We start from the raw sequence: 144179 nt of genomic DNA, 5'->3' as shown, positions 1-144179 counted from the left end.
TGTATCACATCTTTTTTTTTCTTTTCACACACACACACAGTATTTTATTTTTACAAGAGATAAATAGACTGACACGAAGCATTGTACATGGATGACCATAACAAAAGCAACAATGATTGCAATTACCAAACCTGAAACACACTCATACTATGTTATAATATTGACATTCAGTCCAGTAATCCTCCACTGTAACAGCTCCTTTACTTTGCAGTGAAAATTGATTTCTATATTCTTTGCCTCTGAGTCCTTGTGGGATTTTTTTTTAAAATTCAGACAGAAAGTCACAAAAATTATACTCATCCTCATCAGTTCACTCAGTCCCATGTAATTAAATTGTTTTTTCATCTTGATCTTTTGTTAGCACTTTTTTGAGTTCATCAGTTTTTCATTAGATTTCTGAAAATGCTTATTCATTCAGTTCAGCAGTACAGTTACCAGAAACCTGTTCTTGTCAGAGTCTTTTCCATGAATTTCTTGAAGATGAAACCCTTTAATAGGAACATATTTGCAAAAGCATCAGAGTACACCCAGAACTGTCTGTAAATGAGAAAAGACTTAAAAATGACCACAGTTAAAGATTTGATGAAAGTTGACAAGAAAATTAGTTATTTCTGAGATATACATTTTAAAGTAATAACTAGGATTATTACTTATAACATTATACCAGAACATATAAGATTTTTAGAAATTTCATGTAATGTCTGAAACATTTATATTAACATATTTCCATACAAATAACCCAATGAAAGTTTAGTATTAGTTGTTTTGTTTGTTTGTTTTTTTTATACTGCAGGTTCTTATTAGGCATCAATTTTATACACATCAGTGTATACATGTCAATCCCAATCGCCCAATTCAGCACACCACCATCCCCACCCCACCGCAGTTTTCCCCCCTTGGTGTCCATATGTCCGTTCTCTACATCTGTGTCTCAACTTCTGCCCTGCAAACCGGCTCATAAGTACCATTTTTCTAGGTTCCACATACATGCATTAATATACGATATTTGTTTTTCTCTTTCTGACTTACTTCACTCTGTATGACAGTCTCTAGATCCATCCACTTCTCAACAAATGACTCAATTTCGTTCCTTTTTATGGCTGAGTAATATTCCATTGTATATATGTACCACATCTTCTTTATCCATTCATCTGTTGATGGGCATTTAGGTTGCTTCCATGACCTGGCTATTGGAAATAGTGCTGCAATGAACATTCGGGTGCATGTGTCTTTTTGAATTATGGTTTTCTCTGGGTATATGCCCAGTAGTGGGATTGCTGTGTCATATGGTAATTCTATTTTTAGTTTTTTAAGGAACCTCCATATTGTTCTCCATAGTGGCTGTATCAATTTACATTCCCACCAACAGTGCAAGAGGGTTCCCTTTTCTCCACACCCTCTCCAGCATTTGTTGTTTGTAGATTTTCTGATGATGCCCATTCTAACAGGAGTGAGGTGATACCTCATTGTAGTTTTGATTTGCATTTCTCTAATAATTAGTGATGTTGAGCATCTTTTCATGTGCTTCGTGGCCGTCTGTATGTCTTCTTTGGAGAAATGTCTACTTAGGTCTTCTGCCCATTTTTGGATTGGGGTGTTTGTTTCTTTAATATTGAGCTGAATGAGCTGTTTATATATTTTGGAGATTAATCCTTTGTCTGATGATTCGTTTGCAAATATTTTCTCCCATTCTGAGGGTTGTCTTTTCGTCTTGTTTATGGTTTCCTTTGCTGTGCAAAAGCTTTGAAGTTTCATTAGGTCCCATTTGTTTATTTTTGTTTTTATTTCCATTACTCTAGGAGGTGGATCAAAAAAGATCTTGCTGTGATTTATGTCAAAGAGTGTTCTTCCTATGTTTTCCTCTAAGAGTTTTATAGTGTCCAGTCTTATATTTAGGTCTCTAATCCATTTTGAGTTTATTTTTGTGTATGGTGTTAGGGAGTATTCTAATTTCATTCTTTTACAGGTAGCTGTCCAGTTTTCCCAGCACCACTTATTGAAGAGACTGTCTTTTCTCCATTGTATATCTTTGCCTCCTTTGTCATAGATTAGTTGACCATAGGTGCGTGGGTTTATCTCTGGGCTTTCTATCTTGTTCCATTGATCTATGATTCTGTTTTTGTGCCAATACCATATTGTCTTGATTACTGTAGCTTTGTAGTATAGTCTGAAGTCAGGGAGTCTGATTCCTCCAGCTCCATTTTTTTCCCTCAAGACTGCTTTGGCTATTCGGGGTCTTTTGTGTCTCCATACAAATTTTAAGATGATTTGTTCTAGCTCCGTAAAAAATGCCATTGGTAATTTGATAGGGATTGCATTGAATCTGTTGATTGCTTTGGGTAGTAGAGTCATTTTCACAATGTTGATTCTTCCAATCTAAGAACATGGTATATCTCTCCATCTATTTCTATCATCTTTAATTTCTTTCATCAGTGTCCTATAATTTTCTGCATACAGGTCTTTTGTCTCCTTAGGTAGGTTTATCCCTAGATATTTTATTCTTTTTGTTGCAATGGTAAACGGGAGTGTTTTCTTAATTTCACTTTCAGATTTTTCATCATTAGTATATAGGAATGCAAGAGATTTCTGTGCATTAATTTTGTATCCTGCTACTTTACCAAATTCATTGATTAGCTCTAGGAGTTTGCTGGTAGCAGTGTTAGGATTCTCTATGTACAGTATCATGTCATCTGCAAACAGTGACAGCTCTACTTCTTCTTTTCCGATTTGGATTCCTTTTATTTCTTTTTCTTCTCTGATTGCTGTGGCTAACACTTCCAAAACTATGTTGAATAATAGTGGTGAGAGTGGGCAACCTTGTCTTGTTCCTGATCTTAGTAGAAATGGTTTCAGTTTTTCACCATTGAGGACAATGTTGGCTGTGGGTTTGTCATATATGGTCTTTATTATGTTGAGGAAAGTTCCCTCTGTGCTTACTTCCTGCAGGACTTTTATCATAAATGGGTGTTAAATTTTGTCGAAAGCTTTCTCTGCATCTATTGAGACGATCATATGGTTTTTCTCCTTCAATTTGTTAATATGATGTATCACGTTGATTGATTTGCATATATTGAAGAATCCTTGCATTCCTGGAATAAACCCCACTTGATCATGGTGTATAATCCTTTTAATGTGCTGTTGGATTCTGTTTGCTAGTATTTTGTTGAGGATTTTTGCATCTATGTTCATCAGTGATATTGGCCTGTAGTTTTCTTTCTTTGTGACATCTTTGCCTGGTTTTGGTATCAGGGTGATGGTGGCCTCATAGAATGAGTTGGGGAGTGATCCTCTCTCTGCAATATTTTGGAAGAGTTTGAGAAGGATAGGTGTTAGCTCTTCTCTAAATGTTTGATAGTATTCGCCTGTGAAGCCATCTGGTCCTGGGCTTTTGTTTGTTGGAAGATTTTTAATCACAGTTTCAATTTCAGTGCTTGTGATTGGTCTGTTCATATTTTCTATTTCTTCCTGGTTCAGTCTCGGCAGTTTGTGCATTTCTAAGAATCTGTCCATTTCTTCCAGGTTGTCCATTTTATTGGCATAGAGTTGCTTGTGGTAATCTCTCATGATCGTTTGTATTTCTGCAGTATCAGTGGTTACTTCTCCTTTTTCATTTCTAATTCTATTGATTTGAGTCTTCTCCCTTTTTCTCTTGATGAGTCTGGCTAATGGTTTATCAACTTTGTTTATCTTCTCAAAGAACCAGCTTTTAGTTTCATTTATTTTTGCTATTGTTTCCTTCATTTCTTTTTCATTTATTTCTGATCTGATCTTTATGATTTCTTTCCTTCTGCTAGCTTTGGGGTTTTTTTGGTCTTCTTTCTCTACTTGCTTTAGGTGCAAGGTTAGGTTGTTTATTCGAGATGTTTCCTGTTTCTTGATGTAGGCTTGTATTGCTATAAACTTCCCTCTTAGCACTGCTTTCGCTGCATCCCATAGGTTTTGGGTCCTCGTGTCTCCATTGTCATTTGTTTCTAGGTATTTTTTGATTTCCCCTTTGATTTCTTCAGTGATCACTTCGTTATTAAGTAGTGTATTGTGTAGCCTCCATGTGTTTGTATGTTTTACAGATCTTTTCCTGTAATTGATATCTAGTCTCATAGCGTTGTGGTCGGAGAAGATACTTGATACAATTTCAATTTTCTTAAATTTAACAAGGCTTGATTTGTGACCCAAGATATGATCTATCCTGGAGAATGTTCCATGAGCACTTGAGAAAAATGTGTATTCTGTTGTTTTTGGGTGGAATGTCCTATAAATATCAATTAAGTCCATCTTGTTTAATGTATCATTTAAAGCTTGTGTTTCCTTATCTATTTTCATTTTGGATGATCTGTCCATTGGTGAAAGTGGGGTGTTAAAGTCCCCTACTATGATTGTGTTACTGTCGATTTCCCCTTTTATGGCTGTTAGTATTTGCCGTATGTATTGAGGTGCTCCTATGTTGGGTGCATAAATATTTACAATTGTTATACCTTCCTCTTGGATCAATCCCTTGATCATTATATAGTGTCCTTCTTTGTCTCTTGTAATAGTCTTTATTTTAAAGTCTATTTTGTCTGATATGAGAATTGCTACTCCAGCTTTCTTTTGATTTCCATTTGCATGGAATATCTTTTTCCATCCCCTCACTTTCAGTCTGTATGTGTCTCTAGGTCTGAAGTGGGTCTCTTGTAGACAGCATATATATGGGTCTTGTTTCTGTATCCATTCAGCCAGTCTGTGTCTTTTGGTGGGAGCATTTAATCCATTTACATTTAAGGTAATTATTGATATGTATGTTCCTATTCCCATTTTCTGAAATATTTTGGGTTTGTTGTTGTAGGTGTTTTCCTTCTCTTGTGTTTCTTGCCTAGAGAAGTTCCTTTAGCATTTGTTGTAAAGCTGGTTTTGTGGTGCTGAACTCTCTCAGCTTTTGCTTGTCTGTAAAGGTTTTAATTTCTCCATCAAATCTGAATGAGATCCTTGCTGGGTAGAGTAACCTTGGTTGTAGGTTTTTCTCCTTCATCACTTTAAGTATATCCTGCCACTCCCTTCTGGCTTGCACAGTTTCTGCTGAAAGATCAGCTGTTAACCTTATGGGGATTCCCTTGTGTGTTATTTGTTGTTTTTCCCTTGCTGCTTTTAATATGTTTTCTTTATATTTAATTTTTGATAGTTTGCTAAATATGTGTCTTGGCGTGTTTCTCCTTGGATTTATCCTGTATGGGACTCTCTGTGCTTCCAGGACTTGATTAACTATTTCCTTTCCCATATGAGGGAAGTTTTCAACTATAATCTCTTCAAATATTTTCTCAGTCCCTTTCTTTTTCTCTTCTTCTTCTGGGACCCCTATAATTCGAATGTTGGTGCGTTTAATGTTGTCCCAGAGGTCTCTGAGACTGTCCTCAGTTCTTTTCATTCTTTTTTCTTTATTCTGCTCTGCAGTAGTTATTTCCACTATTTTATCTTCCAGGTCACTTACCCGTTCTTCTGCCTCCGTTATTCTGCTACTGATCCCTTCTAGAGTATTTTTAATTTCATTTATTGTGTTTTTCATCATTGCTTGGTTCCTCTTTAGTTCTTCTACGTCCTTGTTAAATGTTTCTTGCATTTTGTCTATTCTATTTCCAAGATTTTGGATCATCTTTACTATCATTATTCTGAATTCTTCTTCAGGTAGACTGCTTATTTCCTCTTCATTTGTTAGGTCTGGTGTGTTTTGACCCTGCTCCTTCACCTGCTGTGTGTTTTTTTGTCTTCTCATTTTGTTTATCTTACTGTGTTTGGGGTCTCCTTTTCACAGGCTGCACGTTCGTAGTTCCCGTTGTTTTTGGTATCTGTCCCCAGTGGCTAAGGTTGGTTCAGTGGGTTGTGTAGGCTTCCTGGTGGAGGGGACTAGTGCCTGTGTTCTGGTGGATGAGGTTGGATCTTGTCTTTCTGGTGGGCACATCCACGTCTGATGGTGTATTTTGGGGTGTCTGTGGCCTTATTATGATTTTAGGCAGCCTCTCTGCTAATGGATGGGGCTGTGTTCCTGTCTTGCTAGTTGTTTGGCATAGGGTGTCCAGCACTGTAGCTTGCTGGTCGTTGAGTGAAGCTGGGTCTTGATGTTGAGATGGAGATCTCTGAGAGATTTTCGCCGTTTGGTATTTCGTGGAGCTGGGAGGTCTCTTGTGGACCAGTGTCCTGAAGTTGGCTCTCCCACCTCAGAGGCACAGCCCAGGTGCCTGGCTGGAACACCAAGAACCTTTCATCCACACGGCTCAGAATAAAAGGGAGAAAAAATAGAAAGAAAGAAAGAGGATAAAATAAAATAAAATAAAGCTATTATAGTAAAAAATAAGAAAAAAAATTATTAAGAAAAATTTTTTTTTAATTTTTAAAGATAGATTTATTAATTTTTTATAATAAAAATAAGAAAAAATTATTAAGAAAAAATTTATTAAGAAAAAAAATTTTTAAATAAAAAATATGAAAACATTTATTACAAATTTTTTTAATTTTTAAAAATAGAAAGTAAGGAAAAAATTATTAAGAAAACATTTATTAGGAAAAAAATTTTTTAAGTAAAAAAAAAAAAACAAAAAAACGGACGGACCTAACCCTAGGACTAATGGTGAAAGTAAAGCTATACAGACAAAATCTCACCCAGCAGCATACACATATACACTCACAAAGAAAGGAAAAGGGGAAAAATTAATATATCCTGCTCCCAAAGTCCACCTCCTGAATTTGGGATGATTCGTTGTCTCTTCAGGTATTCCACAGATGCAGGCACATCAAGTTAATAGTGCAGATTTAATCCGCTGCTCCTGAGGCTGCTGGGAGAGATTTCCCTTTCTCTTCTTTGTTCGCACAGCTCCCGGGTTCAGCTTTGGATTTGGACCCGCCTCTGCATGTACGTCGCCTGATGGCGTCTGTTCTCCGCCCAGACAGGACGGGGTTAAAGGAGCAGCTGCTTCTGGGGCTCTGGCTCACTCAGGCCGCGGGGAGGGAGGGGTACGGAGGAGGCGGGGTGAGCCTGCGGCGGCAGAGGCCGGCCTGACGTTGCAGCAGCCTGAGGCGTGCCGTGCGTTCTCAGGGGAAGTTGTCCCTGGATCACGGGACCCTGGCAGTGGCCGGCTGCATAGGCTCCTGGGAGGGAAGGTGTGGAGAGTGACCTGTGCTTGCACACAGGCTTCTTGGTGGCGGCATCAGCAGCCTTAGCATCTCATGCCCGTCTCTGGTGTCCACGCTGATAACCGTGGCTCACGCCCGTCTCTGGAGTTCGTTTGGGCGGTGCTGTGAATCCCCTCTCCTCGCGCGCCAGGAAACAAAGAGGCAAGAAAAAGTCTCTTGCTCCTTCGGCAGCTGCAGACTTTTTCCCGGACTCCCTCCCGGCTAGCTGTGGTGTGCTAACCTTTTCAGGCTGTGTTCATGCCACCAACCCCAGTCCTCTCCCTGGGATCTGACCTCCGAAGCCCGAGCCTCAGCTCCCAGCCCTCGCCCGCCCCGGCGGCTGAGCAGACAAGCCTCCTGGGCTGGTGAGTGCTGCTCGGCGCCGAGCCTCTGTGCGGGAATCTCTCTGCTTTGCCCTCCGCACCCCTGTGGCTGCACTCTCCTCCGTGGCTCCGAAGCTTCCCCCCTCTGTGCCACCCGCAGTCTCCGCCCATGAAGGGGCTTCCTAGTGTGTGGAAACCTTTCCTCCTTCACAGCTCCCTCCCACTGGTGCAGGTCCTATCCCTATTCTTTTGTCTCAGTTATTTCTTTTTTCTTTTGCCCTACCCAAGTACGTGGGGATTTTCTTGCCTTTTGGGAGGTCTGACGTCTTCTGCCAGCGTTCAGTGGGTGTTCTGTAGGAGCAGTTCCACGTGTAGATGTATTTCTACTGTATCTGTGGGAAGGAAGGTGATCTCCGCGTCTTACTCTTCCGCCATCTTGCCCAGACCCTCCGTATTTATTTATTTTTAATGGAAATAATATGTGCTATAAATCTCTTTCTTGATTATGACAAATTATATGCCAACAAATTTGACAACCTAGAAGAAATGGACAAGTTTCTAGAAATATACAGCCTAGAAGAGAAATAGAATCTGTAATTTAAAAACTCCCTACTAACAAAAGTCCACGACCAGAGGGCTTCACAGGTGAACTCTACCAAACAAACAAAGCAGAACTTATATTGATCCTTCTCAAACTCTTCCAAAAAATTGAAGAGGAGGGAACACTCTCAAAGACATTCTATGAAGTCATGATCACCTTGATACCAAAACCAAAGACACCACCAAAAAAGAAAATCATGGGCCAATATCTTTAATGAATATAGATGCAAAATTCTCAACACAATATTAGCAAACCGAATTGAACAACACATAAAAAAAAATCATACACCACGACCAAGTGGGATTCATCTTAAGTTCACAAGGATGGCTAAACATACACAAATCAATCAATGTGATACACCACATAAACAAAAGAAAAGCCAAAAACCACATGATCCTCTCAATAGATGCAGAAAAAGCATTTGACAAAATTCAACATCCATTCATGTTAAAAACTCTTACCAAAGTGGATATGGAGGGAACATATCTCAAGATAATAAAAGCTGTTTATGACAAACTCACAGCCAATATAATACTCAATTGAGAAAAGCTGAAAGCCTTCCTGCTAAAATCTGGAACAAGACAAGGATGTCCACTCTCACCTCTTCTACTCAACATAGTATTGGAAGTCCTAGCCACAGCAATCAGACAAGAAAAAGAAATAAAAGGTATCCGAATTGGAAGGGAAGAGGTAAAATTGTCACTTTATGCAGATGATATGATACTATATAAAGAAAACCCTAAAGACTCCACACAAAAACTACCACAACTTGTAAATGAATTCAGCAAGGTAGCAGGACACAAGATTAACATACAGAAATCAGTTGCATTTCTTTACACCAACAATGAAATATCAGAAAGGGAATGTGAAAAAACAATGCCTTTGAACTTCCTGGGTGGTGTTGTGGTTAAGAATCCGCCTGCCAACACAGGGGACATGGGTTCGAGCCCTGGTCTGGGAAGATCCCACATGTCATGGAGCAACTAAGCCTGCATGCTGCAACTACTGAGCCCATGCACCACAACTACTGAAGTCTGCTCGCCTAGAGCCCGTGCTCTGCAACAAGAGAAGCCACCGCAATGAGAAGCCCATGCACTGCAACAAAGACTAGCCCCCGCTTGCTGTAACTAGAGAAAGCCCGCATGCAGTAACGAAGACCCAACGAAGCCAAAAGTAAAATATAAATAAATAAATAAAATGTTTTTTAAATGCCTTTTAAGATCAGACCCCCCAAAATAAAATACTTAGGAATAAATTCTCTGACATAAATAATATCAATGTTTTCTTAGGTCAGTCTCCCAAGGCAATAGACATAAAAACAAAACTAAACAAGTGGAACCTAATCAAACTTACAAGCTTTTGCACAGCAAAGGAAACCATAAACAAAATGAAAAGACAACCTACAGAATAGGAGAAAATATTTGCAAATGATGAGACCGACAAGGCCTTAATTTCCAAAATATGCAAACAGCTCATACAACTCAACAACAAAAGAACAAACAATCCAATTGAAAAGTGGGCAGAAGAACTATAGAGACATTTCTCCAAAGAAGAAATACAGATTGCCAACAGGCACATGAAAAGATGCTCAACATTGCTAATTATTAGAGAAATGTAAATCAAAACTACAATGAGGTACCATTTCACATCCGTCAGAATGGTCATCATTAAAATGTCTACAAATAACAAATGCTGGATAGGCTGTGGAGAAAAGGGAACCCTCCTACACTGTTGGTGGGAATGTAAGTTGGTGCAGTCCCTGTGGAAAACAGTATGGAGGTTCCTCAGAAAACTAAAAATAGAATTACCGTATGATCCAGCAATTCCACTCCTGGGTATATATCCAGATGAAACTCTAATTCAAAAAGAGACATGCACCCCTATGTCCATAGCAGCACTATTCACAATAGCCAAGGTATGGAAACAACCTAAATGTACATCAACAGATGAATGGATAAAGATGTGGTACATATATACAATGGAATACTACTCAGCCATAAAAAAGAACGAAATAATGCCATTTGCAGCAACAAGGATACAACTGTAGATTATCATACTAAGTGAAGTAAGTCAGAAACAGAAAAACAAATACCATATGGTATCACTTACATGTGGAATCATTATCATCATGTGGAATGGATGTGGAATGGATGTTGAATTTTGTCAAATGCTTTTTCTGCATCTATTGAGAGGATCATGTGGTTTTTGGTTTTTCTTTTGTTTATGTGGTGTATCACATTGATTGATTTGTGTATGTTTAGCCATCCTTGTGAACTTAAGATGAATCCCACTTGGTCGTGGTGTATGATTTTTTTTTAATGTGTTGTTCAATTCGGTTTGCTAATATTGTGTTGAGAATTTTGCATCTATATTCATTAAAGATATTGGCCCATGATTTTCTTTTTTGGTGGTGTCTTTGGTTTTGGTATCAAGGAATTAAAATATGACACAAATGAACCTATCTATGAAACAGAAACAGAATCACAGACATAGATAACAGACTAGTGGCTGCCAAGGGGGAGAGGTTTGGTGAAGAGATGGAGTGGGAGGTTGGGGTTAGCAGCTGTGAGCGTTTATATATAGAATGGATAAACAACAAGGTCATACTGAATAGCACAGAGAACTATATTCAGTATCCTATGACAAACCATAATGGAAAAGAATATAAAAAAGTAGAATGTATATATATATATGTATAACAATCACTTTGCTGTACAGCAGTAATTAACACAACATTGTAAATCAACTATATTTTAATAAAAAAATCTCTTGTTACTCATTTCCTTCCCACTCAAAGTTATGCTTTTTGAAATCTACTAATTTTCTTATATGTAAATCTAGGTCATTTTTTTCTGACAGCTGCATAGTATTCCTTTACCTGCATATCATGTGATTTATTTATGCATTCTTCAGCAATGGACACATATATTGACTCCAACTTTCCACAGCCACACACACACACACACACACACTACACACAAACTGGAAAGCATTACTTTACTAATGCCTTTGTAAGTCTTTACATACCAAATAATTTGTTTCATCAGTAGTATTTAATGTTTTATTTTTGCCTTTAGCTTAAGAAAGAAATTATTCTTAATTGTCCTAGAGGAAAAAAAAATCTTCAATGATATAAGCTAAGAAATGCTTCCCTGTATCTCTCTAACCCTCCGTCTCTTCACCTCAGTCATTTCAGCTCACAGTCTGGTGAGGAGATAGAACTTAACAATATCATTACAATACAGTGTGGTTAATGCGATGATAGGGGCGCTGAGGGTACAAAGAGAAGACTTCCCTAACAGAGCCAGTGGGAGTGCTTGCCACAGATAGCTTCTTGGAAGAGGTAAGGTGAGGAGTGGGCCTCAAAGGATGAATAGATGTCTTCCGAGATAAAGCCATTTGAGAAGTGGTGATCTTTTTTACTTAAATGTAGGGGGTTTTTTTCCTGTAGAAAGTTATGTAAATTTCCAAATGACTTTCTGGATAAAATAAATCAGAATGTTTCAGTTAGAGAAAGTAACTAATAATCTAAATGGTAGAAGAATGAATTATCTTCAATGAATTTTGCATTTTCCAAAATTCTGAAATTTATTTCTTGCTGGGAATTTAGAAAATTCATTTCGACTTTTGAGTGAAGTGAAAAAAAGGTTAAAACTACTTGGTAGTTTGAATTCTGCAGCATTTTTTCCCCAGAGATTTTGTATTTTATTGTTATTGGTTACAGTTAAATTTCTTAAAAGTGAAAAAGCTCCCTGTGTATAGCATTGGTGCTATCAGAATATCTTAATGAGTATGTTAAACAGAGTACTTAGTTGCAATAACTATTACTAAAAAAGTTTTAAGAGAATGGATATTCATAATCATTTAGGGTAAAAATAGGAAATTATTTATTACAAACTGTCACTTTTTTTCTCATACTTGTTGACACTGATCATTATCCTTCATGTTTATTTCCTCATATATCAAAAGGTTGAATCATTTTACATAATTTTATGACTTCTTTTTCAAAAATCAATTCTCCCTTGGCCCAACTCTTCATTTCCCCAAACCCTTAATAAAATTGCCAAGAAAAATCTGTCAACTCTTTTTATCTGTTTCTTTGGTTCTTTATATTCATATTTCTCAGAATAATTTTGTGTTGCCTTCATAGTTTATTGATACTTAAATTTTGGTAGATGAAGAGTTAGCCTTCCTCCTCCTTGACATATAGTTATGTCACAATCTTGATTAAACTAATGTTTGGAATTTACATTAATGTGACTAATATTGTTCACTTCTGAGACCATTGGGTATTTCATGGAGTTCTTTACTTAAAGATTTCTTTTGTGTTTTATCCACAAGTTATTAATTACAGTGTTTTACAATTTGCTTTGCTTTCTATGTACCTATTCCTAGCTGTTCCCAAAATTTCCAAGAGTACTTAACCCCTCTGAAGACCATTTTGCACTTAGCTAGATACTGACGCCTGTCAATTCCTCTTTTCCTTCCCACACTAACACCTCACTCGTCATCCACTTGCAGCTAGAACTCACCATATCTGGTCAGATTTTCCCATGTGTTCTCTCTGTCTGCTGCATGACTACTGTCCTTAGAATCTCCTCATTTCACCATTGACGTCCCCACTCTTCTTTTCTCTATGCTTCTTGTCTCTTGGCTCCCAAGTTGTGTGTGTGGGGGGGGGAGGGGTCAGTGTGTGTTTGAGTGTGGTTTATTCTCTATGTTGGTGGAACATACCATCAAGTAACTTCCAGATAGGTAGCATGGAGACCTAAAATTTTTTGAGACCTAGACATCCCAAAATGATTTTATTCAACCCTTATACTTAATGGATAGTTTGTGGATAGAATTTTAGTTTATACTCTCTTCCACTTGGAATTTCAAGGGCATTACCCATGACCCTCTTTTAAGTGTCTATTATTGCTGTTGAGACATTGTATGGATTCTTATCCTTCCTCCTTTGTATGTAATGTATTTTAATTAGGTTTATAGGTATATCGGAATCTCCTTTATATCTCTTGCTGTTTTGAATACAGTAATTTTATGGACATTTTTAATATCAGATAGAACAAGATTTAAAATTGTTTTATAAGCTACATAGTACCTATAATGTAATTGATATTAATCTTAGTTAACTGGTCATAATCATCAACAATGTTATTTTTCTTTCCAATAGTTGCAGCTAGTTTTATAAATTTATTTTTCATGCAATAGCACTGTAACCATTAATGTTAAAAAATCTTGGAAAGTACAATAGGCAAGAGTCAGTTGATATTAGATTATATATCTGTAGATTTTAACCCACACTGTTTAATTAGTTGACTCTGGGTGAATGGTGCCATTGTTCTACGTCTCTGTTTCCATAACTTTAAAATCGAAATCATTATTCTATATTTATATCCCTTACTGTTTTGTGACAATGAACCAGATAATGTAAAGGCATTTAGAACAAAGTAAAACTATATATCTGTAATACTTATATGTCTTGTTTTGTTAATTTTCTACAACTATGCTAAGAGAATATTCTTAGTTTATATTCATTCACTACCCTTTGCTATGTTTTAATGTCCTTATCTTGATTCAAAAGCCTCTCTCCCATAAATAAATCAGAGCACCAACTCCCAATGCAAGCTGTTTGGGGATTTCTAGGCAAAGAAGACATTTTCAAAAAATATTAAAAACTGCCATTAGAGATATTAATCCCTGAGTCTAAAATATTCTGGACTTAAATTTAGCAATTGCCAATTCTTTGATGTGTGCTTAAGGCTAAGAAACAGTCAAGATCTATTCCAGAAATTTAATTCATTTAATTCGTTTTTAGTGGTCAATTAATAACCTCCAGTGATGAATCTGGCTCACAGTAAAGACCTAGAATTATTTTTTATTTCAATAATAGACAATTTTTAGGATATGTTTTCAATGTTAAATTCCCAGTGAGTAATCCAGGACTAGAAATCAGTAGCACTGAATTTTAAACTCAGGCCATTTAGTAAAGCATAATAAGGTCTAGAAAAGACATCCTTCATAGAGGGGAGGCATTTCTATACAAAGGATCACATCAGATTTATTCTGGGAAGAAGAGTAGTTTGAAATACTGTAATAAGTATATATATCATCTTTTCAAAACAAACTGGAAAATGTAGGACCTTGAAAACATCTTTTCTGGTGGAATGCCAAAGGCAGAAAAAGAAACCATTTTAGAAAACATGAGTTTAAAAGTCTTGGGGAAAATCAGGTCAGAAGTATTCACTTACATGATATAGGCGATGACTGGGACAATGACCGCTAGCATTTATTGACTACGTGACAGCCACAGTGCCAAGCGCCTTACACTCGTTATTTCCATCAATCCTTGCAACACACTGATAAGGTAAATACTATTGTTATTCTTACTTTTGTAGACGAGGAATCAGAGACTTAGAGAATATGAGTAATTTGTCTAATATCATACATATAAAAATTGTCATGTGCACATTGGCGTATAAAGATATACCATGTCCATGAGTAAGAAAATACTTTATGTAACGATGTCAATTCCCTCAAAATTATATTAGAATTTTAATATAATTTCAAGAAATATTCATGTGGAACTTCCTTTGCTTCTCAACAAAGAGAGTTTTAAAGATTTTTAAAATTATTTATTTTTTAACATCTTCAGTGGAGTATAATTGCTTTACAATGGTGTGTTAGTTTATACTGTATAACAAAGTGAATCAGCTATACATAAACATATATCCCCATATCTCTTCCCTCTTGTGTCTCCCTCCCACCCTCCCTATCCCACCCCTCTAGGTGGTCACAAAGCACTGAGCTGATCTCCCTGTGCTATGTGTCTGCTTCCCACTAGCTATCTATTTTACATTTGGTAGTGTATATATGTCAGTGCCACTCTCTCACTTCGTCCCAGCTTACACTTCCCCCTCCCTGTGTCCTCAAGTCCATTCTCTACGTCTGTGTCTTTATTCCTGTCCTGCCCCTAGGTTCTTCAGAACCATGTTTTTGTTTGTTTTTAGATTTCATATATATGTGTTAGCATATGGTATTTGTTTTTCTCTTTCTGACTTACTTCACTCTGTATGATAGTCTCTAGGTCCATCCATCTCATTACAAATAACTCAATTTCGTTTCTTTTTATGGCTGAATAATATTCCATTGCATATATGTGCCACATCTTCTTTATCCATTCATCTGTCAATGTCAAGTTGCTTCCATGTACTGGCTATTGTAGATATAGCTGCAATGAACATTGTGGTACATGACTCTTTTTGAACTATGGTTTTCTCAGGGTATATGCCCAGTAGTGGGATTGCTGGGTCATATGGTAGTTCTATGTCTAGTTTTTTAAGGAACCTCCATACTGTTCTCCATAGTGGCTGTATCAATTTACATTCCCACCAACAGTGCAAGAGGGTTCCCTTTTCTCCACACCCTCTCCGGCATTTATTGTTTGTAGATTTTTTGATGATGGCCATTCTGACCAGTGTGAGGTGATATCTCATTGTAGTTTTGATTTGCATTTCTCTAATGATTAGTGATGTTGAGCATTCTTTCATGTGTGTGTTGGCAATCTGTATATCTTCTTTGGAGAAATGTCTGTTTAGATCTTCTGCCCATTTTTGGATTGGGTTGTTTGTTTTTTTGATATTGAGCTGCATGAGCTGCTTGTAAATTTTGAAGATTAATCCTTTGTCAGTTGCTTCATTTGCAAATATTTTCTCCCATTCTGAGGGTTGTCTTTTCATCTTGTTTATGGTTTCCTTTGCTGTGCAAAAGCTTTTAAGTTTTATTAGGTCCCATTTGTTTGTTTTTGTTTTTATTTCCATTTCTCTATGAGGTGGGTCAAAAACGATCTTGCTGTGATTTATGTCATAGAGTGTTCTGCCTATGTTTTCCTCTAAGAGTTTTATAGTGTCTGGCCTTACTAAAGTTTTTTTCTTTAATATTAAAAAAATAAATGGGTAAAAACATTCTAATTTAGAAAAAACTGAAAATAAAGTGAGAATAACAATGAGACTGGCACTGACAGATACAAATCGACTGAAAAGTCAACGAAATATTCCATAAAGTTCATTACCAGCCATGAATATTCTTGAAAATTTTGAGTATGATTGATATGGTATTTCATATTAGTGAGGAAAGGAAAGCTTATTCAACAAATGTTTCCAGGAAAATTTCTTGACTATTACCTCATCACATGGAATAAGCAAAATTTATTTAAATAATTCAATATTACCTTTCACACCACAAAAGAGCTAGAAGAAAATAGAAATCATTATGTACCTAATATCTTCTGTGTGTGTAAAGAATATCTAAACAAATGATTAAAGAAGAAATGATAAATAAAATTACTTATAAATTTGATCCCTCATGTTTTTGTATTTAAGTTTAGGGATAAAAGTCAGGGATTTAAATTGTCATTTTAAAAGGAATGGATAAAACCCTTTGTTCACATGCTATGTTACTCACACCCTGGACTGAACAACTGCCCCCTGCACTGTTCATTCTTCTCAGTAACCTCAACAACTTCTAACTCCTGGGAGGCAGCTGTGTGCTGGTTAAAAGTATGGACTTTAGTATCAGACACAACTGGGTTTTGGTCTTGACTTTGCCCCTAATGGCACTAAAATCCTCTGATTTTCAATCTCCCTGTATGACTTGCAGGGGGGAAAAGTCTATCATCTGAGGTTTTTCTTGTATTGGTGGTTGGAGCTTGGAAGAGATAATGCTCCTCTCTGCTCCTGGTTCACGTTAAGTGCTCCACAAATGTTACTACCTCATGACTCTGCATAATTGAGACCTATGTCCTGAACTCTAGATTCACATTCCAACTATATAATATGCATTGTTTCTACTTGGATAGCCTATATTTACTTCAATTCTTGAAAAGTCCTAAGAGGGGATTTGAATAAAAAAGAAGTCTACCTTTGCTCTTCCATAGAAAATTCAATATTATTAAGTATTGATACTGTCTAAATTCCTCATTAACATTTAATAGCTTCGCACTTTCACAGAAGCATTGAAATCCCTTGTCTGATCTAACTTTGTACAAGTTAGATCCAATTTCTCTGCTCTCTCTGGCACGCTTTGCTCCAGTTGCACTGAATTACCTTTCCCCTACATACCCCTAATCCTTTCTTCCATTTGTATCTTTCCTCAGATTGTTCCCTCAGTCTGGAATTTGCCTCTCCCATTGCCACATGTTTAGAGCTTGTCCACCTTCCAAAGCAGTTACCACCTGTTACCTCTCTCACAAAACCATGCCCCCTGACTCCTACAGATTTAGCAATGCTTTCAAATCCCAAAGCACATAATTTTCTCTCTCACTTATAAATTTTCATCCTAATTCTTCCTTGCATTGCTGTTATTAAAGGTGATCAAATAGTTAACAAGGGGTATGGCACAGTCTCCAACCAATGCCGTTGCTCAATGACTGTACACACTAGTTAAGCATGCATGCCTACCGGTTGATGATGAGACAGGACCACACTAGATCGTAAGCTCCCTCAGATCCGCGAATATATTAAATTGACCTCTGTAGCATCCAAAATTTTAACACAATGTCTTGCACATAATAGACTTACTCATATTGATCACTAAGCAACTTAAAGAATATAAAAAAGAAAATGATGTATCAGTCAAATTAGGGCAACAAGCTCACAAACAACTAAACATATTCAGTCGATGGAAAACAATTTTACAATATAATGTGCACGGTGGTTGGTTTTTGAAAACAATATGTGTAGAACAAATAATCAAATGACACAAAAGAATCCACTAATCACATTGTTTGTGACAATATCCTGACCTCAAAATTGAGGTAAAAATCAGATAACATCACAATTCCTTCTTAATTTTAACAACACATCTACAATATAAATAGGTTGTCAATCAATTTTATCTATTGCCAGCTTTAGTAAAACGGAACAAAATACACATACTTTTTAATTTAAAAATTAACTCCTTGAAAGATCATTCTTGACCTCGGTAAAATGAAGAGAATTAGGAAACTACCAAAATGATAAAAGGGGAAGTGATAGAAGACACAAAAAAGGCATTACGTATTTCATTTGAAAGTTCCTTGGTTTAATTAGAAACAGAGCCTGAAGAAATGGGAATGTCTGGAGTCGTCATGAATTTTTCTTCAGGAACAAGAGTGTTAACTATCATCTGAGTTGTGGGAAATCTGCTGGGAGCTCCTGGAGGCCAAGGATTATGTCACATTCCAAACTGCATCCCCAGTGCTAATCCTAGTTCCGTTAGCCACAGCATTTGCTGAGGGACTCTCTGGATGCCCTAGTAACAGATGCTATTCTGTTCTAGTTGGGGGGTCTTCCAGAATGGTTTTGTATTTTTGCCTTTGCAAGCTAATTTTTAAACAACCCAGTTGGACAGGGAAATGAGGAAATTAAATGAGTATTTTACATAGAGCACTTGGATATTCCAATCTACAACCTCCTAGAGAGATAACTATCATTTACTCCATTTTCTTTTCCCTATTTAAAAAGAGAAAATACTTGGAGAAAATACTTTTAAAAACCTTTTTTGTGTATTTATCAAAACAAGACAACAAGATAGAGGACTCCAATCCTGGGACCTAGATTTTTCTTGGTTTAATTCAGGAAGTCATTTCTGTTGTACACTTGCTTCATGGACTTTGCAAAATATGTCCATTCATCTAACAAGGGTTCGAACTAATCACTGTTAGAGCTATGTATGAAACATATACCTATATAAAATAGACTTGAGATGCCAGTTAAAATGAGATTGTTGTGGTTATTATAGATTTCCATTATTTCTACATAAATTGTTGTGCTTTTTTTTAAAAAACCCACTTCCAATAATATATTAAGTCAAATCTTGTTCTCTACCCTAAACACCTCTGCACCACATCTTTAGGTGATGTGCTTTCACACACTCAAGTATCTGAACACATGTGTGAGTAGACCTTAGCATATTTCTACAGTAGTAGAGGTTTATTTGTTCTGGCCTACTGAAAATTGAAATTGAGTAATTAAATTCAGGCTTCCAAAGATACTTAAGAGAATAAATGATGTATTTGGGTTTTTTATTCTTTAAATGCACGCAGCCAGGCAAATTAAGCTTCATACAAAGTCACAATCCTAATGCCTGCTGCTAAAGCTTGTGAACACCTGGTTTAGAAGAAAAAATGGGTCAAGTCAGTCACTGTATGTAATATACATGGATGCCCACCAGCAAAGAATAACACAGTTAGAAATTTTAAAAATGTGGGAAAGAACCAGATCGTCTATTTTGAGGGTATTCGAAGTTTTTAAGGTAAACTGGGAAAACACTTGTCAGACTTGGAAAGTCTAATGGATTTGATCTAAATCTTTAAAGGAAGTGGTCTAGCTCTTCCAAGAAGTGCATATTTTGTCTTGATTAATATCACTCTTTTGGATGGGATTCAAATGGCTCTCTCTTATATCCACTTCTCATTTAATAGTAGCTACAATTTAAAGAACGTTAATCACGCGTCACACATGGTCCTTACTCGCTCTTTACATTGTGCACTTACTTAAACTGTGGGCATTCAACCATTCATTAGTAGAGACAGCCCACAAGACTATTATTATTTTCCACTACAACTTAGGTCAGAATTCCAGAACTTTTGATTGATCTTATATTCTGACCCACTGAATTAATCTCATGCTATGATTAAAATTTATAAGTCACTGCTGCACAGGAGATGTATCATTGTTAGAGAAAATGATTAAGATGAAAGTAGATTTTTAAAAATCAGAACCCAGAATAAGTAGCCTTGCTCAATAAGTAGAATAAGGACACAGCTATTTAGCATTAAAAAAAAATCTCAACGTGCTCAACACAAAATTTGAGTCCCATAAAACATTACTTTTTGCATTCTGTACACTATGATTCCAAAACAAGAATAAAAATTTTTATGAAAACAGACTGTCTAAAGATGATTACTTAAAATCTATGATATGTGTCTGATTTAAAGTATGACTATCCTAGGGCATATCAATTTCACTTAGAGTGGACCGAGGTGATCACAAAACAAAGTGCTTAAATGAATAATATGAAAGGTTCAAGATGAAGTGGAACATTGCCATATTTACAATTTCAAGAAAACTGTGCTAATCTACAAAGAGACACTATTTTTCTGATGCTATGGTGAAGAATTAAAAGGAGGAAAATTCTGGTCAGGAAGCTATATATTATGTTTAAAAACAAATTGAACTAACTGTTTTGTCTGTTCTTTGTTTTCCCAGGAATTGGCTGTTTTTGTTGACTGACAACAAAAGGAAGTGAAAGCAATCCTCTGGATCACTCAAAACAGACAAAATTTACATCATACATATATCTCAAGTCCAACACAAGGTTGAGTCCATATTTCTATGGGGCCAAAACAAAATCTTACACTTTAAATTGGTATCTTCTTCTTACCTGCTTAGAACAAATAAATTTCTGCCTGATTCAATAATTTTCTCCCCAACCTCTGCCTATATATTCTTCTTAATGTAAAATTGTTCGTAAAGGTTTTTTCTTTTTTAATATCTTTATTGGAATATAATTGCTTTACAACGGTGTGTTAGTTTCTGCTGTACAACAAAGTGAATCAGCTATATGTATACATATATCCCCATATCCCCTCCCTCGTGAGCCTCCCTCCCACCCTTCTTATCCCACCCCTCTAGGTGGACACAAAGCACCAAGCTGATCTCCCTGTGCTATGCAGCTGCTTCCCACTAGCCATCCATTTTACATTTGGTAGTGTATATATGTCAGTGCTACTCTCTCACTTTGTCCCAGCTTCCCCTTCCCCCACCCCCGTGTCCTCAAGTCCGTCCTCTACGTCTGCATCTTTATTCCTGCCCTGCCACTAGGTTCATCAGTACCTTTTTTTAGATTCCATATATATGCTTTGGCATATGGTATTTGTTTTTATCTTTCTGACTTGCTTCACTCTGTATGACAGACTCTAGGTCCATCCACCTCATTACAAATAACTCAGTTTTGTTCCTTTTTATGGCTGAGTAATATTGCATTGTATATATGTGCCACATCTTCTTTATCACACTTGTAATAAATGTTTAACATTTACTCTTCTCGCTACATTGTAAGCTCCATGAGGGCAGTCTGTCTTAATCATTGTATGTAGCACAGTACTTGGCACATAGTATTTGCTCAGTAAATATTGTTGTCTGACCATAGTTTAAAAGAAAACTATGTTGAAATATTATTTTAGATTTCTTTTTAAAATTTACTAACGATATGAAAATTTTATTACATGAAGAGCATAGTGAACAGGTCTTAATGAAATGATTTATAAAATGAATCTATACCAAGTGTTTTGTCTCCTTATTTAGCTATTTCCTTTGATATGATCAGTACCAATTTATTTTGTGTTTTTGTTATACTATTTCAAAGGAGGGGACTTTCTAGTGCATTAATTGTAAGTGTACACACTACACCCTGTGAAAAATAATACAGAAAAGCAAAGAAAGGTGAAACTGAAAAATAATTTTTTCATAGATTTTGCAGACTCGACTAAATAAATGGAGAAATTTTGTGTTCCTTTTTAAAGCTCCTACAAGTATAATGTATATTTACTTGGTATCTAAGTAAAATTTCTTCACTTGGGACTTGAATCATCACAGTACTTCACATAGTACTTCTTTGTTTGTTGTTAGACATGGATGCTTTCTGATTCTGGCACGTGGCTAGGCCTAACTGAGATACCCCTCTCTGTGGTATGCTACTGTCCACGTGGGGGCAGGGACCCTGCTGCAGCCAGGGCACTGCTAGCCCACTGGCAGCCTCTCTGAGGCCAGAATATCCCTGTAGCTGGTCCAGGGTATACCTGCTGGATTTTGAAGTACAACTTTCCTATAAAGGTTTAATATTTATTGCAGTTTTCTTTTTCATATTATTAGCAATCTCTTATGTATCTCTTATAGAACTACTCACAACTTCACATAAATGTTACTTGTAAATTTGCTTATTGTCAAAATGTCATAAGTAACTCAGTCAAAATTAATTTGTCCAAAATATTGCTGCCAAAAGGGCATGACTCACATTACATTACATATTCCATATGGTTCCCATCCTCAACTCCCAACCCTCTGCTCAGTAACTAATCTGAGATTAACTGTTGAAAAGGGTCAGTTCACTAAAATATAAACACATTGACTCATAAGTTTAAATAAAATATAAAGTAGCCTACGACTGGCTTCTTCTTGGAAAACAAGCATGTTTTGTGTGGGACTGATAGGAAATAAGAAGGCAACATTAGGATGAACAATTTCTATTCTTTTCAAATGTTAACATCTATACTAAAATAATTTTATTTATAAACTTTAATGTTAAGAGAAAGATGAAGTTAAGTAGCTAAAACTTTTGGGAAAAAGCGCCCATGAATTGCTTCTCTGTATACATGAAGTATAGAGTCAGGTGAAAATCAATGGCCATTACTTTAATATAAGATTATATTGTTTATTCATTCACTTAAACATTCTTGAAGCAACTTTATGGGCAAGGCTTTCTGCTAAGTGCTGGGACACCAAGATGAATAAATCATAGCTCTGGTCTGACAGTTGTTCAGCCTTATGAAGGAGACAGGCATAGAAATGGGTAAATTTAAGTCAAAGAACAATGATAACACAATATAAAAATTATGGTATAAATAGACACAGATTTTGTGAGTGATAGAAAAGTATAGGAGGAGAAAGAGGAAAAATTGAATTCAGGGCATATGTAGTTTGATGCATTTATGGAATTTCCAGGTAAAGTATTGTACCAGCCCTATGCCTGTGTGCCCTTGGACGCATCTTTGGTCTTTCTCTGCCCTGCTTTCAGAAGAGCTGCTCCCTAGCATGTTTTCCAGGCTCCTCTGTTAGTTGGCTTACAGCTGATTTGATCAGGCCCTGGCAGAGACTGGAGAAGGTGAGGAAGGGAGAAACTGGGATATTTCTCCCCATCCTTGTCTATCTCAGTATACATTTCTATCTTTTGTTGTATCTCTTCCTTACCTCCTGATCCCAGAAGACAGGCTTATCTTGGTTTCAGCTCTCCCTGTCCTCCAGCCTTTAGGGACAGTGGCTTTCTTCTGCTACCTCCCTACCCCCTGCTGGGTTTCTCAGCATCTTCCATGCGTATATAATAATTGCCAGCCATAAATGTCCTATTTTTAAAATACGCATATTTTTAATATGGTTTCTATTTTCTTGGTTGGGCACAAATGCCTGGTGGACATCTGAGTCTGAATTCCAGTGAGCGTGGATGGCAATCAACATATAGACAAGAGTTGATGAGTTTATGCAGAAGGAAGATGGGTAAAAGGAAAGGTGGATTGAGGATGGGACCGTGGGACCATGGCAACAAGTAGAGGAAGCACAGTCTTTGAATGAGTTCAAAGAAAAAATTTTAGTAGAACCAGAAATATGTGATATCTATTTAAGTCCACTATGAAACTTAAGCATCACTTAGACCCACCATTTTTCAGATCAGGTTTCTAAAGACAGAAAGATCAGGTCACCAGTCAAGACAAGGTTTGAACCTTAAATCTGGGTTTCCTATTTCCCCATCGAATGTCCATGTGGTACCATGCCATTAATCATTCTTTTTAATAGCGTGTGATTTGGCATCATTTTCCTGGATTCAATCACTTGCTCTTACCTTGTGTGATGTTTGCACTTCAGTTTCTTTTCATGTAAAACCAAGTACCTTCATAGGTAATTGTAAGAATTAAATGAGATAATATGTGAAAAGTACTTAGAATAGTGTTAAGTACTTAGAATAGTTAAAATTCTTGAGAGTGTAAGTCATGATGGATACTAGTGCTATCAGATCTTATCAAAACATTAGGAAAAAATTTTTTTAAACGAAGGATAAGTCATCGTGCACCTTAGAGATACTGATTATGTGTGGAAGAAAAGGATTTTTTATTTTTGCATTTTGCAATACATTTATAATACTATTTAATAAAACAAAGTTTAATTTCAAATTAAGTTTTCACTTTAGAAATTAGTTCAGTCATTATCTTTTCTATAAAAAGATTTTTACACCATCAGTTTCTTCTTAGTTCCACATTTTTAAGGCTTGCCATTGACTTAAATGAGGTGTCATGATTTTCTATTTGTATCATATTTTAAACAAAAACATTTTTTTAAATTTCAAGATATTTTTTCCCTGAGAAAGTCTTCAAGTTTCGTTCTGTAATCCTCATTCTTCTTTCCCTTTAAAATTTGTAGTACCCCAAAGTGCTTAAATGTTAACTATGAATGTTAAATGAAGTGACAAAGTCATTCTAATTTAATAGATCATACAGATAATGGTGACTTATTTCCTAGTGCTTTTGGTATTAGTACTTAGAAATTAACATTCGTATTAAAAACAAAGCAAACAGTATAGCATACAGATACAACGAAAATCCAGTGTATTGTAAACTGTAACTTACCTTCAGTGTCTGCTAGTCCTATGCCTACTCCTGGCTGTTTTATAGTCTCTTGCCCATTCTGCCCCATCTTTCCTCTGTTTAAAAAGGAAATAAAAGTTTATATATTCAATTATGATCCTAAATGCAAATGAGGAGTCCAAGTTTGAAAGAATAGAATGACATCATATATTCAGACCTGCAACAAATTACTTGAATGGCAAATGTTGTACAAACACAATAAATCACTCTATATCATGTTAATTTTAAAGTGGAAATTTGTTTATCATTCCTGTTTAGTCCAAACATAGTACCTCAAAATTCAGTGTCTTATTCATGGGCTCATTTATCAGACATGACCATCATGAAATCTTCAAATTTTGTTTTAGAATTGGGTTTTTTTTTTCTCCCATTTTTAACTCAAGAAGGAGAAGGGTTTTTATATCTTCACACTTTGTTATGATGAGTTGTATAGATCCTTTGGTGAGAAGGGTAATTTTGAATTGAATAATTTATAAATATAATATTGTAATTACATGGATTATTATTTCTTTCAGATCCTTCCTGTATTTTCAGCTGTGTGTAGCACATTGGCTTTTGAAGTCATACAGCTTGGTTTCTGCTTCTGGCTTTGCTACTTTATGCTATACGTCATGTAAGGTAAATCTTTTAATCTGGTGAAGACTATTTCTTCTTTTGTAATTTAAGGATAGTAACATGAGCTACCATTTGGTTATGGGAAAATCACATGGAAAATGTATGTAAGTGCTTAGCATAGTGTCGGAAACATCATAATATTCAATAAATATAAAGTACTAATAGGTAGATATGTACATAACAGCTTTAGAATTCAGCCAAAGGCTGCAAACCATTTTTAATTTCAGCCTTAAACTTCTTGGAAGGCCAAACAGATGAAGAATTCATTATACTCTGAGCACTGTGGTTCAGAATATTGATAATGTAAGAGCCAAAAGATTATAGGTCACTTCTTATTTCTTCAGAGAAAAAGTTACATGGCATACAAAAGATTTGGAAGTTGCCTTTATGTGTAGTTATATAAGATGTTCTAAAAAGATGGAATAAAAATGCTTAAGTGTTAAAAATGGTGCTTGAACAAAGGAATGTCTTAATACTACATTTTCTAGACAATAATTCAAACATAGCAGTATTTACTAACAATTCATTCTTACTCTCACAAAAATATTCAGTTTGCCCAACCAGCTGAAAATGTAACCATACTTATTTCTCAAGACTCCAATTAGATCTTACTTGAAAACTTCTCTAAAGATCCTCTCATCATTCTACTGAAATGGTTCTGCACATAATGAAAGAGGAACTGATATAAATTCAAAAATCATTTTATCTTGAAAGTCATTACATTGTTCCAAGACGACAATTCTAGGTCAAAGTTTTAAACACAAATTTTTATTAAGTGATTATGTGAAGGATAAAGTACATGAAGAAATGTTATAAATTATATATATAATTATATATAGTTTGCATCTGAATATATACAAAAAAGTCTTGATTAAGCAATGCACAAAACTTCAGTTTGTATAATTACTTCAATGAGATTCAAGACAAAGTGTTGATAAATTAAAAAAATTAACTTTGTCTGCCAGGATTAGACATGGAGTAAGCTTAATAACTTAGTAGCAATCTCACCTTTAGCAGTATACTATACAAGCAGAGCAGGCCAAAACACATCTTGTTACTGAGCCAAACTCAATTGAAAGTGAGGATCATTTTAGTAGTGCTAATTGAGTAGATGAGAGTACTGAAAAATTACTATCCTATACTTTGCCAAACTTTAACAAAATAAGTATAATTTTTAGTAATTGTAATACAAAATTTTTTTGATAATTTTTATTTGATCTTGAGGCCTACATTTCATATTTTAATGACGCTATTCAGCTGCAGTATTTGCTTCTAATGAAAACTGATTTTAACATTTGGTATTTAGCCAAAATGTGTATTAGGTGCATTTCTAAGATTATACAGAAAACTTGCAGGACTGTGAAGCTAAATGAAGTACAAAGGAAATGTACCTGTGGGTCATAAAGGATGCAATTTTTCTGAATTCCCAATAAATAATCTTCATCTCAGAACATTCTGACTGCACAGGTTATAATTTATCTTTGTTAAACAATCACCAAAAAATCTAGAAACAATAAATGCTGGAGAGGGTGTGGAGAAAAGAGAACACTCTTGCACTGTTGGTGGGAATGTAAATTGATACAGCCACTATGGAGAACAGTATGGAGGTTCCTTTAAAAACTAAAAATAGAACTACCATATGACCCAGCAATCCCACTACTGGGCATATACCCTGAGAAAACCATAATTCAAAAAGAGTCATGTACCAAAATGTTCATTGCAGCTCTATTTACAATAGCCAGGACATGGAAGCAACCTAAGTGTCCATCATTGGATGAATGGATAAAGAAGATGTGGCACATATATACAATAGAATATTACTCAGCCGTAAAAAGAAATGAATGGGGGTATTTGTAATGAGGTGGATGGAGTTAGAGTCTGTCATACAGAGTGAAGTAAGTCAGAAAGAGAAAAACAAATACAGTATGCTAACACATATATATGGAATCTAAGGAAAAAAAAAAAAGGTCATGAAGAACCTAGTGGCAAGACGGGAATAAAGACACAGACCTACTAGAGAATGGACTTGAGGATATGGGGAGGAGGAGGGGTGAAATGTGACAGGGTGAGAGAGTGTCATGGACATATATACACTACCAAATGTAAAATAGATAGCTAGTGGGAAGCAGCCGCATAGCACAGGGAGATCAGCTCGGTGCTTTGTGACCACCTAGAGGGGTGGGATAGGGAGGGTGGGAGGGAGGGAGATGCAAGAGGGAAGAGATATGGGAACATATGTATATGTATAACTGATTCACTTTGTTATAAAGCAGAAACTAACACACCATTGTAAAGCAATTATACTCCAATAAAGATGTTTAAAAAAAATCACCAAATAGTTATTGGACACTTATGCTAGCCCAAGCAAAACTGTGTTAGATACAAAGAGAGATAGAAAAGAACCACCAAATACTGCTTTTTACTTATATCCTATAATGCTTTAGAAAAGAGAATTTTCTTTGTGCTCATATGGGAAAAACAATAGCCTCCTATGCAGTTTTAAAAGCTTTTGATTTACAAGAGAAACAGGAAAATGGGAAAAAGCAAAATTGAAATGTGGTTTGTATGTAAAAAAGCCAATCTACTTCCACTTCAGACATTCAGATATTGAGGAAATAATGTATTTTACGTTCTGAAAGTTATAACTTTATCATCAGTGTTAGATTATATATTTTGAAAGGTACAGATAAATTGGAAGGATAGTAAGTGATGTGTGGTGCAAAACCTTTACAAATTTATATGATTTTCACAGCTTGGAGAGAGAAGAATGTAATGAATTTGTAGAAATTCTCTTCAGTTAAATTGGATCATCAGAGTCTGCGGACTAATGAGATCACACTCCTTTTAGAAATAACTGCCAATAAAAAAAGAATTGATTAAATACAAATAACTCCATTGAATCCACAGCCTATGTCTCAAAAAAAATAGACAGATAATCCAATAATTAGTCAATTTAAGTAGGAAAAATGTAACCCGAAAATCACAAAATAAACACATTTTTCACCTTACAAATCCATTTTCCCCATTATTTTGCTTTTATAAACTTGAGCCAGTATCTAAATGTTAGAACTATTCTGGGGATCAAAAGGAAAGATTCATAAAAAACCATGATATTAAAACAAAGAGAAATAGAAGTTCCACTCCCAGAGATGGTTTCACTTAACAGAGAAAATGAAAAAGACCCTCTAACAAGGGCCCAGACCAGGGATCTTCAAACTCACTTTGCAAAGGGCCAGACAGTGAATGATCTGAATGGTGCCTGTTGTAATTATACAAGTCTGCCCCTAGAGCACAGACAACATTAGGCAACACATAAGCAAACTGGTGTGACCGTGTTCCAATAAAACTTAACACATGGACACTGAAATTACAAATTCATGTAATTATCATGTGTCACAAAATGCTATTCTTCTGGGTTTTTGGGAAACATTTAAAAATGCAAAAGCCATTTTTAGTTCTTCACAGACCTTACAAAACCAAGCAGCAGGATGGACTCACCCTGGGCTAGATCCTGGAGCTGCATGGCCCAAAGGTGTTTTTGAAAACTTAGAAAACTAGTTACTGGAGAAAGTCAGGAAGTTTAGATTTTGATATTGGAATAGAGATAACATATTTATCTTTGATTTATCTTGGATGCTGCTAGATTTTGCCACCAATATGACTAAACCCATTCTAACACATTTTAAATACAGTCTGCTTTAGTTTTGCATTTTATTTGTAATATCATTTTCTCGAGGCTTAACGTATTATAAATTAACTTTACTCCGAGAGTATCTATTTGGGGACCTATGTACTGCTTGTTATTTGTTCTAGAAAATATGGATTCACTTCAAAATCTTCTATTTTAATGGTAGAGGAATTTATAGTTGAAAAGTCTAAATGAGCAGCCCAATGTGTTATTTCAAATGTGATATATGAGTTCTTTAAATATGTTTAAATATCTCCTGATTCAAAATCAATTAATCTATGCATTATGCGATTAAAGCATCCATGTATTACTGCTGCTGAAGTTGATTCAGGCATAGCTAAGTTATTATTAGTTTAGCAGTTTTTCTATTAAATACAGAATGCACTGATTAAGTAGTCCTGGTGGTGACCAGCATTCATGCTTAGAATTCACTAAATTAATCCAATCTTTCCTGAACAGTCTATTTTTTACATAGGCATAAACAGTTGAAGTGCTTCAGGGACACTGACTCAGACTTGGATAATTCTCTAGTTATTTCCTTTTCAGTGTTAAGAAAAGCTTACTCATGAGCCTGTTAACTTTCCAGTGGGAAAAAAAAAAAACAAACCAACACTTACATCCTTGGAATAGGAAATAGATTAGTGTCCCCTGCAGTGCTGCTGCTTCCTCCACTGTCCACGCTATACCCACTGCCAAAGCTGCTGCCCGAGGAGCCAGTGGACACGGAGCTTTCTGCAGGCTGGTGGTTGGTGGGTTTGGCTGCATGGTGTGGGAAGAGTCAACACCACAGTCAATCAGTGGACCTCCCATTGATCTCTGAATGCATACTTATATATTTTCTTCATTTACGTGTGTAAAGAAACAGCTCTAGCAAGAACTCCACATCTCTTAACCTGCCTTTCATTTTCTTTTCCTTAACCAGTAACTCTCGGTGGCAACACTAAAGCCCTTGATTGTTTTTGTTGGATAGAAAAGAAAAAAAAAATTAACTTCTAGGAATCAACCATCAGATTTTTAGACTGAGTTAAATAGTATTATTATTACTTGTGATTTCTTTATACAGTATTGCAATAATGATATGGCAAACAAATAAGAATTGTGGCTATTTCATGGAGAAAGGAATTTAGGAAGACTTGGGTAGATAGAAATGACAGGATATGTGAAAATTGCTTAATTATTTCCCATATTAATAACCAGTAATTTGTTTTTCTCCTGAGAAATGAAGATGCAAAATAGAATAGATAATTTCAGGAAAAGACTGAAAATCCTGGACTTGTTTGTATGTAGCTCTACCAACTACCTCCAGCAGGTTTTTAAATTTGAAGATATTTGTTTCCACTTAGGCATGTCCTAGTTTATGACTGGGACTTGTTTTAAATAACCCATGAGTTTGATTTTTTGTATATAAGAATCCATATTCCCATAGAAGAGTTATGAATTTGTGTTATAAATTATGCAGTAAGAGAATGGTAATATTGTTAGCAGAGTTCTAGATTAGAGATTTGGGAGGAAATTCTGATGCAAAAGGAATGAAAAGAAAACAAGTGTAGGCGATTGGGATTGACATGCATACACTGATGTGTATAAAATTGATGACTAATAAGAACCTGCAGTATAAACAAACAAACAAAAAAACAACTAATACTAAACTTTCTTTGGGTTATTTGTATGGAAATATGTTAATATAAATGTTTCAGACATTACATGAAATTTCTAAAAATCTTATATGTTCTGGTATAATGTTATAAATCATAATTCTAGTTATTACTTTAAAATGTATATCTCAGAAATAACTAAAAAAAAAAAAAAGAAGGCAAGTGTTTCCTCTTTTTTTGTGGGGGTGGAGATTCTCTAGGCAAATTTTTGAAATTGTCATTTGTCTTCTGACACATGGTCAGAGTTTAAGAGCATGAGCTCTGATCACACAGATCTGGTTTTGGATCCCAACTCCTGCTGAAGTTAACTCTAGGTGGTCTCAGTTTCCTCATTTGAAAATAATGGGGTCAGTAAAGCCCCCCTCATAAGACTGTGATTATGAGGAGTGAGATAAAACAGGAACTCAGTAACTCACGCTTCTTTGTCTTGTGATTTAATTTGCTGTACCCCCAAGCTCTTCTTCAGGGCTTTATTGTCAATGGCTGTTCCCCACTGAACAGCGCACCTAGTCCTGGACAATGAATTCACCTTGATTCTCTTCTAATTTCACACGTATTCTAGGCTGCAAAAGTACTTAAGAGTCTCTCTCCTCCATAAATACTCTCCTCTTGTTCACTTAGGAGTTTCTCAAGCAGTTGGATAGATCCACACAACTGGGTAAAGAGTTCATAATCATTTAATGATTCTAAATTATCAACATTTTTCTTAAGGAAATGTATAAAAACACAATGACAATCCGGTGGAGTTTTAACCAATATATCCAAATAAAGTGAAAAGCATAGATACTGTGAGGGAAATCATCTGAGGGCAGGAAACTCTCCATCAGATTAGCCAGGATCAAGTCTTGCAAAGGCTTTAGCTTTTCCTCACTTCTTCCCTTCCATTTGTGAACTAGCAGTTTCTCTAAAGCCACCAGAAATTTTCATACTATCTATTCCAGTGATAGTAGGATTCCTTTCCCAGAATAGAGAAGGAAGAAATGTTTGATAATTAGTCAGTTATATATCAGGTATCTATAAATTGGGAATAGCTAGTTAGAAAAGGGTCTGAGTCCTGTTAAATAGCCAGTCACCAGTGAATTAAGAGTAACTCATAGGACTAGATTTCCAGGAAAAGAATAATAGTCATAATGTTTGTTTAATATTTTCTTCAACTTATGTAGAAGAAACCCAGCTGACGTATGTAGTGTTAAAGACCTTTTAAAAGGATGTTAAAAAATGTAAAGGTAATATGACTGATATAAAATTATGAACATTATAAAGAAGATTAAACTGTATAACCAACCACATAATGAGTCAGGTAAGTCAACTGATTGTAAACAAGGAAAAGCTATCATACCTTTTGATTGTCATTATATAATCCAACCTACTAGATTGTTAATAATTTTTAGTATGATATTGAATGTAAAAATTTAATTTCATCAACTGGAAAATCTCAATATACTATTTTCAAAGACAAACCTTAATTAATAGACATTAATTTTAAAATCAATTTATCTTTACTAATTTAAAACTTTTTTTAATCCCAGAGCAATCTCACAATATATCAAAATATCCACATTATAGAAATGATGTTTCTTATTTACATATCAAATTATCCAATCTTTTCTTTTGCAAACTTTGATTTTACCTGATGCAATTTCTAGTTGTATTCCTCTTCTGGGAAATTTGAGAAATGTGAACAGAACGTAAAACAATATAGTAATAGAAAAGGAACAAGGATTGAAATAAATTTAAGGAAAGCCAGTTTTGTCATACTGCCTACGTGAATAGAAATTTCATTTGGAAAACCTGTACAAGTGTTGTCAATATTTTAAATGCAAACAAGTAATAGTTTATAAGAAATATTACAAGAAAGAAAACTAAATATAGGGAACATATACATATTTCAGAATAAGTCTAAGTCTACCTTAACATCTTTGCAAAACAAAATTACATGTAATGTTGAATCTAAAGAAATTTTGGGCGGTTAGGTGAATAATTCAAATGAGTCTAGATATTTGGCATTATCTCAAAACATCTGGTGCATGACTGAATTTTTTTATACTTAACCTGGTATGTAAACGTAGAGATAGATAGCCTGACATTTAGTTAGTTTCTGAAAATGACTTAAACTAAAATGCAGAGTGGATCTTCCCTGTACAGTGCTATATATACATAGCATAAAATGAAGTTAAAAATACAGAAATGCTGAGGTTTTGATAAGCTGGTGCTAAGAGTGGAAATATTTTAAAAGACCTTTTTCAGTTACTTGAAACAACATGTCTATTTGCTAATTTCTTTTAATTGAATCAGCCCCCACATAAGAAACCATCAACTCAATTAAACTGAACTAAATCTATATTACTGCAAACTTCTTAATGAATAAAGTGCTTTTAGGATTTAATATTGGAGGGCAGATCGTATGCAATTTCAAGACATCTCATGATTTCAGTCAAATTCTTTAGTTTGCCTCTCGAAGTCCTTTATCATCTGCTCCTTTCCATATGTACCTCCCATAATTTTCCTTTGTATACCCTTCATTGAAGCCCATTCAGACCACTCACTCTGAATCCCTATGGTTTGGCTTTTTTTCTCCTGAGCTCTAGCCAAGCCTCTTCTTTCCAGTTTTGTCATACCCTCCTCTGACCCTGTCACTTTCTCATATCTAAATTACACTCATCCGGAAAGGCTCAGCTCAGATAGAACCTGCTTCATACATCTTCCTCATCTTTACAATCAGAAGTGAACTTCTATACCTAGACTCTCATAGCACATAATTTTTGTCTTTTATGGCAATTGTCACTTTCTATCTTTAATTGTAGTTGTTACATTCATGTGGCTATTGGAAACAGAACCTACCTATGTTTGCTCCATGGTAGCCTTCTTAAAAGCTTAATCCTGGGACTATGCTTAAGCAATATTTAATAAATTGATAGTAAAATTATAATAATGATAACATATTAATAATTCTTTCCTTTAACCGAACAACTTAAAACATCTGAGTGATTTAGTAGATTTTTCATTTTTAATCCAGTTCTGTTGATACAAATCAAAAAAATCTCATCAAAGACACCACAATATAGGTTTTTTTTAACCCCACGTTCTTTGTCAATGAAATTTTGGGTAACCTAGTTTTTTTTGGTAGCTTTTAAAATCAGAGATTCAACCTTAATCTGTCACACTGTATATAAAAATGTGATCACTCAACCAGATGTTCTGTTATCCCAATTCCCTCAAAACTGGTTTGACTGAAAGAAATATTTAATGATAATACATGAAACATGGGAGAGCATAGACTTGTGAATTAAAAAAATTCATAACAGACCATGAATATTATATATATATTTCTAAATTGAAGTGACAAAATAATTTGTATGGTAACATTCCATGGGAGGCACTAGATGGTGCTAATACAGATACTAGTACGTAGGCCGATTGCACCTCTTGGTATACAGACAGGTGGTGAGCTCCAGTTTATATCTCAGTGTAATGTCTCTCTTTCTATGTTCTTGTAGAAAATATTATTTTAAAACATTAAAACTAAATATGACTTTCCATAATTTTATGATTTCAAAATTAACAATTAAAAAATATTCTATCTGCTTTATTTTTCCAAATCTTGAAATCAGAATTTCAGAAATCATGTATTATACACCTGTGTATTACATATGAAAATATTTATTTTACATTAGAATTGAGATTTATTTAATAATGAAAAACATTTTTGGAGCCATTTTCTTAAAGAGTTACATTTTGGGGGGCCTACTTTCTTTTTGAATTTTTATTTGTACTATTAAGTACCAACTAGAAAAAAGAATGTATCATATAAATATGTGATGGAAGAAGTCCACTCCTATAGAGAGGGTCCCTATACGCTAGAATAATAAATACTAGCGTGTTGAATCAGTTTGTGACTCAGTTATTGAGGGGGCATTTCAGGTAAACAAATTTTATTTTCTGTGAGGCAATTCAATCTGTTTTAAATTATTCTTTGACCTCTTCATTTTCTGCGGCTGCTAGGTGGTTAGAAAACATTTTGTTTTATTACTCCTCTGTGGCTAACCTTAATTAAACCTGGTACTGTCTCTTTGACTGCACATCTGTCTTCAATTAGTTTGCTCTGTTGATTTTTCCCCTCTACTATATATACATACTTAAAAAATGCAGAACTATCACTGTGCCTACCACACGATGGCAGCACCATGCGCAAAGTCTCGGACCAGAATTGTAGATGATTTTATAATTGTGGAATCATGGAAATTAAAAGCTGGTGAGGACTCTAAAGATAACCTGTTCCAGAACCATCATCTTGCTTATAGAAAAACTAAGCCCTGGAAAGTTTAAGTGACTTGTTCCAGGTCACAAATCAAAACTAAAAAGTGCTCATCCACTTTTCTATCATATTGAATTGTCTCAAATTAAGAGAGGTTGCCTACCTTAGAATTCAGTGCTTGGAATGTATGAAGCCTCACTTCCATTGGTTTTATATCTTCGGTCTAGCTCAAAGGTATTTCCAAATATTTCAGGAGTAATTTATTATGCAGGTAACCTGTAATTTTCCAAATTACTTGGTTGATGCAGTATTATTATTATCTTCATAGATACAATGTATAGGATTTTAGGATCAACTGCTTGAAATTAAGAGAAATCAATCAATAATTCTTTTGTTTATTCCAATAGTATAATGATGGAACTGAAATAACTACCTGGCTATTTTAGAAATTATATACTTATAGCATGCTTTTTTTTTTGGTTCTTTAGCTAGTGTAACTTTAATTTAGCTGGTATTAACTTTAGTGACCTTTTCTACTTTATCTTCTCTACCTTTCACTCTTTCTATTTATCTATCTATCTACCTTTTATTACTGCTGTTGTTTTAGTTGTTATATTTACTAAAGAGATTTTGCAGTCTTATCTCATTTGTTGATTGGATTTGGATGTAGCCCTGAAAAATGTCAACTTTTAGTTTCCACTGTTCCCAACACTGTTGGTAGGTTTCCCCTTGAATTATGTGCAATAACATTTTTAGGTTTTCTACTATCATCCAGGGGTATTAAGAAGGAGTGTTGCATCTTACAAGGACTTTAGAAATTTAATATACTTTTTTTCTGAATTTACTTCAGTATATTCATTATCCAATTTGGAAAAATTTAAAGGAAGACACTAGAAAAATGGCATAGGTAGCTTCAATACAACTATTTGTAGGAGTGTTCACATACCTACAAATTACAAGTTTTCACAAATAAAAGTATTTAAAATAGACAACTCTGATTTCTACAATATATCAGTCATTTGTAAACCCTTGGGTGGGGTCAGTGAAAGGAAGGATGTCATTGAAATATTTTTTAAATGAAAAATTATTGGTGATTATATTACCTCTCTCCCAGGGTCATTGAGGATGAAATTAACACTAACACTGGGCTTGGTCACTCAGAAAAAATAATTATATATATCAGAAAGTTATAACAAACTTATAAATATCAAAATATGTCCCTCAAGATATTCCATATTATTCACATAGTAGCTTCTTTCAGAGAGGGAGATGAAGATGCGATGCCTCTATTTTCTATGTCCTGGGAAAGGTGGTAAAGCTTTAAATCATGTTCACACTCTTCCCTCTCCATCCACATTGGCCTTACAACTGACTTTTTCAAGACATTTTAATAATCATTCAATCTTTTTTGATCTAATGCATCACAATTTTGCAGGTGTCTCCCATTCACTCCCTAGCTTTACGGATAATAGGATCAATGATCACTTTAGAGAACAAAAGTAATAGCATATAACTTCAATACAACATGTATTTGAAATGAGAGTAAAGTTAGCTTAGTAACATGGTAGAGAGGATTTTTTTCTTACATAAATACAATATGTGATGGCTCAGTGTACTATAGTTCTTGCATTTATGCTATAATGTTGCCTTTTAAGTGTGTCTTTCTTTCTAAAGGTGTTTTTGGTTCAGAACTTATTTTGGAAGAAGACACTTAAAATAAATACAGTTTAAGTGGGGACCAAAATTTCAGAGTAAATAATGGATAAAAGTTTGATTAAGACATCATAAAGAAAGTAAATTCATTTTATCTTTAATAAGTTTAGTTTGTAATTCCAGCTATGTCCAAATAAATAGAATGAACAAAGAGTTTATCAAGGACCAAGTTTTGGTTTTGTGCTAAAAAAATGCTAACACAATTAAGATCTTTACCTTTAAATAACACAATAAAGATCTTTACCTTTAAAAGATTAATAGTAAGGAGAATCATATTTGAAAGAAAAAAATATTCAAGATCTACATCAATTTTTCAAGGGCAACTCAATTTTTCAATATTTATTTCATTCTCCTTTGAAACTGAAATATTCTCTCTCACAGTTTGCTTGCAAAACAAGCGGTCCTGTTTGAGTGAAAGTAATTATAAAAATAGTTTTGAAAAATGTTCTTACATAATCCTGAAACTGATCACTTAGATCATGAATACTAAGATAACAAGGATGTTATCTTTAAACGGAATCCAAATAATTTGATTTATATAAAAATCCTGCCCAGAGGAGACATTTCCAGTGTAAACAAATACAAATTAATAATAGCATACTGGTTTACATGGCTAATGCTACAACAAACACTGAGTCTTATTTTTCATATCATTCAAATGTAATCAATGGCAATAAAGTAAAGAGGAATTTGGACAATTATTTGGTAAACACAGTCCAGTCCCATGGAATCCAACATGTCTAATTAATTTCATTAATATTCCTACCTTCTCCAAATTGATCATTTTCAAACACTTTCTCTCCTCCTATACTTGGTTATATCCTAGTGAACTGTAAAGATAACGAGAGAGAACCAGACCAGAACAAATAACAAAATAATTCTATTTTCAGATATTTCTAAACATGATGGTGTCTGTGCATATAAACTTAAGTCAATGACTAATTGCAATGTTCTACTTCAATTTCAGTTGAAGACAGACAAAACTCATGCTTTTGTCATTCTTCAAATTTTTCCTACATATCTTTAGTCGGTTATTTGATAAATATTACTAGGATGGGAGATTTATGGGGACAGTGATTTTTGTCTATTGTGTCCACTGCAGAATCACTAACACTTTGAAGAGTTTCTGAAACATACTATTCATTAAAAAAAATGTGTGTATGAATGTGAATAAATGATGAGCAACTAATATGGGTAATTCAGATAATATTTTCTGTAAATGATAAATACATATTTTCAGAATTCCCTTTTTAGCTTTAATTATTTAAAAACACAATAAATTATATGTTTGAAATTAAGGATCAAGGATTAGGTAAGAGGTAAGAAACTTAACGTCTCCTCAAATTTGAATCAAAGTGATGATCTTCAGTGTTTCTATTTTTATTTATGCCAACAATGAATTTGCAATGTATAGGACCACTAATATAGATAATACAATAGAAGATTAAAGAAACAAATAATTTATAAATGTTTTTCCAATAAATTTTATCACCAAAATAAGGACACAAATAAAATGTATTCTACCTTTGTAATACTCCCTCTCATTCTACCTTAGGCTAGGAACAACTTGATTAAAGTTGATAGACAACTTACCAGTCAAACTGCAAATGTAAATAATGAATATGGGCATATAATCATAACTTAATCTAAATCATGTCCAATAAAATATTTAAAATAAGAATATAAAATGAAAAATCATTTGTCAATCTTAAATTATAAATTAACATTAAATAAGAAAAGAAAGTAGGGGTTCCAAAATGCAATACAAGATATAAAAGACATAGAAAATTTAGAAGCAAATATGATAATTATATCTTGTAAGAAATTTCTAATTATCCAACATCATTGACTATTGGAAAAATTATGATTGTGCCCAGGTATAGATCAGTGGCTCTTAAATATTTTGGTCTCAAGACCCCTTTTCCAGTCTTAAATATTGTTGAATTTCTTAAAGAACTTAGCTTTATGTGAGTTATATCTATCAATATTTATCATATTCAAAATTAAGAAACATTTGACATAAGCAGTTGACAAATACATATTCCATTAGCCATCAAAGCAATGATGTCATGACATCTCATGGAAATGTAGGAAAAGTCCACTGCACACTAAGGAAGGAATGAGAGTAAAAAAGGCAAATAACATCTTAAGAGTCTTAAGAATTTTTTGACCTTATAGAGTCCTGAAAAGGTCTCTGGGACACCTAGGGATCAATGGACACACTTTGAGAATCACTGGTCTATGTCTACAGTGATGAAAATGAAGTATGAACTGTGAAAATGAAAAAAAAAAAAAAGAAACAATTAGCACCAGCTTTTTTTGACAATCATATTAAACCAGTATATACATGACAATCATTCTATGGTGTCTTTTATTTTTTATTTTCTGCACTAAAAAAATCAAGTTCTAATGTCTTACTTGAAGAGATTTATTATTATCATCACCCTTTTAATTTCTCTAAGCTTCTTCAGAATTTGTTTCACTCAGAACTTTGCAACTCTACAATTATAAGGTCTGAATTAAATATTATATGTATCATAAAAATTTGCTTGTCTCTTCTATTTTTGCCTAAAAAACCCCACAAAAAAACTATATTACACAGAAATCCAGAGTAAATAAGGAAATTTGGCAGGCATAAAACAATGCAAATTCTTCCCAAAACGGCGTTTCTCTACATTAAGTCTCTTCAATTTTCTTGTACAATAATAGTTGGATGGAGCCAAAATAGTTATTTACTTTAAAAATGTCAGTAGCAATGAGAATGCTTTACAGTAAACTAAAAGTATATATAGAAAGTATATATATATATCCATATAGAAAGAAATTTGAATTGTGTAGTATAAAAATTACATTTTCTCTCTCTCTAGATTCCAACCTCATTTTACCTAGAGTCAGATAAAAATATAATATGACCTGTATGTATAACTGAATCACTTTGCTGTATACCAGAAACTAACACAACATTGTAAATCAACTATAATTCAAAAATTTTTTTAAATAAAAATAAAAGCTATAAGATTTCTGAAAATAAAAATAATGTGACCTATAGAACTTAAAATAATGTGGATTTTAGTTTCAAATGTCTTAATGAGGAAAAGTAGATTTTGCTTCTGTGTTCTTTTAAGAATAAAGTAGAAGTAGAAATTTTATTCCATTGTCTTATGTTTAGAAATAGGGACGTGCCTCCTGACTTTTTCTTTTTTTTTATTGACCGCACTTTGAGGCTTGTGGGATCTTAGTTTCCCAACCAGGGATTGAACCTGGGCCCTTGGCGGTAAGTGTGGAGTCATAACCACTGGACCACCAGGGAATTCCTACCTCCTGATTTTCTTCAAGCATTTTCTTCTTAAAAACTTATCTGTTCTTGTTTGATTTGTAATATTAATATTTTGATTAGTTTCTGTTCAAATGATCATTTAATTAATTTTATCTTTCAGTATTTTAAAACACATTGAGGTATAAAGCTATGGTTCTATCTACATTATTTCTCTTTATACATCTGAAAACCATAATACCCCAATCAAAATATTGCTGAAATGTTTTCATTTGAAATCCGAAAGTTTTTTTTGTCACCTCAGTGATTAAAATATATATTTACAGACTCAACAAAGTAATAAAATAAAAAAGGCTATTTTTCAGTCTGACTCATTATACATAGATTCCTTTCATCCTATCCCATCCCCATATGTCCCCCTCCCTCCCAAAGATTATCTTGCACAACAGAGAATGGGTGAAATATAATGATTTTACATAATGTAGTACATTCGGATGAAAAGTGGGGAAAAAATCAAGTAATTCATGGATAGATATCTGGAATTAGGCAATGTTGTTAAGTAGCTACCTATTAGCCTTTGGCATTCCTCCACCTCTCCCCAGGTGGCATTTCACCCAGTTCCAGGATCCTTCCTACCCAGGTGATAACGTTCCCAGCCCCAAGCTCAGATTGTACCCTCTGTCCATGGTCCCGCACTGTGTCCCCATCAGCCTTCTCATGCTCCATGCTTCTCATTTCTTTCCTCCATCAGCATTTACTTGCCTGTCTCATTTGCTCTGGGTCCTGCTCTCTGCTGGTAATTTGGTAAATTAACTTTTTGAAAATAAATTTGTTTAAACCTAAAATAAAATAATTTGCAATCAAAAAAGTAAGTTGAACTTTGCTAAAGACATGTCATAAATAGCATTTAAGGGACTTTGACATATTAAAAATTAGGCCTTTCTCTTCTCGGATCATGTATTAATAGTCCCGCTCAATCATATAGGCCCATAGTTAGATCACGTGACAAAGGCACAGCAATACTGAAGCCAAGTTTGATACTTAGATAGGCCAGTTGGTCTTGCTATTCATGTCAGATGAAATGAACATAGAAGTCCTCAGTATGAACCAGTAATTCTTTACGTGGATGGCTTGACACACTCATGGCTACTACTAGAAAAGAACAAAAGTATCCATTGATGATACGTCAGTGAATTCACCTTTGGGAAGGAAGGTGCATAAACAGGAGACAGTGTCATATGTTCAGAGCTATATATTTACTGTCTGTGCCTCTGCATGTGCAGCAGAGATATTTCTGGCAATGAATGTTAAATGACTATAGAAAGATTTGAAAATGCATAACTAATCTAAGAAAATATGGAAATTCTTAAAAAACCAAAACTTTAGAAGAATACTTTGATTTTCACAGAAAACAAAGAAATACAACCCTTGCCCCCAGAGAAACAGGCAGAAAACTTTGAAAGCTGAAATCCAATTTGATTCTCTCAGATTTTTACTGGCTATTTGCTGTGTTCATATCATTACAGTTTGTTTTCTTTTTATTTTAAACTATGCAAATTTTCAGTTTTAAAGCTTTTCTGTGCTGCCTTTCTTTTCTTTGCACAAACACACTGAAATGAGGAATGTTAAGTCTGTTTTTATTAACCTCTTACACACATTCCAGAAGACTTCACCTCCAAATGATCTCATTCTGATTTCTTTTCCTTTTGAACCCTCTCCTTTCCAGAAACAGAGAACACCAAATTCCTTCTGATCAAAAGTGACCATCTGCTTCCGGTCAGAAGAGAATGGACCACTGATCAGCTACTGCCTTTGTAACCAACACTTCTCTCCACTCCCAGTGCCCGCCCTGTTTCCCAACCCAGCCACCCATACCACTTGCCCAAGAGAGCAGCTCTCACAGAGAGATGGCTTAGTCAGAGTTCACCACGGCAATATGGATAGGAAACTCTTTGACAGGTGCTGCAAAGGAGGCTTGCGGAAAGTGGAGTTTCCAGCAGCGGTCTGTGGAAGTAGCTTCAGGGCCTTCTCCTAAAATTCAGCCACAACAAGGGACCTTCAGTCATAGTTCCTCACACAACTCAGTCAATGATTCATCTTCTTACTAACCTCTCCAAGCTCTCATCTTATTGCCCAGGGTGGAGGGATACTTCTATCCATCCTGTATGAGTGTTTCTAAACTTAAAGCTTACCTAAAATCTCAGCACCAAACAAAAACAGGTCAGGAATTTAAAAATGCCCTTAATATATATATATAAAATGTAATATATTCCATAGCAACTAAATTAATTTTCAAGGTTTTAAAAATACTTCAATTTGTTTTAGTTTGGGTATGGTTTTTAAAAACAACCTATTTTGAAACTCTTTTCCCTGGTTGGCGTTACCTTCTAAAACAGCCGGGCCTATATTCCACCAAACCAACTGGCTTGGAAAAAAACATTTCCAGGGATTTCTAAATACAAACGGAGAGTTGTTTAGGTATCAGGATGATCTGGCACAATCTGTCTAAATCCTTCCCTTCAGGTTTCCTAGCATGCAACTAAACCCTGGAGAGAGAGAAAAAGTTCCTCCTGGCTTACTCCATAATTCTTACCTGACCCATATTGTCTGCTACTTCAAGCAGAAATCTGCTGAAAAGCTCACCAAAAAAAAAAAGAAAAAAGAAAAGCTCTTTAGGGACAATTTCATCACCCTTGATAGAAATGACTGCAGATGTACACACAGCCTCCTCTACAGAGCCTGCTTGCTGCTGCACTCGGCTTGTGCAGTGGGAGGGTTTTACTTCCCTGGTTTGTGGCAGCTTAATTATCAGCCTTCAGAAAAGAGGATCAAGTAGGTAGACCAAGTCTAAATTGTATTCCGCCATAATTTCTAGCAACCTCTAATCATTTGTAAGGACTGGAGTGTAAATAGCAAATAAGTAAATGACAATTGTTTTTAGTGAAATCAGGAGAGTTTGATTTCAAAGGAGCCAATGTATTTAAAAAGCAAAGGCTTATTAGGTGCAGTCATAAACACGGGTTAGATTGCCGATTCTGACAATTTCCAGCTATGTGTTCTTCAGCAGTCATGCTGCCACCCGCACACCCTGACTCTCTGATGGCTCACTCAGAAAACAGAAATGAAAATATCTGCAACAAATCCCTCATTCACTAGGTGTGACAAAATGAGAAAATGGGTGATGAAACACTTTGCACAATGTGAAGAACTATTCTAAATGTATGAGAATATCCATTAGAGCATTATTCAAAGAAAGGGAGTTAAATGCATTTTGCTGCAAATTTTAAGACCCACACCTAGGAAAACTCAGACAAAGTATCATAGAAATACTTAAATCATGATAATTAAAAATAGAGTGAAATAAGAGAAGCATTTGACTACTGTGACATTTACAATTATGAAATATTTGCAGTAAGAAAATGAAGTAAGAAATCAACTGAACTTATTTGATGGAAAAAAAGGTGAGAGGTGGAATTTTAAGTACTCTTGGACAGTACAGTAAGGCTAACTAGAAAAGGGAAACTGCTTTGGTGATAGTCTATAAACTGGGCTGAGTAAATGCATATTCACAATTATCTTAATATTTAAGCTGTTTCCTTAATTGCCTGCTAATTCAAGGAACATCACAGTGGTTTGCCCTTTGTACTGCCACATACATCCTCCATTGCTCCTAAATATCTGATTAGTTGGGACAAAAGCATATTAAATTTAAAAAATTTCTGAGAATACAGAGAAATGCAATAGGAAAGTACAAGTTTTAATTTTAGTTTTGTGGAAAGTACAGAATCATACAATCAAGTGTTTTAGGGCTGGAAGGGACTTAAGGGGGCAAACACTACTATTGTTTTTTTTTAATCCTTTCTTTGATATATGTTTTTGAATTAAAATTAAATTTAAATTTGAATTACAATGAAGATAATTTTATATTCACCCTGGTTTGATCCCTGTCACTGGCAGTGAGTGGCATTCTTTCCTGGGGAAAATTCCACAAATTGTTGGTGTCAAGTTAGGGACAGATATTAACTTGCTTTCCTTCCTAACAAAGTCATGGAATCAAGTCTAGGTGCCTGTCTGGAGCAAGACTCATTGGATTTGTCTTCCTCTATCCAGAAAGCTGAGAAGATTGTGAAGTAGATCAGACGTGCAAGAAAGGAAGAGTGGAAGCATTGCCTAGAGTAGCCCAACCCCATTATTTATTTACATGTTTATGTAAGCTCTGGTACTTTTATTTGGTAATAATTCCCCATCTATCTTATGTTTCCGACATGAAACTTTGTCCTGCAACTCAATATTCTATCATTATAGCTCGCACTAGAAACGAAGCAGTAACTTTAAATTCTCTATTGCAAGGAATCAAATGAGAAAGCAAAAACTGACACACTCATTTTAAGCTGCATCATATAACAATGGCTCAGAACCCAGTGGTTTATGAATGAAATAAAGATACTTTATTTATTACACAGGCACTTGGATATTCACATGCCAACACATCTGATACACTTGACAACTACGGAAACATGAGTGGAAAAAACGTGTTCGTAGGATCAAGAAAGAACTTTCACCATGTAAAGGTGAATGAGTGCATTAACAATTTTTTCCTTTACTTTCTCTAAGAATTTCCAAAATCCACTGAATTTTTTTTTAAAGTTACACTTGAAAAACTGATCTACATTCCAACTGGTATGCTAACTCGAATTGTGAGCAGTTTAAACTTTTATCACAGTGCAACATATTTATAGTCATGCTTGAACAGATTAGGTCAGTAGCATGCGTTCCATTCTGCAATATGAATACTGTTAATCTATTTCCCAACAAAAGTCAAAAGATGCCCAGTGCATAGAAAAATACAAATCACTGTAGTCAATACATTATGGGACTGATCTTGGGACTTACACAGTGATGATGAAGTCCTGAAATGCCATGCCCACAAAAGCACATTAAAAAGTGGATAAACATACTTTATCAGACAATCTCTAAAAATTAAAAGATGAGGGCTTTAAATTTGGGGGATGTTCTTGCTGTGTGCTTTGAATAGCGCCTTTCTGCTCACCTCCTTCTGGCTTGACTGGTCCATCAGACATCACCTTCCTGAGGGCTAGCTGGCTTTGGTCTTGGTTGCCATTAGCTGGTGGAGGCAGATTATCAGACTGAGTTCTTTGAATGGGGGAGGACTCCTGCTATGCTGTATCTGTGCTGCTTCCTGGCATGATTAGGCTGACCGCTTTTATGTGCTGCTGTGGTAGTGTGGGTGAAATGGAAACCCAGAGTATGTATCCTCAGATGGAACCAGCTTGAATGTTATTCATGCAAACAGAAGTGATCTTTTGCTCTATCGAAGTAAGTTGTGTTTTCAAATGCCAAACTGACACCACATGCACAGCACTAACGGGGGTTAAAACTGGCTGTTTCTTTGGAAATGATGACTTTGGGAGATGGGGAGAACATTCATCTATCTCCGTTGTTTGGCTGATGCCTCTTGGAAGTAACAGTGCCCCTACATTTTTAAAGTCTCTGTACTCACTAAGTTCCTATATAATTCTATCAATTGAAATTACAGCAGTTAAGATGGGTGAATTGTTATGCTTTAATTGATATCTTGACTTCCAATGGTTAGAAAAAAGAATAACCCTATAAATTCTCTTGTATCATATACAAAGTGTGATCCAACAGAATGGACCCAACTGTGCTCCTTAATGAGGTAACATGGCCTCATTGAATATGCTTAGACATATATTAATACTACATACTTTTTTGAGAATATAAGAAACATTATTTTCTTTACAGATTTTTTTTCCCAAAAGACTAGAAAGTTTCTCACACGGAAAGCTTCATTATTTCACATGCATAATTTATTAAAAATTTTAAGCGTAAAATGGTTTTTCCATTTCCCCTAGGTTCTAGAACTTGACTGTTGGTTACATGACTCTTCTGCCTAAAATTTTTTAGTGTTTTTCAGAGGTGAGACTCTCATTGCTAATCTGCTCAAAATGCTTATGTGTGCCTTTTTTTGGTGTAATGCCTGGAAATCTGGCAGCCACTTGTGCTTATAATTCCTGTATTCTAAAGGATATTTAAGTGCACACAAAAAGGACACACAACATAGCTTTGCCTGCACACATCACAGACACAGCTACCAAATACTATGAGCCAGGTTGGATGGATGGTGGAGACAAAGGAGAAACAGCCAGTTTTATTTCGTTCTATGTAAATTAAAACAAAAAAGAACTAAATGAGAGAGAGCATATTTATGTATCGATACTGTTCCTACACAGACAAAGGGACAGAGAACAGAGGGAGCAGGGAATGCACAAAACAAAGCAAATGGGCAAGGACAGCAGGAAAGAAAGGCAACAGATGAACATTAACCTGCCATGCTGAGGAATTTATTTGCGTCTATTACTTGGTTGAAGGCGGAGTTGTTGCACGACGGCTTCGGCAGCGGCTATAGCAGCCCTTGCATCTTCCAGGTGGGTCTGAGTGACGTTGGTTTTGCTTTGACTGCGAGATGGTCCATGAGAGCAGAGATGGCCTTCGGATGAGGATTTCGAGCTACCGGGATTGCTATGGGATTTCTCAGTGGTGGGAAGCTGCATGTCTGGTTACAAAAGGGTAAAACATGAGTTAAAGTTGCTCCAGCGTTCCTCCTGTCAAGCTGGGTCTCACATAATTTGAAACCGTCCAAGATTTATGTTAATTCTGTTTCTTTTTTTGGCGCGTTTATGCAACTGCTCACCATACAGCAATGTGATTCAACATTTGGGAGACAATTTTTGGGAGGAAAGGCAAGAGGATGATAATCTTGAGAAGAGAGGTTTGAGAAGAGGAATGAATACATTCTAAGTAGTCTCATATAAATGAATATATTAACTTATAGTTTGACCAAGCAACTCTGCTAATTCTAGTAGGGACCAGGTAAGAAACAATAGGCTGACACTGCCGCAGGAGGAGTTTTAAGTAAAATTCCTGGAGGAAGGTGTGTGAGTCACTGGGATACATGGAAGTGGAGACTGTATTATATCATCATCTCAGGTGATTTTAGAGAATGTATATATAAGATCACACATTTACTGTGGTAGTCGTAGAAAGAGAGGTCTTTATACCAATAATCTTCCAGAATGTTAATTAGTGCAGAGTTGATCTGGCTAAGTGGAATCCAGAAATGATCTATACAACTCATAAGTAATCTATAGCACTTATTGTAGTCAGTGGTTTATTGTATCAACTCAGTGGCCTCCTGGACGTGACTTCAGTTTTTCATCTCCTAGAACACTTGCATTTCCAATCCAAATTGCAAAGAACCACTTTTCAATTTGCTGTACTTCCTGAGAAGAGGCGAAAGGAAGGAATACTCAGATCCAATATAAAAATTTTTATTTAATATTTATAAATAGCTCAGCATATCCTGGAAAGATATTACATGGTTCTCTCATACAGGCAGTAACTCATTTTATGATGAAGATTACTGTTGTGTTATAGGATAACTGGTTAATGAACCTCCCAAAGGAAAAGCTCATTCCAATGGGAAAGCTGTGCATATTGCCAAACCCAATGTATGACGCTGCAATTTAAAAATAATAATAGTAGTTAAAAAAAATCATAGAATTAGTTTGAATGCACCATTTAGGAAAGGTTTAAGTAATTTTCAGCATACCAATTGTTTTGATGACATGAGGAAAATGTTTTTGATATGATTAAAAAGCAGAATGCAAAACTGTTTATATCCATATATTACATACATGATTTATGAGTAAGAATATACATATGAAAAAATAGGGATTTAAACAGAAGAAACATGCATAAATGGTAATGATTATGTCTAGTCAATGACCTGTTGAGGATTTTTATGTTTTCTTTATGAAATACCCCAACGTATTTTATAAAATCTTATTAACCTAGATTTTGAGAGCTGAAAAAGACCCAATAGCTTAACCCAACCTCCTCCATTTTATAGGTTGAAAAACAGAGAACCAGAGAGGTGAAGATCACAAAGGCATCGACCTAATTATGGGCTGATGTGAGACTAAAGCAAATTTCTCCTGATTCCATATCCATTACTCTTTGCATGATAATTTATTAAATATTTCCCAATATAATACTTTTCAAAGGATATTAAATATACAGGCACTCATATTCAAGAAGATAGTGAGTGAACAAACAGACAAAAGTTTTTTTCTACTTGAAATATCTCCTACCCTTGGATGGGTCAGGGAAGATACCATGGCTTCTGCTTTTGATGACAGATGGCTTTGGGGACTGCTGGCTGCTTTGACTGGAATGGGACTTGCCATGATCAATGCTTTCAGTCTGTTCTTTGAGAGGATACCACCTAGGCGTGTTATCGAGGTGAGATGTGCTAGATAAATCAATCAATACCTGAAAAAAAGTGCAATAAGTGAATAAAATTTATGGATTAAGCTGTAATTCATTTGTTGTCTTTTTCTGTGATCTGAAATTTATTCAAGGACATAAGTCAAAGGATATAGGATAACCTTTAGGATGATGAGGTCTTCCTCATTTTTCTTCACCCATGATACTGAGAATGTCTTGTGCATACCAGATGCTGTATAAACGTTTGGTTAAATCGAACTGTATGACATCTCTGACTATTAATTAAATTATTTGGAGATGATGCAAAAAGGTAGAGTCACAAGTCAATTTCTTTATGAAATAAAGTCTTCTTTTTTTTTGTCACTTTAGCAAAGCTATACTGTAACTAACTTTTAAACCAGACACCCCCATGATCTACTCATATCTGACCCAAGCACACTTTTCAAATCTTTTTTTTTAATTAATTAATTTATTTATTTATTTATTTTTGGTTGTGTTGGGTCTTCGTTTCTGTGCGAGGGCTTTCTCTAGTTGCGGCAAGTGGGGGTCACTCTTCATCGCGGTGCGCGGGCCTCTCACTATCGTGGCCTCTCTTGTTGCGGAGCACAGGCTCCAGACACGCAGGATCAGTAGTTGTGGCTCACGGGCTTAGTTGCTCCGTGGCATGTGGGATCTTCCCAGACCAGGGCTCGAACCCGTGTTCCCTGCATTAGCAGGCAGATTCTCAACCACTGCGCCACCAGGGAAGCCCAAGTCTTCTTTTGTTAAATGGACACATTATATTCTTAAACTGGGCTAGTGTGTTTTTGCAGATTGTTTGATTTTAGTTACAAGAGGGACAAAATGAAAAAGAAAGGCTAATTTTCAATTACTAACTTATTCCCTCTATTTTAAAACATACTTTAGTTCACATTTGAAACAGAGATATTACCAACAGTTTACAATAAGAAAGCGCTGTGTCATGGTTTAATTGGCAACATTTTTTCTTTCTTAGCGGTACATAAACAATGGTGCATTTTACAGTAGTTGGCATCTTAAATTTGAGCAGATATTAAAAAATAAAACCACACAATGGATATATGCTTTAGGTTCATGTGAACAATAAATTATAAGGACTTCAATAAATCAGCTTTTTGAAATAGGACAATAAATCAGATATAACCGTACTCTAGAGTAGTCCTGTCTAAGACCAAGATTAGTCCAAGTGGCTATACCACATGGAGCCTGCAGGTGAAGTTCAAATGATCTAGTTTTGATGGGAAAGAAGTACAGAGTGTAGGAACCAAACAAGACCTCATGTCACCTAGACTACTCAACTGTTTTCTATTGTCTCTTATCAAAAGGATATTGTATTTTCTAGGTGTTATATATTTTTGGAGATTTATTTTTTTTAACATTAATTCGTAACTTCTGCTTTAAGCAAAGATGACTAAACAAAATATGTATTTTTGGAATATGATAGATGGAAAATATCACAGAATCTGAGCATCCTGCCACATTTCATAATTAGGTTACATTCCTTGTGAATTTATAAAAATTGTTTTTACTATTTTCTCCTACTTCTAGTTTTGCTTCTTAAAATATTTTGAGATGTTTTGTGGGACACTTAAAAGAAATAAGAATGTAAAATGTCACATCAAGTCATTCATACGTGCAATGAGGAATAGCAATTAAATACCCTGAAAATGCATTTGAAAAAAATCCAGCTCATTTTATAATACAATAAATTTATCTCAAATCTTTTACATAATCATTTAGACTTACAGCATGATTATATAACTTTCTATCAAAACAATTAATATTTCATCTTGCAAATTAATTATAAAGTACATCAAGTGGTAAAGTGAAAATTATTTCTCCAGTTGCTATTCATCTATTCAAAGAGTCATTTGTAAACAAATTCTATCCACCAAAGAATTTTATCCAGAAACAGTTATCTTATACACTTAAGAAATATGCTTTCCATAAAGGGTTAATTAATGGTTTATAATGAAGCAAATAAAAAAAGGAAACCATAGGCTCACCTCACCAAGAAAATCATTGGAAGAAAATCTATCATAATCCCAGACTGTCACCTCCAGTGTTTTCTTCTTGAGCTACAGTTCAAATCAAAATGTCATTAACCTCATTTCTCATCATACTCATATAATAGACTCATTTATATTTTCATTCCTTGAACTCTTTCCGCTTATGTAAAAATACTTTAAGTTTATATAAAACTGTATACTTACATTCAATATTATGTAAACTGTCAATCATTTTGTGGTCCAACCAAGTATTTGATCATAAGATACCTCACTATTTTGCAAAAAAAAGGGTGATTTTTACTTATTTCCTGTTATTCTACCCCTGCCCATTATTAAAAGTACCAAGCAGAATCTATATATACTCTTTAAATACATGAAATTCATAGGTTGCAAAAATGTCTAGGTTATTCAAAGTATTTGGATTATAGTTTTTTGTTTCAGTAAATTGCCAAAACACATTAGTAGCACTGTCTTATTTCTGCAGATGAATTTAACTTATTTTAAATTCAAGAACCCAGATTATAATTTATATCCAGTTTCAATTTCATAGTCAACTTAGAAATCTTACAAAGGATAAATTAGAAATCTCATTTTGAAAGACAACTCATTTGTAAATTGTTTTCATGGATGTCTTCTTCCTATTCTATTTGTATTCTTTTCTCTCTGAATTCATCTTTATAAACCATCAGTTATTTTCTATTATTGATACAAAGTTATGACATGAAGATTTTCAGAAACACATTGATGCAATTTTGCTTAGAGTCATCTATTTGTTGTGATAATCCTTTACACTAGTCTTCTTCATGCTTTCTTCTGCACAGTTTAGTTGCACAATGCCAGATCCATAGGAAGCCTCAATTTAGAAAAGAGATGATCCCTAAATTGTTTCCAGGAGGGGTAATTCATTTCAGTGCATCTGAATCTTATTTTTTCTTTGTTTATGAAAGTCAAAATACAGCTAGTTGGAAAATACTTTCCATCAAAATATGATAGATAGAGCCCAGTCTATTGAAATATTTAATTTTGAAATAATCAGTGGAAAATGTCCCACTAGTCTTATGCATTTTGTTTATTTTTTAGCTGTTTTGTCAAAATGCGCACATCTTCTTTCACTGTATCTTCGAACTGCACCCAGTTCATTTTACTGGCTATACTTCTTGCATGTATTTTACTTAATTTTTTTTGTTTGTATGGAAAAATTGATATGAATCACAATCTTTCAATAATTCTGTCATCACTATTTTTATATTAGCCTGAATCTGTCATACAGAAAATAATCATTGCATACCTGTTCCATGGAGATACTTTTATAAATTACTGTTTGATTCCACTCAGGATTAAGACTTTTCTGAACATATTTAGTCCTTCTCTTGTACTCAGCACTGAATTGGAAAAAAATAAAGAATTACCCTGATTATTTACCTTGACCGATGACTTCGTAGTCAACCTGAAGGGCATGCAGACTTTTAAAGGTATTTTGTTTTGAATCACTATGTAATCGTCTCATCATACTCATGTCTTAAACTGTCTTTTAAGTTGAATGCACAATGACAATTTAAAAGTATCTTGGATGCCTTTAATTTTCCCTAAGGTATTTTATTTTTAAAGAAAAGCTTTTAGGGGTTCTAACTAGGATACAATTTTAGAAATCTTAATCTCTCCTGAATGTGTCAGATAATTACATGAACTATACAGTAACGTCAATATCTTCTTGTCCTACAAATAATAATTTGATATTTAACTTTCCAATAGCTTTGCAACCGATCATGTCAGCAAAGCCAAATGGTCTTTCAATTCATTTTTTTCTATAAAAAACTGAAATAACTGTACTGACTGAGGAAAGGATGAAAAATGGCTGTTGCTATAGCTGAGATTCCATGAACATTTGTTACCTTATATTTATAGTAGATTTTGACACTCTTGGTAAAGTAGAATACTTAATCTAGTTATGAAACAATCTTAATTAAATACAAATTCTTGGTTTATGTCAATAGCTTATGTTACAAATGATGAACCAAATCAAAACTTTTCCTCATTCATTATAACTTGGGGCATTTCAGTTTATCCTTGACTCTTCCATGACCTCTGATCACCAGTTAGAAGCTTATATCTTACACGTTTAAGCATAACTTATTTTCAAAACTTATTCTAATTAAGTCTGACAAAACATTTATAACTGGCATTAACCAGCTAATGGGGTTGGAATTATTGCTATTTGCTATGAGCCAATGGTGCCCACATAGACAAAGCTTTTCTCTAACACTTACTGGCTTTTTCCAAATTTTCTGCCTAGAAAACCTACTTGTTTGGGGTCCATTCACGTGCCTGGACTTCATAAACTGCCTTACCCTAAAGGTACTGCATCCTGACCCTGGATCTGTAGTTCTATTCCCAACTGTCGGCAGACTAACTCTTGTTATATTCTTGGTCTCAAGCATTGCCAAATTCTGGAATACCTACTATTGTTCCCCAGATGCTAATTTACTTATTCATTCTAGATAAAACTATTAAGAATCAAGCTCCAGTTCACCACTCACTTTAGAGATGGGTCTACAGCCAAGTATCTTTTTTTTCTCCCTCTGGCTTTATTCTCTTTCTTATCAGACATACACAAGGGCAATAATTTCCAACACTGCATATTAGGATCACTTTGGGATCTGAGTTCCAAGGGTGGTAGGTGGGGCAACTAGCACGGCACCCACATCCCCCTGCCCTTCACCCCCAAGGAGAGTCTTATTTAACAGGTCTGGGGTGAGGCTTGAGCATCAGAATTTTAAAAATGATCTAGGTAAATCTAAAGTATTGCCAAGATTGAGAACCACTGAGAACCACTGAGCTCATGTCTCCTAAGACCTCACAGTTCAGCCACTGTGAACTGAATCCAATTTAAGAAATGAAGCAGCACTATTCTTATTTGTAACCAACCTATCTGAATGTACAAAAAAAGAGTAGGATTTGACAATTTTGTCATTCAGCACAAAGTGCAAATAATTCTGGGGAAATGTATAGGCAATGATTCAAAGACACAGGAACTTTCATAGACTGTGGACAGAAAGTATACATTTGTACATATACTTCTTAGGTAAATTTGTCTATGTCTGGTGAAGTTTATGCACTCAAGTACCCAGAAAATTCCACTTTGACTTAATTCCACTTCTACTTTAGAGAAATTCTCCCACATGTACAAAAGGAATTTGTTAAAGAACATTCATTGCAACATTGTTTCTAATAGTGTGTTAATAATAAATAAATACATTATGATATATTTATTCAATGAAATTTAAGCAGCAGTTAAATTAAATGAAATACACCTTAATTTATCAAGATAGATAAATCTTAAAAAAAATCTTGAGCAAATAATTTGCAGAAGAAAACCTATAGTAAGTTATCATGATATAAAGTTAAAATTACATGAAATAATACTGTAAATTATTTATGTCTACATGTATATATGTATGACAAACATTAATATCATAAGACAGCTTGGGAATTGCAGACGTTAAACTCTATTTTGTGGTTATCTCAGCACAACAGGGGAATGGTTTCAGAGGACTTCAGGGGTACCTGTAATATATTTTTTATTAAAAAATATCTGAAGCCAATATAGCAAAATGTTACGATTTGGTAAAACTGGATAGCAAGAACACAAGTATTTGTGACAGTATTTTCCATAATTTTCTGTAAGTTTAAACTATTTTATAACAAAATTCAAAACTATTTTAGCAAATTATGTCCCTTTATACTTTATGATTTTGATTCTTTAAATTAATGACATAAGAAGAATGAATATGACCACTTTTAAGTTTATAGCCAACTTTGGTTGCTACTTTAGAATTCATGGCTATTCCTGCAGTAGGTATACTAAGAAAAAAACACATTGTGTAGTACGAGCTTTAAAGTTTCTATCTGTTTTGGACTTAATTATCCAAGTGGTGAGATCATGGGGAAAACATATTAGGGATAAGATTCATAATACAGTGAACAGTGGTAAAATTGTTATTTTTTTCAAATTCTGAAAAATTGAATGCACAAAATTTTAAAATAAGATTGAAGACGGAAATTAATGTCAAAGGCAAACTCATGTATTTTTACTAAAGTTCTATATATGTCAGTATATATTAAAATAGCCTGAACTATTGAAATGTCTTCAAAAAGATGTATTAGTCAACATATTTTCTTAATTTATAAATATTAATAATTGTTATATTTCACATGCATACCTTAGTCATTTTTTCACCCATATGTAGCAAAATTATTGAATGCCAACGCTGCACCAGGAATTATGCTCTATCAACATGTACAACTGCAGAACTCTTAACTGTACTGACATACCATTATGTCATGAGAAGCACTTTATAAAGTAAGCACATTGAAATAATAACAGCTAACATTTACGAAATGCTACTTTTTCACAGGCAGAGTTCTAAGTGCTTTTCATGTGTTACATTATTTAATCCTCAAAGCAACTCTATGAGTCCAGTATTATTTATTATCCTATTTTATAGCTGATAAGAACTGAAGCTCAGAGGAATTCAGGCATGTTGGCAAGGTTGCATAGTTATTAATTCATAGGACCAGGTTTCAAACACAGGGAAACTAATTTCTTGCTCTGAAACATGGGCTATATGAACTCAATTGATTAGGCCCATCATAAAATTTCTTAATTGCAGGTTTCATTAGCTGAAGTGTCTAGTTTGTCTTCTTTATTTTACAGTCAAAAACTGTACACTTCAAATTAAATATATGTTTTATATATACAACATAAATTATTTATAGTGTGTGTATATATACACATATCGGAAATGAGGACAGCTTTAGAGTTGCCTAGGGAAACATTGAGTGGTATATCTTAAGACTAAGAGAGTGCTGTGGAACAACTAGGGATAATTATTATAAAAATTTACTTTTGCTCAGATACACTCACATATAACCCCAATTAGTTGGGAAAAATCTAGATGTTCACTTTACTAGGTTATCTTAATCTTACTAATAAGTTTGAATCTCTAGTTCTCTCAAGACTCAAGGTCTGTGTCCTTTGCCTTTAGGGTTAACGAGGGTAAACACACCTTTCTCCTGATCCTGCCTCTACCAGCCCTGGTTGACCTGTGTAAATGCCAATGAGATCCTTTGCAATCTTTTCACACTTGACTTTCCTGACATGCAGAGATGGCCACACAAAGCTCTTCCTTCAAGAACCCTTGTTTGGGGCTTCCCTGGTGGCGCAGTGGTTAAGAATCCACCTGCTAATGCAGGGGACACGGGTTCGAGCCCTGGTCCGGGAAGATCCCACATAAAAAAAAAAAAAAAAAAAAAAAAAGAACCCTTGTTTGATAGCTACCATGTACTGACCATCTTGGGCATGATGTCAATGGGCTGTGTTCCCACTTTACACAACTGAAAACTCCACAGTTCTCATCGCCATATCAAAATCTGTGGATTCACAAGTTGAAGGTGGCCAGGTAAGCAGAGGGATTCTTGAATGTGAGCAGAAATCCAGGCTGAGAAATAAGTGGAGTTCCTTTTCCTTTCCTACCGTGTCTGGTAAACACACTACAATCCCTCATGGGAAGACTGCAATAATGACATTATTTTAGGACAATTAAGCCATATGTAATAATCAGAGAAGTTTTTTATAAGGGAAAATAAAAAGTCAATTAATCAAGATGGAACACGGTGTTTATCAAACAAAAATCTAGGGGCTTCCCCTTCCCCGGGGCTTCCCCGGTGGTCCAGTGGTTAAGATTTTGCCTTCCAATGCAGGAGGTGTGGGTTTGATCCCTGGCCGGGGAACTAAGATCTCACATGCCGTGGGGTGCGGCCAAAAACTTAAAAAAAAAAAATCTAAACCTTTATTTCCTTAAAGTTTTGACTAACTTCTTCTTTCTTTCTCTTTTTTATTATTGGACACTCATTTTCTCATAGGTAGATATGATTTTAAGGCTGGCAGAAAAAGGTACTTAAAATTCAATTACCCTCTCCTAAACCAGCAGAATAAAAACAGTTCTCTGAGTTTCTCTGTAAAAAAAATTGAGAAAGAAGAATGGAATATAATGGATTGTTTTTTCTTAACTTTCATAGAATTATCTAAAGTACTGAAGGTCTTCATTTCTTTTATTTGGTTTTTCTTGATTGGAAAATATATATATATATTTCTTTATTGAAAAAATATATAATGAGTCCAATAAAGATATATGTGTGTGTGTGTGTGTGTGTGTGTGTGTGTGTGTGTGTAGTTTTTTCAAAATTACTCCTTGAGGATGTTGCCTTTAATTTAGAAAGAAGCACAAAGCATATCCCATTTTATAAGCTCTGTTTCTCTGTGTGCAATAGTGCATTTATGGGCTGTCACTTGATTGTCCTCTGTGTTCCCTGAGGTCTGACACTATGGCTGTGTTCTCAATTCCAACCCCAGCACAGAGTCTGGAGCAGTCTGTGCTAAATAAATGGTTTTTGGATGGATCTTTAAAACATGTTTGTACTTCTCTTTTTCCTTTAAAATCTATTGAAATAAAATGTTTTGGCTTTCAAATTGTAAATACACACAACACCTGAATCTGCTTTACATTCTTTCCAGAAGAAATAGTTTGAGATGCTAACAAGGGTGTTTGGAGAAAGTCCAGCCAGGAATTAGGCTTCCAGGTATCATGATAGCAAAAATCAGCTTCAGTCATGGCAAAATCTCATTAGTGGGAAAAAATCTGTACTTTGTCCAACAGTGTAATGAGAGAAAACCACAATGAAATCCTTCAGATATGCTCATTTCCATTTCTTAATTATCCGGGGACAAGTTTTGAGTTCATGGGCTCTTCAGGCTATTTCCTTGTCTTTCTTTCACCTCATCTCGGCTGACATTTGGGCTGTCAGAGCTTATGAGTATCTTGACTAAAGGATGGCAAGAGGAAATGAAAGGAGAAAAGAAAACTGGACCAGTGAAATTCTTTTCGTTAACAGGACATTTTTTAAAAAAATTTTAAGAATGAAGGATGTATTACACTTATTATTGAAGAAAAGTTGTTTGATTTTCTATATAGTGTTGTTAAATAATTTGCTGTAATTCAGCAGCCCAAGCATTCTGCATTTCTCTTTTTGCAGGGATAACTGACCATTGGCTACATGGAGTTTATTATACATATTTCTAGCAATAATAGCAACTGCCATTTATTGAGAGCTTATTACGTGCCAGACATTATGCTTATCATTTTTGGTGCATTCTCCCTGTGTTTCACAAACACCCTGGGAGGGGGGCTCTTATGATTCCTAGGTGGAAGAGGAAATAGTTTTAGAGAAACTGCACAACTTCTAAGTGGCAGGGCTGAAATTCAAATCCAAGTTCTTAAGGACTTCGCTCACTGGTCTCCTCAGCCTAACGTACAATGTCAGTACCTCATCAGTATAATTCCTTTTCACATTGACAGTTCTCGAAGAGATGATGAAAGTGATTTAAAGATGAAAGATATGATGAGAAAGTGACTCTAGATCTTCTAAATTGTAATCCAGTACATCCCAGACTATTCTGACCATTATTTACATTTACAGAAAACATGTCCTCTTCTAAGTTAAAGATAGACAGTCATTGTCATTCTGACAATTTCCCCCTGGTTTCTCTGGATAAAAGAGAGGAAGCTTCTGAATAAAGTGACTGATAACATCTGTTCTAAAATGACACTATCTCTTTGAAACAAAACTCATTTCGCGTATCACTCTGAGAGATCTGGAGGTGAAAGAGCCAGTCATAACAAGCAACCTTTCTCAGTATAAAATTTTACTGGTTGCCATAATTATGTGGTTGCAAAGAAACAGAAAGTTTCTGGGCACCAGAAAGGTTGTAGTGACTAATACTATTCTTTGAGATATTTAAATATTTAAGCCTTTACAAATCAGAAACTGCCTCTTTTGGGCAACAGCTTGTCAGGTTTAGTAAAGATGCTGAATTTTAATGTCAAAGACAAAAATCCTGTAATATTCTGGGTGGGACTAAAATTCCCATCACGCTGTTGCTACAGATGGTACTAGATTCACCTCCCCAACTAAATAACACATTTAATTTATAATGCAATGAGATGTGCAAAAAATTGCTTTTGGCTATGTGTTAAGAAATATCCTTAGCTGACAATGTAATGATGCAACATGCTCTAGCAGAAAACAGACAAACCAAGGAGGTTGCTCTTATGCTGTTGCTAACACCCTAGAGCAGGCAGATTATGGCATCCTATATTACACAGCAATAATTTTGTGGTGCAGAAGGTATAAAGGCATGAAAATGTTTCAATATCAGGTCTAAGTGAGGGTAAAAGACCAGACAGCTATCATCTTTAAGATGAGATACACACCTAGTACTTATCATCCAGAAGATCAGTTAATTCCTCTTGAAAAATGACTAGATTTTTTGTTTGGTTGTCATAAAAGACTCAGAAGAATCTGAGCCATGATTTTTGCATGAGGAGCTAAATGAATTTTAGCAGACAAATTATACATGAAAACTTTAGTTATATTTAATTTCAAAGTGATAGTTCCTTATTCATACCTTTCTATGTTTTTACTCTTTTCTACTTTTCTGGGCTCCAATGCACATACCTGCTACACATATTTAGTAATGTTGTGGTCAGAATAGTCTGCTATTAGCCTAATTCAATTGATACAAACACGTAGAAAAATAAAAATTATAGCCGAAGTTGAACTGCAGGTGAATGTACTTAAAAGGCAAACAAGAGAACTCTAGACATTTCACTTAAGTGTGACACTGAAAGAGAACCAACTCTACCTTGCATTCTGGACAACCATGACTTGACTGCATTGATTCCAAGAGCAAGAATGAAGGATACAGCAGGAAAGTAGGAAAGACGGGAAGAAAAAAGTTAGGAACAGAAATAAGGAAGAAAATGTGAGAATAAAAACTAGAGGAGCTATACCATAATATATTAACAACATGAGGCAGAAAATAATCTTAGAACTAAAGTGAAAATAATACCTCACAAGTGTAGTAAATTCCAAGGTCTTGGCCACTATAATAATTAGGAGTAATTTAATGAAAGGGCTAGGAATTGAATACGAGTAGCACATTAGCCTGCTTTTTGGTCAAATTCCACCCAGAAGGCATGTTTTGTTTGACAAATGGCATGGGGACAGCTTTAGGTGGGACCTCACTCCTCATTTCACTATAGTTCCCACCCTACTTTCTCTGTTAAATACTCCAGAATGGACTGACATATTCACGCTACCTGCCTGACCTTTCCGGTTATTCAAGTTTGCAATAGTCTAATTGAAACATATCCTGTAACAAATAAAAGATAACCACTCTCTTATAGTATAAAAGATGATACTCCAGGATATTAAAGAAGATAGAAAATAAAAGACAGTGCTTTATTTTCATTCATTCATTAGCAAATGCTGATTAGAGAAATATCATTGGCAGTCATTTCCTCTTGTCACATAATACTGTCATTAAATAACAATGAAGGTCTAATGACCAAAATCAAAGGCAGAATGAAGTTATCAGTTCGTTATATTCATGTTAAAAAAAATAGTGGTGGGACTAACCAAGATGGCGGAGTAGAAGGACGTGCTCTCACTCCCACTTGCGAGAGCACCAGAATCACAACTGGCTGCTGGACGATCATCGACAGAAAGACACTGGCCTTCACCAAGGAGGATACCCCACGTCCAAGGACAGAGGAGAAGCCACAGTGAGACGGTAGGAGGGGCACAATCAGAGTAAAATCAAATCCCATAACTGCTGGGTGGGTGACTCACAGACTGGCAAACACTTATACCACAGAAGTCCACCCACTGGAGTGTAGATTCTGAGCCACACGTCAGGCTTCCCAACCTGGGGGTCTGGCAACGGGAGGAGGAATTCATAGAGAATCAGACTTTGAAGCCTAGTGGGAATTGATTGCAGGACTTTGACAGGACTGGGGGAAACAGAGACCCCACTGTTGGAGGGCGCACACGGAATAGTGTGTGCATCGGGACCTGGGGGAAGGAGCAGTGACCCTGGGGGAGACTGAACCAGACCTACTTGCTAGTGTTGGAGGGTCTCCTGCAGAGGCGGGGGCTGGCTCTGTTTCACCGGGGGGACAAGGACACCGGCAGCAGAGGTTCTGGGAAGCACTCCTTGGCGTGAGCCCTCCCAGAGTCTGCCATTAGCCCCACCAAAGAGCCCAGGTAGGCTCCAGTGTTGGGTTGGCTCAGGCAAAACAACCAACAGGGAGGGAACCCAGCCCCACCCATCAACAGTCAAGTGGATTAAAGTTTCACGGAGCTCTGAATGCCACAGCAACACTCAGCTCTACCTACCACTAGAGCCTCCCATCAAGCCTCTTAGATAGCCTCAACCACCAGAGGGCAGACAGCAGAAGCAAGAAAAACTACAATCCTTCAGCCTGTGGAACAAAAACCACATTTACAGAAAGACAGACAAGATGAAAAGGCAGAGGGCTATATACCAGATGAAGGAACAAGAAAAGACCCCAGAAAAACAACTAAATGAAGTGGAGATAGGCAACCTTCCAGAAAAAGAATTCAGAATAATGATAGTGAAGATGATCCAGGACCTCGGAATAAGAATGGAGGCAAAGGGCTTCCCTAGTGGCGCAGTGGTTGAGAATCTGCCTGCCCATGCAGGGGACACGGGTTCGAGCCCTGGTCTGGGAAGATCCCACATGCCACGGAGCAACTAGGCTCGTGAGCCACAACTACTGAGCCTGCGCGTCTGGAGCCTGTGCTCTGCAACAAGAGAGGCCCGCGCACTGCGATGAAGAGTGGCCCCCGCTTGCCACAATTAGAGAAAGCCCTCGCACAGAAACGAAGACCCAACACAGCTATAAATAAATAAATAAACAAATACTTAAAAAAAAATGGGGGACTTCCCTGGCGGTCCAGTGGTTAAGACTTTGCCTTCCAATGCAGGGGGTGCGGGTTCGATCCCTGGTCGGGGAGGTAAGATCCCACATGCCTCGCGGCCAAAAAACCAAAACGTAAAACAGAAGCAATACTGTAACAAATTCAATAAAGACTTTAAAAATCGTCGACATCAAAAAAGTCTTTAAAAAAAAATGTAAAGTCTATAAAAAAAAAAAGAATGGAGGCAAAGATTGAGAATATGCAAGAAATGATTAACAAAGACCTAGAAGAATTAAAGAACAAACAAAGAGAGATGACCAATACAATAACTGAAATGAAAACTACACTAGAAGGAATCAATAGCAGAATAACTGAGGCAGAAGAACGAATAAGTGACCTGGAGAACAGAATGGTGGAATTCACTGCTGCGGAACAGACTAAAGAAAAAAGAATGAAAAGAAATGAAGACAGTCTAAGAGACCTCTGGGACAACATTAAACGCAACAACATTCGCATTATAGGGGTCCCAGAAGGAGAAGAGAGAGAGAAAGGACCAGAGAAAATATTTGAAGAGATTATAGTCAAAAACTTCCCTACCATGGGAAAGGAAATAGCCGCCCAAGTCCAGGAAGCACAGAGAGTCCCATACAGGATAAACCCAAGGAGAAACACGCCGAGACACATAGTAATCAAAGTGGCAAAAATTAAAGACAAAGAAAAATTATTGAAAGCAGCAAGGGAAAAACGACAAATAACATACAAGGGAACTCCCATAAGGTTAACAGCTGATTTCTCAGCAGAAACTCTACAAGCCAGAAGGGAGTGGCATGATATACTTAAAGTGATGAAAGGGAAGAACCTACAACCAAGATTACTCTACCCGGCAAGGATCTCATTCAGATTCTACGGAGAAATCAAAAGCTTTACAGACAAGCAAAAGCTAAGAGAATTCAGCACCACCAAACCAGCTCTACAACAAATGCTAAAGGAACTTCTCTAAGTGGGAAACACAAGAGAAGAAAAGGACCTACAAAATCAAACTCAAAACAATTAAGAAAATGGTCATAGGAACATACATATCGATAATTACCTTAAACATGAATGGATTAAATGCTCCAACCAAAAGACACAGGCTTGCTGAATGGATACAAAAACAAGACCCATATATATGCTGTCTACAAGAGACCCACTTTAGACCTAGGGACACATACAGACTGAAAGTGAGGGGATGGAAAAAGATAGTCCATGCAAATGGAAATCAAAAGAAAGCTGGAGTAGCTATACTCATATCAGATAAAATAGACTTTAAAATAAAGAATGTTACAAGAGACAAGGAAGGACACTACATAATGATCAAGGGATGAATCCAAGAAGAAGATATAACAATTATAAATATATAGGCACCCAACATAGGAGCATCTCAATACATAAGGCAACTGCTAACAGCTCTAAAAGAGGAAATTGACAGTAACACAATAATAGTGGGGGACTTTAACACCCAACTTACACCAATGGACAGATCATCCAAAATGAAAATAAATAAGGAAACAGAAGCTTTAAATGACACAACAGACCAGATAGATTTCATTGATATTTATAGGACATTCCATCCAAAAACAGCAGATTACACGTTCTTCTCAAGTGCGCACGGAACATTCTCCAGGATAGATCACATCTTGGGTCACAAATCAAGCCTCAGTAAATTTAAGAAAATTGAAATCATATCAAGAATCTTTTCTGACCACAACGCTATGAGATTAGAAATGAATTACAGGGAAAAAAACGCAAAAAACACAAACACATGGAGGCCAAACAATACGTTACTAAATAACCAAGAGATCACTGAAGAAATCAAAGAGGAAATAAAAAAATACCTAGAGACAAATGACAATGAAAACACGACGACCCAAAACCTATGGGATACAGCAAAAGCACTTCTAAGAGGGAAGTTTATAGCTATACAAGCCTATCTCAAGAAACAAGAAAAATCTCAAGTAAACAATCCAACCTTACACCTAAAGAAACTAGAGAAAGAAGAACAAACAAAACCCAAAGTTAGCAGAAGGAAAGAAATCATAAAGATCAGAGCAGAAATAAATGAAATTGAAACAAAGAAAACAATAGCAAAGATGAATAAAACTAAAAGCTGGTTCTTTGAGAAGATAAACAAAATTGATAAGCCATTAGCCAGACTCATCAAGAAAAAGAGGGAGAGGACTCAAATCAATAAAATCAGAAATGAAAAAGGAGAAGTTACAACAGACACCACAGAAATACAAAGCATCCTAAGAGACTACTACAAGCAACTTTATGCCAATAAAATGGACAACCGGGAAGAAATGGACACATTTTTAGAAAGGTATAACCTTCCAAGACTGAACCAGGAAGAAACAGAAAATATGAACAGACCAATCACAAGTAATGAAATTGAAACTGTGATTAAAAATCTTCCAACAAACAAAAGTCCAGGACCAGATGGCTTCACAGGTGAATTCTATCAAACATTTAGAGAAGAGCTAACACCTATCCTTCTCAAACTCTTCCAAAAAATTGCAGAGGAAGGAACACTCCCAAACTCATTCTATGAGGCCACCATCACCCTGATACCAAAACCAGACAAAGACACTACAAGAAAAGAAAATTACAGACCAATATCACTGATGAATATAGATGCAAAAATCCTCAAAAAATACTAGCAAACAGAATCCAACAACACATTAAAAGGATCATACACCATGATCAAGTGGGATTTATCCCAGGGATGCAAGGATTCTTCAATATACGCAAATCAATCAATGTGATACACCATATTAACAAATCAAATAATAAAAACCATACGATCATCTCAATAGATGCAGAAAAAGCTTCTGACAAAATTCAACACCCATTTATGATAAAAACTCTCCAGAAAGTGGGCATAGAGGGAACCTACCTCAACATAATAAAGGCCATATATGACAAACCCACAGCAAACATCATTCTCAACGGTGAAAAACTGAAAGCATTTCCTCTAAGATCAGGAACGAGACAAGGATGTCCACTCTCAACACTATTATTCAACATAGTTCTGGAAGTCCTAGCCACGGCAATCAGAGAAGAAAAAGAAATAAAAGGAATACAAATTGGAAAAGAAGAAGTAAAACTGTCACTGTTTGCAGATGACATGATACTATACACAGAGAATCCTAAAACTGCTACCAGAAAACTGCTAGAGCTAATTAATGAATATGGTAAAGTTGCAGGATACAAAATTAATGCACAGAAATCTCTTGCATTCCTATACACTAATGATGAAAAATCTGAAAGAAAAATTATGGAAACACTCCCATTTACCATTGCAACAAAAAGAATAAAATACCTAGGAATAAACCTACCTAGGGAGACAAAAGACGTGTATGCAGAAAACTATAAGACACTGATGAAAGAAATTAAAGATGATACCAACAGATGGAGAGATATACCATGTTCTTGGATTGGAAGAATCAACATTGTGAAAATGAGTATACTACCCAAAGCAATCTACAGATTCAATGCAATCCGTATCAAATTACCAATGGCATTTTTTACGGAGCTAGAACAAATCATCTTAAAATTTGTATGGAGACACAAAAGACCCCGAACAGCCAAAGCAGTCTTGAGGGAAAAAAACGGAGCTGTAGGAATCAGACTCCCTGACTTCAGACTATACTACAAAGCTACAGTAATCAAGACAATATGGTACTGGCACAAAAACAGAAACATAGATCAATGGAACAAGATAGAAAGCTCAGAGATAAACCCACGCACCTATGGTCAACTAATCTATGACAAAGGAGGCAAAGATATACAATGGAGAAAAGACAGTCTCTTCAATAAGTGGTGCTGGGAAAACTGGACAGCTACCTGTAAAAGAATGAAATTAGAATACTCCCTAACACCATACACAAAAATAAACCCAAAATGGATTAGAGACCTAAATGTAAGACTGGACACTATAAAACTCTTAGAGGAAAACATAGGAAGAACACTCTTTGACATAAATCACAGCAAGATCTTTTTTGATCCACCTCCTAGAGTAATGGAAATAAAAACAAAAATAAACAAATGGGACCTAATGAAACTTCAAAGCTTTTGCACAGCAAAGGAAACCATAAACAAGACGAAAAGACAACCCTCAGAATGGGAGAAAACATTTGCAAACGAATCAACAGACAAAGGATTAATCTCCAAAATATATAAACAGCTCATTCAGCTCAATATCAAAGAAACAAACACCCCAATCCAAAAATGGGCAGAAGACCTAAATAGACATTTCTCCAAAGAAGACATACAGACGGCCACGAAGCACATGAAAAGAAGCTCAACATCACTAATTATCAGAGAAATGCAAATCCAAACTACAATGAGGTATCACCTCACACCAGTTAGAATGAGCATCATCAGAAAATCCACAAACAACAAATGCTGGAGAGGGTGTGGAGAAAAGGGAACCCTCTTGCACTGTTGGTGGGAATGTAAATTGATACAGCCACTATGGAGAACAATATGGAGGTTCCTTAAAAAACTAAAAATAGAATTACCATATGACCCAGCAATCCCACTACTGGGCATATACCCAGAGAAAACCATAATTCAAAGAGACACATGCACCCGTATGTTCACTGCAGCACTATTTACAATAGCCAGGTCATGGAAGCAACCTAAATGCCCATCAACAGACGAATGGATAAAGAAGTTGTGGTACATATATACAATGGAATATTACTCAGCCATAAAAAGGAACGAAATTGAGTCATTTGTTGAGACGTGGATGGATCTAGAGACTGTCATGCAGAGTGAAGTATGTCAGAAAGAGAAAAACAAATACCGTATATTAACGCATGTATGTGGAACCTAGAAAAATGGTACAGATGAGCCGGTTTGCAGGGCAGAAGTTGAGACACAGATGTAGAGAACAGACATATGGACACCAAGGGGGGAAAACTGCGGTGGGGTGGGGATGGTGGTGTGCTGAATTGGGCGATTGGGATTGACATGTATACACTGATGTGTATGAAACTGATGACTACTAAGAACCTGCAGTATAAAAAAACAAACAAACAAAACAACTAATACTAAACTTTCATTGGGTTATTTGTATGGAAATATGTTAATATAAATGTTTCAGACATTACATGAAATTTCTAAAAATCTTATATGTTCTGGTATAATGTTATAAGTCATAATCTTAGTTATTACTTTAAAATGTATATCTCAGAAATAACTAATTTTCTTGTCAACTGCATTATTATGAACTTTCATCAAATCTTTAACTGTGGTCATTTTTAAGTCTTATGTCATTTACAGACAGTTCTGGGTGTACTCTGATGCTTTTGCAAATATGTTCCTATAAAAGGGTTTCATCTTCAAGAAATTCATGGAAAAGACTCTGACAAGTACAGGTTTCTGGTAACTGACTGTACTGCTGAACTGAATGAATAAGCATTTTCAGAACTCTAATCAAAAACTGATGAACTCATAAAAGTGCTAACAAAATATCAAGATAAAAAAAATTAATTACATGGGACTGAGTGAACTGATGAGGATGAGTATAATTTTTGTGACTTTCTGTTTGAATTAAAAAAAAAATCCCCCCCCCCAAAAAATAAGTAAGTAAGTATTCACTTTTGTACCTAATTTTGACATGTAATTCCATATTTTTCTTTGTAAAAAGAGCCCAAGAATTGTATAAGCTTTAGGTCACAATACACCTAGAAATGCCTCTGGTAGAAACCTTAGAATTACTGAAGTATTCTTGTTCACCTCATTTTATTTAATTCTAAGAATTACTATTTCATCCTTCAAAACTCTCTTGGACTTTCTCTTGTCAATTTCTGCTGATACTACTTAGTTCAGGGCTTCCTCACTTAAAACTGCATCATGATGAATGCCTGATAGTTGGTTTTCCTGACTGCAATCTCCCTTCCAAATAAATCTATCCTATGTAAAGCTGGCAGACTAATTTTCTTAAAAAGAAACATTGCTTATTTTGCAAAATTCCCATCCAAACTCAAGATATTTTGGTGTCTTTCCACTATCACTGATCTTCTACACTTGGGATGCTTAAATGCCCAGGCAAAAGTGACAGTCAGGGCTTCCCTGGTAGCGCAGTGGTTAAGAATCTGCCTGCCAATGCAGGGAACACGGGTTCGAGCCCTGGTCTGGGAAGATCCCACATGCCACGGAGCAGCTAGGCCCGTGAGCCACAACTACTGAGCCTGCGCGTCTGGAGCCTGTGCTCCGCAACAAGAGAGGCCGCGACAGTGAGAGGCCCGCGCGCCGCGATGAAGAGTGGCCCCCACTTGCCGCAACTGGAGAAAGCCCTCGCACAGAAACGAAGACCCAACACAGCCAAAAATAAATAAATAAATAAAAAATAAAAAAAAAAAGTGACAGTCAATCAGAGGGTACTTGAAGCCACAAGAGAAATGTGACACATTTTTCTAGAGTATCATTTTTTCTTGATAGCAAGTAATTTAAAAGATTATTTCCCGCCTTTCTTTTCTTTACTTGTATCAAAGAGATATCAAATTGAATGTAAAAAGATAAAACACTTTTGAGCTCAGATGCAGAAAATTAGATTCACTATTATTCTTGGCTCATGACACATTCTCACCATTGGTTCATTCAAGGCTCTCAAGCATTCATTCATTCTTTCATTTAAAATAATACAACAGGGGAATTCCCTGGCGTTCCAGTGGTTAGAACTCCGAGCTTTCACTGTTGAGGGCCCATGTTCAATCCCTGGTTGGGGAACTAAGATCCCAGAAGCTGCGCAGCCAATAAATAAACAAACAAACAAATAAATAAAACAAATATCCATGAAGTCACCACCAACATGAAAACTAGTACATGAATTTACATTTACATTCACCTCTTTGACCCTCCATTGCATCACCCAGCCTCTTCCCATTCAAGGTAACACTATCTAAATCATCATTCTCTTGCTTTTCTTATTAATATCACAGGTATATATATATATATATATATACATATATATATATATATATATATGTATATATATATGTATGTATATATATGTGTGTGTATATATATGTGTGTGTATATATATATATATATATATATATATATATGTGTTCCTAAACAGTTTTGGGGGGCAGCTTAGAAGTTATTAACTTTATAAGAAGTCTATCACTTGCTGTATGTAATTCTTACAGACTTACTCTTTTCACTCAATATTATATTGCTAGGATTAATGCACATTATGGCATATAACTAATAAATTCATTTGGAGTGCGGTATAAATATATTCTAATTTATTTATCTATTCTTCTACTTGTAAATGGGCATTTGGGTTGTCTTCAGATTTTGATATTAAAGAGAATGCTCATATGAAGAATCTTGTGTATGTCCTGGTACTTGTTCAAATTTCTTTTGGGTATATACCTGGAGCAAAATGGTAGGTCAAGGGGTTTCCAAATGTTTATCTTTACAGGGTAATGACAAACTTTCAAAGGAGGCTGTACCAATTTATACTCCCACTAGAAATGACTAAAAGATTCTGCTGATCCACATCCTCTAGGTATGGTCCAACTTAAAAAAGTTTTTTTAAACTATGGTGACATATGCACAATATCAAGCCTACTATTTTAACTATGTCTAAGGGTACAGTTCAGTGATATTAAGTACATTCATATTGTTGTGCAATAATCACCCACCACATCCATCTCCTGAACTTTTTAATCTTCCCAAACTGAAACTCTATGCCCATTAAACAATAACTCTCCTCTCTCTCTTCTTCCCAGTCCTTAGCATCCACCATTCTACTTTCTGTGTCTATGGATTTCACTACTCTAAGTACCTCGTAGTGAAATAATACAGTATTCATACTTTTGTGACTGGCTTATTTCACTTAGCATAATGTCTTCAAGGCTCATCTATGTTGTAGAATGTGTTAGAATTTCCTTCTTTTAAGACTGAATTTTATATATATATATATATATATATATATATATATATATATATATATGTATATGGACACATTTTGGTTATCCATTCATCCATCTATGAACACTTGCATTGCTAAGTATAAGGGAAGAAGGGAAAATTGGAGTTTGGGTGAAAGAACTGGATAGGTTCAGTCTGGGATATCCAAACGGAAATGCCCAGTTAGCAGTTAAGTTACTAGGTCTGAGAATCAGAAAAGAAACCTGAGCTACAGATATTATTTAATGAATTATCAGTGGATAAATGGTAACTGAAGCTACTGAAGAAAGCAAGAGGACAGGGAAAATGAATAGAATGAGAAAAAACTAGTTCAAGGATTATGTGCTAGGTGGTTTAATAAGAACCAGTAACAATAACAGTTAACACTTATTGTGACCTTTCTATGAGCCAGGTACCATTCTAAATATTTTGCTCAAATAATTAAAAAAAAACAACTTTGGACATAGGTACTATTATTATTATGCCATTTTACATTTAAGGAAACCAAGGCACAGTGCAGTGAAATAATTTGCCTGAAATTGCACATTAAATTGAGTGGTGAAGCCATGATTTGAAGACAGGTAGCCTGACTCCAGAATTTTGTTCTCAACCCTATACAAACCTCACAGTAATTCTGGAAGGTAGGTATTTTTACCTCTACTTCATAGATTAAAAAAAAAAAAAATGAGGCTCAGAGAAATTAAATTAACTTGCTAGAGTAATACAGCTTGCATGAAGTAGGATTACGATTCAGGACTAAAGACCATATCCTTTCATACGTCACTTATGAGAAGAGATTTAATTTCTCTCATAATCTTTTACAATGCCTTGCCTAGTACCAAATATTTGTTTAAAAAATGGTATTATTATCCTTAATTATTACTACTACTAATGTAAGAACATTGAAGTTTAGCTCCAATTTACCTTTCACAGGAAGTTACTTGAGGTTGCACCACAACATAAAAAAAGTATAAACTAAGGCAGAAGATGTGGGTCCAGGAAATAGTGACTCGTACCCTAGAGAATAGTGAAAGGAAGTCCCAGTACAAAAGCCTTATAGTAGAGAAATTGGAGCAGGACAGTGAATTTTTGGAGAGTGGTCTTCATGGAGAAAACTTTGAAATCTAAAAATTAATACAATGAGTCTTTAGAGATATGATAAAGGAATCTGGTAGCATGTAGTAAAGATGTCACTGAACTGCCTCTAGCACTGTTCTTCAACAAAGGGCATTAGGGTCATGATATTCTTTCCCTAGAGAAGGAAATGTTATCCTAGCAGAAAGTTCTGTAGTAAATATTAACATAGGAATAACTGAAATGCTTTTTATTACCGTATTTCACTGATTGTAAGACTTTTCCCCCCATATTTTAAACCTCTGGATGGGATGCATCTTACAATCAATGGTGTGTCATGGTTTAATTATTTTCTTTCTTAGTAGTACATAAAATAATAGTGCATCTTCTAATCAATAGCATGTTGGATTTGATCAACTATGTGTGCCACAGTTTTATATGCTTTATAATATTACTCTTTCTAATTTAATCTTCCTAACAGTTTCATGTAGCTGATACTATTACTATTTTATAGACAAGGAAATTGAGGCTCAAAGATGTTAAACAGGGCTTCCCTGGTGGCGCAGTGGTTGAGAATCTGCCTGCCAATGCAGGGGACATGGGTTCGAGCCCTGGTCTGGGAAGATCCCACATGCTGCGGAGCAACTGAGCCCGTGAGCCACAACTACTGAGCCTGCGCATCTGGAGCCTGTGCTCCGCAACGAGAGGCTGCGACAGTGAGAGGCCCGCGCACCACGAGGAAGAGTAGCCCCCGCTCGCCGCAACTAGAGAAAGCCCTCGCACAGAAACGAAGACCCAACACACCCAAAAATAAATAAATAAATAAATAAATTTATAAAAAAAAAATGTTAAACAATATGCTAAAGGACTGCTGTCAATTAAGTTGCAAAGCCAGAATTGAAAACCAGGTCTGGGGAATTCCCTGGCGGTCCAGCAGTTAGGACTCAGTGCTCCCACAGTCAGGGCCCTGGGTTCAATCCAGAAATCTCGTGGCATGGCCAAAAAGAAAAAGAAAATCAAGCCTTACTTCAAAGGTCATGCTCTGTTGCACCTCAACATTTACCATGGGTGATACAAAGCTGAATAAAAACCATCGAAGTTGAATAGTTTAAGGGGGATGAAGTTTTTCCAACGCCTCCAGAAAGAACCAATCGTGCCCTCATCTGTGCTCCCGTAACATTTTATGAGTACCTCTGTGGATGTAAAATGTCACCTGCCATATCAGCAAACATAGGCTACTGTGGCCATCAAGCCATCAGCCCTGAGGCAACTCAGGGTAGAGAAAAACAAACAGGCTGCTGGTCACCAAGCTGTCAGCCACTGCAGCTGTCCCCAGTGGTGCAACCTGAGGGGATTCAGGATGGAGTAAAAAACAGGATGCTGGCCCTAGACAGTTAAGGTGCATATCAAAGGAAGGATTTCAATAAGCCCAAATTCTTGCATCTTCCCATACACAGCTAAATTCATAAGCTTGAGACGTCTGGTTTTTCTTCAATTAGCAGTAATCTTTTGATTGCCAACTACCTGGTTTTTGTTGCAAAAACTCCTATATATCCTTGCTCCTCCCTTGCTTCTTTGGAGCAGTGTCTCAGAGCTGAAAGGCTGCCTCCCGGGCTTAAGGCCTCAGAAAGCTCGCGTGGAATAAAATGTAACTCCCAACTTTCCAGGTTGTGCAATGTTTTCAGTTGACACCTCTAGTATATGTTGTTGTAATGTATAACTTACAAGGAAGTCAGGAGTAGTATCTTAATCACCCTTTCCAACCTTACAGTGCCTACCACTGATCCTGACACATGAAGAGAAACTCTGTTTCTCTGTTAAAAGGAAACAGGGTCTCTGCCACTAAGTGTAAAGAGGAGACAAGAAATGCACATATAACTAATAAAGGCCAAATGTAGTGTTATAGGAAAATTACAAATAAAATGCATTGGCGTTTAGGAGAAAAGAAAAAAAAAAAAAAAAACGATAGAGAGTACAGGTCAAGGGGAAACAGTTCAGCCAGCTTCCAGATTTTCCTGCACACTCACACAGACACAGTCTGCAAAAGCTGAAAAGGCTGAAACCAAGCTAATGAGACAATTTCTCTACCCATTTTAAAATTTAATGAGTTACCAGCAGTTATAGACTGAACTTTTAAAATTTCACATAAAATCAGGATTTTTGGATTTTCTTGAAAAATGGGAAGGTATTGGAAACTGGGTGCTCATTCTCCAAGGGAAATTGGTTGGATGTATCAATTGTTCCCTTCAGATAAAGTTAGTGCTCCCTTGCTCATCATAGTACCTCCCACCATTTTCTTACGCCCACCCAGTGTAAAATACTTTATACCTGACCATAATGGGTATTTGGGTTTAGGACCCCTTCTCAAGACACACCGCTCACTGCTCTATTACACACCGGGTATTTTCAAGCACTGTGTCTCTGCCTGGAAAGACTCTGCTTTCTACAAAAGCACTCCGACTTCTCTAAGCGACTGCTTCAATTCCTTTTACCAGCTTTCTCTGACCATCCCCTCAACCGGGTCACCGCAGCATTCTGGTCATACCTCTATTAAAACCCTAATCACACCGTATGTACAAGTTTTTCTCCTTTACTAGGATGTGAGTGCCTGGAAGCCAGCGGCCCAGGATTCATTGACGTTCGCGCCCCAAATCCGTGGCCCGGCATCTAAACACAGGCATTCGGTACGTGTGTGCGGAAGTCAATCTCCTCACTTTACGCAAACCTAGGGTAAACTACCTACTCGACCTTAGATGTGGGGCTGAGACAGAAACGAAGACGAGTCAAAACAAGTGGACTCTGGGCGAGAAGAAAGCACACCACTCCACCACCGCGAGCAAACGCTACCGGACGAGGTCCCGCCGCCGCAACTCCGATTCCGTTGCTCCAGTCCCAACTCTCGCGAGATTCGGCCTGAGCGCCAGCCCGTAAGCCCCACGCAGCTCGGTTTCCACGGGATTCTCGCGGTAGCGCGACACGCCAGGAGGAGCACTTCCGGCGCTGCACCCCGGAAGGGGAAGTGAGGCTTCCAGGCTGACGGAGCCGGTGAGTTACTCGGCTGTCCTGAAACCTAGGAAAGTCGTTTTCGCTTCACTTTCCCTGGCTTTCGAGCGCTTCCCCCCTGGCGGGTGGGAGTGCAGAGACTGAAGCGCAAGATGAGCACCATGTTCGCAGACACGCTGCTCATCGTGTTTATCTCCGTGTGCACGGCTCTGCTCGCCGAGGGTGAGAGCGGCTGCTTTTCTGACGTTTGATCAGTCCCCGAGGGAAGGATCCTAGGCACTGGGTCCCTCGAGCCTAGGGAGAGGGCGCGAGCCTTGCTTCCTTTGGCGGGGGTGGGAGTGGGGTTCACCTCCGTTCCAGGGAGTCTTACCTCCAGGAGCGGGAGGGGTAGTGTGGAATCGATTGCCGAGGTTTCTTCGGTCTAGGGGAGGTTTCACTTGCGTGTTTGTGAAGACACCTTCGTATCTTGTCACAGTTTTGGTTGAAGATTCAGTTGTCTTAACGTTTGAAAAAAGTTAACTATTGGTGAATATAGAGCAGAAAATTGAAATCCATTCTTATCTAACGGTAACCACTAATAAAGGCTGTTGTGACCGTTCCAAACATTTCTCTATTAGCATGCTGCTTTTAATGTTTCAGGTATAACCTGGGTCCTGGTTTACAGGACAGACAAGTACAAGAGACTGAAGGCAGAAGTGGAAAAACAGAGTAAAAAATGTGAGTATGGGAACATCCTTTAAAAACAGTTTTAACACATGAGGCTCACTGAGTGCATGTTCACAGTACATATATTAGGAGCATCAACTGATATAAAAACTTTATAGGAATACAAAGGTGAATCTGACTAGACTTGAAGTCTGTTTAGAAATATAAGACTTTTTTTTAAAGACAACTTTTTTTATAAATTTATTTATTTTATTTTTGGCTGCATTGGGTCTTCGTTGCTGCGTGTAGGCTTTCTCTAGTTGCGGCGAGCGGGGGCTACTCTTCGTTGCGGTGCGTGGGCTTCTCATTGTGGTGGCTTCTCTTGTTGCGGAGCACAGGCTCTAGGCACACGGGCTTCAGTAGCTGTAGCACGCAGGCTCAGTAGTTGTGGCTTGCGGGCTCTAGAGCGCAGGCTCAGTAGTTGTGGCACACGGGCTTAGTTGCTCTGCGGCATGTGGGATCTTCCCGGACCAGGGCTTGAACCTGTGTCCCCTGCACTGGCAGGCGGAGTCTTAACCACTGCACCACCAGGGGAGTCCCGAAATATAAGACTTTTATGCAGAATACCTAATACAAACCTCAGCGGAGTGACTGACAAGAGAGGTACTTATTATGTGCTGTGGTGGTTCTAAAGAAGAGACCCCATTCAGTTGTGAGGGGCTATGGAAGCCTTTGTGATGCAGATAGCCTTGCAGTCCTTCATGCGTAGTTAGAATTTGGACAGAGGATGAGATGAGGAAGGAGTTCCAGGCAAAGGAAATAGTATATGTGCAAAAATAGGGAAATTTTAACTAGTAAGGTGTGTTTGGAGAACAACAGGTCATAATGATAAGTATCAAGGTAAGTGGTGTCTTCAGGGATAAGCCAACTTTCATTTGGGTCTGATGGTTGAAGGAGTATTTGAGGAAAAGGTTAAGAACAAGTCGAGTTTGTTGTTTTTGAAATAAAACAGGAATTCCACAGGATACAGCTGAGGGGGCTGCTATAGGCATAATGTGAATGGTTCCTTACAAGCTTGGTTTGGTTTTCAGTCTCCTTTTCTGCCTTATAAAGATTAACTCTAACTTTCACATCTTAAAATTCTTGTGACTTTCTGTATTCTATGACTTTACTGTATGTCTTCATAAGAGTTTGAAGTTTTCTTTCTTACAACATCCCATTTCTAATATCCACATAGTAACAATTTGTGGTCAGTTGTATAAAATTATTCTCCTTTTCTAGAAAAGGAGATTGAGACTCAGAAAGGTTAAATGACGTATTAATGTCTCAGAGCAAACAAAGAATTAGAAACCAAATTCAGGCCTTTTAAGTTACGGTTTACTGTTCCTTCATTTATTCAATGTTGATAATGCACCTCAACATATTTAAAACCAAACTCATTATCTTTACCTTCACACATGTGATCCTTTTCCAGTATTTCCCTATTCGGTGAATGGTACTTCCTTGCTTCCAATGGTGCAAGCCAGAAACCTTACTATACTTGCTTCATTTGGCTTTCAGGACACCCCACTCTCTTGGTTCTGCACTTAACTTGTCAATTGGTCGTTCTTTTGCAGTTTCCTTGTTGGTTCCTCTTCTTGACCTCCTGTTGTTGGGAGTGACCAAAATTTATTTTTTTTCCTCTATACTCACTCCCTTAATGAACTCATTTATGTGCTCTATTTGCCAGTGACCCCCCCCAAATTTATATCCTTAGCCCTCTCTGTTAATGCAAGATTCAAATATCCAACTATCAACTTGTTAATTCCACTGGAATGTCTAATGTATATCTCAAACCCAAGCTGTCCGAATTGAACACTGTTCCTCACTTCCAAGCCTGCTACATTTGTAGCCGTCACAGTCTTGGTCAGTGGTAATCCTGTCCTTGTGTAGGACATAAGGACATAATCCTTGTGTAGTTATCTTTGACTCTTCTCTCACAGCCCACATCCAGTACTGTTGGGCTGCCTTCAAATATATCCAGAATCTGCCCACTTTACATCACCTCCACTGCTAACTACCATAGTCCAAGCCACCATCATCCTTTGCATGAATTATTGTGATAGCCTCCAACAAGTGGTTGTGTTTCCCTGTAATCTGTTCCCAAGATAGCAGCCAGAATAATCTTTTTAAAAGTATATCAGATCATGTCCCTTCTCTGCTCATAACTCTGTGATGGTGTCCCATTTTAACTCGGAGGAAAAGCCAAAGTTTTTACAGTGGCCTACACAGGTCCCCTGTTACGGCTCTGATCTTCTTTCCCTCTCATTCACTCTGCTCCACCCTCACTGACCTGTTTGCTGTTCCTTACTACACATCAGCCTCACTCCTGTGCTGGGACCTATCTAATGGCTGTTCCCTCTACCTAGAATGTTCTTCTCTGTGATATCTGTTTACCTAACCCTTGTATCTTCTTCAAATATTTGTTCAGAGCTCACCTCAGTGAATCTTAACTTGACCACCGTATTTAAAACTGCAGTCAGCCTACCTCCTGTACCACTGCCACTCCTCATCTTCCTTATCCTGCTATTTGTTTTGTTTTCATTCATCTGCTACAATGAACGCTTCACTAGGGCAGGGTTCTTTTTTTTTTTTTTTTTAATCGTCGTTGTTTACTGATGTATCCCATGCACCTAGAAAAGTGGCTGGTACATGGTAAATGTCTAATAAATATTTGTTGATTCAAATACTTCCTTCTATCACCCTGTATGTGCAGTCCACTCTCAATCCCTGATACTATTGTCCTCCTGAAGAGTTTTCAGTCTTTCTGCATCTCTTCATTTCCGCCACCATCACTCAGCCTAAACTTCTATCACATTTCATTTGATTTACTGTGATAGCCTCCTCATTGCTCCACCTGCAGCCACTCAAATTTATTCTGTTCAGTAACACCTGGAGTAGTTTTTCAAAACACAAATCTGATTGTGTTATTTGCCCTTCTTAAAACACTCAATTTCTTCCCATTGCTTTGAGGACAAAGGTGTGGCCTACAAGGTCTAGCGTGGTCAGGTACCTCCCTCTCTCCCCCTCCGACCACATCTGCGTCATGTTTTTCCCTACTTTCTATTCTCTAGCCATCCTCTGAACTAATCTTGCTTTTTCCTACTATGGAGCTGGGCTTTTGTATCTGCTTTTTCCTCTGTCTGGAATAATTTTCCCTTCTCATTTGTCTAATAAACTCCTACTCATTCTTCAGATCTCAAAGCCTTATTTAGTCTCCCCAGCAGGATCAAATCTTCAGATCGTGGGCCTTAATTTATCCAGATACTTCTCCTTAGAGAACTTACCATAATTACAATTTTTTCTATGTGTGATTATTATTATTCAAATAATGTCCTCTCCCCAACTGAACTGTAATTTTATGAGGGCAAAGGCCCTTGTATCTCTAGCACTTAACACAGTTCCTGGCACAGATTCGCTACTTGATAAAAGCGTGTTGAATAGCTTAAAGAATAAATGATCTCTATAACGTAACATCACATGTATTCTTTGTGAGGAATTATTCTGCTATGATCATAAACTAGTTAGCCAGCATGCAGTGGCATCCAAAGACAAATTTCTTCATATCACATGTATCATGGAGTAGTCTTATGAAATACAAAACACATTTAGCTTCGAATTTGTTTGGATTAATATTCTCATACCTTAAATACTTATATGAATTTGCTCTGTAGATTTTGGGCTTCCTTGGTATCCACAACTAATTGCCTTGTTTCTAGTTATCTGTATTGTAGAAGTTAAGTCTCCTTCACCTGACACCTAAATTCAAAGTAATAGTTGCCAGGCAAAGCTTCCATAGTTGTGTTTTTTAATATAATTGACTAATGTGCTTGCTTTGAAGATAAGTATGAGGTAGGTTGGTGATGATTGGAATGTCTCATGGCATTTCTTATGGTCTTAGGTCCTCTATTTCAGGTAATCTATCAAAACTCAGTGAACATGCACAGACATAGAAAACAGATTTATGATTATCAAAAGGGAAGGGTAGGGGGAGGGATAAGTTAGGAGTTTGGGATTAGAAGATACAAACTACTATATATAAAATACATAAACAACAAGGTACTACTATATAGCACAGGGAATTATATTCAATAGATTGTAGTAAACTATAATGGAGAAGAATCTGCAAAAGAACTTATGTATATATGTATAACTGAATCACTTTGCTGTACACCAGAAATGCACACAACATTGTAAATCAACTGTACTTCAATTAAAAAAAAAACACAAGAACTCAGTGAGCATGTATTATTTTCATTTATATGATCAGTTGAAACATATGATTGCTTGCTCGCTGTAGAGCTCACCATGATGAGTGCAGTACGCAATGAACGGGCATAGATACTGTCTTCTAGATATTTGTAATCAAATGGATAACTGTTATTTAGCATGAGATATTTAATAGGAAGAAATAAGGTAAATTCCCTCTTTGAACAAACGTCTTAATTGCAAACATAATCCTTTCTGACATTCTGTGTTCAAAATTTGGTATGGATCCAGGCAAGAAAAGTTTGTAGGGACCAAATTTAGAGGTGGCCCATGGGAATTCCCTGGTGGTCCAGTGGTTAGGACTCCACGCTTCCACTGCAGGGGGCACGGGTTCAATCCCTGGTTGGGGAACTAAGATCCCGCAAGCTGTGCAGTTGTGACCAAAGAAAAAAGGAAAAAAAAAAAGAGATGGCCCAGGCATAGAACTTGTACATAACTATGATTAGCATGTTAAAGGATCTAGTGGAAAGGATCCTTTAAAGGATCTAGACAATATGCATGAACAGATGGGGATTTTCAGGAGATGGAAACTATAAAAAAGTGTCACATGGAAATGACAGAAATAAAAACATATCAGACATAAAGGATCCTTTGAGGAAATTATCAGATATGCAAGGCCTTACAAAATTTTATCTCGACCAACTATTGGAAAATACACTACACCAAGACAAATGAGTAAACCAAAAAAAAAGAGGAAGTTAAGAACTCCAGGAAACAAGAGCTCCAACACAGGACTCAGGTGAAGGGAATTGCCGGGACAATGATGACGGCAGATTTAGATCTGACATTCTTAGGAATGTCAGCTGTGCACCAGGCTGAGCTTATAAGAGGGTGCTAGGAGAAACTTCTTCAGGAAAATTTATAATGCCTAATGATCTGACTTTGTACAGGAAAGATTTAGACAGCTAACTAAGAATCTGAGGCTGAATTAGTGATAAGTACAGAGACAACCAAACAAATTTTAAAATGCCATAAATCTAGGAAAAGCTTGCAGGAAGTTAAATCGTTTGCTACATAAATTACCTGTGAACAGTATTTTCACGGTCATAATTTTGTAAATGTTGAACTCACATTTAACCAAAATTACAACTATAGCAATGGTATATAACGATAACAATTTTATGATGTAACTAGCTTATTTCAAGATATAGGGGTTAAAAGAGAAAAAAAAAAAAACTTTATGGGAGTTCCTTGGTGGTCTAGTGGTTAGGATTCGGTGCTTTCACTGCCACGGCCCGGGTTCAGTCCCTGGTTGGGGAACTGAGATCCCACAAGCCACCGGCACTGCCAAAAAAACAAAAAAACCAAAAAAAAGGATATAGGGGTAAATATCAAAATAATCAACTAAAAGAGGTAAAAGTGGTTGCTCTTTGAAATGAAGGAAATAGGGAGTGGGGGCAAGCATAAGACCATTGCTTATCTTTAAAACTGACTCTTTAAAATAAATGAGTGTTTTACTTTGGTTATTTATTTTTTTTAACTTTTTATTTTATATTGGAGTATAGTTGATTAACAACATTATGTTAGTTTTCAGGTGTACAGCAAAGTGTTTCAGTTATACATATACATGTATCTGTTCTTTAAAATGTTTTCCAGTGACAACTCTCATTGGATGATCACCAACTTGTAGACTATTAAAATAGTTACTACCTGATATTTTAAACTTATATAAAAATCTAATCTATTCACAACTTCAGGCAAACAAAAATCCTTTATGAGTATAAATAAGTAGATAAATAAGTAGGCAGCCACAGTTGAAAAGGCAGATATTTTCTGTCTATTGAAACAATTTTGAATCAGTCAATCCATTTTGGACTTTGATAGCTAATAATGAATTTAAGGTGACTAAGGTGTATTTTCACGCATTTCAGTGAACAAACCAATCAATAGTAATAAACCAAACTGAAGGGAAGCCTTGCTATTGCATCTACTCTTTGTTCTGTAATAAAGCGATGGGAAGCACAGGCTCAAAATGTAAAAGAATAAAATGAAATGAAATAAAATAATTAAAACCTCAAAAAAAATTTGTAGGGTTTTTGAGGAATACAAAGAAATATAAATATATTTGAATCAGAATTAGGTGTAGATTTTGTATCTTGTGCAGATCTGATCCTAGGCATTATTTGGAGAATACTGGTGTTACCTACAAAGCTGTCCTATTGTGGTGGGACCTTTGACAAAAGATGCTTTCATAAAGGTACCAAGTTGTTTGATTTAGGTGGTCTCTAGACTTATGAGTGTGCTCTAAATGTCAGTAAGTCTTTTTTTGTTGTGTCACTTTTATAACATAGACCAATGAAAGAACACTTCAGTAAATGAGAAAGATGAAAGTACTATATGTAATTGGATTCTTGTAACAAAATTATTTATTTGAGAGCATTTATTAAGTACAAATTATTGTAAAGTATGAAATATTTCTTTAGTTTACAGTGCAACAGGATAAAGCTTTTAGAGTAATTTATAAACTGTTTGACAACTCTGGAATTCAGAATGCAGCAATACCAGGTCATGGGTAAAAAATGTGTTTCATAGTAGACGGCTTTTATTTTTGTCAACTCTGATAGCTCCATTTCTTTTCTTTCTTTTTTTTTTTTTAGAGAAGGATCTCCCTTTATTTTTTTAAAAAATTAATTAATTAATTTATTTTTGGCTGCCTTGGGTCTTCATTGCTGCATGCAGTCTTTCTCTAGTTGCGGCGAGCAGGGGCTACTCTTCATTGCGGTGAGCGTGCTTCTCATTGCGGTGGCTTCTCTTGTTGCAGAGCATGGGCTCTAGGCGTGCGGGCTTCAGTAGTTGTGGCACGTGAGCTCAGTAGTTGTGGCTTGCGGGCTCTAGAGCACAGTCTCAGTAGTTGTGGCACACGGGCTTAGTTGCCCTCCAGCATGTGGGATATTCCCGGACCAGGGCTCGAACCCGTGTCCCCTGCATTGGCAGGCGGATTCTTAACCACTGTGCCACCAGGGAAGTCCAGTATCTCCATTTCTTGTTATGGAGTGAGGTTCTGGTGAATAAATATCAGCAAAAAGAGTTTTCTTCGCAACTTCATGAGGTTAAAAAACCATTAGGTTAATTTATATTATCCCTAGAAAAGATTTATCTAGTCTTAATCCAGTGTGCTAGAAGATCAGGTTAATGTTCATTGTATCATCTTATGTTTTTGTTCTCTAGCCTTCTGACTTTTTTTTCCCCCCTTGTTTTTTATGCAGTCATGGTTAAATGCCAAGTAGCTGTGTTATAGTCCTTCTGAGGTGGGAAAGAAATATTTTTTGTTTCTTTGGTTCATAATAATGATAAAGAATAAAGCATCAATGTTTCTGTCCATTATGTCTTTTAAAATGTTATTTCTGTAACATCTTGTAGAATTTGACTTAATTTCCTTTTATGATCTCATACTAGTAGTTCATTCCAAATCTGTCTTGGGACTTCCCTGGTGGTCCAGTGGTTAAGACTCCGAGCTTCCACTGCAGGGCACACGGGTTAGATCCCTGGTCAGGGAACTAAGATCCTACATGCCGCCTGGTGCGGCCAAACAAAAAAAAAAAACAACTCTTTTTTCCCCCTATATATGTCATGTTTTATCTTTTTATCTACCTAGAACAGTACCTGTCACTTAGACACCCAATACATATATTCACGCACACACATTTTATTATAGTCAGAAGTTTACCATTTTATTTTAGTCAGAACTTTACCATTTTATTTGTAATAGTGGAGTTAAATTGAATTTTATATCTCTTTGATAAAGGAGTAACACCAATTTTGCCTTTAGAATTCAGCATACTTAATATACTAAGGGAAAGATTCCTACCTGCCAATTCTCTTTAATGCAGCTTTTAGAAATAATACAGGTACTGTACTATTTGCTAGTAAAGGAAGTATACTAAGATAATATAAGAAAGAGATAATGTAAATAGACTAAAGGTGATTTTTGGTGTATCTATTGCTAGTCCATTCATAGGTGACTAAAGATAGTAAATATAAAATATAAATATGTTAACACTATTCTTCTTCAAAAGCTTACTGTTACTCTATCGTCATATTAATTGAAAAGCCTCAAAAAAAATTGGTCTTAGCTTTTTTGGCTCTCCTGCTCTTCCTACCCTGTGCATGTGTTGCCATTTTTCTATACTATAATTGTTACTTGATTATGTGCCCTCACTGAATTGCTTTTTAGAGGGCAAGGATCATGTTTATCTTTTTATTTACCTAGAATGGTGCCTGTTAACTTAGGCAGCCAATAACTGAATGAATGAATGCCCACCTTCTATGGTGAATATGAGAATGGCACTACAATTAATCACCTGAGAGAGCAGAATTTTAAAATTGTGCTTAGACTCTACCTAAGGCAATCACCCACAGCTAATGGTCTGAAAATCATCTCAGTTTTGATTATGACTTTGTCTTTATAAAGTCCTTTATGGGTATTTAATTAATGATGCTTACAATATTGCTGTTTTATTTTTAGAATATTGTGTTTACCTTTTACTGTCAGCAGGTGTGGGAGCATACCAGTTAACCGTGACCATAATCAAAGGCAGCATGTAACTTTCTTGTAAGCTTCTTTCATTGGTTCAGCTGTGATAAAACATCCTTTGTTTCTTTTGTGTAATGCATAATTAATTTTTACTGTGTTACTATGTTGTTTACAGTGGAAAAGAAGAAGGAAACAATAACGGAGTCAGCTGGTCGACAACAAAAAAAGAAAATCGGTAAGATGAGTTATTGGTATACAAAATATTGAGGTTTCTTGGAAGAAATAAATTCTTAGTTAATGAAAATGTAATAAAGTATTTAATAGTGGTAACTTATGTTTGTATAGTTTTATGATCTACAAAGCACTTGCATATGTTATCTTACTTGATTCTCTCTGCTTGTTTTTGCTCTTAGGTTTGAAATTTCAGTTTAGTGAAATGGTGTTGACAGTCATGGCTTTTGAACTTGGCTGAAGGTTCTTGGCATAGTTTGTAAAAGGGTATTGTTTTTCTTATCTGAGATGATTATTTCCAGTTAAGTCTGAGTTACTAGTATTTATTGTTGCCATAGCTTCCTTACTGAGAATTGACTGGTGATGGAGATCTACCAAGATGTAGGAAATTTTCTGCTGAGTAATTTTACCTAGTCTGCAAAATAATTACATGTTTTTGGTTTTCCAGTGTAATTTAGAATTTAATTACAGAATGTAGTTCAGTTCCAAAAAGACAATTTATAAATGACTGCATGTGATTTGTATTTATACTTTATGATGCTTCCTGATTCTAAAATCAGAGCAAAATGGTTGTGAAATTGTGTATTTGGATCAGAACTACGTCTCTATGCCTAGGTCACTGCTGTTAAATCCCAGGAGATTACTCTACCAGGCTAGACTATACAAGTGTTCTTTTCTGGCTAAAGCTTTTCAATTTAGTGTAGGGGTATCAGATATGTTCTAAATGCCCTATTCATTTAGTTCCATGGCAAGATGCTACTGTACATCTGCTCTGTATGTGTCAGTCACTCTGGTGGGCATTGGAGAAACAAAGTAGAATTCTGTCTTTTAAGACAGGGGTCCCCAACCCCTGGACCACGGACCGTTATCAGGCCACACAGCAGGAGGTGAGTGGTGGGTGGGTGAGGGAGTGAAGCTTCATCTGCCGCTCCCCGTCACTCCTCATCGTATGCACTACCACCTGAACCATCCCCACACACACACCCCTGCCCTCCTCATCTGTGGAAAAATTGTCTTCCACGAAACCGGTCCCTGGTGCCAAAAAGGTTGGGGACTGCTGTTTTAACAGGTCTAAAGAGGAAAAACAGATCAATGCAGTGTAATACTTACTTTTTAGAGAGATATTCTGAGTGTCATAAAAGTAAAGAAGAAAGGATATCCAAAAGAATCTAGAGGATCAGGTTTTCTTTAAGAGATAATGCTTAAGCTGAATCTTGAAGCTTTAGTGTGCATTAACTAAGTAAAAATATAAATAAATAAAATACTGGTCAGCTGAGTTCTTACCATCTGCAACACCCTGAAGTAAGCACTTGACATATTTTTTAATTCTCTTAACAATGGTATGTGGTAGTGAACAGTGTTACCTCAATTTTAGAGATGAGAAAATTGAGGTTTAAGTAACTTGATCTTGGTCATTCAGTGGTATGATGGATTAAGTCAGTGGTAGAGAAGGGGTTTGATCCTAGTCATTCATAACTTTAAGAATCTGCAGTTTTTAAATATTTATTTATTTATTTATTTATGTTTGGCTGCTTGGGGTCTTCGTTGCTGCGCATGGGCTTTCTCTAGTTGCAGCGAGTGGGGACTACTCTTCTTTGCGGTGCACGGGCTTCTCACTGCGGTGGCTTCTCTTGTTGTGGAGCACGGCTCTACGCACGCGGGCTTCAGTAGTTGTGGCACGTGGGCTCAGTGGCTTGCAGGCTCTAGAGCACAGGCTCAGTAGTTGTGGCGCACGGGCTTAGTTGCTCCACGGCATCTGGGATCTTCCCAGACCAGGGCTTGAACACGTGTACCCCGCATTGGCAGGCGGATTCTCAACCACTGCGCCACCAGGGAAGTCCCAAGAATCCGCATTTTTAAGCCTTGTATATTCTCGGTAGAAGTAGAGGGATCAAATAGCAAGGTATATACCTGGAACTACAAATAGTTTAGTATAACAAATAAAAAAGAAGGTATGTATAAAGTACAAGCAGACAAGGCTAGAGAAATAAGTAGGGCCTAGTTCATAAAGATCTTGATAAATTAAACTAAGGTAAGGAGGTTAACGTATGCAGAAGTCTTCCCATAACCATTAAGGGATTTAAACAGAGATTTGAAATCAGATTTTAAGGAAGACAACTCTGGCAATAGTTTGGAGGATGAATCAGAGAGGGGATGATTCTGGAGGCAGGGAAGTTATGAGGCTTTTTAAGTATCCTAGGCATACAAATGGCAAGAACCTGAACCTAGGCAGTGACAATGGGAATGGTGCAGATTCAGTGGATATAGAGGAAGTAGATGTAACAGGACTTGAAGGCCTTTTTTTTTTCTTAATTTTATTTATTTATTTGGCCGCATTGGGTCTTCGTTGCTGCACACAGGCTTTCTCTAGCTGCGGCGAGCGGGGGCTGCTCTTCATTGTGGTGCGTGGGCTTCTCATTGCGGTGGCTTCTCTTCATTGCGGAGCACAGGCTCTAGGTGCATGAGCTTCAGTAGTTGTGGCATGCAGGCTCAGTAGTTGTGGCTCGTGGGCACTAGAGCACAGGCTCAGTAGTTGTGGCACATGGGTTTAGTTGCTCCATAGCATGTGGGATCTTCCCAGACTAGGGATCGAACCCGAGTCCCGTGCATTGGCAGGCGGATTCTTAACCACTGTGCCACCAGGGAAGTCCCAGGACTTGCAGACTTTTTAGATGTAGGGTATGTAGAGAGGAATGAGTCTGGGAAAAAGCCCAGATTTCTGATTAGGAGAGGAAATATCGGAGAAGTTGCAGATTGGGATGAGGAAGAGGAGAGGATGATTTCAGGTTTGAACATGTTAGATTTGCAGTGTCTGTGTGACAGTAGGGCGGAAATACTTGGTACACTGTTGGATGTATGGTTTGGAGCTGGCAGAGAGATAAAGGCTACAAATAAAATTTAGAATCATATGATTATAAATTATAATTGAGTCCACAAAGTAAATGAAATCACACAGGGAGACCATATAAAGTAAGAAAAGCAAAGGGCTGAGGATGGAGAGAGTCTTGAGACATAGAAATTTAAGGGGTAGCAGAAGAAGTGGAGCTTGAGGGGTAGCAGAAGAAGTGGAGCTTGAAAAAGTATTGCCGGAGAAGTTGGAAAGGAGTTGTGTCACGGAAGTTGAGGGGAGAGTTTCAGAGGACAGGAAGGGTTAGAGGCTGGGTGTTAAATATCTAAGAGGCAAAACAGAGAAAATTAGTGATTTAGCAAGAATAATTTCAGTGGCATGATAGGGGATAGAAGCCAGATTGTATAGATTAGGGAGATAATGCATGGTGAGGAAGTGAAGACATTGAACATGGGTAATTCTTTGGAGTAGCTTTGCTATAAAGGATAGGCAAGATATAAAAATGGAAGGCACATTACCCACTACCCTTAAAATTGACAACACAAACTATCTATACTCAAATTATTTTACCATGGAATGCTACCTTGAATTGTTTGCTCACCAAAATGTCATCAGAAGGTAAAAGAAATAATATTTATGAAGAGTTGCTTATCAAAATCTAATAGGAGTTACAAGACATAATATTTGTTAGGAGTTGCTTGAAGGACAAACATCCTATCCATTCTGTAGATGTCTAAATTTTACTCCTAATTAAACCAGACTATCAGAAATCTGTAAACCTAAACTTGTATTGTTTTGGACTTTATAAAATTGCTTCTACTCTATTTCACCTTGACATTTGCACTATTAGACATGTCATGAAAAACTCAGCCAGATAAAATTTACTGTAGTGCTGCTATGGACTATTTTTGAGAACATTATCTACAACATTACACGATACTCCTTTGACGAGAAATTGTGGAAACTTTCTAGTAGTTTTCAATGTCAAGACAAGCAGTGATTCTCATAAATAATTAATTTATTTTTTATCTTATTGACCCTGTGCTTGAACTGATGGTTTTTCCCTCCACTTTGAGACTGGCTGCTAATAAGCATAGAGTCAGATTTGCTATTCATCTCCAGCAACTTTATAAGACCAGTTAAATGTATTTTTGTATACTGACCCTATCTACAATTTTGTTATTATGCAGCCCTTACTTCCCCTTTGCTCAGATTCCCCACTTGGGTTTCTTTAAAAAAAAAAAATATATATATATATATATATATAAACTTTCCTGGTGGTGCAGAGGTTAAGAATCCACCTGCCAATGCAGGGGACACAGGTACAAGCCCTGGTCCAGGAAGATCCCACATGCTGCAGAGCAGCTAAGCCTGTGTGCCACAACTACTGAGCCTGCGCTCTAGAGCCCGCGAGCCACAATTACAGAAGCCCACACACCTAGAGCCCATGCTCTGCAACAAGAGAAGCCACCGCAATGAGAAGCCCGTGCACCGCAATAAAGAGTAGACCCCGCTTGCCGCAACTAGAGAAAGCCCGCGTGCAGCAACGAAAACCCAATGCAGCCAAAAATAAATAAATAAATTTATTTTTAAAAAAAAAACAAACATATATATACAGTAATGGGGAGACTATAAAGAATGATATTGCTGCATTGAAAGAAGGGAGTTTTTAGTAAGAGCGGTGTTGTCAGCAATATTCAGTGTTTCAGAGAAGCAAAATATCATTGATATCACTAGGTGAAGCTCTTAGAGATGATGGTCTTGGATAGAGACATTAATTTGAAACTGAAGTATCTGAAGATTTTATGTTTCCCGTTCTTAATTTCAGGAGCAGATGTTTTGGTTATTTTACGTTTCCCTCTCATTAAAGAGAAACTACTTTTGATGTGTGAATTTTATTTAGACATTTTGGCTGCAGTCAAGTTACCTCAAGTAATGAGGAATTTAAGGATATATGTGATCCAGAACTCAGGAAAAGCTGAACTAATTGGTTACAGGAAGGCAGGAACTGTGTTAAAGCAGTTCCTGCAGGCAGAGCAAGCCCTGGGATAAAGCCAGACATTGGGCTCCACTCTTAATTTATAGTACTTCTCTCTCTTCTGTTGTTCAACTTCCCCACTTTCTCTGCAGTGCTTTCCTAGCATTTAATTTTTGCCTGCGCCTAACTTTGGCTTGTGTCCTGTGGTTCTTTCTGTATCAGTATTACTCATAATGTGCTCTCTAGGCCACCTGTATCAATATTGCTTGAGATACTTGTTACAAATGAAGGGTTCTGAGTCTTACTCCCAGGCTTTACTGAATCAGAATTTCTGGACATGGGACACAGGAGCCTGCTTTTTTAACAAGCTGCCCAGATAATTCTTAGACGAACTAAAGTTCAGGAGCCAGTTCTACATTACTGTTTTGCTGTTTCTGCTCCCACAGTTAAATGATGCACTTTCCCAAGATTTTTTGGTTTAAATTCCTGAAAGAAGGAATCTGACTAGCTCAGCTCATCTTTTTATGCCGTAGGTCATGGGTAAGCCTATGGATTGGCCTCCTTTTTGGTCAGTAGTGGCAGGGCAGGGGGTATTAGGAATCTTCATAAGGTTGAACCTCAACAAAGACTATGATGAGAGGGAGATATTCCCCAGAAGGTGGCTAGAGAAGGGAGAGCAGGCATTCTGAAGCTTTGCTGAATGGGGTGTGTATCTCCTTTCTTGGTGACTTGGAAATATGGGAGGACATTTTTGAAATTTATTTGGGGCCCTGAATTTATATATTTATTCAAGACGTTTATCTATGCTATTTGGATTTTCTATAAAAGAAGGCTGTATCAGGCATTTCATTTAAATTTTGCTTCTCCCAATCTACATGAAATTTTAAAGGCATGTCATTAATTGGTCTTCCATTCAAGACAACTCAGAATATAGAAATGTCATGGCATACCTAACTCTTTTAATCTATAGAGAAGCATCTGCTATTTTGATCATCTCTTCCTTATTTGAAAATGTTCCCCATCTCCCAAACTGTTGGTTTGATCAGACTACCCAGTTGCCCCGTGAGTACTTTAATTGATTTATATTCTTTGACAGAAAAGTCACTGGTTATTTATTTTTTATTTTTTAAATTTTTTTGGCTGCATTGGATCTTCTTTGCTGTGCGTGGGCTTTCTCTAGTTGTGGTGAGCGGGGGCTACTCTTCGTTGCAGTGCGCGGGCTTCTCATTGCGGTGGCTTCTCCTGTTGTGGAGCATGGGCTCTAGGCGCGCGGGCTTCAGTAGTTGTGGCACGTCGGCTCAGTAGTTGTGGCTTGGGGGCTTTAGAGCGCAGGCTCAGTAGTTGTGGCACCTGGGATTAGTTGCTCCGCGGCATGTTGGATCTTCCTGGACCAGGGCTCAAACCCATGTCCCCTGCATTGGCAGGCAGATTCTTAACCACTGCGCCACCAGGGAAGTCCCATCACTGGTTATTGACTAAGGTAAATGATGACGTGTTCCTTTTCTAGTTAAATTATGTTATCTTGTTGTACAAAGCCTAATGCTGTCAAATAAAAATGTGTGATAGATTGGCTTGAGGTTTGTTCATTCTTTGGTCAGAATGGATGTCATAGTTGCTATTAGTGTATTCCAATACCTACAAGAAATGTAGCTTCTTTTTAATTGGAGTATTCCCTTTTAGAATTTTAATGTTTCCTTTTGTCTATCATCTTGGATAATAAATCATCCTAGAATATAAATATATCTTCTTTATACTTCCAGTTTTTTCTCTCCATGAAATTTCCTCAAATTTCGTAAAGGGTGTATTCCAAAAGTTCAGTAGTAAAAGGGTGTATAGAATTCCTTTCAGATGGAGGAACTGAGGTATGATTCTCCTCTGTATTAAATCCTGAGGTTCTGAATGGCATAAAGAATAGTTCACACAGGACAAGTGAACACTGAATGACATAGAATATTTATTTCCAGCACTCGGCTTGGAACCTTTAAATTCTAGATCTTCAGGGGAGGTGTAGAAGGTTTTAGACATACGTTTTCTCTCTCCTGATGTCAACATAACAGTTGAAAGGTGGGTTGGGAAGTACAACCATCTTGGAAGCCTTGGGCTTCTAGATGTTGAGTTTTCTCAAAGGAGAAAACTAAGGCGAGTGAACCTTAGGAGGAGGTTCACTAGCTATACTTCTGTTAAGTAACACACCACCAAGATGAAAATAACATTAGACTGAGACAGTGACTTCCCTACCTTATTGGGGCCAAGAAACAACTTTCTGAGAGGAGTTATGCTAGTTAACTGACAACAGTTAAGGGCTAAGTTACACACAGAGCAATAGAGAACCAGTCAATCACTTTTACTTATTTCAGTATACTCTTAACTATTTGGGGTACTAGAAGTTAAGAGTTAACTAGCTAGCTCTTATTGCGTCATCTCAACCAAAACTGTTCCCATAATTACATGAAGCATTATGGTCAAATATTTGATTGCTGCTAATAAACAATATAAATCATCATTTCAAAATAAATTGTTTGCACTTATTTTACTTACTAATGTGACTTTCCCAGAAATTATTCACTTGAGGAAACAAAGTTTCTTGATAAGGGAAAAGCAGGTTGTTTAAAAAAAGATACTTTTTTCAGTACAGTTTATTAGAAGTTGGATTATTCTTATAAAACCATGTATTACATGGTGGTTATATTGACAAACCTGTCTTCGTAAGCTTATTTAACCCATAATGTAATGTAAAAACTTTATTCTTAGGGACAATAGTTGGTTTTATTTTTGTTCCTCTTTTGTATTGCTGGTAATTAAAAGCAAAATTGGTTAGGAAATAACATTTAAAATTTACTTAAATCACTGAGGCTTAAAGAAAAGTAGATTTGATTACAGTATGAGAGATAGAAACTCTAAAAGGATGTTTTAAGTACTTTTAAGGACTTAAATGTTTCACTTCTCATTGTGTCTAACAGAATATCCTTGTAAAACTTGAATCTTATATTTTAAAATAATGAGAATGAATAGAATAAATCATTGCCTAGCAGTTTTATTAGAGTCAGGGTTTGGTAGTCATAATGGAAGAGAGATAGAGAAGGAGTTTAATAATTTTCTAAGACTGGAAAGAAAATAAAGAGGGTAAAAGAGAACGTGGGTATTGAGAGAGAGAGAGAGATTAGGAGGATCTGAGATACAATAAACTGAGCTGGGAATGGAGAAAACTGAAAATGGAAAAACTTTAGATTAGGCATTGGGGTTAGTGGGGAGAAGGGGAGGTATATAAACCTAACTGTGCCTTTATGGAGATATTTACAAGTTTATTGTTCATAACTTGGGGAGTACCTGAAATTGCTTCCCTATTGGTAACATTTCTATTAGATCAGGTTTGCTGTTTCCCACATGGGCATTTCTGGATTTCTGAAAACTCTTACATTGTCTAGGACTTTAAATGTTAAAGTCCTTGTAGTGTTTATGCTTCTTGAGGCATCTTAGCATTTCCTGCCAACTAAGCACATCAAGGTCATAAGAAACTTGACTCTGTTTCTTTTATCCCCTCCAAAACCAGATGAACGTTAACTTATTTCTGAATTATTTGAAACCAACAAAACCTACTTTATTTGTATATGGTGGGCACCTAAAAACAATTTGAGTTGAAAAATCTTCAGTAACCAAGCACAGTAGTGTTGGGATATATCATAAACCTGTACTGCTGTATTCTTCTTAAGCCATGTATACATACAGTCTACCTTGACACTACGTATGGTTAGAGCTTCTGTTTGGACATAATTGAAAAAAGTGGAATAGAACTTCATAAAAACTGTGTCACTGTAGTGTCCTCTCAGCCTTTCAGGTTTTAAGTGCCTCTTCAGGCTACCAGCTTTATCATGAAAGACTCCTGTCCCTGGAAGGGGATTTTTGGTGTACGGTATCTTCAGATCAGCTTTTATTATATTGCTGATTCATTAAGCAACATTGAGCATATACTACAATACTGAGCAGCTAACTACTTGCTAATTACTGAGGATACAAAGATGAAGAAGTCCTTGTCCTCCAGGAGCCTGCCATCTAGTTGCATTGTTAAGTACATAAACAGATCATTATAACAAAATATATAAACTCGGTGAGTATAATGATAGAGATGTGCTTGGAATATTCTAGAAGCATAAAGAAAGGACTTCTAATCCGGTGTCTAAGACTGCATTGTCCAGTACAGCAGCCTGTAGCTACATTTGACTGTTCAGATTTTAAATTAATTAAAATTATTAATAAATGAAGTTGAAATTTTAGTTCCTCAATCATACTGGTCACATTTCATTGCTCAGTAGCTACATGTAGCTAGTGACTACTGTATTGACAGCACAGATATAAGATATTTTCAGAATTGTAGAAAGTTTTTTAGAATAGTATTGCTTAAGGAATCAAGATTGTCAAAAGGAGGTGACACAAGAGCTGAGGCTTAAAAGTTGAGTATAGGCTAGCCAGGAAAGGGTTTGGTGGGGTAGGATAAAACAGTCTAGGTGGAAGTAGGGTAGGCAACCATCCCAATTTGTCTAGTCCGAGGAGTTTGTTGGGATGTGAGATTTTCAGAGCTAAAACTGGAACAGTCTGGGGAAAACAGGGACGCTTGGTCACCCAAGGTAGAAGAGACTTTGTGAACAAACACATTGAATCAAGAGAAAAGCATCATATATACAGGAACTTAAAGTTGTTTGATATTGTAAGAACATAAAAATGTATGGGAGCGGTTGGAAATGTGGCTGCAGAAGTAAGCAGGGGCCAGATGCAGGACTTGCAGGTGATAGTGAAACATGATCTTGGGACTTCCCTGGCAGTTCAGTAGTTAAGACTCCACGCTTCCACTGCAGGGGATGCATTCGATCCCTCATCGGGGAACTAAGATCCCACGTGCCGTGTGGCGTGGCCAAAAAAAAAGAAACATGATCTTGGGATGAAAAGCCATGGAAGGATTTTAAGCTGGGGTGTATCATGATTTTGTTCAGTTTTGCCTTTTAAGTAGATCTGACTGCATTTATGTGGAAGATGGATTTGAGGGAACAAGTTTGGAGGCAGATCTGTTAGGAGACTTGAAAGTAATATAGGTTAAGAGATGTTAGAAATCCTAACTAAGGAAGTGATAGTAAGGAGGGGAAGAGGTGGATTTCATAAGTTTTTATGAGGTATAATTAATAGGACTTGGTGTTTGATTGAAGATAGAGTACGGAGTCAAGGATGTGCCAAGGTTTCTAGCATAGATGCTTTTCTATACCTTTCTTTTCATGTCTCAGTGGTAGTCCTTTTCCCTCTCTACTTGATTTTATGCCTGTTTACCTTCTAGTCATCCCAATCTTCAAACACCCAATTTTAAAAAGTCTTATTACATTGTAAGAGGGCTGCTCAGGTAGAAAAAGAGCTCTAGTCCCCGAGATACACCTTAGTTCCACCCCATTTTGTTCATTTTCTTCCATATATCTTCATAATCCCCACTTTCTCCTGCCTGTATCCTTTCCCCCCAGGGAGAACAAACTGGATAGGAACGATTTAAGACAAGGAAGCGTATATTCATCTCACCGTACATTGTTTGGAAACTACACTCCAGTCTGCGGTTCCTGTAGGCCTGTTCTTCCTTCCTTTCCTTTAACTGCCTGCACTTGCAGCCCTCACACAAGTTTCATATATTCCAATTGTATATTTTTTATTTTAGAGGGTATTATATTTTAATTTCATAATCTTCCTGTGAGGGTGAGGATTTGTGTGTGTTTTGTTCATTCATTTATCCCTAGTGCTCAGAAAAGTGCTCGGCATTTAGTAGGTAATCAGTAAGTATTTGTTGAATAAATTGATCCTGGTGATAAAAATGCATAATCAAGGAAAGCAGTAGCATAGTATATATAGAGATCATTGGGTTGGGAGTTGGGAAACTTGGTTTCTCATCCTGGCTTTGGCATAAAATACCTGTGTGGTCTCTGAGAAGTCACTTCTCCTTTGCTGGGCCTCAATTTCTTCTTAAGTACAATAAAGTCCCTTACGTTGATGGAATACAGTAAATAAGGTCATTAATGTACAGCTGAGACTTCTTTAGCAGTTTAGGTTCTGTCTATATAACAATTTTCTTGAAATATATGTCAAATTTCCTAGCTTTCCAAGTGACTTAACTATGAAACTATGCTTATTTTTAGATTGATTTGACTGTAATATGAAAGAACCTGAATCTTAAATTCATCTTAATTGGCTTTTAATTTTTAGACTCCATGCTCTCTTAAAGAAACTGAAAGAGGGGGAAAAAATCATAACAGATGGGGAATTAATACTTGAAACCTAAGTACAGTCATTATGGTTATACTTCCTTTTGATGTAAAGTAAGAGTATATCTTTTTTTTTTTTTTTTTTTTTAATTTATTTTTGGCTTGTTGGGTCTTCGTTTCTGTGCGAGGGCTTTCTCTGGTTGTGGCAAGCGGGGGCCACTCTTCGTCGCGGTGCGCGGGCCTCTCACTATCGCGGCCGCTCTTGTTGCGGAGCACAGGCTCCAGACGCGCAGGCTCAGTAATTGCGGCTCACGGGCCCAGTTGCTCCGCGGCATGTGGGATCTTCCCAGACCAGGGCTCGAACCCGTGTCCCCTGCTTTGGCAGGCAGATTCTCAACCACTGCGCCACCAGGGAAGCCCAAGAGTATATCTTAATGTACAGAGTTCAGACACTTAAAGTTTAAATTAAACTTTAAATATTTTTATTTATTTAATTTGAACTATTTTGGTGCCCTGCTGCATTTGAATTTTCTGTTAGTACAAAGTATACAGTATTCCAGGTATTCAGCTTATCTTACTAAGTGATACTGAGACAGAAGTGCTATTATAGTCATCAGGCAGTGACAGTTTAGCATCTGCTTTGCGCTCAGCACTGTGTATATTAACCAGTTCATTAATTCTTTGCAGAGCGGCAAGAAGAGAAACTGAAGAATAATAACAGGGATCTATCAATGGTAAGAGTCCTAAATATAACTTCATGATAAACCACATGTTTTTCAGCAAAAGACCCTGATTTTCATCAAGTACACTGCACTTACCTTTTCAGAAATTTATAGTTATGCAGGGTATAAATAATATCATGGTTGTTCCTGGACCAAATAGAAGTGAAAATATGCTACTGGGCTGAAGCTTCATGTTAGTAATATGAATAGCTTTTTTTTAAGGCTCTCTCGAAGTCATAATTTGTCCCTTTCACACAGTTTTTATTAGCTTCCCCCTTATGTTTTCAAATGAAGTAGCTTATTTTCTTTTTCTTCCTCATGTTATTGCTGAATCTTTGGCTTTATGGTGACCTGGTAAACCCAAATAGGAGTTGGAGCATCATAGATGGCCTTTATTGTGGCCTTTATTCTTTAAGAGGCCTTTTGATCTGAGGGTCAGGCATATCATAAAGTGTAAGGAAAAGTGATTTTATTAGCCATTTACTCATTATTTATAAAGAGTAGAGTTCAAGCATGTCTTTCTGAGGTGCAGGTAGGCTAATTATATGGCTTGACTTATTTTTCTACTTAATTTCTGTATATTCAACACAGGACATCTAAACTGTGCAACAGTTGTCTTTTGCTTACCAAGAGACCTTTGCTATATTATTTTATCTTCTGTTTCTTGAAATTCTTATTAAGAAAGATCATAATTTAGAAGTGCATTTTTTTGAAAATAGCTTTTCTGTTGTCACTATTATTACATGTTCATGAGACCAAATTTGGAAACTGCAGAAAGAAGAGATAAAAATTGCTGATAAATAAACTTAATCTTATATCTTTATGATCTTCTATTTGTTTATACTTTTATGGCACATGTAATCAAGAAAGAAGTTAGCTACAAGAAACAAAATGCTTAATAATGGCTTAAACATATAAAATTTTTTTCACTTGCTCAAGAGGTACAGAGGTTGGTAGTCCTGGGTTGCTGTGGCAGCACAGTAATGTCACTAAGGACTCAGGTTAACCTTCCTTAGCTTATGGTCATTTGGTTGTTTGATGGTGCTTTACTGTCAGGCATTATGTTCTTCATTCCAGGCAAGAAGTATGGGCAAAAGGCCTAAAGGGATGCTAGCCAAGTTTGTCCCTTTTAAAAGTTCTGGTTGGTACTTACATCTCATTGGCCAGAGTTGGGTCATATGGCCACCCCAATACTATTCATCAGAAGCTGGCAAGGAGAAGAGGCCTTGGAGGTGGAGGGTGGGTTAGCCAATAAACAGCTTTTTGCCAAGGAGCATCTTTTAAAAATGACATGAAACCAAAACTTTTGGGGTGTGCTTTAGTGGTGCTTTTTCTCTAGTGTAAAATAACAATTCGTTGGTTTCCTTCCAGGTTCGAATGAAATCCATGTTTGCAATTGGCTTTTGTTTTACTGCCCTAATGGGAATGTTTAATTCTATGTGAGTAGCCTTTAATATGGTTTTATCTAAATATTGCTCTATGTGTGTGTATATGTGAACAATTAACTTTTTTGGTAATATTTTGATATTTCAAATTTACAGAAGAGTTACAAGAATAGTACATTGATTAACCAGATTCACAATTGTTAACATTTTGCCTCATTTGCTTTCCTTTTTTCTCTGTTTCTCCATATCATATATGTACTCATTCATACATTATTTGTATATTTTTCTGAATCATTCAAGAGTTTGTTGTAGGCTTCATGCCCCTTTACCCATAACTACTCAAGTGTGTATTTCCTAAGAACATGGACATTCTCTTACTTAACCTCAATCCAGTTATCAAAATCAAGGGAAATTTAATTTTGATGGAATACAATTATAACTTTTTCACCCTCTTAATATTGAGGATATCTTATGTGTAAGGCAAAGACTAAGGTTTTATGGGTCCTCTAAAAAGAATTTAATATGTCTCCTGGGTTTTTTAAGTTCCTTACTAACAAACTGCTTCAAAATGAAGGTAGTCGTACAGAGATGTTTTGACTCTTAAAATAGAGTCTTAACAACTATAATCTTGTTTAATGATAAGGTAGGTTACTATTGTCTAAACTAGCATATAGCAGGCCTGAGTAATTGTGGGACTGCTTTTGACAGAAGCTGGGAAAGTATCCAGAGATGACAAGCTGTCATTTATTACCTTTCAGAGCTCACCTGAACTACCACGCATTTTCCTCACTCACTCTTTTTCTTCCCTTTCTCCTACTCTTCCTCCCCTGCTTCATTTCTACCTGTCTGTCTCTTTCTCTCCTTGTACCCACCCCCCACCCCACCTCCATGTTCTTCTCTTCCCACCTGTCAAGGGCCTACTTTGTGCCAGGCATTGTGCTAGGTATCAGAATATAACAAATAAGGTGTGTTCCCTGCCCTCAGTAATATCAAAATTTTATGGAAAGAAAGGACAAACAAATCAATACATTGATGGATGTTACAGTAGATGTGTGTGTGTGTGAAATATAGTAGGGGGGAGAAAGGGAGTGGTTATTTTTACTTAGGTGAGGCACCAAAGGGAATGTCCAAAATGATTTTAATACAGAATTTCCACTTAACTGGTGATTACTAAAATCATAGACCTTTAGTGCTGAAAAGGACCTTTGGAAGGTTAAATAACTTGCCCAAGGTTTCTAGAAGTCTCATAATTTCTAACTTATAACTCTAAACTCAGTATTCTTTTTTCACTGCTATGCTTTCTCTCATTTCTTGGGTATATATCACCGTGGATTACCAGGCAAACCAAACACTGAAAGATTTTGTAGTTAACTAGTAAGCTTCATTGGTACAACTCAAATAACTCAAATATTCTTTAATTTGTCACATTCTGGACAGTATAGAGCTAGCTAAGTACTCATCTATATTTTAAAAATTTGATGCTTAACGTCTTATTTTTCTCATACTTCTGATTTTTAAAATAGTATTTTTATAGGTTAGTGATGTGTGTGTGTATAGCTATTCTTATTGGTCTTGGCTTTATTGTGTGATACCTACAATAAATTTGAATCACTGCTTTGCTTGAAATTCAACGTTTGATTTTATTCCTTAGTCTTATGTACAGGTGGGTTCTAACGAAATAGGCTGATTAAGAAAGAACTGTGGGGAATATAGCCAATATTTTATAATAACTCTAAATGGAGTATAATCTTTAAAAACTGCGAATCACTATGTTGTACACCGGAAACTTATGTAATATTGTAAATCACCTATACCTGAATTTTAAAAAAAAGAAAAGGAAGAAAGAATGGTGGCCATTTCTACCAGTGGTAATGCTGCCTTATATTCATGTGGTTCCCTTTCTTAATGTTATTTGTGAACATATCGTGGTATGAATGGCTGCTCTATGGGAGGGGCATCTGATTCAAATATATTTTTCTCACAATGCCATATTTTTCCCCTCAGGTGGAACCTTTTATTACATTTTTTTCTGTAATCATTGAAGTAATAAATTCTTACTGGAAAAATTCCAATAATATATAAATGTATAAAATATAAAGTAAAGATCACTCTGCCTTCCTCAAATGAGTGTGTGTCCTTTCAAGATCTGTACTTCTTCTCTCCGTATACAAACATTTAGATACTTGTATGTATTAATTTTTATACCCCAAAATGGTTGTTTTGTAACCTGCTATAGTTACCTGTGATAATTTTTTAAATACAGTATGTGTAACTCTTGCATAATCATTTTTAGAGGATTTTTATTATTTTTAATTTTTTTTTAATTTATTTTTTTATTTTTATTTTTTTTGGCTGCGTTGGGTCTTCATTGCTGCACGCAGGCTAGGATTTTTAAAATTATTTATTTATTTGGTGGCACCAGGTCTTAGTTGTGGCTCGTGGGCTCCTTGGTTGTGGCATGCGAACTCTTAGTTGCAGCATGCATGTGGGATCTAGTTCCCTGACCAGGGATCAAACCCGGACCCCCTGAATTGGGAGGGCAGAGTCTTAACCACTGTGCCACCAAGGAAGTCCCATCTTGCATAATCATTTTTAATGTCTGTCAGTATTCCATTGAATGGATGTACCCTAACTTATATAATCTTCTATTAATCTTCACACAGAATTTTCACAGGTAGTATGTACACCAGTGTATACTTATTTTTTCCTCAGGCATATCCTAGCAGTATTGCTTAGGTGAAATTTTTTCTTTTTGGCCTTGCCGCACAGCATGCGGGATCTTAGTTTCCCCGACCAGGGATCGAACCCGCGACCCCGTGCGGTGGAAGCGTGGAGTCTTAACCACTGGACTGCCAGGGAATTCCCCTAGAAAGGTTTTTATTAATTTATATTTTTTGATTATTGCCCTCAGTACTTGTGAGTGGTTCTTTCTTCATATATTTGTCATTACTGGGAATTATGCATCTGTTTAATATTTGCAAATCTAATAGCTAAACAATAATATTTCTTTTAAAATTTGCATTTCTTGTGAGATGTAGCATCTTTTCATATACTTATTATGTTTATCTATTTCTAAATTTCTAGTTCATGTTCTTTCCCTTATTTTCTTTTTATAAGAATTTTTTATTTATTGAGACTATTAAGCTCTCTTTTTGAGATATATGGACAATGTTAATTTTTATGTCAAATCTGTTACTCTTTTCTGTTATATAAATAGTGCCTTTCTCATACCAGATTATATAAATTTTTTTCTACTTTTTATTTGTTATATTTAAATTTTGTTTCATCTGTAATTTTTTTTGGTGGTCAGTTTCCAACTTTACCAAGTACTTAGCTATTGTTAATACCAGGTAGGGAACAAATAATATATTTTCCCTGATGATTTGAAATGACTAGTTTATGATATATCAGGTAGCTTCCCAAAGCTTATGCAGTAGATCTTAACCAGGAATGTGCATCAGAACTAAAGTTTAAAAAGAAAAAGAATTTTCTTATACTAGTAATACACAAGTACTTCTAAAAAATTCAAACAGTATAGAGTAATGTAGAATAAAAAGTGAAAGTGAACCCAAATGAGTTGAAAACTTATGTCCACACAGAAAGCTGCACATAGATGTTTATTGCAGCTTCATAATTGCCAAAACTTGGAAGCAACCAAGATGTTCTTCAGTTGGTAAACGGGTAAACTGTGGAACATCCAGACAGTGGAATGTTATTCATTGCTAAAAAGAAATGGGCTATTGGCCATGCAAAGACATGGAGAAACCTTAAATGCATATTACTAAGTGAAAGACATCAACCTGAAAAGGCTACATACTATATGATTACAACTATATGACATTCTAGAAAGGGCAAAGCTCTGGAGACAGTAAAAAGGTCAGTGGTTGCCAGGGATTAGGTGTGAGGGAGGGATGAATAAGCAGAGCACAGAGGATTTTTTAGTGTAAAACTATTCTGTGTGACACTTAATGGTGATACATGTTGCTATACATTTATTAAAACCCAAGAGTGAACCCTAATGTAAACTGTGGACTTTGGGTGATAATGAGGTGCCATTGTAGGTTCATCAGTTGGCAATTATGAATAATGCTTCCATAAACATCTGTGTGCAGGTTTTTTTGTGAACATGTTTTCAGCTCCTTTGGAAAGATACCAAGGAGCATGGTTGCCGAATGGTATTCATGTTTTTTTTCTGGTCTTTGTGCCCAGCCCAGAAATTTAAATATATAAATATATTTAAGTATATATATAAATATATATATATACTTAAATATATATAAACATATATATTTAATCTATTTAAATATATACGTATTTCTTATGTCTAGGACTGTGAACACCTAGAAGTTAAAGAATGTATCTCTATTTTTATAAGCTGGTATGTGAAATTAAAAGTCTAGTACATTTTTTTTTTTTTTTTGGTGAGCGATTTCCAAGTTTTATTTCACATATATTGAAAAGCAGACGTTTCAGATCTGATGTTCAGAATATCCAGTCTATAGGATTCAATGCTATCTTCATATCCTCAGATAAAACGTCATTGTTCATGTGACATGACAGTCCAGACAATAGCTGGGATTGAAACCGAATGCACCCCTTTCTTTTTCTTTTCATTAAAAATATTAGCAAATAATAATTTAATCAAAATTTAATCATATTTGTATGTATGAATTTTAAATTTAAATGGGAAAAAAAGGAAAAAAAACATATAGAAAAAAAACCCCCACCATCCCTCAGCAGTTCTAAACAAAATTAATGTGGGTGTCAATTATTACAGAGTCTAGTACATATTTTGATTGTATTGAACAATCACTATTCATTTTTCGTATAATTTCTCTTAGTTTCACCTTGATCATCTGTTTATTATGGAATGGAATACATTATCTCTAATATCTATTTTAGTCTTAAAATTGTTGATAGAAAAAAGCCTCAAGTTAGACTAAGATGGGAAGGACTTGAGCTCCCAGATTGCCAGAGTAGCAACAAGAGGCACCAAATTCAGCTATTTATTTGTCTTTGGCTTCTCTTCTGGATCATTTCCATAAAGCTGAAACATTAAATCTTAGAATTAGAAGTGATCTTAAAAGTCGTTCAACACATTACTTCTGTGTCAATACGGAAATGCCTCCAATAATACCTCTAGCAGATAATTTTCCATTATTTTTAATCATTTTCAATGACGAGGAGCTTGATGGTTTCTGAGATAATATAGTTTTACCGAGTAGTATTTAGAGTATGAAAGTGGTTCCTTTTACTGGACCAAAATATGCCTGCTTGTTCTTCTGCTCATGAGCAGTGGTCCTGCCCTCTGGAACTGCAGAGAGTAAGTTCACTTAAAGAAATAATCGACCTATTATAAGCTATTTCTCTCTTTGCACCTTTTTCTTTCTCTCCCTAACTCTTTTCATTATTAGGCTACACACCAGTAATGGTATCTATTCTTAGCTATTCCAATGGCAAGCCTCTAATCTCCTGGAAAAATTAATTTGAAGGGTTTTTTTTCTTCATATTTGTGGCTGGTTTAAGGTCTCATTCGTACTAAATGCTCAGTTTCACATAAATGAATAACTCACTTATAGGACATGAAAGGTTTTCTCTCTCCTTTTTCTTTTAAAGCTTTTTTCCAGCTTTATTGAGATATATAATGACATATAATATAGAACATTGTGTACGTTTAAGGTGTACAGAGTGATAATTTGATACACATACATATTGCCAAATGATTACCACAGTAAGGTCAGTTAGCAAATCCTTCATCTCACATAAATATCATTTTGTTGTGGTGGCGGTGAGAACAATTAAGACTTACTCTCTTAGCTTTCAAGCATATAATACGGTATTAACTATAATTACTATGCTGTACATTAGAAGCCCAGAGCTTATTCATCTTAAAACTGGAAGTTTGTACCCTTTGACCAGCATCTCCCCATTTCCCTCAACCCCCGTCCTCTGGCAACCACCAGTCTAATTCTCTGTTTCCATGAGTTCAGCTGTTTTAGATTCCACATATAAGTGATGTCATACAGTATTTGTCTTTCTCTGTCAGACTTGTATACAGTATATATATCACATTTTCTTTATCCATTCATCTGTCGGTGGACACTTAGGTTGTTTCCATATCTTGGTTATTATGAATAATACTGCAATGACATGGGAGTACAGATCTCTTTGAGATAGTTTATTTCAATTCCTTTGGCTAAATAGCTAGAAATGGGATTTCTGGATCATATGGTAGTTCTACTTTTAATTTTTTGAGGAACATCCATATTGTTTTTCATAGTAGCTGTACCAATTTACATTCCCAGCAATAGTGCCCAGGGATTCCCTTTTCTCCACATCCTTGCCAGCATTTGGTATCTCTTGTCCTTTTGATAATAGTCATTCTAACAGGCATGAGGTGAAATCTCATTGTGGTTTTGATTTGCATTTCCCTGATGGTTAGTAATGTTGACCACCTTTTCATGTACTTCTTGGCCATTTGTATGTCTTGTTTGGAAAAACGTCTATTCAGATCCTCTGCCCACTTTTTAATTGGATTATTTGGGGGGCTGTTTTGCTATTGAGTTGTACGAATTCCTTTTATATTTTGGATATTAACCCCTTATCGGATATATAGTCTGCAAATATTTTCTCCCATTTCATAGTTTGCCTTTTCATTTTGTTGTTTCTTTTGCTGTGCAGAAGCTTTTTAGTTTGATGTAGTCACATTTGTTGATTTTTGTTGCTTGTGCTTTTGGTGTCATATCCAAAAAAATCATTGCCAAGACCAATGTCAAGGAGCTTTAAAACCCTATGTTTTCTTCTATAAGTTTTACAGTTTCAGGTCTCATGTTTAAGTCCTTAATCCATTTTGAGTTAATTTTTGTGAGTAGTGTATGATAGGGGTCCAGTGTAATTCTTTTGCATGTGAATATCCAGTTTACCCAGCACCATTTATTGAAGAGACCATCCTTTTCTCCACTGAGCATTTCTGGCTCTTGTCAGATATTAGTTGACTGGGTTTATTTCTGGGCTCTCTATTCTATTCTATTGGTCTGCATGTCAGTTTTTGTGCCAGTAATATATTGGTTTGATTACTATAGCTTTGTAACATAGTTAGAAATCAGGAAGTTTGATACCTCCAGCTTTCTCAAGATTGCTTTGCCTATTCAAGATCTTTTGTGGTTCCATATGAGTTTTAGTATTGATGTTTCTATTTTTGTGAAAAGTAGAGTATTGATTAGAGATTGTATTGGATCTAGAGATGACTTTGTTGTTGTTGTTTTTAATAAATCTATTTATTTTATTTATTTATTTTTGGCTGCCTTGGGTCTTCCTGTGCACGGGCTTCCTCTAGTTGCAAGGAGCGGGGGCTGCTCTTCATTGTGATGCGCACACACAGATGTGGTGGCTTCTCTTGTTGTGGAGCACGGGCTCTAGGATGCGGGCTTCAGTAATTGTGACATGCAGGCTCAGTAGTTGTGGCTCGTGGTCTCTAGAGCGCAGGCTCAGTAGTTGTGGCACATGGGCATAGTTGCTCCACGGCATGTGGGATCTTCCCGGACCAGGGCTTGTACCTGTGTCCCCTGCATTGGCAGGTGGATTCTTAACCATTGTGCCACCAGGGAAGCCCTGTAGATGACTTTGGATAGTATGGACATTTTAACAATATTAACTCTTCCAGTCTATGAACATGGATATCTTTCCATATATTTGTGTCTTCTTCAGTTTCTTTATCAATGTCTTATAGTTTTCAGTGTATATATCTTTCACTTCCTTGATTAAATTTATTCCTAAGTATTTTATTGTTTTTGATGCTATTGTAGATGGGATTGTTTTATTTATTTTTTCATATAGTTCATTGTTGGTATATAGAAATGCAACTGATTTTTGTATGTTGATTTCCATCCCAAAACTTTACTGAATTCATTTATTAGTTGTAAAAGATTTTCTTTTTGGCTACAATTTCAAGTCAAAAATGTCAAGGAATAAAATTACTATATAAGATGAATTTGTTGGGTGTGTATGTTAGCAATAAGAGGGCTAAACATTTCGGGCTATATTTATTCCAGCCCTACTCCTCACAGTTTAACTCTACAGATGGAGAGTAGAGTGGCGTATGTAGAACAGTATACTGCATACAGCATATAATCAGGAAATATTGGAACAACTGTGTATAATACTTCCTGTGAGTGAATGGGAATATCTCCTCCTGGAAAAGTTATTACAATACTTTGTTTTGCTTTTGTGAGGTTAGTAGATAAGAATAACTACTTCAAGCAGATCTTTAAATATTTTCGTCATATCCAAGTAACAACAGTTCATGATTGAGCCCTTACCCTGTGCAAACTATATACTAGGAAAGCAGTTGGAAATAGTAAGTGGACAATCATACATATGTATAGAATATGTCAAATTCATTCTATTTATATTCTTTGGAGTTCAGCTGTATAAGAAGATCTTTATAACCACAATAGTTAATATGGATATTTAGGGATTTTTTTCCCCAATGAAAAAGATGGTAATGCTACCTCTCTTTTCCCTCTCCCTCTATAGAAACATTCTAAATACCAAATGTTTTTCTAAGAGGGAATGTTCTAGATATTTTAACTGGAGTTAAAGACTTTATTTGGATAATGTAACTGATGCTGTCATATATTTTTGTAATATTATGAAGTATCACTATCCTTAATCACATTAATTTATAATTCTCAATATTGTCTGACTGTACAGCTTATTCATAGAAAAGTATAAAAGAAGTTTATATCCCCAGCACCTCAAAATAAACACTGATACATATTTTCTTCTAGTTTTTTCTAAGATTTTCTCTTTTCAGAACATTTTTCTTTCCTATTTTAGAAAAAGTAAAAGGAATTACTTTCAAACATTAGAAGTATGTTAAAAGTTATCTCAGAGTATTATGTATGCCATTTTTCATTCACCGCTATGTATATTCCATGAATTTCTCTCCAGAAGTGTTTATCCTGTTTAATGTGTATATACTGGGAATCTTTGAGTCTTGGAAAAGAGGGTTCTTAAAATCTTATTGGTGTCATGGTTTAGAACAGTGGTTCTCAAAGTGTGGTCTGGGGATCCCTGGAGGTCTGTGAGACTTTTAGGAGGTCCTTGAGGTAAAAATTATTGTTGTAATAATTCTAAGATGTTATTTGCCTTCTTCACTCTCCTTCTCTCATGAATGTACAGTGGAATTTTCCAGAGGCTTCATAGGGTGTGTAATATTGCGACAGCCTGAGTAATGAAGCAGCTATGAGAATCCAACATTTTTCTATTAAGTAAAACATTAAAGAGATTGGGGGAAAAAAAGCCTTTCTTCTCACTAAATTCTTTTTCTGTATGGAAAATATATTTTCCATAAAAATACTTGTGTTAACATACTGAATATTGCTACCTTTTAAATGATTTGATAAATGGTTTAAAATTTCTGTTTTAATTTATAAAACAGTAATATTGATAGATATAACCTCTAAGTAAAACCTCTTTAGGGTCCTCAATAAGTTTTCAGAGTGTTAAAGGATCCTGGTGCTGAAAAAATTAAGAATCACTAGTTTAGAAAAAGATTGATGGGAAAAATCTAGGCCCTTCCTTACATCCTTATACTTCAAGTCTCTTTTTAGAATATCATCCTTTCTTTATTTTTTAGAGATCAAGGGACTTAGAGTTCTATTTCTGTCCCAGATTCTTCTCTGGAACTAAGAGCCTTGTCTGTCTTCCAAAAATAACAGTTCTTTGTCTTTTCCTTTTTAGATTTGATGGTAGAGTGGTGGCAAAGCTCCCTTTCACCCCCCTTTCCTACATCCAAGGACTGTCTCATCGAAATCTGCTGGGGGATGATACCACAGACTGTTCCTTCATCTTCCTATATATTCTCTGTACCATGTCAATTCGACAGGTAAGTGACAACATCCACTATTTAATATGTATATCCTTCCTTGCTGTCACACCCTAAATTAGTGTCTACTTCTGTAATACTGGAAGTGTCTACCTTTTGCTACTGAGATCTCTCAGTTGCTTGTTTTAGAATTCCAGAGTATCATCTAAAACTGTTTTAAATGTGTGTAGGTCTAGATTACTGATCCTTAGGGATGGGAAGTAGCCATAAAATCAAAAATGGTTTCCACATCCCATTTTTAGAGCTCTCAAGTTTCTTCTTTATTGCAACTATCTAAAGGTAGAAAAGTAAAGAGTGGGTTTTGTCTTCCCACTATCATTTCTTCTTTATTATACACCAGTGCCTTTTGGCACTTCAGAAACACAGATAAACATAATAATTTGGGAACTTTAAGTTAGTCACAGTTGAGATAAAGTCTGGGTTGTAGAATTTACATTCAAGCAACATGATGGTCAGACATTCATAGTGAAAAAGAGTGAGAACTAAGAGATCCATATAAGGTTGTGAGAGCCTGGAAGAGAGACACAACATTCAATTAGTGGCAGACGATTCAGGCAGAAAGGTTGAAAGAATGAAGTGGCTTTTGAGATGGGACTTTAAAAAGTGAGTTGTTTTTCTTCTTCTTCTTCCTCTGAATATTGTCTGTGGCAGCAGGTTTTTTGATTTGTCTGGCATGTGGGAATCAATAGGAAACGGAATTATAGTTTGAAGCTCACAAAGATCTTCATGATCTTACCACTTAATACTTTCCTTACCTCATCTCTCACCTCATCCAACACTCCAGCCATTCTGACTTGCCTGACAGTTTCCATGTTCCACTTACCCAGACTCACTTTTTGTGAATGCTCTTCCTTCTATCTGGATGTCTCCCACCTTCTTCTGTTGCATATTGAATGCAACCAAGTTTCCAGGCTTCCTGGAATCATTTTCTGACACTTGCTGCATTCTGAAGGGTAGATATGTGACCAGATGCAGAAATCTCAGAAGATTATCACAGTAGTCTAGCAAAAAATCACTATGTTCTAAACTGTTACAGTGATGGGAGGGTTGAAAAGGAGGGGACAAAGTTGAAAAATATATAGAGGTAAACTAGCAGAACTTAGAGATTGATTTAATGTGAGAAAGGAGAAACTAAGGTGACTTCAACATTATGGCTTTGGTGACCAAATGGAGGATGGGAATAGAAGAAAGAGAAGCAGGTTGGTTAGAAAACATGCTGTTTGAGGTGTTTGTGAGGCACTTAAGTGGGTATGTCCACCAGGAAGTTATATTCTTGTGTAGCCGAGGTGTATACTATATCTTTTGGCATGCTTTAGCATTTTGACTTATCCAAGGTGAAAGCCAAGACAGTGACAACATGGATCTCTTTGTTGGTTTAACAGAGGTCATCAGTAACTAGAATATTGCTCTTAAATTTGATTATTTAAGTATGAAATATTAAAATTATAGCTAGGGTCAAAATATTAATAAAAACGATGTATACATGCTACTTTAAGCAACAAAGAACAATTCTATTTTAATTACATGCAGATGTTACTACTTTATTTGTGATGTCTCACAACAGTTTTGTATTTTGTTTTTGGGGTTTTTTTTTTTTTGGCCACGCCTCGTGGCTTTGCAGGATCTCAGTTCTCTGACCAGGGATTGAACCTGGGTCACGGCAGTGAAAACCTGGAATCCTAACCACTAGGCCACCAGGGAACTCCCTCACAATAGTTATTTTATATGCACCATTTGCACTGCTACCTGGACATTGTTACCTAGAAATCACCATCTGAACTGTAGAGTTTTTTTTTTTAATGAAATAAATGTTAAGAACGATCATTGAGAAAGTTCAGCTCAAGCTGGTCTTTAAACTCCTTTCAGTTATTTCAGAAAGTCTGGTGAGGTGTATTTGTAGCAATTAATTTTATCAGGAATGCCATGGTCATTTACCATGGTGGTCAGCAAACAGAAGAAGTTAGGGGTCCCCAACACCCGGGCTGCGGACTGGTACGACATGTTAGGAACTGGGCCGCACAGCAGGAAGTGAGCTGCGGGCAAGTGAGCGAAGCTTCATCTGCTGCTCCCATTGCTCACATTACTGCTTGAACCATCTCCCTGCTGCCCGTCCATGGAAAAAATTGTCTTCCATGAAACCAGTCCTTGGTGCCAAAAAGTTTGGGGACTGCTGGTCTAGATGATAAATATTTTTGTATTTACTTTTCAGACCATACAGTCTCTGTCACAACAACTTAACTCTGCCATTATAGTATGAAAACAGTCCTAGACAATATGTAAATGAATGAGTGTGGCTGTGTTCCATCAAAACTTTATTTATAAAAACAGGGGCTTCCCTGGTGGCGCAGTGGTTAGGAATCCGCCTGCCAATGCAGGGGACATGGGTTCGAGTCCTGGTCCAGGAAGATCCCACATGCCACAGAGCAACTAGGCCCGTGAGCCACAACTACTGAGCCTGTGCTCTAGAGCTTGCGAGCCACCACTACTGAAGCCCACGTGCCACAATTACTGAAGCCCATGCACCTAGAGCCCATGCTCCGCAACAAGAGAAGCCACTGCAGTGAGAAGCCCGCGCGCCACAACGAAGAGTAGCCCCCGCTAGCTGCAACTAGAGAAAACCCGTGCGCAGCAATGAAGACCTAATGCAGCCATTAATTAATTAATTAATTTATAAAAACCGGGCAGTAGACCAGCCATGCTAACTCCTGAGAATACAAAGAAAAGGTGAAAGGTGATGGGTGAGGAGAGAAGGGGCAGCAAAAAAAACCAAAAAAATTCAGTGTATTTGTTTTCAGCCAAGGAAGATATATATTCATACTTTTAATTTCCGCTTGTCCGATCCTATGCACTGATATTAATAAGAGAAAAGTATATAGAGCTCTAGTATAAGTATTCTGAGATATTAAAAATCTTTGAAAAATCACCTAAATGGCCTACTTTTATCATTTTTATTAGCTGCCAATAGTTTCTGTATTCTGTTCCCCATTGGTTGTTAGTATGTATACTAACAGGAGGATTATGAACTTATATCCAGTCTGAAATACTTCAGCATTTGAAGTGTTACTATGGAATATATGCTTCTTCCTTTGAATTAAAATTCCTTTCTGTTATTCCCTTTCTCTAAGTTTTGTTTTGTTGTTTTATTTGTTTTTTAAGATCTTAGGTTGCATAATAGTTGACTCTGTTGATGCATGTGAAATGAGCCGTCATAAAATATGAGGCTTTCAGATTAGAGACTGTATTATGATTCCCTCAATGAAGCCATTCTTTTTTTTTAATTAATTAATTAATTTATGTATATATTAAAAAAATTTTTTTTTGGCTGTGTTGGGTCTTTGTTGCTGCACATGGGCTTTCTCTAGTTGCAGCGAGCGGGGACTACTCTTCATTGTGGTATGCGGGCTTCTAGTGATTTCTTAATTTCCTGTATATACCTTAAAGCATAGTGTGCACCTAAAAGGCATATGTGAAACAAACAGTAGATACTACACCCAAATATAAACTTATAAACTTGGAAAATTGGGGTTATACCACTTTTTACTCCCTAGAACAATGTAGGAAAATTCATGTTGCCCCCAACCTTCAGTAGAAATTGTCAAACTTTTGGGTTTTTACCAATCTAATAGATAAGAATTGCTCTCTCATTGTAGTTTTAATTTGCTCATTTGGATTGAGCATCTCTATTTGTCTAAGAGCTATTCATGTATATTTTTTCTTTCTTTGGTAGGCGAGACACTGTGTATGCTTTTTGCCTATTTCGCTATTGGGTTGTTGGTCTTTTTCTTAATTTTTAGCTCTTAGGGAGATTAGCGCTCTCTGTGATCTAAGTTACTAATAATTTTTACAAGTTGTCATTCGTGTTTGTTTTACTTAGTATGGTTTTTGCCATGCTTAATTTTGTTTGCTGGAGGTTTTTTGTTGTTTTTGTTTTTTCCTTTTTTGGTTTACTAGTCTTTAACTAAAGTTGTAAAGAAATTCATCCTTGTTTTCTTCTAGTACATTTTGGTTTCATTCTTTATATATAAATCATGGTTCGATGCATTTGGAGTTGACACTGGTGTACCTTATTTATTCTTTGCTCTTGTACTTTGCCAACTATTATGTGATTTTTATGAGGGAAAACATGGATTCATTTGAGATCAAAGGTTGCCTATCCCTTGTTTTCAAAGACTGAGAAGCCAGGGGGTCAAAAGAATGCAGTAAGGTTAATGATTATTCTTGAATCTAGTGTGTATTTGAATAGGACGAAGCCCTGTCAGCAGCCTACTATTAATATTTTCTCTGGAGTGCCTGGCTAAATTCCTCTTTGAAATTTGTAAGTCTGTTCAGATCCCAGTGCAAGTGTTTGGCTGGGGACACTCCTCCTTTCTTCACACCTTGTGTAGATAATCAGGTCTTTTGGAATGCGCAGGTGTCATAGGGTGGGCTAAGCATTGTGATCTGAACCCCTAGAGTAAAAGAATATGGAGGAGTGGGTCAAAATATACGTGTCATACCTATAGAGTCTCAAGGTTTAAACTTGTCAGTGTGACTGCCCCTGGTAGCAATTTTCCTGAGGAATCCTCAAGGCAATGCTGTCTTATGTCCAGAAGCTACTTTCTGGTTTCCTATATTCAGTAATTCCAGTGCTTTTAATCTTTCTTGTTTATTGTGGTAAAATAGACATAACATAAAATATGCTGCTTTAACCATTTTTAACTGTACAATTCTGTGACATTAAGTACATTGTACGTTGTCATATGACCATCACCACTATCCATCTCTAGAACTTTTTCATCTTCCCAAACCGAAAATCTCTGCCCATTAAACACTAAATCTCCATTACCCTCTCCCCTCAGTCCCTGGCAACAACCATTCTACTTTCTGTCTCTGTGAATTTGGCTGTTCATATTTGTGAATTTGACCTCATATAAGTAGAATCATACTTATGTCCTTTTGTAACTGGCATGTTTTAAGGGTTCATCCATGTTGTAGCATGTGTCAGAATGTTTCCTTTTTAAGGGTGAATAGACATTCCATTGTATGTATATACCACATTTTGTTTATTCATCTGTCAAAGGACATTGGATTGCTTCTACCTTTTGGCTGTTGTGAGTAATGCTGCTGTGAACACGGGTGTATAAATGTCTGAATTCCTGTTTTCCCTTCTTTTTGCATATATACCCAGAAGTAGAATTGCTGATCATACTGCAATTCTATGTTTAATTTTTTGAGGAATCAACATACTGTTTTCCATAACTACTCATCATTTTACCCAGTACTGTTATCTTAAGGCTTCAGTTCACCACCAGTTTGAGACCATTTTTAAAAGAATACAAGTAATTTCTCATGCTTTTGTTTCAGTGAGTGAAAACCATAATTTCATTCACTCAGGGTTAATGTTTATGCTGAACGTGTAAAAACAAAATGTATTTTATTCGTTACCTCCAGCAATGGTGGGGTGGCCTTGCTTGTTTTAATGGGGAAGTCTTCTTGTAGTAAATTAGAATATAGCATCTAGGGGAATGAGAAACATTTCTGTTATTCATGTCCTTAAACTATCAACAGTTTAATTGCTGAAGTGAGTAGATAGTTCTATCACCAGGTTTCTGGAATTTGTTTTAAACATCTTATATTTGTGAAAGATTATGATATTTACATATGTCAGTTAATAACGTCTCTACAGCATTAACCAGAATCCACTTCCTTTACTGAGAGTGATAGTGTGATTAAATCAACTAGCTCCAGTCCCTTCGTGACAATACCCCAAGGGTAGGAGTGTGCTAACTGGTTTTAAAAAAAGTGTCACCTTAAGAACAACTGCTAAAAAAAAAAAGAAAACTGCTAACTTTCTATATCATGCCCCCTTATTATGATGGAGGTATAATATTAGGTTGAATTAAGGGTATCTGTCTGCTTCAGTAATTTTTTCCCCCTATCTATAAGAGAACTTACTATCACATTAATAATAATCCCTTGATAGAGTCCTCTGTTCATTTATTCATTCAACAAAATTGAACACATATGTGTATCAGGCTCTGTGCTGGGTGCTTAGTATACAGTTATATAAAAAAAAAAACTGACGTATGATTATGGTCCTTGCCCTCATGGAACTTATGTTTCTTTTCAAATAAAAAGGTTAATTTTCCCCACCTGCAACTTCACTTCTAAAGAAATCATTATCAAATATGAGGGTATAGAAGTACATTTAAAATTATTTCTGTTATACCAATCAGAGTGGAGGCAGATTAAACAAAGATTAAATTTTAAACCTAAACTAAGGCAATTTTATGACATTACTAATTCACGTAAGTATTTGTGAGTCTGGTTTTTATCTATTACTTATTTTTTTCATGTTCTAGTATGTTAGTGATTATATGATTCACCATCGACTTAAGAGTTTTCAAGGAGGCACTTCTCTGGTGGCGCATTGGTTAAGAATCCACCTGCCAATGCAGGGGACATGGGTTCGAGCCCTGGTCCGGGAAGATCCCACATGCTGCGGAGCAACTAAGCCCGTGCACCACAACTACTGAGCCTGCGCTCTAGAGCCTGTAAGCCACAACCACTGAGCCCTTGTGCCACAACTACTGAAGCCTGTGCTCCTAGAGCCCGTGCTCCGCAACAAAGAAGCCACCGCAATGAGAAGCCCGCGCATGGCAAGGAAGAGGAGCCCCTACTCACCGCAAGAGAAAGCCCGCGTACAGCAACGAAGACCCAACACAGCCAAAAATAAATAAATAAAGTTATAAAAAAAATAACAAAGAGTTTTCAAGTAAAAGCAGAAATAATACTTACTGATAATAGATTTTAAGACACATTCTTACTTCAGAAACTTTAAAATGGTGGGGAGAGAGGAGGAATGCATTATAAGGTTGAGGAAGTATAGTATTTGGAGGTAAAACACCAAGGTTTGATTCTTGTTGACACTTAACTGGCCGAGTGTCCTTGGGAAACTCTCTGAGTCTCAATTTTCACAAAGGTGAAATGGGGTTTGGTGTACAACCTCACCATGTTATGATAATCAGATGACAATGATATAGAAGGTTAGCAGTTTTTCTTAAGGTGATACTTTTTTTAAAAACCAGTTAAAAAATAAGTATTTAAATTTTTAAAATTAGTATTTGTTTCCCAGCCCTAGATAGGACCGGTTCTTTTCACAGATTAAAACATGGTGATATGTCATATTAACTGAAAAGAAATCTAATTACCTTTCCTAATTTTATCTTTCTCCTTTTGTTTACTTGCTTAATGTGTAGTGATTAGCGATTAGCTGCCTTGACCTTCACATCACTGTTTCCTTTGTCTGACTTTGTAGCAGCGGAAATGGTAGGTCTGCCAGCTTTTATCAGAGGTGATAAGTTAGTCCAGGGCAGTGATGAAATTTAAGAATAAAGGGAAATATTCTTAGCTCCTAAAATTAAGGTACTTGCTTTTTTTTTTTTTTCTTTCCTTTTCTTATTATGAGTCCAGTAGTGGGTTGAGTAAATGGTGATCTCCTCTACAGAAGGTGCTCTAAATCTTAGTGAAAATACACGCAAACTTACCTGGTGAACAGCTAAGGGAAAAGTGGTCTATTCTTATAAATTTATATGACAGTAAAAGCTATGAACAGAATTCTCTTTTCTTTGCAGGCAAAAAGGGTTAGTGGTTCTGAGGAAAAGTACAAGAAAGAGTTTCTTTTTTTTTTTTGTCACTCACATCTTAATATATAACTTTAATGGATGTATGACTGTAATCTGAAGAAGTATCAGTGAGAATTTGTCATTGTCTCCTTCAACAGACATATGTGCTCAGGACAGTGATAAAAATAAGTAAATTTTATTTTTTCTCTCACTTTTGGCTTTCCTAGGGCAAAGAATTTTGATATGGCTTGTAAAAATAGGTTCTAATTATGTCATGTCAGTATATCTTAAAGTCATCAGAATGATAGGACAAGATAGATGCCTGCCATCTCTTGTACCTCATCATTAATTTATGTCACTTTATTTAAGGATTATAACTTAAGTCATTAATTTCAGTATAGCTTATCTATAAGCAAGGCATTTTCATTTGTAATATTTAACTTCAAATCAGAGAATGCATGTGATTCAGAACAGATTATTCAGGCATCATCTTAATCTGATCCCTTTGAATTGTTTCAGTGCATGAGTTCAAGGCTTTATTTAGAATATTCCTGTCCTTGCAAAAGAATGATTCAAGTCCTTATACTATGCCAGGAATTCTTCTTTGATGCTGAGAATGCAAGAGCAAGAAGTGATTGTCTCTACCCTTGTGGAACTCACAGTCTATGTGGGAAGACAGACCCATAAGTAATAGTAGAGTGTGATTGATGCCCTTTGTGTGTGTGTGCATGTACAAATACGGTATAGGAGGGGAAAAAAAGTGCTATGGAAGTGAAATGGCTGCAGGGATTATTTCTATGAAACAAAGATTTTATACAAGAGGGCCATTTAAGTTGTATCTTGCAGGATGAGTAGGGGTTTTCCAATCTTATCAGAATATTCTTGTCATGGTATGAGTAAAAACATGGAGGCTTGAAAGTGTGTAGTGGATATAGAGACCACTGAGTCCAGAGTTCTTCGTGGGATATAATAGGAGATGAAGCATGTCACTGCTTGTACTGATTTCTGTCTGTTTCTTTCTTTCTTTTTCTTTTTCTTTTTTTTAAATGGAAATGTGGGAGTTGTTGCACAGAAGTGGTATTTATTTATTTATTTATTTATTATTTTTGGCTGTGTTGGGTCTTCGTTTCTGTGCGAGGGCTTTCTCTAGTTGTGGCAAGCGGGGGCCACTCGTCATCGCGGTGCGCGGGCCTCTCACTATCGCGGCCTCTCTTGCTGCGGAGCACAGGCTTCAGACGTGCAGGCTCAGTAGTCGTGGCTCACGGGCCCAGTTGCCCCGCGGCATGTGGGATCTTCCCAGACCAGGGCTCGAACCCGTGTCCCCTGCATTAGCAAGCAGATTCTCAACCACTGCGCCACCAGGGAAGCCCTGTTTCTTTCTTTATATGTGTCTCTTATAGTGCAAATCTACTAGTGACAAATTCTCTTAATCTTCATTTATCCAAAAATATTTATTTTATCTTTATTCTTGAAGAATATTTTCATGGGATACAGAATTCTGGGTTGACTGTGTTTGTTTTAATCCTTTAGCATTTTAAAATGTCTTTCCACTATCTTCTGGCCTCCATTGTTTTTGATGAGCAGTCCTTTATATCTTTGTATCCCTACAGATAATGTGTCACTTTTCTCTGGCTGCTTTCAATTTTTTTTTTAAGTTTGGTTTTCAGCAATTTGACTATGATGTGCCTAGGGCATTTAAAAAAAATTATCCTGCTAGAGTTTATGGTTTTATAAAATCTGGGAAAATTTCAGCAATTATTTTTTCAAATATTTTTTTCTGCCCCATTCTTTCTTGTGTGATTCCATTTACATATACATTAATCCTCTGGTGCAGATTTGATGGCTCATCCTCCTTTCAAAATTTTGGTATTTTCCAATAGGACACTGAGTCTGTTCAATTTTTTAAAAGTCTATTTCTCTCTGTTCTTTAGATAGGATAATTTCTAGTAATCTGTCTTCAAGTTCATGACTCCTCTTTCATCCGAGTTAACCCTAAGCTCATCCAATGATTTTAAAATTTTGATACTGTATTTTTTAGTTCCAGAATTTCCATTTGGTTCCTTTTGGCTTTTCTCTTTCCCTGCTGAGATTTCCTATTTGTTCATTTATTACGAACATATTTTCTTTTATGTCCTTAGGCATAGTTAAGCTGTTTTAAAAACCCTATCTACTAATTCCAACATTTGGATCATCTCAAGGTTGAGCTCTATCTGTTGCCTGTTTTCTTTAGTATGGGTCAAGTTTTCCTATTTCTTTGTATGTCTAGTAATTTTAGACTGTATCTTGGGCATTGTGAATGATAGGCTATAGAGATTCTAGATTCTGTTATTCTTAAAAGAGTGGGAGGTTTGTTTGTTTGTTTAAGTGGGCAATTAAGTTGGCACTCAAACTCCAAAGTCTGTCTCCTTTGTGGTAGGCAGCACCTGAGATCTTAGTTATTTTAGTCTTAGCTCGGCTGCTTGAAGACAGTCTCATGCGTGAATGGTTTAAGAGTCAGCCAGAGATATGGGCAGAGTTTAGATGTAAAATTTTGAACTCTCCTTTTAGCTATTTTCCAAGATTTTTTCCCCTCAACTTTCAGTTGCTATGGTTGCCCTAAACTCTGTCCTTTGGTTCTTCAAACCAGTAAGACTACAATTTCATTCTGAGTTATAGATACCCCACATGGTGCCAGCTGGGTTCTACTCTCCATTTTGAGATTTTTAAAAGGATAAAACATCTTGTCTTCTTACACAAAACTCAAATTCAGAACATTCAGAACGTTCTCCTTGACTGGTTGAAATTGTCACTTGATCCCCTAATCCCCCCAAAAGAGACATTTATTACAAAAGAGGCCTTTGGACATCCTAGGACAGAAAATATTCATTCAACTTTACAAAGGAGGTGGTGTTACTCTGGTGCAGATTTGATGGCTCATCCTCCTTTCAAAATTTTGATTTCCACTTTGTAAGATATGTGTTGAAGTCTGCAATATAATTTGTTACAACATAGACACATTCTAGAATGTTAGAGCCACAGCCACACAGGACTGTGGCTCCTTGAAGGTGCTTGATGGGGAAGTTTGAAGGGCCCAGTAGGGGGCTTCAGGTTCCCAACACTATTTCATCTCTTTTCTGTGTTGGGTTTTTACATGATTTTGTTTAAAGAAAGGATTCTGTGGCTAAAGGGTCTGAAAACAATCAACCTAGTGAGCCCCCTTCTTTTAAATGTAAGGAAAATTGAGACTTGGTAAAGTGAAAAGATACTGCTTATTACTTTCTTTGCCTAGTTTGCTAGTACTGGAAAGCAAGTCTTCTGACTGCTAACCCAGTATTATTTCAGCTACACTGGTGTTGTACTGTCATTAAATATTTAATCTCTACATCATTCTCCTAAATAGCCTATTTTGATACAATGTGAAAATCCTGGGACTGTTGGATGGGGCCATTTGAGGTGATTGGATTTTACACACAGCATTATGAATAAAGTAAAGATTATGTTATAGGAACTTGATGAGAAATTGTAATCAGTTGGAAAGGAAGGCTGGTTGTCAGATGCCAGAGAAACTAACAAAGAGTGAAGTAAGGACTGCCATGGCTGAGTTATTTTAGCTAAATGACTAAGAAATAAAATTTAGCAGAATGTGTTTATTGCCAGTGACCTGGGTCTTCCCAGAATATCCAGTTAGCAACCAACAATTTCCTTTTCTTGATCACCGGTCCTTATCCTTTGCAGAGAGGAAGGAACGCAAATCCTGTAGTGGTATTTTTCTGGGTTTCCTGCCAATAGAAGGCATGATTACGGGAAAATGTTTTTCCTTTGTTTTTCTCTTCTGACATATACTCTTCAGTTGTTACCCTGTTACACAGGACTGGACAGAAATGCAAAATAATTGTTTTATATCTTTCTAAAACCTTACCATACTTTTTTTCTTTTTAATTTTTAAATTATTTTTATTTTTTTAATTAATTTTTTAAATTAATTTTAAATTTAATTTTTGTTGAAGTAAAGTTGAATTACAGTGTTGTGTAAATTACTGCTGTACAGCAAAGTGACTCACTTATACATATATATACATTCTTTTTCATATTCTTTTTCATTATGGTTTATCACAGGATATTGAATATAGTTCCCTGTGCTATAACAAGTAGGACCTTGTTGTTTATCCATTCTATATATACCAGTTTGTATCTGCTAATCCCCAGCTCCCACTCCTACCCTCTCCTACCCCCCTCCCCATTGGCAACCACCAGTCTATTCTCTATGTCCCTGATTTTGTTTCTGTTTCATAGGTAGGTTCGTTTGTGTCATATTTTAGATTCCACATATAAGTGATATTATATGGTATTTGTCTTTCTCTTTCTGACTTAATTCACTTAGTTTGATCATTTCTAGTTGCATCCATGTTGCTGCAAATGGCATTATTTCATTCTTTTTTATAGCTGAGTAGTATTCCATTGTATATATAGACCACATCTTCTTTATCCATTCATCTGTTGATGCACATTTAGGTTGTTTCCATGTCTCGGCTATTGTGAATAGTGCCGCTGTGAACATAAGGGTGCATGTATCTATTTGAATTATAGTTTTGTCCAGATACATGCCTGGGAGTGGGATTGCTTTATCATATGGTAATTCTATTTTTTAGTTTTCTGAGGAACCTCCATACTGTTTTCTATAGTGGCTACACCAACTTACATTCCCACCAACAGTGTAGGAGGGTTCCCTTTTCTCCATATGCTCTCCAACATTTGTTATTTGTAAACTTTTTAATGATGGCCATTCTGACTGGTGTGAGGTGATACCTCACTGCAGTTTTCTTTTGATTTAAAAAATTTTTTTTTCTTTTTTTTTTTTTAATAAATTTATTTAATTTATTTATTTAGTTTTTTGGCTGCATTGAGTCTTTGTTACTGCGCACGGGCTTTCTCTAGTTGCTGCAAGCAGGGGCTACTCTTCGTTGTGGTGTGCAGGCTTCTCATTGCGGTGGCTTCTCTTGTTGCAGAGCACGGGCTCTAGGTGCACGGGCTTCAGTAGTTGTGGCTTGCAGGCCCAGTAGTTGTGGCTCATGGGCTCTAGAGCACAGGCTCAGTAGTTGCGGTGCACAGGCTTAGTTGCTCCACGGAACGTGAGATCTTCCCAGACCAGGGCTCGGACCTGTGTGCCCTGCATTGGCAGGCAGATTCTTAACCACTGCGCCACCAGGGAAGTCCCTATTTTTTTCTTTTCTTTTTTTCTCATTGTAGTTTTGATTTGCATTTTTCTAATAATTAGTGATGTTGAGCATCTTTTAACATGCCTGTTGTCCATCTGTATCTCCTCTTTGGAGAAATGTCATCTGCCCATTTTTCTTTTTTTGTTTTTGTTTAAATTTATATTATTTTTTTATTGACAAGAATCACGCCACAGAATCAGTCCAACTGGCCAGGGCCCCGCACCCAGACTGAGATCTGATCCCAGGTCTGTAGAAAGAGGCTTTCATGCATTTTTTTTTAAATTTATTTAATTTTTTTTTTTTTGGCTGTGTTGGGTCTTCGTTGTGGTGCACGGGCTTTTCATGGCAGTGGCTTCTCTTGTTGCGGAGCACGGGCTCTAGGCGCGTGGGCTTCAGTAGTTGTGGCACGCAGGCTCAGTAGTTGTGGCTCGCAGGCTCTAGAGCACAGGCTCAGTAGTTGTGGTGCACGGGCTTAGTTGCTCCGCGGCATGTGGGATCTTCCCGGACTAGGGCTCGAACCCGTGTTCCCTGCATTGGCAGGCAGATTCTTAACCCCTGGGCCACCAGGGAAGTCCCATGCATTTTTTTTTTTTTTAGCATTTCAACCCCTTTTTCCAGTTAAATCTTACACAGAACCACCAAATAGAAAAGCAGTAAAAGTGGTAGAAGTGAGAGAGGGGTCCCAGAACCCCAACTATCTGCTTCTCTGCCTTTATCCTCTTCCCAACTCAATCTCCCCCCACCTACCCCACCGCTGGAGTCCCTGGGCACCCTGGGGGACAACAGTCTGAGAACAATGGATCTGCCCATTTTTCTATTGGGTTTTTTGTTGTTGTTGTTGTTGCTGAGTTGTACAAGCTGTTTGTATAGTTTGGAAATTAAGCCCTTGTCAGTCACATCGTTTGCAAATATTTTCTCCCATTCTTTAGGTTGTATTTTCATATTGTTTATCGTTTCCCTTGCTGTGCAAAAGCTTGCAGGTTTGATTTCGGTCCCATTTGTTTATTTTTGTTTTATTTCTATTTCCTTGGGAGACTCACATCTTATATTTTGCATTTCTGTTAAGTGTTCTTCCATATCATGTTCATAATATATTAAAACTCCTGTCTTTTTAGCAAAGTGCATATTTCTAAACTAAATCTTGCTAATTAAGAAGGCCTGAAAAATTGGAGGAGAATTGAGAGGCTGTAAGAAAGCAGTCAGGTCAAGTTTAATGGATGAGATTGTTGAAAGATATAAAGGAGATAATGTATACACACATACCTGCTATATACACTGTGAAGCTCAGTGACTGTTTATTGAATTACAGCCTGACAGTTGGATCCCCTTTTTTTATCTGCATGTAAGGATAATAATAAGCCTGCTTCATGGAGTTGTTGTGAGGATTAAAGGAGAACATAGATGTGAAGTGCTTAGAACAATGCCTGGCTGGCACTTTGAGATAGCACCTATGGAAATATTTGTCTTTATTTTAAATTATCCTGTTCAGCAATATTTCAAAAAGTTGAAGGCAAGGAATGAGAAAAGGATATACAACTATTATTAATACAACTGTTGTTTTTCCATATATTCTTACAGTATTTATATGCATTTTTTATAGACTATTTTTTTAGAGCAGTTTTAGGTTCACAGCAAAATTGAGTGGACTGTACAGAGATTTCCCATCTAACTCCTTGTCCCCCACTTGCACACAGCCTCCCCCACTATCAACACCTTGCATAATAGTGATACGTTCTTTTTACAATCAGTGAACCTACAGTAATACATCATTATCACCCAAAGTCCATAATTTACATTAATGTTCACTCTTGGTATTGTACCTTCTGTGGGTTTTGATTTATATGCCTTTATTCACTTAACAATGTAGCATATATATATTTTCTATGGTGTGCTCATACATAGTCTTCATAATTGTGTATTTTTTTATAGGCCAGGCCTGCTACAATATTTTTCACTCCTAAGGTGAAGATCCCTTAGAGAGTTGTTTAATAGAGGAAAACTGTGCCTGATTTGTAACCTTTCTCTGCCTCAGCTTTCTCATCTCGAAAACAAGGATAACTAAGGACTGGTATCTAGTCTTTAAAATTATTTTCAAACTTTAAAGTGCATAGAAATGTAGGATAGTATTACTGCTGTGGAGGAAAAATTTTATCTGAGAAGAACCGTTGTGGGTTCATTTGTGAGACTATAGGAATTTAAACTGATGGTTTAGAATTTCACTAAAGGATAAGGTTGCAGAGGGTTGGTATTGAAATACAAATGCTTGAGTAAACTACCATTGATAAACTTGATTTAGTGTTTCCAAAGGGAGTCTGTGACAAGAACCACAAGGAAATCCAAAGCACTGCCTGGATTTCCATGAACTTGAACCTTGTTTTGACATTCTTGTTGCTGTTGTGGTTGTTGCTGTTAGGGCTGTTTTCCATCTAGAGCAGTGGCTTGTGTACAATAGTCATTTGTGTGTTTTTAATTCATAATGAGACTGTCCACAGTCTACCCTTTCAGTCTGCCTTTCAAAATATTGCCTGTTTTCCTTTCATTTGTCTTCTTTAAATCACAGTAAACGTGTGATTTAAAGGGCATCAGAGGTTTTTACACTGGTCTTTATCTCTAAAATGGTAAGGAGTCACTTAATTGACCCCTGTCTCTACAGAATAACGGAGCAAGGATGCCTTGTATATTTTGTCTAGACTGTATTATTCTAGTCATTAACTAGACAAATGTGTTTATCAGCAGCTAATTCTCAAATGTCTTATTATTTCAAATTTTATCTTTAAAGTAATTTACCATCATGCGTTGCTTAATGCTGGATACATTGTAGGTGGTCAGTAAGTACTTACTGACTAAGTAAAAGAAGTCGGGGGACTTCCCTGGTGGTGCAGTGGTAAAGAATCCACCTGCCAGCGCAGGGGACGCGGGTTCGAGCCCTGGTCTGGGAAGATCCCACATGCCGCGGAGCAACTAAACCTGTGTGCCACAAATACTGAGCCTGCACTCGGAGAAGCCCGAGCACCGCAATGAAGAGTAGCCCCTGCTCTTCGCAACTAAAGAAAGCCCGATGCAGCCAATAAATAAATAAATAATTTAAAAATAAATAAATAAAAGAAGTTGGAAATTTAGTGACATTCTATCATTTGGTCTTCTTATTGCTTTGTGCAGTGGATTTTTAGAGGGGGGCATGAAGGAGCTATTTTTATTATGAAAGTAATACAGACATTCTCCAGCTTTACTAAGGGGACGTACCCTGAACTACTAATGATTGATTTTTCTTCTTAACCTGTTTTTAGATTTCTTTTTAAAGTACAGCATGATCTATAGTATTGTGAGTGATTGAATGAATGAATAAATAAAGTATTTTATGGCAAATATAATTAAATGAGTTCTTAAAGCTGTGTCTTCATATTTAAATATTATGTGATATTCTGACAGTGTTATCTCAGAAATATAAACACATCAGTATCAATTATTCTTTTTTTTGAATATTTGAATTTTATTTATTTTTTTATACAGCAGGTTCTTATTAGTTATCTATTTTATACATATTAGTGTATATATGTCAATCCAATTGCCCAATTCATCACACCACCACCATCCCCCGCTGCTTTCCCCCCTTGGTGTCCATACGTTTGTCCCCTACATCTCTGTCTCTATTTCTGCCCTGCAGACTGGTTCATCTGTACCATTTTCTAGGTTCCACATATATACTTTAATATATGGTAATTGTTTTTCTCTTTCTGACTTACTTCACTCTGTATGACAGTCTCTAGATCCATCCACGTCTCTACAAATGACCCAATTTCGTTCCTTTTTATGGCTGAGTAATATTCCGTTGTATATATGTACCACATCTTCTTTATCCATTTGTCTGTCAGTGGGCATTTAGGTTGCTTCCATGACCTGGCTATTGGAAATAGTGCTGCAATGAACACTGGGGTGCATGTGTCTTTTTGAATTATGGTTTCCTCTGGGTATATGCCCAGTAGTGGGATTGCTGGGTCATATGGTAGTTCTATTTTTATTTTTTTAAGGAACCTCCATACTGTTCTCCATAGTGCCTATATCGATTTACATTCCCACCAACAGTGCAAGAGGGTTCCCTTTTCTCCACACCCTCTCCAGCATTTGTTTGTAGATTTTCTGATGATGCCCATTCTAACTGGTGTGAGGTGATACCTCATGGTAGTTTTGAGTTGCATTTCTCTAATAATTAGTGATGTTGAGCAGCTTTTCATGTGCATCTTGGCCACCTGTATGTCTTCTTTGGAGAAATGTCTGTTTAGGTCTTTTGCCCATTTCTTGATTGGGTTCTTTGTTTTTTTAATATTGAGCTGCATGAGCTATTTATATATTTTGGAGATTAATCCTTTGTCTGTTCATTCATTTGCAAATATTTTCTCCCATTCTGAGGGTTGCCTTTCCATCTTGATTGTAGTTGCCTTTGCTTTGCAAAAGCTTTTAAGTTTCATTAGGTCCCATTTGTTTATTTTTGTTTTTATTTCCATTACTCTAGGAGGTGGATCAAAAAAGATCTTGCAGTGATTTATGTCAAAGAGTATTCTTCCTATGTTTTCCTCTAAGAGTTTTATAGTGTCCAGTCTTACATTTAGGTCTCTAATCCATTTCGAGTTTATTTTTGTGTATGGTGTTAGGGAGTGTTCTAATTTCATTCTTTTCCATGTAGCTGTCCAGGTTTCCCAGCACGACTTATTGAAGAGACTGTCTTTTCTCCTTTGTATATCCTTGGGTTTGTCATATTTGGCCTTTATTATGTTGAGGTAGGTTTCCTCTATTCCCACTTTCTGGAGAGTTTTTATCATAAATGGGTGTTGAATTTTGTCAAAAGCTTTTTCTGCATCTATTGAGATGATCACATGGTTTTTCTTCTTCAGTTTGTTAATATGGTGTATCACATTGATTGATTTGCGTATATTGAAGAATCCTTGCATCCCTGTGATAAATTCCACTTCATCACGGTGTATGATCCTTTTAATGCGTTGTTGGATTCTGTTTGCTAGTATTTTGTTGAGGATTTTTGCATCTCTATTCATCAGTGATATTGGTCTGTAATTTTCTTTTTTTGTAGTGTCTTTGTCTGGTTTTGGTATCAGGGTGATGGTGGCCTCATAGAATGAGTTTGGGAGTGTTTCTTCCTCTGCAATTTTTTGGAAGAGTTTGAGAAGGATAGGTGTTAGCTCTTCTCTAAATGTTTGATAGAATTCACCTGTGAAGCCATCTGGTCCTGGACTTTTGTTTGTTGGAAGATTTTTAATCACAGTTTCAATTTCATTACTTGTGATTGGTCTGTTCATATTTTCTGTTTCTTCCTGGTTCAGTCTTGGAAGGTTATACCTTTCTAAGAATGTGTCCATTTCTTCCCGGTTGTCCATTTTATTGGCATAAAGTTGCTTGTAGTAGTCTCTTAGGATGCCTTGTATTTCTGCGGTGTCTGTTGTAACTTCTCCTTTTTCATTTCTGATTTTATTGATTTGAGTCCTCTCCCTCTTTTTCTTGATGAGTCTGGCTAATGGCTTATCAATTTTGTTTATCTTCTCAAAGAACCAGCTTTTAGTTTTATTCATCTTTGCTATTGTTTTCTTTGTTTCTATTTCATTTATTTCCGCTCTGATCTTTATGATTTCTTTCCTTCTGCTAACTTTGGGTTTTGTTTGTTCTTCTTTCTCCAGTTTCTTTAGGTGTAAGGTTGGATTGTTTACTTGAGATTTTTCTTGTTTCTTGAGATAGGCTTGTATAGCTATAAACTTCCCTCTTAGAACTGCTTTTGCTGCATCCCATAGGTTTTGGGTCGTCGTGTTTTCATTGTCATTTGTCTCTAGGTATTTTTTGATTTCCTCTTTGATTTCTTCAGTGATCTCTTGGTTATTTAGTAACGTATTGTTTAGCCTCCATGTGTTTGTCTTTTTTACGTTTTTTTCCCTGTAATTCATTTCTAATCTCATAGCGTTGTGGTCAGCAAAGATGCTTGATATGATTTCAATTTTCTTAAATTCACTGAGGCTTGATTTGTGACCCAAGATGTGATCTATCCTGGAGAATGTTCCGTGCGCACTTGAGAAGAACGTGTAATCTGCTGTTTTTGGATGGAATGTCCTATAAATATCAATGAAATCTATCTGGTCTATTGTGTCATTTAAAGCTTCTGTTTCCTTATTAATTTTCTGTCTGGATGATCTGTCCATTGGTGTCAGTGAGGTGCTGAAGTCCCCCATTATTGTTGTGTTACTGTCAATTTCCTCTTTTAGAGCTGTTAGCAGTTGCCTTATGTATTGAGGTGCTCCTATGTTGGGTGCATATATGTTTATAATTGTTATATCTTCTTCTTGGATTGATCCCTGGATCATTATGTAGTGTCCTTCCTTGTCTCTTGTAACATTCTTTATTTTAAAGTCTATTTTATCTGATATGAGTATAGCTACTCCAGCTTTCTTTTGATTTCCATTTGCATGGACTATCTTTTTCCATCCCCTCACTTTCAGTCTGTATGTGTCCCTAGGTCTAAAGTGGGTCTCTTGTAGACAGCATATATATGGGTCTTGTTTTTGTATCCATTCAGCAAGCCTGTGTCTTTTGGTTGGAGCATTTAATCCATTCATGTTTAAGGTAATTATCGATATGTATGTTCCTATGACCATTTTCTTAATTGTTATAGGTTTGTTTTTGTAGGTCCTTTTCTTCTCTTGTGTTTCCCACCTAAAGAAGTTCCTTTAGCATTTCTTGTAGGGCTGGTTTCGTGGTGCTGAATTCTCTTAGCTCTTTCTTGCCTGTAAAGCTTTTGATTTGTCTGTAGAATCTGAATGAGATCCTTGCTGGGTAGAGTAATCTTGGTTATAGGTTCTTCCCTTTCATCACTTTAAGTATATCATGCCACTCCCTTCTGGCTTGTAGAGTTTCTGCTGAGAAATCAGCTGTTAACCTTATGGGAGTTCCCTTGTATGTTATTTGTTGTTTTTCCCTTGTTGCTTTCAATAATTTTCCTTTGTCTTTAATTTTTGTCAGTATGATTACTATGTGTCTCGGCGTGTTTCTCCTTGGGTTTATCCTGCCTGGGGCTCTTTGTGCTTCCTGGACTTGGGTGACTATTTCCTTTCCCATGTTAGGGTAGTTTTTGACTATAATCTCTTCAAATATTTTCTCGGGTCCTTTCTCTCTCTCTTCTCCTTCTGAGACCCTTATAATGCGAATGTTGTTGCATTTAATGTTGTCCCAGAGGTCTCTTAGGCTATCTTCATTTCTTTCCATTCTTTTTTCTTTATTCTGTTCTGTGGCAGTGAATTCCACCATTCTGTCTTCCAGGTCACTTATCCATTCTTCTGCCTCAGTTATTCTGCTATTGTTTCCTTCTAGTGTATTTTTCATTTCAGTTATTTATTGTTCATCTCTGTTTGTTCTTTAATTCTTCTAGGTGTTTGTTCTTTAATTCTTCTAGGTCTTTGTTAAACATTTCTTGCGTCTTCTCGATCTTTGCCTCCATTCTTTTTCCGAGGTCCTGGATCATCTTCACTATCATTATTCTGAATTCTTTTCTGGAAGGTTGCCTATCTCCACTTCATTTAGTTGTTTTTCTGGGGTTTTATCTTTTTCCTTCATCTGGTACAAAGTCCTCTGCCTTTTCATTTTGTCTGTCTTTCTGTGAATGTGGTTTTCCTTCCACAGGCTGCAGAACTGTAGTTCTTCTTGCTTCTGCTGTCTGCCCTCTCAGTAGCAATTATTCTTAATGATAAAGGATTGGGGAGTGTATTCTTCAGAGAAGCCTGGATATAGATATTCTCATAGTGCCTTATGCACATTAGGTACTCAAGAACTGTTGAACGAATGAATGCATACAAGCTAACCTGCCTACCCTGGTGTAGAGTTTGTTCTGAAGAACAGAACTTTAATAGAGGAGGTACTGTGTAAGAGAACCCATTAGATTAAGAATCAAAAAACATGGGTTTTAATTCTAACTCTGTTCTTCATTGAACTTTGTAATTTTAGACAGGCCATCCTACTCTTCCAAGTTTTAATTTTAATTTCTGAAATATAAAATGAAAGACTTGAGCAAAAATAATTAGACGATCTTTAAGGTTTTTTCCCCCTTACAGGTGCTGTACAGTACCTTAACTGACCTTATTTAACCTATCCACATTCATGAACCCCTTCCCTCCCTCTTTAAAGCAAACCACCTCATCCCCACATCACACTGTCCACTCCTGATTGCTCTATAGAACTCCTCCACCTGTCTGCTCCCACCAGTTGAGTCATTGCCTTTCAAGAGCCAATTGTGTTTATCCCTAAACTGTTTATGCTAGTTTTACTCATTGTTGCTTTTATGTTATTTAATTTAATGTTATATTAACTGATGAAATCTGAGTATAAAATAGTCTTTTCTATGAGAACTAGTTTCATAAAGTTGAGTTTCTAGAAAAAAAAACTATTGAATTAGATTTAAGTGAGACAGCTGAAAAGATGAGGGGTTGTGTAGAAACCTAGGAGGATTCTGCACTTAGATTACTTTGCAAAATTCTGAGTTCTCTCGCTTCTTTGAAGACATCGATACTGAATATTTCAGTTTCAGCTTCAGACGGTGCAATAATGACTAAATCCAGCTATAAGACCCATACTCAGAGAAAAGGCCTTCCTACACGAAATAGCTAATGAATGTACTTTGTGTTGAAATAAAAGATTACCTCTTTTTATGATTCTCCAGTTGAAAAAATCAGCTTCTTTGGTTAGTAGACCAAGATCCCATGAGGTAAGAGGCCTTTTACTGTTCTGTGATCTCTATAATATTATAGGCCTTTTAAAAAATAAGTAGTAATCATCCTGTTTTAGGTCATATCAGTACTTTTTATTTGTAAGTTTTCTCTTTATATGAGATCTATGTTAAATACTTTTCTCTGTATCTTATTAAAACCCAATTTTTATTCTGTTTCCTTCACAGAACATCCAGAAGATCCTTGGCCTTGCCCCTTCACGAGCCGCCACCAAGCAGGCAGGTGGATTTCTTGGCCCTCCACCTCCTTCTGGGAAGTTCTCTTGAATTTAAGAAGAACCCTATAATTCCTGTCATTCTTTTTAGACACTCAAATCAGACCGGCAACTATTTTGTAGCAAGAGCCATAGGTAGCCTTAGCACTTGGGCCACTTTCTAATTTTGAGTTATTTCTAGGATTTTTTGGATATGATTTGAATGAGAATGGCACTCAACAAGCATGATAGTGCTTTTGGTCACAGATTAATTTTTTTTAAACAAGTGTTTTGATTAGATAAGCACAGGTGATGTTTATGTAATAAGAAACGAATTCTTATTTTGCTTACCCAAATATTTCTGTGGGATCAACTCTCAAGTATGTGCTGTGTGCCATGTACCATGGAAGTTGGCTCTCAATGAGCATTTAGAGATCTGGAAGAAAAATTTAGTTTATGTAACTCTTATTTGGAACTATTTGTTGTGTGTTTTTTTCAACCCAAATATATGACCTGAGATCAATAAAAGAGGCCAAAATTTTAGCTATCTCATCTACGAGGAGAGACATGTTTTGTTTTGCCATATTTCTAGATACATATTTTTAGTAATCTGAACATAAGGGTAAACATTGGCCAGGAAGGGGCAATGCTGTTTTTGCTTTTGTTTTTTCTCTCCCGTCCCCCTTACCCTGGGGCAATGTTTAAATGTAATATTTTATCATACTTGCTTCATATGCTCAAAATACAGAGTTGCTCTGTTATAGGAATTCGAAAGCATGAGAGGAAAGGAAAGTAATAACTCACGAGAGTATAAAAATGAGGGTCCTCAGCAGTTTCCTTCATACCCTAGTACAATCTGTTGGATTCTTGGGAAGGCACTCAGTCCTCCCCTGGAGGCAAGGTTATGGTTATATCTGTGGTTAATCTTGCAGAGCTTCCTTGTAGTCACAGTGGCCTTCGGTTCTTGCCCTGCTCCTTTGTAAAGGATGAGAGGATGTTTATACCATGATCTTCCCCCCGAATCCATGGAATTGGAAATCTTATGTGGAGTGATAACTCTAGTACTAAATGTTTACTTTTATCAGTAGTGTCCTTAGATGCATGTATTCTACCAGTGAGAAAGGTACATTATTTGCAAAGTAACAACTGTTAAACCAACAGCAAACTTTTCAATGGCATAAAGTCCAGAAGACAGTGGGATAATATTTTTAAAGCTGGAGAAAATAATTATCAACCTAGAATTTTATGTACAGCTAAACCAGAAGTTTGAGAGCAAAACTGGGGAAAATATTTTCAGAGCTACAAAATCCAAGATAGTTGAATTATTAAAGGATATATTTCAGGGACGGGAAAGAATACCAGGGGGAAGGTGTGGGATCTAAGAAACGATGGTCAACACAGAAATTGATAAAATATATGGATACATTTAAATATTTTATGGATTATCTAGTTTAAGGATTATCTCAAGACAACCCCACAAAGTAATTACTGTTCTTGCCCTCATTTAACAGATGAAGAAACTGAGGCAAGAGAGGTTAAATAACTTGCTCAGCATCCCTTAGCTAGTGAGTGGCAGAGTTAGGATTCGAACCCAAGCAGTTTAAAGCCATGTAGTCCAGGCTCTCAAATGCTGTGTTGTATTATAACATCCCAATATAGTATGTGGTGAATCTCTTCCCATCTCTTTCCATTATCTCCTCAGCTAGAGTATATGAGCTCTAAAGTTGAGGCTTTGTCTTTTTTTGTTGTTGTTCTTGTTTCCTCAAAGCCATCACATGGGTGGGAGGGGGCACAGCAGGAGCTCATTAAAAGCAGATGAAATGGAACAGAAATCTCTATTGCAAGGTTACCTTTATCAGAAAAGATGCCTGATAATGGATAGTGATAACTTCTAATGGTCTTTTCTCCATGTCATTAACTGTTCCAGGCAAAATAAAAATTAAAAGGGTGATAAAGAAGGAAACGATGATCATGATAACAATGATGAGAAAATGACGGAATATCTAAACTAAAGCATAAAAAGAGAAGAAACCATACTCAAAATTCTGCGTCAACTTGTAAAGTGAAAATATATAGTTCATCCTGCCATCAGCCCTCTTAGGTTTTGAAGCTGGTGCTTTCTAATCAGATTTCTAATGGATGTTGAGGCTTTCATAAAGTATATTTCAGTGGAAGAGGGTAAATAAGAGGGAGAAGTAAAAAAGGAGAAGGAAGGAGGAGAGAGAACATCTATTCACCCTATTCCTAAAAGGACACAATAGCAAGGATGTATGCAGAGGAAACAGAGCTATCACATCACAAGAATGTAAATTCAAGGAGATATTAAGGGCTACTATAGCCTCACAGTTAGCTTTTTTATTTACTTGCCCTGAAAAATTTTCAAGACTAGTCATTTGGATGACTCTAAATCCAGACCATCACTGAATTAATGGAGATGACATTTCAAGCCAGAGAAGCCTCTGAACAGCTCTCAAAACACGTGATTTGGCTACTTTGCTTATGTAAAGGATAGATTGTCCCCTTCCTAGTTAAAAAAAAAAAATCAAGCATTATTAATATTTACATTAGGCTACTCAGGTTGTGCTCTTAATATACTTAGTAGTAAACTTTTTAAAAATGCAGGTAAACCTAAATTTATTAACAGATAAGACTTAAAAAATCTAAGCCAGTTTGAAACCTGGAAAGCAAACGAGTGTACTCATATGCCTTTGACCAGATTGTGGTTCCTCTTCTCTCATGTGTAAATTATTCTGTTCAGTTTGTTTAGGGATTTAAAATGACATCAGTGGATTGATGAGCATCCAGAATTTTCCCTTACATCCAAATCAAAATCATTTTGTCACAGGCTAGTGTGTAGTAGGGTTTTTTCAACATAACTTAAACTTATATTGTGTATTTCAGTCCTGCCCTTCAATACAAGTAAAAGCACCATATACTTTCTCCTTTTTTGGATTAATTCTGCTTAAGTTATAGTCTTTTATTTTCTTTGAATTTACTTCTTGCTTTGAGTTTTAAAGCTTTTTAGAATGGAAAAAAACCTCAAAAATAAATGAAAGTTAAAAAAATGTATAGTATAAAGAACACCCAGATACTGATTATTCATCTTCAGCAATTAATTCATGGCCAATCTTATGTCTACCCCTTCTTGCTTCTATTCCTCTTATATTATTCTAAAGCAAATCCTAGGCATTGTATCTTTTACTCATAAACGTTTCAGGGCTTTAAAGAATATCTGTATCTCTATATATATCTCAATACCATTTTCACACTTTAAAAAATTGACAGTTCCTTGATAGGATAATTGTCTATAGATGTCAAAATTTTTTACAGTTTTTTTTAATCAGTTGGTTGACAAGCGTTGTAAATCTCTTCTAATCTATTATCATGGTTCTCAAACTAGAATACATCAGAATCACCTAGAAGCCTTGTTAAAACACAGACTGCTGGGCCCTACTGCAGAGTTTCTGATAAGTCTGCAGTGTAGCTTGAGAACTTGCACTTCTAACAAATTCCAGGGTGACGCTGATGTTGGCTGGCTTGCAGTCCACTCACATTTTAGTTCCCCACCATCTCTCTTTCATTTCCCCCCTTGTAATTTATTTGTTGAAGAAACTGCATTGTTTCCCCTGTAGGGTTTCCCTGTTTGAAATTTGCTGATTGCATGCCTGTTTTACACACTGTTGGTTGTCTCTTTTTGTAATGTTAGTTTTTGCTAATCACTAATTGCCAATAATTAGGGATTGAAAAATTATGATACTCTACTATCTCTTCATTTATTAGGTAAAAATACCTCTATAGGTAGAAGCATCCCTTCATCTACTGTTTGGTTACCCAGTGTTAAATTTTATAGGAAAGGCAGACTAAATGCGTGATGATCTGGTTTTCAAAATAATGAGCTGTTCACTCTAATGCTCCAGGGGTGAACAATGTGTGTGATTAGCAGTTCATAGGTTTAAACATACTTGATTCATTTCAGTTCACTGAAGTTATTTTTCTTGTGGATGCTCAAATTGTCCTATTTTTGGCCAGTGAGAGGCTCTTTAAGCTGGCTCCTGGGGCTGTTTGACATGACCCTAGTTTTCATTGGTGGCATCCTTGCTAAGTGATATGACAAGATGTTCCAGGGCCACCTCATATTTCCTGCCTGACCAGAAGGCAACACTTTCTTCAAGGAGGCCTGATTCATTTTACTGGGGAATGGTATTTGGAGACTGCAGTCAGAGCATAAAGATGCTCATTGAGACTGGGTTACTAGGTTTCTAGGCCCTTTTTGTGGACTAAGATAGGTAATATGTTTTGTTGTTGTTTTAAGATAAAATGCATCATGAGTTTATACCAGTACTCTATGCCCCTCTTAAATTCCGAGCTACAGAGTTCTTCCTTAATTTCTTTAACCTGTGTCTCTTTTAATTCTCACGCTAAGAATTCCAGTTTTCATTGCCAGAAATGATGGAATATCATATACTTAGTCTTTAGCATAATCCCACAATATCCACCCAAAAGTCTCAGAATATCAATACCAACATTACTACCAACAATATAATTCCTGAAAATAATTGAAGTTTTTTTGGGGGGGAGGATGGGAGTGGTTCTTTAAAATACATCCCACTCCAGGTTTACAGTCAGATTACTGAAATTTCAGATTATCTGGAATAGTTTCTTTTTTGAGTTTCTCATTCATGTCCTCATCACTGTCCCCTTAATTTCCCTGAAGTAGCCTGTCAGGTAGTCTCCTTTACTCTGGTCTCTCCTGGCTCATCATCCATCCTGTAAAGGCAATAATCTTTCTAAAATATAAATCTAATTGTGTTGCTCCTCCAAGGAAAGTTGTCCACCGGCTCCCAGTAACCTGTAAGTAAATGTAAACTATTTAGCATAGAAAATCACCCTAGTCTGGATCTCCAGCCTCTCCCACCCCTAGGATCTACCCTTCTCCCATCCCTGTCTCGCATACATCCTAGGCTCTAGTCAAGCAAATTTATTTTTTAAATTCTGCATTTTTCACATTTTTAGACTTTATTAACTTTGTTTTCTCTGCCTGAAATATTCTTCCTCTTATTTGCCTGATTTTCTCATGTTTCCTTCTCAACTCAGCTCAAGCATCTCCTCCTCCTAAAGGTTTTCTCTGACCTTTACGTGGTCGTGTTAGGTTTCTTTTCCCTGTATCTGTTTGAGCTTTTCATATGAGTCATTTATTAAAAAATGGGCAAATCTCTTAACTTTCTAAGCCTCAATGGCCTCGTCTGGAAAATGGGATGAATACTCCAGTTAAAACTGTCATATCCAACATCACTCATCTGAGTCTTCGGCTAGATTCTCTTAGTTCCCTCTGAAAAGCCTGCTGCCTGATGCCCACAGCACACTGGACACTGTCAGCCGCACGTATGCACTTTAGCTCTTACCAGGGAATTGTATAACGTTACTTGTTTTACTTGTTAATTTTAATTATATACACTAAGTATTGTGAAAATTAATGAAATATGAATGCAAAAAAGAGAATTGTGTCCATGAAAACTAATTTGAATGGTTTGGAATGACTCAGTAGAAGCAAATTGCTAAAAATAATTGCTTTGACTTACATATGGGTAAAATAACAGAGACTGAAAAAAGTAATAAAAGTTTAGAAAGATTCAGTACTCACATTCATTCTTAGTGTTTTAGTTCATACTTCACTTTAAAGAAACCAAAACTGGAAATCAGAGGTGATACATTTTTGTCTTAAAAACATTTTATTTTAGGAAAGCATTGCCACAAAGCATGGAATTTTCATCATCACAAGTTCTGTTTAGGGACTTCCCTGGCGGTCCAGTGGTTAAGACTCCATGCTTGCATTGCAGGGCACGCGGGTTCAATCCCTGGTTGCGGAACTGTGATCCCGCATGCTGCACGGCATGGCCAAAAACTAAGATTAAATAAATAAATAAATTATTTTTTTAAACTCTGTTTAAATTCTTTCAGTCTTTGAAACCTTTGAGTTGCAAATGTTTGATTCTGTTGTTTTATTGCTATAAACTATGCATGGAAAACAAAATAAAGGTAAGGGTTCTTTGAAATGAATGAGCCAGTCATGATGAATCAAACAAACGAGAGGTGATACATTATCGGTTTGGTGTATACAAAAAAAGAAAAAAGGGACTTCGCTGGTGGCGCAGTGGTTAAGAATCCGCCTGTCAATGTAGGGGACACGGGTTTCAGCCCTGGTCTGGGAAGATCCCACGTGCCGCGGAGCAACTACGCCCGTGCGCCACAACTACTGAGCCTGCGCTCTAGAGCCCACGAGCCACAACTACTGAAGCCCGCATGCCTGGGGCCCATGCTCTGCAACAAGAGAAGCCACCGCAATGAGAAGCCCGCGCACCACAACGAAGAGTAGCCCCCACTCGCCGCAACTAGAGAAAGCCCGCGTGCAGCAACGAAGACCCAACGCAGCCAAAAATAAATTTATTAAAAAAAAAAAAAACAACAAGACTCCAAAAAATAACCTCATATTCAGGGAAAAAGCCTTGACCCTACATCAGAAGTGAATAGGTATATATTTGTTATAAGTTAGAAGTGTCTGAAGTACATATGAATTTTTTTTCATGATTCTGTAGTTAACTTTTTAGATTAACCTACAAATTACTGGTTCTAGTCACATCAGCTACATGGATTTTTCCCTCATAGTGTTTTGGATGGATTATATAAAGCAATTGACATTATGCCTGGCATATTGAAAGCATTTGATCTTCAAACACAGCAGTCCTATAAGGTAGATAGGACATCTTTTTATTGTCCCGATTTTATATGTGACAGATCAGGTTCTGAGATGTTGTGATGTATCCAAGATCACAGCAAGTGGCAGAACCAGGAAGAGCCTTAGGCTTCAGGGTCCATGCTGTTTCTACTAGAGCATCCGGTAGGCTGACTCCATTGGGTCTACAATATAAGACTGCTGAGCTGGAATCCTGTCTGGACTTGTTACCGTTTATGCAAAATGTCTTCATGTAAGGCAAGCTGGGGTTCCCAGGGAGTATCATTTAAGTGACTATCACTGTCTCTTTTCCCTCTCTTTTTAAAAAACTTGCGCACATTCCTGTTTCACCATCTGAATGGTACATATTAACGTGACTTTGTGAATCTTAGAAGAAGATGTTAAATTATTAAATCAGGAAATTGTCCACCGGTCACAGATGAATATGGAAGAGGATAAACATAAGTCTACTAAGAGATGATGTTTTTGAATTTCAAAATTGCTTTTTTTAATTTTTATTTTTCAAACTTATTTTACTGAAGTGTAGTTGATTTACAATGTGTTAATTTCTGCTGTACAGCAAAGTGATTCAGTTATACAAATATATATTCCTTTTCATATTCTTTTCCATTATGGCTTATCACAGAGATGATTTTTTTTAAAATCTTTGAGTCTTTAACTTCTTTTAATTTTTTTATTTTATTTTTGGCTGCGTTGGGTCTTCGTTGCAGTGCACGGGCTTCTCACTGCGGTGGCTTCTCTTGTTGCGGAGCATGGGCTCTAGGCACGCAGGCTTCAGTAGTTGTGGTGCGCGAGCTTCAGTAGTTGTGGTACGCGGGCTCAGTAGTTATGGCTCACAGGCTCTAGAGCACAGGCTCAGTAGTTGGGGCACACGGGCTTAGTTGCTCCGTGGCATGTGGGATCTTCCCGGACCAGGGCTCGAACCCGTGTCTCCTGCATTGGCAGGTGGATTCTTAACCACTGAGCCACCAGGGAAGCCCGATTCTTTAAATTTTTTTTTCAATTTTATTTTTGGCTGTATTGGGTCTTAGTTGCAGCATGTGGGATCTTTCATTGCGGTGTGTGGGTTCTGTAGTTGTGGCGCGTGGGCTTAGTTGCCCCACGGCGTGTGGGATATTAGTTCCCCAACCAGGGTTCGAACCCGCATCCCCTGCATTGGAAGGTGTATTCCTAACCACTGGACCACCAGGGAGGTTCCAGAGATGATATTTTGAATGACTGCTTTCTGAAGATGAGAGGCTAAACATATTTTAAACCAGAAAATTATATTGGGATCCAAGGCCCATCTGGCTGCTTATGAATGTAATCAAAGGCCTTTTTTATGCAAGTGATTTTTAGGTTTGTAATTAATTACTGCAACCATTTGCTGAACAAAGTCATCAACCATAAATAGAGATCATAGCCAGAAGGTTGGAAAAGCCTACAACCTGCTTGAGCTGGTGACAGGCTGTTCCATTCTAGAGAAACTTTCACATTTTTTAGCAAAATAGGACAATAACTTTAGAGCAGCGGTTTTGAATTTTTTCTGACCACAATCCACGGTAAGGAGTACCATTATTGCAACCCAGACACTGAAGTTTCATGAAACAATGTTTACCTCCTACATGCACTTTGATAATTTCATACTTTCATTTTTCAAAACATTTGGTCACATTCTTTAAATGCAGTTCTGCTCTTTTTTGATAACACTGCTCCAAGAACACTCAGATATAAACAGTAAAGTCAGCTTGGACAGGAAAATGGAGATGCCACTGGCTTCCCTATTCCCATTTATATCCCTTGACTCAGGGGTGATATTTAAAATATAAAAATATCATTTAAAAAGTCAGCCTGCCGAAGAGATCCCTCTGAAATTTTATTCTCCATATTCACACCAACTTTTCTAACTTTATAAAAGTACTGTATCTACAAAACATTTTGGTCTCAATCTACTAATTTTACCACCTACTAATAGGTGGTACCAGGTAGTTTGAAGAAAAAAAAAAAAAAAACAAAAAAAAAAACAACAAGACGGAGAGATCTCTTTGGAAGTTGAATTAGGAAATTTGGCTGAAGTCAAATTTGGGAGAATAGAATAGAAAACACTGCTTAAATTAGATGTGGTGGGCTCATCTAAGACTCTGACTATATTATGTTAATCAGTAATTGGGTTTTTTAAAAAATTTATTTATTTTTGGGTGTGTGGGGTTTTCGTTTCTGTGCGAGGGCTTTCTCTGGTTGCGGCAAGCGGGGGCCGCTCTTCATCGCGGTGCGCGGGCCTCTCACCGTCGCGGCCTCTCTCGTTGCGGAGCACAGGCTCCAGACGCGCAGGCTCAGTAGTTGTGGCTCACGGGCCCAGTTGCTCCGCGGCATGTGGGATCCTCCCAGACCAGGGCTCGAACCCGTGTCCCCTGCACTGGCAGGCAGACTCTCAACCACTGTGCCACCAGGGAAGCCCCAGTAATTGGGTTTTAAAAATAAAGAATAATCAAATTTCTAGAAAGGCTTTAGCCAAAGTGTGACTTCTTTCCATCAAATATGTTGGAATGACTCTTCCTGGATGACGAGAAAACACAAGAACCTGAAACTAATGTCAAGATATAATTACATACATCCATTCACGCATCCACCAGGCACATACAGGGCACCATCTTTGTGCAAGACCCTGTGCTGGGGGCATAGTGGCCACAAAGGTGAGTTGAGTAGGATTCTATGTTCAAACAACTGACAACTTGTGGCTACTGTGTCAGTTGCCTTATTTTAAAAAAGAGGATGATAATTTCTTCAGTGGCCTGCTACTCACAAAATTGTTATAAAGATGAAATGAGAAATAGATATATACTTTGTAAATTATAAGGGGACATTAGTAAAAACAGTTGAACAAGTAAAATGTTCAACTGTTTTATTTCTATATATACTAAGCAATCATTTGACAATTTGTTTTTCTTCCCCTTTAATCATCAATTTATGATAACTCTAGGCAGCAGCTAGAAGATTTTCTTTCTGAAGTTCATTTGTCTAAAAGCTTTAACTGTATTTAGTAAAATGTTGCTGATAAAAAGTGCTAGACTTGTAGATGAACAAATTTCATTTCCTTCTAGTCTTGGTTGTACCCTATGTCCACAGGATAATTTAACTAAAAATGTTATCTTCCAATAAAAAATAATGAACCAACTTCCTGCTTATCTCAGTAGATAGGATTTATTGATGCACAATAAAGATTAAAAAATACCCAGAAGACTTCAAAATAACGTGAAGTACTATTAGGTCACTCTTAAAAAATTACATGGCTACAGATATAGAGGTCATAATCTCTATAACTCTGGTAAGACTCAATCCTTAAAAGTTCTAGCAATGTGAATATCACTTCCCCAAGGTGATTCTTCTCAGTCACATCAGAGCAACTCAACAACACCAGGGAGGTGCAGAGATTAATAATACATAGTCAATATCCTCTAGGAGAAAGGATGAACAACAGTAATGATTGTGGTATACAGTGCAATAGAGGTAGCTACACAGAGAGAAGGAGACCATTGATTCTGTTTGGGGAGGGTTGGGAGCTATGGGTTAGCAAAAATTAATAAAACAAAACCCCTGCCTTCAAAGAGCTTAAGAGTATAGATGGGGCAGCATTTGATTGACTCGGCCAAGTATGGCAAGTAGAAATGAACATAATGTATTCTAGGACGTAGAGGAGGATATCTAACACAGGTCCAAGAAAGGGTTCTGAAAGAGGTGACAGGAGCCAAATTCTAAAGAAATTATTGGAGGTGGCTGAGAAAAAGTTGGAAGAAAAGCATTGGAGACAGAAAGAATAATGTACAAGAAAGTAAGGAAGCAAGAAAGAGTAGGTAGTTTAGGATGACTGGAGCTCTGGGGATACGTGGGGAACCGGCAAGCCATGAGGCCAATTCCTGACCAGCTAAGGGGTTTAGGTTGAAAGCTCTAAGCCATTGATTACAAGAAGAGAAATTGCATGATCGGATTTCCATTTTAAGCTCACTCTGGTGGCAGGGTGGACAGAGATTAGGAAAGGCAAGCCTTTGGACAGATTAGGAAGCCATTCATTCATCGTGTGTATATTAAGTGCCTACTGTGTACCAGGACACTGTGGTCATCAAAAATATACATGGTTACACTTTCATGGAGTTCCACTCTGGTGGGGGAAGTAGATGTCAAACAAATGAACACATAATTACAAAATGTAGGTATTCTAAATCACTGTGAGAGAGTAGGACAATGTGACTGTGGTACATCTCTGCTGTTGCTGACTGCCCAACATTCCTTCCTTCTATTTTTTTTTTTTTAATTTATTTATTTTGGGCTGCATTAGGTCTTTGTTGCTGCACGCGGGCTTTCTCTAGTTGCGGCGAGCAGGGCTACTCTTCGTTTTGGTGTGTGGGCTTCTCATTGCGGTGGCTCCTCTTGTTGCGGAGCATGGCTCTAGGCGCACGGGCTTCAGTAGTTGTGGCATGCGGCCTCAGTAGCTGTGGCACACAGGCTCTAGAGTGCAGCATTCCTTCCTTCTGACAGCAGTTTCCTTTAGGGAACCATACCTCCCCTACTCCATATGATATGTCTATCACATTGTCCCTTCTTCCTAAAAGGTGGACAAATAACAAAGACTAGTCAATTAAAGTGCTCTATCCTCCTGGCCCTGGTGCTTAGGCTCCAGGCTGGGCATAGGGGCCAAACAAAAAACCAGCCAGGAACTACTCTGATATTTGATATGTGGATGCTAGGAAGGAGAGGGCCTCTCATTCTTTTGGCTCAATGGCTTGAACCATTAACATCTTTCCTGATAAATGTAGAGAACCAGAGAATGAATCCAATAAACAGGTGGAAGTAGAGCAGAGAGAGAGAGAAAGAAAAACAAAAAGTTTTGACAACATTATTTGAGCCCCTGGATCTAACTATGCCTAAAGCTGAAGCCACCTTTGAACATTCCAGTTACACTGAAGGGAATACAGGAGAAGGAGGCGCATGCTTTGGGGAAAAAATAATGAGGCTAACTTTAGACAAAATGAATGGAAGAAGCTTGTGGGATAACTAGGTGGAAATGCCTAATAGGGTCTGGATATATGTTTCTGTTGTGTAGAAGGGAAATCAAAGATGGAGTTACGTACTTGGGAGTTACTGAAGTACAAGTGAAAGTTGAAGTCAGGTTTGTCTCTGAACTACAAGGAGAATCTATAGCTTGTGACGGAAGAAGAACAAATTCAGGGGAACATTGTCATTTATAGAAGAAACAGAAGCAGAGATGCCTACACAGAATAATGAGAAAACCCAGGAGAAAGGGAGGCTATTTGAGCTGAAGATGAATAAGGTTTTAACAAGTGGACATCCTAGGTTCTTCTCTCTCTCACATGCCCTCCCCACAACCAATCTACCAGCATATTTTGTTGGCTCTGCTTTTCTCAGCACTTCTACCTAGACTACCACCTTTGTCTACCATTGCCTGTCACCCAGGTTATTGCATTAGCATCCTAACTGGTCCATTTGATTCCACTCTTCTGTTCCTAACACAGCAACAATGTGTGATTCCTTTACAAAGTCAGCCAGATTGTATAACTCCTCTGCTTAAATCCCTCCCTTGGCTCCCTGTATTAGTTTGCTAAGGCTGCCATAACAAAGTACCACAAGCTTAATGGGGACATAGGTATATGTATAACTGATTCACTTTGTTATGAAGCAGAAACTAACACACCATTGTAGAGCAATTATACTCCAATAAAGATGTTAAAAAAAATTTAACAAATGCAAAAACAAACAAAAACAAAGTACCACAAGCTTAGTGGGTTAAACAGCAGAAATTTATTGTCTCACAGTTCTGGAGCCTGGAAGTCCAAGATCAAAGTGTTGGCAGGGCCATATTCCCCCTGAAGACACTAGGGAAGGCTGTATTCTAGGACTTTCTCCTAACTTCTGGTAGTTTCTCAGCTTGTGCATAACTCCAGTTGTTTCACATGGCATTCTCCCTGTCTTTGCGTCCAAATTTCTCCTTTTTTTTTAATTAATTAATTTATTTTTGGCTGCATTGGGTCTTCGTTGCTGCACGCGGGCTTTCTCTAGTTGCCGTGAGCGGGGGCTACACTTCGTTGCGGTGTGCGGGCTTCTCATTGCGGTGGCTTCTCTTGTTGCAGAGCATGGGCTCTAGGCTCGTGGGCTTCAGTAGTTGTGGCTTGCGAGCTCTAGAGCGCAGGCTCAGTTGTTGTGGCTCGCAGGCTTAGCTGCTCCGCAGCATGTGGGTTCTTCCCGACCAGGGCTCGAACCCATGTCTCCTGCATTGGCAGGAGGATTCTTAACCACTGCACCACCAGGGAAGTCCTCTCCTTTTTTTTTTTTTTTTAAGGACACAGTCGTATTGGATTAAGACCCCCCTTAATGACCTCATTTTAACTGGATTATCTCTGTAAAGACCCTGTCTTCAAATAAGGTCACATTCTGAGGTACTGGGGGTTAGGACTCCAACATATCCTTTTTCCAGGGGACACAAGTCAACCCATAACACTTCCCAACTCAGAGTAAAGTCCAAAGTCTTTGCAAAGCTTCTACAAGACTATAAGATGTGCCCATTCCCCTGCTCTTCCCCACCCCACCCCTTCTTACTGTCTGACAGCATCCCCTACTATTCTCTCTCTGTCATTCACTCTGATGGTGACACAGGGATTTCCAGGTTGTTCTCAGTACACTAAGCACACTCTACCTCAGGGCCTTTGCACTTACTTTTCCCTCTGCCTGAAAAAGTCTTCCCCCTAGATTTCTGCATGGATCTCTTCATCACCTTCTTCAGGTCTTGGCTCAACAATCATCTCAGTAAGTCCTTCTCTGACCCATTATTTAAAACACTCTACATTCAGATTATTCTAGCACTCTATCATTTTTCTTGCTTTACTTTTCTCCATAACACCTTCTGATGTATCATAACACTTTCTCCTAACACATTCTGATGTACAATATAATTTTCTTATCAATTTACTTTATTGCCTATCTCTTCCCACCAGAATAGATGCTTCATGAAGACAGGGACTTGGGACTGTTTTATTCACTAATATATCTTCAGAACCTAGAACAACGCCTGGTGTATGGTAGAGGCTTAATGAACATTTACTGAACAAATGAATGAGTGGTTAATAGTGTCAAATGCCACACAAAAAAGTCAATATGAAAAAGTTAGAAGAGCATCCATTGGATTTGGCAAGATGGAGCTTATTAACACCTTATCCAAAGCAGCTTCAGTAGAGTGGCAGAGATTACAGTGGATTGGGGAGTGAATGTGAGTTGAAGGAGTAGAGATAGCAAGTGTACTGCTTTCCTATCAGGCTGGTTCTGAGGAAGGAGAGATACAGGTCTGCAGCTAGACGGACACATGGGTAGGGTGGAAGAGAACTGTTATTTTTAGATGAGAGGCACTTGGATTTGGTTAAAGGCTGAAGAAGTAGCTTAAGTAAGAGGCTGGGCTCATGTGTGGCATCTGGGCCCATGGATTACCTGGAGCCACATGGCTGAGTCTCTCCGCACTGTGCACCTTAGAAGCAACTAGAACAGGGGAGGGGTGAGAGGAGCTCTGTGAGGCTGGCCACTCCTCAGCTTCCTCTGCCCTGGTACTGAGGCTGCAGGGGGCCCTTGCAGCATCCTCTCCCCCTACCCACCTGAGGAGAACTGGGGAACGGAAGAGGAGGGAGTGGGAAGAGGGCCACAGCCACGGCTGAGGCTCAGCTCTGAAGCTGCGTGGGGCCTTCCCAGCAGCTTACACACTCCTAGGAGCATTGCCCCGTTTTCACTGCTCCCCCAACTCCCAACCACGGAGCAAAAAAGATACTCTTTCTCCTCTTTCCCTGACTTTCTGATGAACCTCTTCCTTGCTTAGACAAACCTATTTTTCATACTGTTGGGAAAAAGAATGAAGGCTCTTATTATATTGGAGCTTTTTTTTTAATTCTCTATTTTTTTAATTTTTAAAATAATTTTTAAAAACTATTTATGTATTCATGGCTGCACCAGGTCTTAGTCGTGGCATGCGAACTCTTAGTTGTGGCATGCATACAGGATCTAGTTCCCCGAACAGGGATCGAACCCGGGCCCCCTGCCTTTGGAGCATGGAGTCTTAACAGCTGGAGCGCCAGGGAAGTCCCTCTATTTTTTTAATTGAAGTATAGTTGATTTACAATGTTGTGCTAATTTCTGCTGTACAGCAAAGTGACTCAGTTATACACTATATATATACATTCTTTTTTAATATTCTTTTCCATTATGGTTTATCCCAGGAGATTGGATATAGTTCCCTGTGCTATACAGTAGGACCTTGTTATTTATCTATTCTAAATATAATAGTTTGCGTCTACTAACCCCAAATTCCCGGTCCATCCTTCTCCCTCCCCCTCCCCCTTGGCAACCACAAGTCTGTTCTTTATGTCTGTGAGTCTGTTTCTGTTTTGTAGACAGGTTCATTTGTGCCATATTTTAGATTCCACATATAAGTGATATCATATGGTATTTTTCTTTCTCTTTCTGACTTACTTCACTTATAATCTCTAGTTGCATCCATGTTGCTGCAAATGACAATGTTTCGTTCTTTTTTATGGCTCAGTAGTATTCCACTATATATATATGTACCACATCTTCTTCATCCATTCATCTGTCGATGGACATTTAGGTTGTTCCCATGTCTTGGCTATTGTGAATAGTGCTGCGATGAACATAGGGGTGCATGTATCTTTTTGAATTATAGATTTGTCCAGGCATATGTCCAGGAGTGGGATTGCTGGATCATATGCTAGTTCTATTTTTAGTTTTTTGAGGAACCTCCATACTGTTCTCCATAGTGACTGCACCAACTTACATTCCCACCAACAGTGTAGGAGGGTTCCCTTTTCTCCACACCCTCTCCAGCATTTGTTATTTGTAGACTTTTTGATGATGGCCATTCTGACCAGTGTGAGGTGTTACCTCATTGCAGTTTTGATTTGCATTTCTCTAATAATTAGTGACGTTGAGCATCTTTTCATGTGCCGACTGGCCATCTGTATCTCTTCTTTGGACAAATGTCTATTAAGGTCTCCTGCCCATCTTTCAGTTGGGTTGTTTGTTTTTCTGTTGTTGAGTTGTATGAGCTGTTGTATATTTTGGTGATTAAGCCCTTGTCAGTTGCATCATTTGCAAATATTTTCTCCCATTCTGTAGGCTGTCTATTTTTTTATATTATTATTACTTTTTATGGTTTCCTTTGCTGTGTGAAAGCTTGTAGGTTTGATTAGGTCCCATTTGTTTATTTTTGTTTTTATTTCTATTGCCTTGGGAGACTGAGCTAAGAAAACATTGGTATAATTTATGTCAGAGAATGTCTTGCCTGTGCTCTCTTCTAGGAGTTTTATGGTGTCATGTCTTACGTTTAAGTCTTTAAGCCATTTTGAGTTTATTTTTGTGCATGGTGTGAGGGTGTGTTCTAACTTTATTGATTTACATGCAGCTGTCCAACTTTCATATTGGGGCTTTTTTTAAGAGCTGGGAAATCTTTTCCCAGAAGATGCCCAGCCTCTCCAGTGCCCATTGGCTGGATCTGGGTCACACGCTCATCCCCAAGCCCATCAATGCCAAGGGGAATAAGACAACCCTGGTTGGTTTAGTCTACTCATGATTTGCCCTAGTTATGTGGCGAGGGAATTAAACACTGGGGAAAAAATCCAGGATCTGTTAAGCCTGGGAAAAGGGAGAAATGGCTTTGGGTGGGATACAAATATTAAGGGGTATGGATAATGATTCAGAGAGGCCATTCAAGATAGAATTGGGCTGCCTGAGGAGGTAACCTGGCTCTAGATGGGTCATCAGCCTCTCTTATTTTGTATCTTGCTATTTGCTGCCACCTGGTGCAGAGACATTTCTTTCCATCATGACCAAGCATCCAGCCTCAAGTTTGGGGGCACCGGAAAAAGCCACTTGGTAGTCAAAATTTCAAAAAACGCAATAGATATTTGAATCTGTAGACCTCATTCTTGAATTCCTTCTTTGCTATATGGGTTTGATTTTT

The 144179-nt window shown here is 36.8% G+C and overlaps 2 protein-coding genes across 2 annotated transcripts; one reads left to right on the top strand and one right to left on the bottom strand.

The window, feature by feature from the left end:
• Positions 1-44139: 44139 nt before the first annotated feature.
• Positions 44140-72836, bottom strand: LOC137762802 (protein piccolo-like). Its single transcript, XM_068541183.1, has 6 exons — positions 72694-72836; positions 51358-51451; positions 50067-50138; positions 47907-48087; positions 46115-46309; positions 44140-44948 (listed from the first exon to the last, which is right to left on the bottom strand). The coding sequence occupies exons 2-6, from the start codon at positions 51364-51366 to the stop codon at positions 44857-44859; spliced, it is 549 nt and encodes a 182-aa protein (XP_068397284.1). The 5' UTR covers positions 51367-51451; positions 72694-72836; the 3' UTR covers positions 44140-44856.
• A 122-nt stretch (positions 72837-72958) lies between these two features.
• Positions 72959-127978, top strand: TMCO1 (transmembrane and coiled-coil domains 1). The gene is made up of 7 exons (XM_068541182.1): positions 72959-73175; positions 73593-73670; positions 82556-82615; positions 94352-94398; positions 95758-95825; positions 105516-105660; positions 127397-127978. Exons 1-7 carry the CDS (start codon positions 73106-73108, stop codon positions 127493-127495), a joined length of 567 nt encoding a protein of 188 aa, XP_068397283.1. The 5' UTR covers positions 72959-73105; the 3' UTR covers positions 127496-127978.
• Positions 127979-144179: the final 16201 nt, after the last annotated feature.

The sequence above is a fragment of the Eschrichtius robustus genome, chromosome 3, assembly GCF_028021215.1.
Source record: "Eschrichtius robustus isolate mEscRob2 chromosome 3, mEscRob2.pri, whole genome shotgun sequence".
In the NCBI taxonomy this organism is placed as follows: Eukaryota; Metazoa; Chordata; class Mammalia; order Artiodactyla; family Eschrichtiidae; genus Eschrichtius; species Eschrichtius robustus.
Note: the sequence above shows the minus strand (reverse complement) of the source record. Positions and strands in the feature narration are given on the sequence as shown.

What these genes read in the sequence shown, in the direction of transcription:
- LOC137762802 (XM_068541183.1), bottom strand. An exon ending in CCAATGATTTTCTTGGTGAG is followed by an intron (nt 48,088 to 50,066) that starts GTGAGCCTATGG and finishes ACTTTTTTTCAG; the next exon opens with GTATTGATTGATTTATCTAG. An exon ending in CTTCCCTGACCCATCCAAGG is followed by an intron (nt 46,310 to 47,906) that starts GTAGGAGATATT and finishes TTTTGTAACCAG; the next exon opens with ACATGCAGCTTCCCACCACT.
- TMCO1 (XM_068541182.1), top strand. Translation starts at nt 73,106, where the DNA reads ATGAGCACCATGTTCGCAGACACGCTGCTCATCGTGTTTATCTCCGTG. An exon ending in CACGGCTCTGCTCGCCGAGG is followed by an intron (nt 73,176 to 73,592) that starts GTGAGAGCGGCT and finishes TTAATGTTTCAG; the next exon opens with GTATAACCTGGGTCCTGGTT. An exon ending in ACAACAAAAAAAGAAAATCG is followed by an intron (nt 82,616 to 94,351) that starts GTAAGATGAGTT and finishes AATTCTTTGCAG; the next exon opens with AGCGGCAAGAAGAGAAACTG.